This window comes from Dipteris shenzhenensis, chromosome 13, assembly GCF_047967505.1.
Source record: "Dipteris shenzhenensis isolate YYH24624 ecotype China chromosome 13, Dip_SZ_1.0, whole genome shotgun sequence".
Lineage (NCBI taxonomy): Eukaryota > Viridiplantae > Streptophyta > Polypodiopsida > Gleicheniales > Dipteridaceae > Dipteris > Dipteris shenzhenensis.
Genome location: NC_141608.1, coordinates 49815348 through 49959526, shown reverse-complemented (window position 1 = coordinate 49959526; position 144179 = coordinate 49815348). Strand labels below are relative to the sequence as shown.

At 42.8% G+C, this 144179-nt stretch overlaps 1 protein-coding gene across 5 annotated transcripts; it reads left to right on the top strand.

Moving 5' to 3' along the window:
* Positions 1–57347: 57347 nt before the first annotated feature.
* On the top strand, positions 57348–139585 carry LOC147895531 (uncharacterized). 5 transcript variants are annotated; one of them, XM_087384301.1, is made up of 16 exons: positions 57348–57662; positions 86390–86473; positions 86564–86620; positions 86946–87002; positions 87097–87301; positions 87412–87474; positions 117608–117668; positions 117790–117946; positions 118088–118143; positions 135956–136018; positions 136197–136312; positions 138375–138488; positions 138615–138661; positions 138743–138770; positions 138909–139012; positions 139138–139582. In XM_087384301.1, the coding sequence occupies exons 1-16, from the start codon at positions 57606–57608 to the stop codon at positions 139195–139197; spliced, it is 1329 nt and encodes a 442-aa protein (XP_087240427.1). In that variant the 5' UTR covers positions 57348–57605; the 3' UTR covers positions 139198–139582. The 5 variants fall into 5 exon arrangements, with proteins under 5 accessions (XP_087240427.1, XP_087240432.1, XP_087240429.1 ...); XM_087384306.1 differs by lacking the exon at positions 138375–138488 and having other exon boundaries at positions 136197–136264; positions 139138–139585; XM_087384303.1 differs by lacking the exon at positions 138375–138488 and having other exon boundaries at positions 139138–139585.
* The last annotated feature ends 4594 nt before the right edge of the window (positions 139586–144179 follow it).

Genomic DNA, 144179 nt, shown 5'->3' with positions numbered 1-144179 from the left:
TGATTGCCTTTGGCTTTGCAAGGTTCATGATTACATATGGCTGATAGCATGGGGTAGTTTTTCCACTTGGGAGCTCTCAGAGGTCTTAAAGAGCTTACATTCCTTAGTAGAAGTTGAGCCCAATCCTCTTGAGGATGGAGAATTGCTTTAATTATCCAAGTTGAGGATAACTTCAAAGAAGCCTATTCTATATCAACCACCCCTACACCTCCTTCCTGTTTGGGTTTGGTGCAAAAATCCCATCTGACCTTGGCTATCTTGCCCCCCCAAAGGAAGAACCTACAAATTTTAATGAACCTGTCAATTCATGTTCTAGAAGGGGACCATGAGGTAAGGTAGAAAATGACAATTGGGTATATGCAATGGTTGAGAACCATTCTCCTCCCAGCTAGACTGGCCCAAAAACCTCTCCATTTCTCAATCTTGTTTTGAAATTTGATAAAAAACTAGTCCCATCTTTGTTTGAGGGAGATGCCAAAGCCCATAGGGATACCCAATAATTTGAACACAATACCATGTTTGATTCTCTGGCATCTTATTTCCTCCAAGACAGCCTACTCATCACCTTTGAGAGTTGCATACCTAGTTTTGGAATGATTGATTTTGGATCCAGAAGCTTTACAAAAAATATTTAAGCATTCCATAGCTTTTTTTATATCTTGAGCCTTGTTTCTAAGGGTTAAATTCATGTCATCAGCAAATTGTTGGCATATAAGGTGTTTGCCAAAGGGTAACTCAATGCCTTTCAAATTTCCATCTTGACTTTGATGTTAAAGAAGCCAACCTAGAGAGTCTTCAGAAATTGCAAAGAGTAAGGGAGCAATAGGACAACCCTATCTTATAGATCTTTCAAGGAAAAAGGATTGACTCATTACACCATTAACACAGACCTTGGCTGAGGCATTGGTGAGAAGAAGTTTGATATATGAGATGCCAAGGCCCATATTAAAAAGAGTCTGAATGATGAGATTGAGGCTCATTCTATTGAAGAATAATAGAAGCAGTCGAGTCGTTGTCTATTGCTATATTGTGTGCCTTTCAATATCTCGTGTTATCATGTGTATCAACTCCTTCTATATTATACTTCAGAGATTGGTGGGTTGAGAGACCTACTAAGGAATACTTCTCTTGCCTCCTCTCTTGTTGATGTTGATGTTGATGTAAGTAATGCCAGGGAAATCTATAAGCTTGCTAGAAGGAACATTGTACTCAGCTTTGATAACAAGCCTCTTTCAGTTGATGAACTTTATGAGGTTGTAAAGGTAATGGCAGATGGCAAAACACCAGGAGAAGATGGGTTGCCTATTGAATTCTACAAAAGATTTTGGTCCACTGTTGGTCCTTATCTCCTTCTTCTATGGCAAGAGAGTCAAAAATAGAATGGCTAAGTGGATTGGCTAAGTGGATACTACTAGAATAGAAGGGATTCATAAAGGGTGGACATTTATTGGAAGCCATTATTAATAAGATGAATTTCATGTATTAGGCTTGCCCTAGGGAAGTTGTTGAGCACAATAGACTCCAAAACAGGGGCAAACTTGAGAGAAAAGAGAGAGATTGAGCAACTGTGAGTGAAAAATACTAGTCAAACAGTGCTAGAAAAGTGCACAAAAGTGCTCAAAAATGTCCAAAATTACTAAAAAGTGGTCAAGAAGATTTTAAAATACAAGAACTTTGGCATAGTGGTTTCATTAAAAATAATGAAAAATAAAACATCTACATCTCAGAAAGTGTTATCAAACCATCAGAATGGTCTACGAGCTTATGGGAAGAACCCTTCATCAATGGGCTTCTTCCTTCATAGGCTTCTTCTTCCTTTCATCAGGGTGGTATCTTCCCTTCAACAAATGAGAGCTTCTTCTTCACTGGTTCTTCCCTTCGACAAATAAGGGCTTCTTTTTCTTTTTATCATGAGGTTGTATCTTCACCTCATCAAAGGGAGCCTTTCTTTTTGTGGTGAATGCATGTGCCACCTCTGCTCTCTCTCTGGATAGATAATTCTAGTATAGGCAGGCACAGTTGCTCGAGCATTGGCATACAACAATCTCTACATATAGAGCTTGCATACACAAACTCCCCAAAGTAAAACACATGCATAGGGTGGCCACACTTGGGCCATCGAGTCTAGTACTCATCTATAATGTGCCCACGATAGATTGTGCATGTACGACCCTGCCACAACAAAAGAGGATATTCCTCTATAGTCTCACCTTGTACATTTGCACATTGTTTCTTGATTTTGTCCTACCTCATTCTGAGAGTATGGATGTTCTCCTTAACTCCTACACTTGGTTTCCACTAATGAAAATAGCTGTATCTGAATCTACCAGGTGTAGTCACACCTCTTGAAATTCTTTAGTAGCTTCAGCATAGGTCTCTCTCAAGATCGCCATAGTAGTTTGGGTATCATAAAAGATGGAGGACTGCCTCTTAAAATTGTCAAGACCCACGGCATGCTCCTCCAGAGTGGTATTGTAACTTACATGTAGGGCACCGTGCTTATTTTTGTAATATTGAGCCTTCTCTTTCCAATATTGCACATTCTCATTTTCATTCGTGAGCTCCACCTTGGCTACTCTCTACTTGATATTGATCCTTCTTGCTCTCTCCCCGAGTTGCATCCTTCTTGGCTTTTAAACCATCTTGCCCACTCTGCATCCTTCCTCCTCTCTTCCTAAGCTACATCCTTCTTTACTATTTAACTCTACTTTAGCCCTTGCATCACTGCCACATCATGTCCACTGTGCCTATAAGATCATCTTTCTGTTCAATGCATTTTACATGTTGTAGAGCCATTAGTAAAGAACTTCCTTTTTTGCTTTTTGGGCTTTCACTTGTTCTTTCATTTTTCCTAGATCAGCCTCTTCTTGGTTCTCATCCGTTCTAGTATCTTTAAGCTACTAATGCTTTACCTGCATCTATGCAAATTCTCTTCTCTCCCTTTCCTTCTCAACCATTTTTTTAAGCTTCTCTTGCTTGGTCCTTAGCGGCCTCTACTTTTGCTGCTGTTGTGCAGACATGGCCTTTGCTTATGCCTCCTCTAGTAGGTCTTATACCAACTATACCTTGGCCTCTACATCCTCCCTAAGGATCTTCTCCTATTGTGTTACTGCTATTGCATGGGTGTCTTCCATATGTAGCTTCCTCATCTCCTTCATGTATTGGTAAAAGACTATTTTAAGGTAAGTGCCCACCAGGTGCACTCCAATTGTGGCAGCCTCAGATGTCTATTTCAGGGATTTGCCATCCTTTATGTTCTTCAAGTCATTTAGCATGCTCATGAGATTGCCCTTGAGAAGCATACCAGATGTTTGTTCGATTGCTCTACTGCTGCTTGAACCGGCCAGAACTTCACGATTCCTCTCATGTCGAGAAAGAAATGCCTTGTCTCCTTCAAAACAACCTTAAAAATTGAAGACTTGACTCCACCATCCTACACCATCGCTATTAATTTGAGCTTCAGGGAATAAATCTAAAAGGTCATTTTTGTTCCCAAGTAACAAGCTTGCAAACTGCCTCCACGAATGCTGAGCACCTTTTTAATCAAGCTTGCATCAATAGGAACTTTCTAATTATGGTAGACAATTTCCTCCTTCATGTTAACTTCTTTTGACATCTTGGTGAAGTTGACAAGAAACCTAGATCAAGCATCCAAAGATGGATGGGACTATGTCTCATGATTGGAGGAAAGTTGGATGGGATCATGTGTTACACTTTCAAGATGGGAGGGGTTGGATGGTAAGCCAGAGGTATCCATCAAGGAGGAGGGCTTGAATTGCAAGCCAGAGGGATCCATTGGGGAGAAGTGGCTAGATGGTGAGTTTTGAAACTCATTGTGCCTAGAAGGATCCATTGTCAGAGGGGATAGAAGTTGGATGGAAGTCCTAAGATGGCTAGGTGTAAGGGAGTATAATTGGTGAGGGAGTGCTAGGGAGGAAAATGGCTGAGTGCAAGAGATTCTACAAGGGTGGTGTCAATTTAAGTAAAATGCATTACCGGGCTTACATATAGAGTAAGTAGTTGGCTGGCATGCATTGGATGCAAGGGGGAGTGTGCAAGGGCGATGTCAATTCAAGAATGTAACAAATCACAATTTTAGAATGTAATGATGATTCAAATTGAAATCACGATGACAACCACCATGCTTGCATGTAGAGTAAGTACAGTGAGCAGCTATGGGCTTGCATGCAAGCACCATTGGACTTGCATGCAGAGTAAGTAGAGCAAGCAGCAATGACAACTGCCAAACTTGCATGCTAAGTAAGTAGAGTGAGCCATTACCAGTCACGATAACAACCACCAAGCTTGCATGCAAAATAAGTAGAGAGCACCTATGACAACCAGCGAGCTTGCGTGCAAAGTAAGTAGCGTGAGCCATTACTAGTCATGATGAAAACCACTGGGCTTGCATGTAGAGTAAGTAGAGTGATCCATTACCAGTCATGATGACAACCACCCAGCTTGCATGCAGAGTAAGTAGAGTCAACGTTCATTCTAGCTTGCATGTGGAGTAAGTAGAGTGAGTAGCTAATTACCAGTCATTGAGGCTTAATTTAGTGGCCTAGCCATTGGGAATGAAGCCACTTGGCTGGCATGCATGAGATGCCAGTATACGGCTTGATTTGAGTTTGTGCAAGGGTTACGTCAATTGAAGAATGTAATGATTATACAAATTGTAGCCACGGTGACAACCACCAAGCTGGCATGTAGAGTAAGTAGAGTGAGCAGCTAAAATTACTATTACCAAGACTTAATTTGGCAATGTAAACTAATCCACCTGGCTAGCATTCATTGGGTTCATGATTGATTAAAGGCAACTCATGATTAATTGGACATCCCTCGAGCTAGCTAATTCAAAAGCTACTTTAATTATTTCAAGGGCATTGATGATTTTTTGGACATGCCATATTCTTAGATGTAGGCATAAAAGAGCACTCTTGTCTTCATGCATTTAAAGATAGCAATGTTATTTCTCCACTCCTCATTGTCTCTCCTATTTGCTCCACTCCTCATCGTCTCCCCTATTTGCTTCCCCATTAGCCATCCAGATCTCTATCTCTCCACTAATGCTATTTCTCCATCGCTATTTCCCACTTCTCATCGGCTCCCTGGTCACCATAAGGAATTCTATTTCTCCACTACTCCCCTATTTGCCATGCCTACACTTGCACCAACACATGCTGTTACCAATGTATACCAGCATCATCCTCTTCTATCTTCTTCTTCCATCAAGGTGGTCGCATTGCATTGCTCCAATATGATAATGCCAGGTATGGTCTTTAGGCTTTGTGTTCAACAATGGTTCTCAAGTGGTTTCAAGATCAAGGAGTTGACATAGGTGAATGCAAATGGCTTGCATTTAGTTATTTTCTATGGATCCCATTTAGACTTCGATGAAGGAGTTTGAATATTTTTGGAAGAGTTTGCTCGTTTTTTCCCTTACATCCGTTAGCATCGATGTTTTATTTATGTCTGACTTGCTTCAAAGGCTTGCATGGTAGGGCAATACTTATTCCCTTCAAAGTGGAGCTCCACTGGTAACCCTATTTATGTCTGACCTCCTTCAAAGGCTTGCAAGGTGGGGCAGTATTCCTTTCAAATTGGAGGTCTCTTGTTCTATGTGTGACCTCCTTCGGGATGCAAACCCAAACGGCCAAAATTTTATACATAGGGTTCACGGCTGCACCTCTAGATGCAAACAGCCAATTGTACATAGTGTAACACCTACCAAAATTTTATAATATTTACAAATTTTGTAATAATACAAACACATCTCTCTTCTCTCATATTCTCTCAACATGAGCCAAATGGTGAATCTGCTTAGCCTGTTATAATAAAAATTTATAGTAGGCTAGGCACAAGGCTGCCAAAATTTATAATCCATACAAATTTTGTAAGAATACAAAGATATTTCTCTTTTCTTGTATTCTCTCAACATGTGCCAAAAGGTGAATTTGCTTAGACTATTGTAATAAAAATTTTATAGTAGACTAGGCCCAAGGCTGTTAAAATTTTCTAATGTTTACAAATTTTGTAATAATACAAACATGTGTCTCTCTTCTCATATTCTCTCAACAAGTGCCAAATGGTGAATTTGCTTAGACTTTTGTAATGAAAGTTTTATAGTAGACTGTGATTTTGTAGTAAAGCATGCTAATGTTGGGCTGCTAAAGGATTTCTAATATACCCTTGAATGCACATGATAGCCTAGTTTTATATGTAGAATATGAGTGTGATTGTGGGATCACTTTTTGCTTTGTGTGATCATGAGCATGCTCTAAAAGAGCTGAAAAGTGCTCTAAAAAGTACCCAAAACTAATCAAAGAGTGCTAAAACTGCATTCTAGCCACCGCCATGGTTGGGGTGCTACTTGGGCTACTAGGTTGGCCAATTTTCCAACCCTCCCAGTAGTTAAAGAGATCTATTCCCATGATTATTTACTACACCAGTTTGTAGGTCGGGGGCCTCAAAGTAGCATTCAACTTTATAACTTTGTGTTTTAGGCCACACAAATTCTTGCTAGATAAAATGGTGTATTTACTTCTTTGCACCAAAATAGTAAGCTCCCAAGACCACCACGCTAGTTTTAAATAACCTTAATGCTAAATTATCTCTCTTTTTGAAGGTTATTGTAAGCCAACGTAGTGGTGGTGCACAAGAAACAGTGCAGCTGTCCCCCTATTTTGTGGACCATGTGTCATACACGGTTGTTAACATCCATGGAGTACAGTCGCCAAATGCAGTGATTAGAGGTGATTAGGCTTCATGATTTACTTCAACGGTTGCAACCATGGAAGGAGTATAGTACAAGCTTAGAGAGTTTGATCCCCAAATACCCCAAGGTCAAAGATTGCAAGCAACAGGCACAAGTTGCACATTCTAGCTCATAGATTGCAGGTTCTAGCTCAAAAGTTGTAGGTTCATGCTGCAAGATGTGGTTAAGCATCTCGTAGGAGTTAAGCCTCACCACTCTAGGTTTTGAGCCTCGTACAGGTTTGAGCCCGAAATAGCTTAGGGCTTTGAGGCATGAGGCTAACATAAGCGTGATTTGGGAGCTGCTAGTTAGGAATGCCTCCTAATTCTAGGCTTGTCCTAATTGCTCTTATATGGTTAACACAAGCGCTATTTCTACTAGTAGGGAGAGATGGAAAGAATAGCAATATGCCTTGGCACCCTACGGGCCCAAGAGCCTTTTAATGTAAAGAGAGGGAGAGTGTTAAAAGGAAAAGGGTTGGCCCTCCCTTCAAAAGGTGACATGTATAAAAGGCGAAATGGTTGACTTTGGTCTTCATTGTTGTTTGCACAAGTTGGAATACAAGCTCCCTCTTCTCTTCCAAGAGTGTTTTGGGTGTTCCCTTGTTTCTCTTGTAGTGCCCCTGTGTTTGCCACTCCATCCCCCTTCACTCTCCTCTTCCCTTCTTCTTCTCCCTCCCTTCTCCCCTCTCTTCGGGGACTCACACATGCTTTAGGGAAGTTATGTATAATAGCCATGCATTTGTGATGGATGCTTCCATGTCATCCCCCCTTTTCTTCTTGATCTATACTTCTTTTTATTTCAATGCTCTATTGAGCATTGAGTTCATTCCACCCCAAGTTGGTTTGGGGAGGGGCACCATTTGTGGGAGGGATAGCCCATTCTATAGGGGGTTGGAATATGCCCTCATTTTGCATGGGAAAGGTCATTTCAAGGCTGGTATCCTTGGTTTACTCAGCCAAAGCCCTCAAGAATGGGGCTACCATGTGGGTAGCGACATGGGGGAGGGAAGAAGCAATATTATAAAGTTAAAAACTTTCCCCCATTTTGTGGCTCCTTGTAAGAAAGTGTGCTATACCATTGGTTAGTGGAGCATTGGGAAGGTGGTGGATGAAGGGCTAGAATCTTGACATGGCCCATTGTAGCCACCAAAGGAGGATCTGGCACTCCTTTAGACACTCCCATAAAATTAATTAGTACCAAGGAGAGACTCAATGTTTGATTGATCGCACAATTTTGGACAATCCTTTGTATAATGATCCTTAGTATGGGCAATTTATGCAAGGTAGAGCTCCTTTATGCACACACACACAGTTGGCTATACAAAATGTACATTCTCACATAACCAAATAAATGAAGATAATACAATATATATGGAACCCTAGGTGACTTTTCTTGAGTCCACAAGGACTTAGGATCCCTATAGAGAACTCTATCCACGTGTCAATCTACCCATACACACAATATATGAACATATATACAATAATGTATACATGGGTGAGACCAGACCAATGACACATATACTTCAACGTAATGTTCACCCAACTTGATCTACATATGGTATGCCACCAAATATGTATTAGAGAAGAGGATGTTTCAAAAATGGGGTTTGTATATGGTACGGGCATCATGAGTTCTTGATTATTCCATTTGGACTCATGAATGCACCCACATGAATTAAATATTTTGTATGTATTGGGGAAAGTTTGTTATATCATGCTTTTTAGATGATGTTAATGTGTATAGCCAGAGTTTATTTGATAATTTAAATCATCTGATGGTAGTTTCAACTATATGACAAGATGTCTAAGTCTGAGTTCTTAAAGAGAGAAGTCCTATATTTTGGTTCTTGTGTTAAGATGTCTATACACAAAGATGTCTAAGTATAAATCCTTGAAGACCTTTGATGTATCCACACCAATTCTGAAAAGATAAAGGTAGTTAATGTATTGCTCGATATCACATAGGTGATTTTTAAAAGTCTTCATCTGATTTTTCTTAACATTCATATGTGAATATGAGCATGTTGGATTACCCCCTTTAATCTTTTAAAGGGGGGTGAGAAATGGATTCGTTATAAAAAGTTCAAGTATAGACATGTTACTTGGATGGATCCTTTGGAAGTGTGTTTTAGAGAGTTGAAGAGTTTGCACACCTATGTTGCACATTGTGGATCCAAGTAAATCGTTCATGGTTGCAATGGATGCCAATGATTATGTCATTGTTGTAGCCTTGTTTTAAGATATTTGTTATACTTCATTTATTAGTCAAATGGTTATACCCACATAGGTCAAATGTTCCTTGCCTGAAAATGAGTTTTTTATTCTAGTTCATACATTGAAGAAGTGGAGGCATTATTTATATGGTTATGAGTTTGTAGTCTATGTTTATAACATGTGCCTATGTCTGCACTCTTCTTGTCCTACTACAAGTTTAGCCCCTCTTATATGCCTTCTAGAAATGGGCCCATTATGTGCTTTAGATGTGGGAATTATGGGCATTTCTAGAGTAGATGTACCATCTAATCTCTCTATCGATTTTGTTGTGTGCTTAGACTGTGTGTCCATAGAGCTATGTGCACTTTCAACCCACATGTAGGTGTACGGTTCTTAACTCACATGCAGGAGGTCATGCATCTTCAGTATAAGAAAGAGGAAAAGTTTGGCCAATGGGTTTGACTTTGAACTCCAAGATAAAAGAGGCTTCAAAAGCTAAGAAGAGAGCTTTCACCTAGAGAGATCCATAAATTGTCTCAGCCAAAATTCAAAAATTCAACTCTTTGAAGTTCTAAAAACCTCATGTTGTCTCCAAATCAAATTTATTTGGGTACTCTAAGGCCTATTATTTGGCATTCAAAAGGCATCAATTTTTGGGGTAGTAGTTTTTTTTCACAGAACTTCAAATTTGGAGCTTTTTGAACTAGATCAAATATTGTATCTCCCTCTTTATCAAGATATCATCAATAAGAGAATTTTGTCTATAAAGAATCTATTGTCACTAGGAAGTTGTGGACATTTGTTGATGGTAAATGAACGCCTCTACCAGAGAATGCCACACAAGCACAAAAGGATTCCTATGATGATTTGAATGCCAAAGCAAGAAATATTTTCACAATATGCCTCAAGAACACATTATTTTCCCAAGCAATGCATTCGACAAAAGAATTTGAGATATGTACTACACTCACATCCATTTATTAGGGCAAAACACTGATTATGTGCTTTAATTTGAAGACACGGTTAGCAAAACTTTGTATGGAAAAAGGTGAAGCCTTGCTAGAACATTTGAACAAAATGAAAATCCTCAAAGGATAGAAAGATTGAGAATGGATTTGATATGGACGATGCATAGTTTGTGGAAAGAATACTCCAAAATTTACCCCCATCCTTCGAGACTCTCATGGTGATAATGATTGCCAGAGGCATGGCTATCAAGTTAGATGAACTAATAATACTTTTGATGTAAGATGAGGATCAAAGAAAAGGATTGCAAGATGCCCATGTTGAGGGCACACTAGTGGATAAGATGCACAATATGCAATTCAAAGGCAAGAAACCTCAGAGGAATGTACAGCATGGTGAAAGTTCAAAGTCCAAGCCTGGATAGCATAAGAACAATCAACCATTAAAAATGACTCTTGATGACTAAATATCCAAGCATAGTGGTTTTGGTAAGTATGATACTAGATAACATGTTTCCCCCATTGGATGCCACTCTCTTTGTGCTTGTATCTATGGGCCATATCTATCAAAACATGCTTCTAGTAGGGTCTCATAAATATGGCTCAAATTGATGCCCGATACCTATCATGGATTCATGTTTGAGTTGCAAGATACTATGCAACCATAAAAGATGACTCTTGATGAAGACTAAATATCCATGCATAGTGATTTGATAAGTATGATACTAGATAACATGTTTCCCTCATTGCATGCCACTCTCTTTGTGTTTGTATCTATGGGCCATATTAACCCCTACTACAAGCTCCTCCTTGAGATTTCTATTAACCCCTACTACAAGCTCCTCCTTATGCAATTAACGATCAAGCCATTTTATGGGAAAGAGGAAACCGATGCAAGTAAACATGGGATAGAGTCAAAGCATGCTATACTAAGTGATCAAAGGATAATTTGATAGAGTTTGAAAACTTTGCTTGAGATTTTGTAAATCTTTTGTTCTTATAGATGGGTGATTGATTGGAGTTGTTGGTCAGCATGGCTAATTTGAATACGCATGCATTGTTGAGCATTCACTTAGCTCAAGATTGAGTAGAGTTAAGGTGCTCTTGTGACATGTTGATTGCATGTAGCTGTAGATATTGATGGTGAACTGAGCTATTTGTTCACACCATACACCTTGTCCCTATCAATTACAAGGTATGAGGCCTAAAGCTAGGTCGACATCTTCTAGGGAGTGTTGTAGCGATATGGCATGCTAGGGCTTATTGATCAAGGCTGAGGCTTTAATGATATGGTCTTGACGTTAAGCTTATGGGTGGTCCAAGCTACTATGACTTATGGTTGGGATGTGAGACAATAGTGGTTTGGTAAAGATGTCTGCACCATTCTCTTTGCTATCACAATGCTGCAGTGTGATGTCACCAAGTAACACTCTTTCTCTGATGAAGTGCTCTCTGACATCAATGTGCTTTGTCATGGAGTGATATACTGGATTCTTGGTCAATGCTTGAGCTCATCAAAGTAATCTATTTCTAACAATAGTCTTCTGAGCCATATAGCCTCACATGCACCTGTAGTGAGTGCTCTATATTCTACTTTAGTCAAAGACAAAGAAACATTTGGTTGTTTGTTTGACAACAATGATATAGCACCTTGACCAAGGAAAAATGCATATCCCTGTGTCGATCTCCTAGTCTCATGATCTCCGGCATAGTCACTATCACAGTATCCATGCAACCATGGATGACTTCCTCTGTATTCTAAAACTATGCTAGTGAGCTTACTGCATAACAAATATTTAATCGTGTGATAGTAGTCAGATATATAAGAGATCTGATGAGCTGCTTATAGTACCTGTCATTGACTGTAGGCTTTTCTGAATCTTTAGTAAGTTTCAAACTCTGTTCCATGGGAGTGGCTGCAATCTTGTAATCTGCCATATGAAACTTCTTCAGGAGATTGTCAACATACATGAGCTGACTCATGAATGTGCTATCTGAATCTCTCCAGAATTCAATTCCAAGACAATAGTGCATAAGTCCAAGATCTTTCTTATCGAACTCTGCAGATAACTCTTGTTTAGTTTTTTTAATGAAGCTATCCTTGCTTCCTCTCACAATTAGATCATCTATGCACAAAAGTGCAATAGTAATGTCTTCCCGTTGGATGCTTGCTTTAAGCCATATATACTTTTCTTGAGATGGCAAACCTTATTCTCCTTTCTTGGTTCAACATAACCTGCTAGTTATTGCATGTAGACTTCCTCGTCTCGGTAACCATTGAGAAATGCATTCTTAACATTGAGATGATACACATTCCATCTGCTGAGTGTCGCTAGTGATATCAAGAACCGTATGGAATCCATCTTTGCTATTGGAGCATAAGTCTCATCATAATCCTGACCATATTGCTGTGCAAATCCTTTTGCAACTAGTCTGGCTTTGTATCTTTGAATACTGCCATCTACATTGTACTTCACTTTGTATACCCATTTGTTTGCTATGGCCTTCTTTCCTGGTGGAAGGTTGCATAATTCCCAAGTATTCACCTCCTCTATCTGATCTCATGACTTTGATCTTTATGCTTTTTGGTTTTCTACCATGGCTTTGAATTCTTGAAATTTGGAAAACACTTCAGATTTCTCTTTTAGAAAGTAGACCCAACAATATCTGCTATAGTCATCGATGAAAGTCAAGTAGTAAAGTGAACCATTGATGCTGTGGGTCTGGGCATAACCCCATACATCTGTATGAATCAAATCAAGAATACCTCATGCATGAGAGGTCCTTTTGACAAAGTTGGTTCGCTTTTGTTTGCCGAAGCAGCATGCTTCGCAAACTTTTCCAAGAAACTGTAGCTTCGAAATCCCAATTGCCATATTCTAATTCCTGAGATCTAACAAGTACTTGAAATTGACATGACCATTGACTTTCTAACGGTTTCATCTCTGTGAACCATTCCTGATGATTTGTCATGTGAGATGATGCATCACTATCGATATACCAAAGATCCTAGTCCGCTTGGTTGACTTGATAGTTGAAATCCTCTTTGGGATTGTAATCGGTTGTCTGGGTACACTGTATCAGTCTGTTGTATTTCCTTGCTTACAAGAAACATATTCCCTTGTTCATTTGCAAAATGACTATGATGAGAATTTCCACAATGATGATTTCCTCTGCCGCGGAGATTCCCTCGATGCTACTTGATTGATCGCCTTGGTCATACTGCTTCTTGCGGCAATCTCTTTCATAGTGTCCAAACTTGTGACAATAGTTGCACTGGATGTTTGATGGTGGATGCAGTCCCTTGTCCTTGGAATCTTTCTCGATTGGAATGATTTTCTCTTTGCTGATTTTGATGTTGCTGAGGCTATTGCTGATGCTGATGCTGATTCTGACTTTGCTGATGATGATGTTGCTGATGATTACCACTTCTCTGATATGATCTACCTCTGCCTCTATTTTTGCTTTTGTTTGAAGCTATGAATGCCTGATCATTAGAATGACCTTTTCGTGCTTGAATGGCTTGCGTCCTGAGTCCTTTACCAAATAGGACTGACTGAAGTTCTTCCAGTGTCGAAATTTACCATTGGATGGCAATACTCTGGACTAGATTCTTGTATCCCTCTCCTAGTCCATTCAAGATTACTTGAACCATTTCTGTGGGGTTCATAGTCTCTCCTACTGCTACAAGTTGATTGTTGTAGTTTTTTATCTAGAGTACATAAGCATGACCGGTTTCGCTGTTGTTTGTGAAAACTCTAGTTGATCTGGTTTCTCAATGTGAGAATCCTGGATGTGTTCTTGGACTTGTAAAGAGCTGCAAACATATCCCGTGCTTCTTTCGATGTCTTGACTATGTTGAGCTATCCTAGCATGACATCTTGCACATTTTGCTTGATCAAATGATAGGCATACTTGTCTTTCTTATCTCATTCTGCCTGAGCTTGGGCAATGGCAAGATCTGCTATAGGTGCAGAAACTGTTTGTGTAGCTGTAGATCCTGCTGCTAGCTATGATAGTAGGTGGAGTAGAGCTACCGCTGGCTGGATCATCCAATGGTCTAGGTGTAGACCCATCGACATACTCCCATTTGTCCTAAAGTACAAGAATGGTCTCCATTCGATATTTCCATGTACTGTAATTGGAGTTGTCTATAGCTTAGCAGATGCCTCGAGATTGAGGTTGCTAGTCATAGACATGGTGTAAGAAATGTACTCAAAGTGTCATAAAAATCTCTGTATAAATTAACTGCAAAAAGTTGACTTTGCCAAGCGAAATCTCTGAACTGTCGATGAAGATAGAACTGCAATATATAAAATCCAATCTGTGTTACAAGGCTTGTGGAAAATGATGCGAGGAATAGCCAAGAGGCTTTACAAGGATGCCGTGAGATAGTTGAATAGGCTTTACAATGGTGGCATGTGTGTGTCAAATCAAATCTGGTGCTGTCTGCCCACTAAAACAATCTGCAATGCCTCTGAACTCTTTGAAGTTTGCTCACTGAACTGATGAATGTAAGGTTTTAGGCAATGTAATGATGTGAAACTGTATGTGACTGTATGGACTGACTCCGAGTAGGTACTAGTTAAGAATTTCAGGCATGGCTTAGATTGGCAACTTGGGAAAATTCAAAGCGTCCCCTCTATGGCAATCTGGTCTACTCTGATCTAGATCTATACCAATGGTCAATCGATAAAAGAACAGCAAATAATTCATTTTCTTTTGTTCTTTTTAAGTGCTAGTCAGATGCATTGATGTAGAGGCAGATGTGTGTGTAAGAAGTGGATTTGTTAGTGAGGCTAAAATGTGAGTGATACTTGCACCGAAAGGTGTGCATGATGTGACGAGTGCGTAGAGCGCAAAAAAACGAGTGACTTTCCTTTTTAGAGTGCCCTCAAATTCTTCCTGGATCAAGATTTACGACTTGATCTAGGTGGAGGGGCAAAAAAAGTGCAAATCGTGCTCAATGATGATGTGTCACTATGGGTCACATGCAGTGATGATGTGGCACTGTGCCTAGCAAGAGGTGTTCCTATGGATCCCTATGCTGAGGTGGCAGGAGTGGTCACATGTAGTGACTATGAAGCACAGTGTGTGACTGTAGAGGGTCAGTGTGCCACGTGATAGTGATGATGTGGCAGCTGACTGGGATGCTGAGGTGGCAGTGTTGATTGGTCAACTATTGGCTGATGAGGTGCTAGTTGACTATTGATTGGTCAAAGTGATAATGTGGTAGTTGACATGGCAAATGACATGTCACTGATGACATGGCAGATGAGTTGGTAGGCTGACGTGGCCTACTGATGTGGACTACTGAATTGGCACGGGTGACGTGGTAGGTGACGTGTCTTGTTGACGTGGACTAACACCGTGGCAGACGACGTGGTAGTGTTGACTTTGATTGATGATGTGGCAGTCAGTGAGGGGACGAGCATTTTCTGAGCGAAATCTTCCGAGCGTCCGAGCGAAGGAAAAAAAAAGCTTCCAACTATGCATAAATATGGCAAAAATCGATCAGAAGAAAACATAGTTTCACTTAGAAATATGCAAAGTATTATAGCAATGCCTATTTTATACAAAAATCTTTAGGTGAATCTGTAGGAATGGTGAGAGCATAATGGGATGGCTTTTGAAGAAACCCACATGTAGAGTAGATTTCTCTATGAAAATTCCCTTATGATCCTTCTTACAACTGTGGTAGATAGATTGATGACATGGCAGTCTCACGAGGCTACTGATGTGGCAATGTAGATAGGGGTGCCAAATGATGTGGCACCTACAAAGAGTCTGCTGATATGGCAGATAATGTGCCACATGTCCAAAAAAGGACCAAGCACTTAACCTAGGGTAATCTTGACTTGACCCAGGTTAAGTTCTATCTGCCATGTGGTAGAGAGGGAGAAAGAGAGAAGCTTGTTGTGCATGGAGGGAGGACAAAAATCGATGGAGCGGTTGATGGCGGCGAGGCGGACGAAGGCCTATGGAGATTGTTGCGGGCGCCCGTAGATGGTTGTTAGCTATCGGCTATGGCAATTGACAGGGGATGTTGCCCATTTTGTTGGAGCGGATGGCAGAGAGATGGGCTAGTGAGGCTACACCTTGGAGATGTCGCTGTGACAGAGTGTGTTGGGAGGCATTGTTGAAGTGGTCGTTTGCTATAGCCGTGAGAGTTAGAGCTTTGTGGAGCCGTTTCGGACTCAGAACCTTGCCTAAAGATGTAGGTTGTAGCACAGCCAAAGTTGCTGGTAAGTTCTATCTGCCATGTGGTAGAGAGGGAGAAAGAGAGATGCTTGTTGTGCATGGAAGGAGGGCGGAAATCGATGGAGCGGTTGATGGCAGCGAGGCGGACGGAGGCCCATAGATGGTTGTTAGCTATCAGCTATGGCAATTCACAAGGGATGTTGCCCATTTTATTGGAGCAGATGGCAGAGAGATGGGCTAGTGAGGCTACACCTTGGAGATGTCGCTGTGACGGAGCATGTTGGGAGGCATTGTTGAAGTGGCCGTTTGCAATAGCTGTGAGAGTTGGAGCTTTGTGGAGCCGTTTTGGACTCAGAACCTTGCCTAAAGATGTAGGATATAGCACAGCCAAAGTTGCTAGTGCCTCGGAGTTGTTGGAAGAGCATCACACGTTAAGGCTTGGAGCTGAAGGCTTAGCTGGATTCAGCCATCGCTGGGCTAGTTAGATCATTGGAGGGCTTGGTTTCTACGAGTCGTTTGTACCTGGAGAGGCTACTGGCCGTAGTTTGGAGCCTCTTGCAAGGTCTAGAATGTTGAATCAATGCTCCTTTGTGGGACAACACTATTTGTGCATGTGTGCAGTTAGTCTGATGTCCATAGAGTCTCAACCCTCTACTTCCGTTGTTAAGTGTCGCCTCTGTTGTTGTTGAAGCTGGCTGGAGTCCGGAGGCGTTGGAGTCATTCTGATTAGCCTCATTGTAGAGGGAGCTTGATGTGCCTGTTGCGACTCGGGTCCCTGTTGTTAGCTAAGATTTGTAGGGCTTTTCTCGGCTTCTAGAATCAAGCACTATGTTTGCTGCTTGTTGTTGCAGCCTTGTAAGCGGTGTGCAGGTCGCATGAGTCCTTGAACTCCTCTATGCAACTAAGGTTGAGCTATAGGGATCTGTAACCTCTGAAAAACAAAACTTCTCACCTGAAAATTTTCTCAATGTGGCAATATCTCTCTCTCTCTCTCGTCTCTGATTACTCAAGCATTCTCAATGAGGATCTCTCTGTTTTCCTGTCCAATGTCTCCTACAAAGATCTCTTTCTCTCAACAACTAAAATCTCTCAATGGTCTCTACCTCTTTCCCTATCACTCAAATTACAAGGGAAGAAGAGCACTCTCTCTCACAATAGATCTCTCAAGAAACAATGAATTGAATAAAAGGAGATTAACGGAAATCTCTCAATCTCTCATGGATGGAAATTCCTCTCAAATGGATGGAAATTTCTCTATCACTCAATGAAAGTGAAAGAACACTCAATCTCTCGATCTCTCAATCAATCACACTCTCTCATACAGATCGCAATGCCTCAGCAGAAGGAAAGGGAGCTCTGATACCATGATAAAATATGAAGAGGGGAGAGGAGAAGAGTGGAGATGAGGAGAGAGGGCACAACTGCTTAAGGCTTTTGCCTCTTATTGGCATTAGGTTTGCCATTGTTTTATCATTATAGGTTGACATTTTCTTTTGGGCCAGATTTGCTCATATGGATGCATAGTATATGCACATGAGTCGGTTGCAATTCGATTCTTTGAGCTTTGAGTTTTGGTGATATTGCACTCTATGGTGGCATACACATTTGGGTGCACCGAGTAATTGGAGTGATTTTTCTTGCAACACTAGCATTTGGGATTTTGCTTTATTTGCATCATGGCATCCTCTTTCATGTTTGAAAAGGAGTTTTTCAGCATTAAAAGTTTGGTGGGACAAAATTTTCTCTGTGGAAAGAACAATTAAGGGATGTGCTTATTCAAAAGAAGTAGATTAAACACTTGGAAGGGATTGCAGCTAAGCCTACTTCTATTTCTAGGATGATTGGAATGAGTTGAATGCATTAGCAAAGTCTACTATTAGACTTTATCTTGTAGAGTCAGTTTATTTCATAGTAGTAAATGAGAAGACTGTAGAAGATTTGTGGAAGAAATTATGTGCCACTTATGGCAAGGAAACTATCTCTAATAAAGTTTACCTCATGAAGAGGTTGTTTGAGCTACATATGAAGGAAGGGGTCTCCATTGGTTCTCACTTGAATGAATTCAAAATTATTTTTAGCTAGCTTCATAATCTCAAAACTGAATTTTGATTCGGAGACTAAGGCAATATTCCTCTTGTGTTCATTGCCATCCTCATGGGATACCTTTCATACAGCTATTGTAACTTTGCACGTAGTAGAGTACTGAAGTTTGATGATGTTGTGGGTAGATTTTTGGCCGAGGAGATTAGACGGAAGTCTATGGATGGCAACAAGAAAAATGCACCCTTAAATGCAAAGAGGCAGATCAAAGTTCAGGGGGAAGTCCCAAGAAAGGGAACAGTCTTGTAGCAAATCTAGGGCACAAAACATTGAGTGTTACCATTATGGCAAGAAGGACCGCATGAAAAAGGATTGCTACAAGCTAAAAAGAGAGCAAAAGGGTAAGAAAAAGAATGCAAATTGGGGTGCAAATAAGAACGAAGAGAGTCCAAGGGAGGACAAAGGAAAAGTGAAGATCGAGGAGATCAATGCAGTCACTGATGATTTTGACAATGACATTCTCTTCATGTCTAGTCTACTTGCAGAGTTGCTTACCACTTCAAATGATGTATATTCCGAGGATTGGATTTTGGATTTTGATGCTTCATTCCATGTTACTCCCCATAGGGAATGGTTCTCCACTTACGACAATAGAAAGACGGGTTGTGTGCATCTTGGAAATAACTATGAATGTGACATAAAGTTTTGTTTTGCAAATGGGCTTGCATTTGTTTTGAAAAACATGAGACATGTCTCTAAGCTGGACCAAGAGTCTCATTTCAAGAGGTCACCTAGATGATGTTGGTTTTTAGACCATCTTTGGTTTTGGGAGTTGGAAAATTCAAAAGGTCTCTATGATTTTGGTCGAGGGTGCCAAGTGTGGGACTCTATATCCCTTACATGTATCAAGGGTGTTTGATCATGTTGTTGCAATAACCAAGCAGCCATGTTCTTCTTTGTGGCATTGCTGGTTGGCCCATATGAGCCAAAATGGAATGAAACTCTTATGCTATTTGGGTTATGTACCACATTTGATTTTTTTTTACTTTGAATTTTGTGAGCACTGTCTCTATGGGAAGCATACTAAATCAGCCCATAAAAGAACAAGAAAGAAAGAGCTTAAAAAGGTTGATTTGGTGCATTGAGATGTATGTGGTCCCATGCCTACATGGTCATTAGGTGGGGCTGAAAACTATGTGACATTCATCGATGATGCAACTAGGAAAGTGTGGGCTTATGCTATGGCTTGGAAGAGCGATGTGTTCCAGGTATTTCAAAAATGGATGGCTTTGGTTGAAAATCAATCAGGCATAATGCTTAAATGCTTATGGGCTGACAATGGTGGAGAGTATCTCTCTCATGACTTTCAGCATTTCTGCGATACACATGGATCAAGAGCGAGCTCATCTCCCCTCATACTCTAGAGCAAAATCCAATTGCAAAAAAGATGAACCACACCATTCAGGAAAGGTTGCAATGTATGCTTTCCAATGCAAGTCTTTTTTGTGGTTTTGGACTGAGCCAATGAAAACTATAGTGCATATGATCAATAGATCACCTAAGAAGAGTTTAGATGGTGGTATTATTCTTGAAGATGCATGGAGTGGCAAGAAGCCCTCTTACTCTCATTTTTGTATATTTGGGTGTGTCATATGCACATATGCCAAAAGAGCTTTGGAAGAAGCTAGATCCTAAGTCTAGGAAATGCATCCTTTTGGGTTGCGGTGAAAGTAGAAAGATGGGCTATCATCTCTGGGATCTTGAAGCAAAGCAGATCATATGAAGCCATGATGTGGTCTTGAATGAGAAGAATATCATAAGACACCCATGAGGGATGTGGAAATGAGGAGAATCACTTTCCAGGATGTGAATCCACCCCCATATGTTGATAGATAGCAAGTTGTCCATGCACTGAATGTGGTGCCACTAGGTACTCCCATAGGTACATAATCCAGAGTAGATGATGGATCATCTATTAGTGAATATGATGAGCCAAATGTGGTTGATATGCAAGTGGTATAGCAAGCTAAAATGCCCTTGAGAAGATCAGCTAGAGTGTCTAGACCGCTTGAGAGATTTGTTCAAGGGAAGACTATGTGATGCTTACTGATTTGTGAGGAGCCTTCTTGCTATAGGGAAGCTATGATGTGTGAGGATCGATGCAAGTGGAAGTATGTTATGAATTAGAGATGAATACACTCATGAAAAATAAGACTTGGGACTTGGTTTCTTTGCCACATGGAAAGAAAGCATTGCCATGTAAATGGATCTACAAGATGAAGGTCACATGTGATGATGTGCCTAAGTACAAGGCCTATTTGGTTGCTAAAAGTTTCAAGCAAAAGAAGGGTGTGGACTTTGATGAGATCTTATCTCCAATTGTGAAGATGACCACACTTAGATGTGTACTTGAACTTGTGGTAGTAGAGGATATGGAGCTTATGCAGATGGATGTCAAGACAGCTTTCTTGCATGGGGATCTACATGAGGAAATTTACATGCTATATATGGAAGGCTTTGAAGAAAAGGGCAAACAGTATTTGGTTTGCAAGCTAAAAAAGAGTCTCTATGGCCTTAAGCAAGCACCTAGAGAATGGTATGAGAAGTTTTTGCTTTCATTCGGCTCCAAGATTTTAGAAGTGAGATCGATCACTACCTCTATACTAAAAGGGATAAGGATAATAGCTTGATACTCCTACGACTTTATGTGGATGATATGTTATTGGATAGAAAGAACACTTATGAGCTAGATGCATTGAAGGCCAAGTTGCATGAGGCCTTTGACATGAAGGATTTGGAAACTCCAGGTCATATTCTTGGTATACGCATCATGCGTGACCAGAGTAGGAAACTTCTTTGGCTTTCACAAGAGTATATTACAAAAGTATTGCAACATTTCAATATGGAGGGGGGGAAGGATGTAAGTACTCCAATGCCTCCATATGTGAAACTGAGTCAAGAAGATAGTCCCGAATCAGATGAGGGGGTTAAAGGCCACTGTGCCATAACCCCATCTATGCACAATACTCAAATGCATATATATATATATATGGATGACATAGAAGATTAGGATGTTTTGCACCCACCAAAAACTTGTGTGGCTCTTTTCTCGCTCTCCTTCTCTCTCACTCTCTTCCATTTTGCTTCCGTCGTTTTGCTTCCGTTGAGAGCACTCTCATATGAATTAGAGCCTAAACATTTTGCCCCATTAAGTTCAACGTTTGAGCTTTGTGTCAGTGTATTATAGCTCCATCCAAGACTATAGACTTGGACATAAGCTATCTCCCAAATAATATTTTTTCTATTTTATCCTCCCTTCTAGTTTGTTGTGCTTTTTTAAATTTCCTTTTTGGTTGGGTGAGATCAATTGTGATGCTATCGTCTATAGTAAATAATGTTTGAAATTCAATCATTGATCAAACTTTAATTAGGGGTTGCATACATCAGGGACTAGAGGAACATGTATGTTACTTACAGATAAGAAACTCTACTTTGTAATAATGTGTAACAACCCCAAAAAGGAATCATAGTAGGATGATCTGGTAGATTCCATGGGGAAGGCCTAATAGCCTGGATGACCTAAATGCCCTATATGGTATAAATGACCCAAACATCTTGAATTACATTGGATACAAAATGGTGACTCTAATCCTTGGCATGCATTTCCTTCCAAAGTTCCTCTTTCCATATCTAGATTTCTTATAGTGATGATAGAAATGTCACACTATGATATGAATGTGCATGGCTCCATGCTTGAGACTATTTAGTATTATACTAAAGGCTTCTGTACCTACTATCAAGAGTGTCTACGCATGTGAACACTGATATACTTCATTGAGGAAAGCTACTAAAATGTGGGGGAAAAGTTGACCTATGCATTCATAAATCTAAGCACATGCTAAAAGGGTGAGCTACATCTATTAAGGCTTATGCTAGACTTGGTCAACATGTAATACTAAATCTGTAATACTACCTCAATTGGTATTATCCTTTGAGCTACCGCTAAGGGGCTTATTCTCAACTTGGTCAAGATGTAATACTCAGCCTGCAATACTCCCTTTCAAAACAACTTGTTCTATATCCATAATCCAATCTATATGGGTATGAGAGGAGTACTCAACAAATGTTTGATCCAAGTCATGATGGGACAACTAGATGTGAAAGTATCTTCAGGCCTTAGATTTTTCAATGCAAACTCGATGGACCGACTCACCTGGTGCCATCACAACCAAATGAAAGATAAAACAATTCATCTAAGTTGTGGAAGCTATGCCTCAATGCTAGCACACAGTTGTTATACATGTTACTCTATCTAGATTAGCATTAATCCAATCTTAGCATTCCAAAATTCCAAAAGTAATCAAATGTTGGCATTAATATTTTAAAGAAACCCATCTTAATCTTCCCAAATGTAGAGGGATCTCAAAAAAAAATCCAAAAGGAGATAACCATACTCCATTTTTCCTTCTCGAAAATACATTCTTCAAAAAAATTATGACCATGGTATGTCCCCCTAGAAAATGAGTATCATTCCTACATTATATGACCATTAGATGTGTATGTCCCTTAAATTACGAACCATCCATGGAGATTATTTTTCCATCAATGTTCTCAAAAAATGGATTGTTTGATCATGGGAGTTAAATATAAAAGAAAATAAACCCTATCCCTCTTGATGACTTGAACAAGGATAACCTTTGATAGTTATCCAACAAGGGTAGCCCAAGACCATGTAACTAAATCCAAGGGGCAAATAACCCCAGCTCTCCATTAATGTTATGTACTAACCTTCCAATGCCAATTCACTATGTTAAATTTAAAGTTTACAAAATGGTTATGTCATACCTCACCATACCACAACACCATATTAGCAAATAATAATTGTGACACATAGCATCGCCATAAAATTTCTTGCATGGGAATGTGTGTGTGTGTGTGTGTGTTACTAAGAAGCTTTATAGCTCCAAACTTCTTAGTAAAAGAAAGTGCCATAAATCTTTGTTTCAGAGTATAGCCACCAAAGGCTACTAGAGTCTTCATTGCTCCAAACTATCGGTCAAATTCAAAATAAACCTTGAATAAGAAAGCTAGTAGTGGGACATAATAGACACCTTGAGGTATCCGATTTTCCCATCCCTATCATTAGTTGGTCCTTAATCGGAGATAAAATGCGTTAACAATGTTAAGGTGAAGGACATATTTTAAGAGCAAAAAGAACATGCTTTGTCTTGATGGGTTAACTCCTTATTGCCAGCGACCCTCTTCTAATGGCTGATCCAAGATGGTAGCATTGCTGAGACACAAACTTAAGAAATTCTAGCATACCATTTCTAGTCAAAAAGCTACCCATAAGAATATCATTCGAACTAGGCTACATTTGTGGATAATATATGAGCATTGTGTAGTCACCACGATATGGCATAGTCATAATGAAGCAAGTTGGGTAGTTGCTATGTCATTGGCAACTGGGGGGGATTTCCCTTCAAGTAGCTATGCTCAAGTTCAAGAGGATTCATAGCCAGCACTGACGTCCCCATGCAGACCTATGTTGTCAATCCAGCCCTCATGAGTAGCACAAGGATTGAAGGCTTTTGTGTGAAAAAAGAGAGGACTCCAGTTCTACATAAAGTCTAGTGAATGTCACCACCAAACACACTTTGGGTAACATATATATATTTCTTTGTATCATCACACATGTTCTTACAACTAGGAAGTCCAACGTCACTAGCCTTTTGCAACCTCAGTTCCTATGTGATAGTTTGTGAAATAGAAATCATGCCTACTAGATCTCAAACATGGAAAAAGAAGGTGGGAACTATAGAGCTTCTTATCATGGTAAAAATGCTATGAACAAGAATTTCTCAACCATTTATAATCTAGGAAGTGTAATCAATCTCCTGAAGATTCAAAGCAGTTCCAAAATAATATTTCACCTAGCATCGTTGCACCAACTGGTAACTTTGATAAAGTAGCAAACTGCTAGTATCTCTATAAAATCCATCCTTCAGAGCCAAGAGACACTATACTCCTTATACTCTGGAAGTTTCTCTCATGCCAAGATAATCTCTGAAGAAAATGGCAAGCTTGACTGGGTAGCTAGCCTGCAACTCCAAATGGGCACTTGGTGAGAAGCGCAATGGGAAGGGTAACATTGGCATACATGTAGAGCTATAGGAAGGCATTTTAGTATTGAAGTTCCACATAGTCACCAAATCAAAAAGCATTATAGCAGAGTTGCTTGCGGATCTTAGGGAAGCTATCGTGTAGTCCTTAGAGGATCTCTCGAGCCAGAGCATCTCCAATGGGAACAAACAGATTAGTTAAGTAGCCTATGTCCTTCCCCTCCTTAATATGCACACAGGTGTTATGCCAAGTATTTGTACTTCCTAATTCATCAAATCCACTCCCTTCTTTTTCAGGCCAGTAAATCCCACTATAGTGCATGTATTTAGTCACAAAGGAGACCAAATTCATGATGAGTCATATGGTGTGGGGTTGGAGGTTTGTCAAAGTCAAACCTGCTCTAGTCATTCGCATGTCCATATGTGACATATACAAATCTATATATTTGTATATATATATATGTACATATACATATATACATATACATATATATATACATATACACACACACACACACACACACACACACACACTCACACACACATATATACAAATATGTACGTACGAATATAGATATATCCATAAATCCATGTATATTTAGAGTACAAGTCCCCTTCCTGGGGCTTGTATAGGGAAAAGGTATTACTAATCCTTTATATATTTATACATAGAGTGTCTATATTCCAATGGACTTTATGAGGCTTCTACTTTAGCATCAAGGTCTATGAAGGACTTGGATAAGCTCCATTTAATTTTGAACATGAGTGGATGACTAAGTGGATGGACCTAGGAGAGCTTTCAAAAATAATTCCCATTAGTTTCTTTAAGTAATCCAAGTGGTACAAGTACAAAATCTCCCAAGCTCCAAGTAGTATTCCAACCATTTCAAGGAATGTGAAAAAATATATATAAAGAGTCTATCACACTTCCAATCTCAAACCTTTCCTTTGTTGAGGCCAATAGCAAGGATGAGACTAGAGAACCCAGCATCTTTGCACCGTTTGCCACTTTTATAGGGCACCAAACTACTCCAAAGGTCAAAGTAGATGCTTTGGAATAGTTTCTTGGTAACATCTCTCCATTAGAGCCAAGAGATGCCATACTCCTTGCATTCAATAGGTCTCCTTTTGGGACCAAAGTAATATGGTTCAATGTGACCACCTATTTCCATGGGCCATCTATATGTTGACCAACCTATAGTACACAAGGATCCCAAAGGGGATAAAACCATGTGTGTGAGTGTTTTAAAACATAGAAACCTACTAACAACACGGCACACGATGCTTAGATAAAGGTGGATAAAAACTTTTTTATTATATGGATGCTCATAACGTATAACTACATTTGGTACAAAAAAATGTTAAATCCATTCAATAGCCTAGGCTCCGAGGTCAGGATCCACTTACCTGTCACCATTCACAGCCATATGACATAAGTACTATACCATTTCTTGCATTTAGCTTTTCAAGAGAAAAACGGTCTAGTTCTATTCTCTTGTCCATTTGTTTCCATTTCCCTTCGTGCATCTGCCATTTTTTTGGTGGGATCTGTGATTGTAGTCATCCTAGCAATCCTACGGAGCTTAAGTGAGTTTGGCAACGGAGTTTCTTGTCAAAATTAGTTATCAATAAAATCACCGGGGTGGTCCACCATCTATGTATAAAAGATTCTAAAAAGAGGGGTTAGTTTATAGCCAAGGGTGAGAAACAAGATGTGTGTGTGTATGTGTGTGGTGTGTGGGATGAGGGGTTTTAAATGAGTAAAGTTAAATTAATTCATAGAGGGGGGTAGTCCCTTGTGAAAGAAAATACAACCAAAATATTCCCCTTGAGTCTAATTGAAAGAGTCTATGTGAGGCCACCATCTTGGGGAATCCATGCCCTTGTATGAATAGTCAAAAAGGAAAAAAAACATTTGGGGGGTAGTGCGCACCCTTTGTTTGCAAAAATATTATTGGAAATGGAAGCCTTGAAGTTATCCATGGAATACAAGCAGCAATAGCTTCTTGTGTCACTACTTCATTTTTTAGAGCAAGTTCTTATGGTACTATCATGCTGCTTTGGGTGCAGAAGTAGAAGCAAAGGCTAAACTTAAGGTTTTATTTTTGGGAACCCATTGGGGCTCATTAGTTGGTCTACCTCTGACTTTCTTTCAAAGCAACATGTTCTTGTGTCTCTGCTCCTATTTTAGGAGCAAGTCCTTATGTGACTACCACAGTTGGTGACAATGTTTTCCCTTGTAACCTAAGCATACGAGGGTATAAGGGGGATGCCTATGACTTTACTGTAGTGATTTTTACCTTGGACAGGCAAGCAATAGGTTCTTGTGGGTCTACCTCTATTTAAGAGGTAGGTTCTTGTGAGACTATTTTTGCCTTACTACTCGATGAAGCCGATGCTTGCCTTATGCCCATGGGAGGGTCAAATGAAGGTGGAGTAGCCATGTGGTAGGTCTTGGGTATCCAAATTACTCATTGCCTTCATAATGCCCTAATCTTTGAGTTGTTACTTAGGGATCCACCCGACATGACTCCTTTGCTTTTTGTTTTTCATTGCATATCTCTTTCTTCAATATTTCACACCTGATTAGCGTAGGAAGTCACAATTGGAGTGAAGATGCATGCCAAAGTTCACCCACTGAAGGTTGGAGAGTATTGACTTGGAGCATACCTTTCGGAATCCAATGGTGTCATTTCTCTTGACTTTAGAGGTAGGGATTGAGATCATTGATATGGTGGGTACAAGTGTAGGTAGTATTATGGCCTTTCCTCTTAGGTGCCTTAGTGGTGACATGCTTGGAGGAAGGCATTGTCATGGTACTAGCTTTACCACCTGCAGTAAGAATTGTGGTAGGGGCAGATGATGGTCGAGTTGTGACCTGTATGTTCTTGCTAGTCAATTTGGCAATTGACGGCCCAACACTAGGTTTGTCGAGGATCATCTGTCCTTCCATGGCACCTGTAGGCATGACATAACATCTACTTGCCGCACTATGGTTATTTATTGATATTGGTATTTCCACATATCCTATAGCTGGCATGCTTTGATCATTTACTATATGTATAATGATAGGGGTGGGTTCAAGAGTTACCTTAGATTTTAAGAGTTTGTGGCACATCTCCTAAGACATCAGATTATGACTTGCCTCGAGGATCACAAAGGCTTTAGCAGAGTATATTGTTTTCCTGCATAATTGAAAATCTGCATGCACTACGGGTGTAATAGTTAGATCTTCCATAGGGTTTAGCTCTTCCACTATTGCTTTACAAATTGAAATGAGCCCTAATTGTTTCAATTTAGCTTGGTAGGCTCGAGCCTCTTCTATTGCCTACCTTTTCATCCAAGCAAATTCTAAGGTCCTTATTTCTAAGATTCTGCTCAAACCACCTTTTTCGATGAAGTTGTTCGACCTTCATGTCATACGCTGCTCTTAATCTCATCTCATCAAACTTTTCAGGCTCTATTAGCCTCTTGGGGATAACCTCTTTTGATATTCGATCTTGGACAACCACCCTTAGGCCTGGAACGATGAATTCCATGGGTATAACTGCCCCAACCCCAAGCACAAGGGTAAGGGGTGTGTAGTTGGTCGTGACTTTTTATGCCATGTGACATGGCCAAAGTGTAGCACTAAGTTTGTGCTCCTAGTCATTATGACAAATGGCTTCCACCGTGCATGTAATTTTTTGGCATAGAGTCTTATTGGAACTCTCGGCTTGGCCATTTGCTCTAAGGTAGTAGAAGGTGGATTTTCTATGAATGATCAGGAACTCACTCATTAATACAAATTGTGTCATTGATAAAGTGAGCTCCACAGTCATTCATGATTTCTAGTGGGAGGCCGAAGCATGATATAACATTCTCATATAGGAATTTGGTAGTTGCTCGCATGTCATCCTTCTTAGTTATCCTTGGCTTTTGCCCACTTTGTGAAATAAACGGTTGCCACATTAATATATTGGGCTTGTGTCCCTTTGCCACTAGACTAGTTGGTCCTATAAAATAAATGCCCCATTTCTCAAAGGGTTGATTAGTGAGAACTCCCATTAGAGGCATATAATCTCATTTATGAGGTATGGAAGTTTGTTGGTAGGGGTTGCAATGCTTAACAAATTCAGCTGCATCTGTGAAGAGAGTGGGCCACCATAAGCCTGCTTGTACCACCTTGCGAGCCATGAGCTCTCCTATGAAATGCCCTCTTGCAATGCCCAAATGGGCTTCTTCCAACACCTCCATGAACTCATATTCACGTGAACACAGCATTGTGTTATGCCATCCTTACCTATTTGATAGAGTTGGTCACCTATCAATTGGTATGGGGCTGCATCTTTGATGAGTTTTTGGGCCTTGTATTTGTTAAGGCCCTTATCCTGTGGGAACCCATTGACCAAGAAATATCCAATCTCTTGATCCCATTTTAGTATTAAATCTATAAGGAATAATAGGACATAAAGGAGATCATCATCCACCCAATTGCAGGTTCTCCACTTGGGATTCACAACATATGATCGATAAACCATGGTATGGATGCATCCCTTTTGTATGCTATGGTGAAATAAAACTCTAAAAGGATGAACATCCACTACGCGATGCTTCCCATCATGCAAGGTTTATTTACTAGGTAGAGGAGTGCCTAGTGGTCCACAAAGGACACAAACTTGTTTGCTAACAAGTAGTGATGAAACTTCTTCAAATCATAGAATATCAAAAGGCCTTGCCTCTCCATTTGTCGTGTAGTTCATCTCTACATCATTAAGGTAGTGACTTGCTATAGGATAGTAAAAAAATTATACTTGCTAGGCTGTGCCAACACACATCCTATTGTGAACATGGAGGCATCTATATGCACATGGAATATAAAATTCCAGTCTAGTTATTGCAAGATTAGGGCAAAATCCAGAATGAGTTTAAGGGTTTCATGTGAGAGTTGGCAAGCCTTTGTCCAATTGAATATGATCAACAACTTATATAGAGGGCGAGTGGTCTCGGCATAGATGTAGATAAATCTACGATAGTAGCCTATATGCCCATCTAAATCTCTGCACAACCTTTGCATTATTAGGGGGGGATAGCTCCAAGATGAGCTTGATTTTGTTGTAATCCATAGAAATTCCATTCTTAGATATAGCATGACCCAATTACCCCGTGTTCAACCCAAAATTGGCACTTGAGAGGGTTGAGAGAAATCTGATAGAGGCAAAACCTTTCAAAAACAAGTTTGAGATATTTAAGGTGATCGTTCCATGCAAAATATATGCACCTATAGTAAATCCCTCAAGTATTCTTTGAAAGATATGGTCATCAACAGTTGGAATGTAGTGGGATCATTAGTGAGCCTTGGAAGCATATACTCCCAATTTTGGTGGCAAACAATGTTTTATGTTGATCTGCCGATGCTATGGATACTTGATTGTACCAAGAGAATCCATCCAGGAAGCTATACACCTCCTTTCCTATGACTCTCTCTAGCACATGCTCTGTAAAGGGCAACAAATAATGATCTTTCTTTGTTGCAACATCTACCCTTTTTAGATCAACACATACTCAAATTCTACCATTATTTTTAAGAGTAATGACAATGGGGGACATAGTTTGTCTATTTGATCTCATAATTGAATCGCACATCAATGAGTTTTTGTATTATTTCCCTCATGATTGTTTCATATTTGGGATTCATGAGGTAGGGCCTTTGCCTCACTGGTCTGATGTCATCCATCATTGGGATGGTAGATTGCATGACCTCAAGGGGCACGCCCTTCAAGTTGGTATACTTCCAAATGAAGCAATCTTCATATTCATGTAGGAGGACAATTAAGGCCTCTTTGTGCACGATTATGATGTCACAACTATGTAGACTAGTTTAGATTCTTTGCCTTCTAAAGTGAGGTCTACTTCCGTGACCTTAGCCAAACCATCATAACCATGTTGGTAGTCCTTTTTGCTTGCTTGAAAAGTATTTTAAAGTCTTAGACGGTGTAGGCTTTGAAATGATTTAGGACTTAGAGTAGGTCAACCTCTTCCTCTTCCTCATCCTTTGAGACTTTTTGTTCAGGTTGCTTCTCCTTAGGAGAAGCCTACTTGTTTTTGGTCCTTGGGGCCTTGTCTTCTTGCAAGGCTTTAGCTTTGGTCCTTGGGGCCTTGTCTTCCTACAGAGCTTTAGCTTCTAATGGGGCTTTGGTTCCTGGTAGAAATGCTTCCTTTGCCCCTTTAGGGGTGCTAGGGGGGCATTAATTCTATCTAATTTGGCTCCCTAGTTGGAAGATAATTCATGGTACATCATCTGATAGCACCAATGTACCTCAACTATAGCCCCAGTCATTTAGTGGGACTATAGCCTTGGTCACCTTGGGATCGTATGCCGCCCTTTGTGTTTCTATCTTGTTTACCTCATCTATGGTCACGAGGACATGCATCCAAATCTACAAGAACTTGGGCTCTGGTAGCGGAGCATACCAATGTTCATATTGGCTTTGGTCACGAGGACATGCATCTAAATCTAGGAGAACTCGGGCTCTGGCAACGGAGCATACCAATGTTCATTCCTACCCTCTCTTATGTCCTTCTCGTTGTTGCAATATTGGAACACATTTATGGAGGCGGTTCATTGTGTTATATGAGACTCTGCCACCATAAATAGATTACCGATCATGGAGTGGGTCTTTTCGATCTAAAGGCTTACCCTCATAATTTGCTCATCTTTGTGCAAATAAATTTGATTAGAGGACCAGACCCATCCTATTGCACTACATAAAGAGCCTTCCTAGAATCATGTCATAACCATCTGGTTGGCCGTGGAAATCCATAACAATGAACTAGGTGGTAGGTGAGTCTAAGGGTTTTGATTCTGATGTCCCTCAGGACTCCCATCATTTGGGATATTGCTCCATCCACCAGTTTCACCACAGATTGATTCTTTCAATCTTGAGCTGCTCCCACTTGTTGATCCAACACTGCATGGTGACTATGCTCACACCTCCACCTGCATCTAATATTGCCGTGGCACTCTTGTATTGGTAGGTGATCGGAAGTACAATGTTAGTGTCATCCCTTTCAAAGCATTGGCCTAATACAGTGACTCATATTTTAAAAAGGTTTGGCTCTTCTACAAGGGCTTTCACTATGTCGATGGGCACCTCCTCATAGGTGACCATCTATCCTTTCGTTCAATTGAAGAGATCTCTCTAAAGGATGGAATTCCCTCTTAATAGGGATACAATAGGCATTTTGACTTCTGTTGATAAGAATGCAGCTAGCCCAACCACATCTTGAGGTTGGGTGATTTACTCTCTACCTTCCAATTGTGGCTATTCAAAGCCATATAGGGACATAGGGTCCTCCTCTATAGCATGATGCCACGTGGGGTCCTCTTTGAACATCTTGCGCCTTAAGAGAGAATGTCCCATAAATGTGCCACCTGATTCTTCCTCATCCACCTTTTCCAAGATGGGATAGGATTTAGGGGCTCTATTCTAGGGCCTAGTAGTTAGGATGTATCATGTCCGTGCCCTTGCTTGTCCTGAGCCATTACTCAAATTTCTCTTGAAAATATCAGACCAACTATTGTGCCTCAATGAGGTGTTGCTTTCTAATAGCAGGGTATATGTATTCATTATGACCCATACGTGTTGAGTTCTAGTTGTAAGACATTACCCCCCTTGCCTTATCCTTTCCCTTAGGCCAAGGGTTGGTGGAATTTAGAATAAACAGGTGTACCTTGAAGATAAGGAAGTGGATATAGTAGTTGTGTCCTCATTAGACCCGCTTTGAATAATATCCCTGTCCAAACCCTTCCCTACTTTATCAGCATCGGTGTGACTCTCATCCCTAGGTTGGGCTGTGGCCACTTTATCTCTCTTGTCTTGCTTATGGAGCTCCTTACTCATAGCTCTGGCATGGGCCCTAGTGATCACATTTAGAGACACCAAACAAACTTGGCCTCTCTCGATAAATGATGGTCTTGGGATCTGTGGTTCTTCTAAGGGTCCTTCTCATTGGGCAGTCCTTGTAACAATGGACCATTCATGTTATTGGCTAGTTTTTTTGGCAATTGTTACAAGTAGGGGCCTTGTAGGAGTAGTCCTTTGGGAAGTGAGGTCCTTGGCATTTATAGCAAGCCACCAGTTAGTTGGCTAGCACCTTGTAGGGACACCCATTGGCTTGGTGTGGTCCTTGACTAGTATAGCATTGCATATCTAGCGTATATGTCAAGGTATTTTATGTCCCCAGCTCATTGTGTAGCAGGAGCCATTTGGTAAACTGGGATGTATTGTTCGTCTTCCATGATATATTGGCTTATTTGGCTGGACTGGTATAGTGGACTCTCATAGTGTGAGGGGTCATTTACTAAAGGGACATAATATGGATCCTGCCACTCACTGGATGGCTCCTCATCAATGATCACCTAGTTCATGGGGTTCGCGGTTGAGGGCCTAGAACAAGTGGTGGTAATGGAAGGTTTTGAGCCTTGTATTGCCCTTGATTGGAAGAGGGATCTCCTTGAATGGCTAATTGTCCCTTATTGAACTGATTTGTGGTGTGGGCAATGTAAGGGGCTGGCTATATTGATACGTTGGTTGAGGCATAACCTTAGGATATCAACACTAAGATGTCTCATGATTTTCTCATCTAGCAGAATGAGCACAGTAGAGTGTCTGACTTAGCCCTAAGGCGGGGACACTCATTAGTGGGATGGTTGCCCTTGTGCCGCACCATACTTTATCTCCTCTAGGGAATAGGAGAGGATTGCTTGGGCCTTCCCTTGTCAATCCCCCCTTGAGTTGTTGGGCCACTTGATTCAAGAGATCAGTGGCCACCTCATCTATATTTGTGCCCTTGGCAACTGGAGTTGCCTCCTTGGCTTCACCCACACCAATGGTCTTATCTATGTGGGACACATCAGATAAACCCAATTGTGACTTTTCTACCTATTCCTTATCTTTCATATTGTCATCTAAGAGCACAGCAGTCTTGTTGCACAACTCGAATGACAAAGGGTTCAGGGTGAGGAGATAATCACGAAGCTTGGCATCTATTAGCCCAATGAGGAAGCATGGCAACAATCATTCATCACTCATCCTCTTGTGAGGCTCGGAGGTGAGAGTTCAAATGTTTGATCCTTGCAATATACTCCCACAAGGTCTAATTGTCCTTCTACTTTACCTCACACAGCTGGTTAATAGGGTTCGATTTGGGACCACTGGTGGGGGAAAATGCCACTATAAATGCTTTTCTAAGCATTTTCCAGTTGATTTTCTCTTCATCGCTTAGAGCCCTATATAATTGGACTTCCTTATCATCAAGGCTCAACCTAAATTTATTGACCTTATCCAAGTCATCTATGTTCCCGAAGGTCTCACAAATGGGACACTGGATCTCCCTCTCCTATAGATTTCATAATGAGCTTAGAGATAGTGATTGGTTTGCTCCTTGATGAGCTGGCATCCCTTTCAGCAATGATTGGTGGCATGGCCTCCCTTCAAATTGCTTGCACTAGGATCCTCATTGCCTCATTCGTGAGTATCTTTTGCAGTGCAAGAGGAGTTGCTAGTGGGCCAGTGCAGTGCCATAGTTAGGTGGCACTAAGAGTGGGTTATAAAAGTTCATGGGTCATGTAGGCATTATATTAGTGAGTCCTAGCCCAATAGGTCCTAGAACTTGCATTCATGGTGGGCTTGGTTGTACTAGCTGCACTAGTGAGGACCTAGACATAGGCACACTCACATTGGATACTAGTTAATTTCATGTAGCCATGGGGTAGGGAGTGCCTTCTAGGGCTCCCACCCATGCTAGGTATAGAGGGGGGTGAGAAGACATTGTTTGTGTAAGCATGTTTGCCCCAAATTCCATTTGTTCATATCCCTACATCTCAAGACTCAACAGCCAGACACTAAGTGCCTTGGGCTCAAAGGTTCCGATGAAGGATGGCTCTCCCTCATAGAACTGAACATAAGGCCCCATGGCATTCATCGTTGAGGTGGGCATTGGAGCACTCTATGCATTTCCTAATGTAGATGTTGTTGGAGGGCCCTGCATGATCCCCTAAGCTGTGAGGCTGTGGTTGATGGTGTGGGAGATTGGGGTCTAATTGAACTAGAGTTAGAGCCATGAAGGCCCTAGGATTTGGGTTTTCATGTCCACGTGTGTGGGACCATGCACTGAATATGAGCTTTAAGGTCAAGATCTCAGAAGGAACTCAAAGCAATGACCTCAATATAGCAACAACTCTTAAAGTGGTGGGAACATTAACATAGTGGGTCCTTAATGCAGTGGGTTGGATATGGCAGTGACTCAGTGGTCATTGTGTTAGCCCTAATGCAGTAAGTTGACCTTGGATCTCTGATAGTTAATGCCACATGTCAAGTAGGAGAGGTAGATGTTTGACAACAATTAAAACAGTGGCTCGATGCTTTATTAACATAACGACTCCATGTAGTCATTGCATTAAGCTTAATGCAACAACACATCATCCGGCTTTGTCACTGACTTTTGGTGATTCTTTTAAATTTTTGAGTTTCTATGCAAGGTTTGTAAGCTATGGGGGGTGCTACTCTACCTATTCTACCTGCTCAAAGAAAAAAAAAGAAAAAACAATTGGAAGTGTAAAATGATATTTTTAAAAGGGTGATTGTCAACACACTCAAACCACTTCCAAATCTATTTGTAACTTCATTTCTTAGTGTTTTCTATGTTGTTTGACTACAGATAACCCTTAACAATCACCTGTACTACATATTCCTATGAATCAACACGAAAAAACAACAAAAAACAAGCTCCAATCAATCAAAATGTTTGAGAAACAAAAAGGAACAGCTTCTTCTTTTCCATGCTCAACTTGTTAAGCTAGAAACAATGAGCAATGGGTGGATAATGGAAGAAGGCTTATGCATTGCAAAAGCATACCTTGAACTCCTCGGCAATGACACAAAAAATGTGTGGTCTCTAGTGGTGACTCATGTGTCATGGGGATCTTGAAGAAATGCTCCTCCTACTACTCCTTGGGGGAGCAATGCAAGCACAAACCATCCTCGATTATCACAGTTGAGACTTTTGAACTATTGCAATGTGTTTCCACAAGAGAGAAAAGGGGGAGGCAAGATGGGAGAAGAGATAGGGTGAGAGAAGAGAAGAGGGGAATGAAGAGGGATAGATTGGAAAACACAAGGGCACTGCAATGGAAACAAGAGAGAAGTCAAACACATGGAAGAGAAAGAGAGCTCTATTTCCAATCTTGTGCAAACAACAATGAAGACCAAAGTCAAACATTTGCCTTTTATACATTCCACCTTTTGAAGGGAGGGCTACCCTTATTCTCTCTCTCTCTCTCTCTCTCTCTCTCTCTCTCAGCCCTTGGACCCATATGGCTCCAATGCAGATCTTGTATTATCTACCTCTCATTCTTCTCTGCTTTGTCTTGCAAAACATCCGGCGCTTGCATGAATTGTTAATTATGTCGGTTGACACACTTTAAAAACCAAAGTCGATTGTGTAATGCATTCAAAAGAGTTTTTCCTTTTGAATTTCAAGCCTTCAAATGACAAGAGTTGTCTGTTCTTAAGTAAAGTAGAATAATTTTATTCAAAGAAATTGTGAATCATATGTCATGCTCAAATGAAATAACAAAGACAGAGCTATTTATGGTGAAGTTGCCTATGAGATTTGTGCATAAGAGTGTTGCGCGAGCAGAGAGAACATTCTTCTCATGTAGCTCGAGAAAAGATGTGTCTAGCCCAAGCACAGCATGAACATGTGGGCCCTTAATCTAGACTGACACCTCGGTTCCTTTGCGCAGTAAGATTTGTCCCCTCAAGCAAGGGACCAAGAAATAGTATGTAGTGCATTGATGAATGCATAGCAAAATGGATGTGATGGGTCACAGACTACACGAGAGCTCCTGCAAGACTCGCATACATTGAGATGTAGGAATCATCTTGCTTAGATTCGTGTTTCATCTCATCACCCATTATTCTTTTCAATTTCATGCTTACCTAGCAAAACAAAATATATCTTAGTAAATATAACACCCCTCTTGTTTTTTAAAAATCATTTCAAAAGTTGCTCATACTCGAGGACGTGTACTCTTCCTAATGACATCACTAGTAGCAATCTCGATAGGCTTTTCTTTTCCTGTATGATTTTGAGACAAAACATATCATATGTTAGAATCAAACTTTGATATTGAACATTACAACTTTTAAATAATTAGTAATATACAAAAAAATATTAGTCAAGGAAACAATACCTGGCAAGTTTGTTGGCTCTTATGACTCCTGTTAAAAGTCTCAAGCCCAATTACTTGTTGATTTGTTATTTGTTTCTAAAACAAATAACAACAAACAATACATTAAGAAATCATTATATCAATTACTAATATGATTGTGAGCACTTAATGTAGAAAGACTAAATCTTTACCAACATACGTGGCGCATCTCGTAAAGCTATCCCATCACTATGGACACCTTGCAGAAGTCGCAAAAAAGATCTGCAACTTGGAAATTGTGGCCCATTTTCCACGCTTAAGCAATAATCATCCTACAATTAGCAAGGTTGCAAATTTTTAAATATATTTATATTGTTTTACACAATTTAGAATTTAAAAAAACATGTTGCTCATTAAATGCATACTTATACCTAAAACTAAAACGAGCATTCCATTCTACTCATCTTTGATTCATACATCCTTGATTCTCTCTCCTACAGAATTCAAGTATTTAATCATACTTACAAAGATAGTCTAGTATTAATTATGAGATATTTACACAAAATATTTAGTTGTCATACCTTCCATCCACCTATATCCCCATCTTCCTCATCAGGGTCATCATCCCCATCAATACTCTCTTGATCTTACAAAATTTCATTCGAGAAAGTGAAATATATATCTCATGAGTACATTAAACTTTGAAACGTCAAGGATTTGACATGTCTAAAGTCACAAGGTACCTGATTTAGAAAGGAGCCCATAATAATACTCTCATGACCCATATGAATTTGTGTATCATTGTCCTACAATATTGTAAGCCCATCTAAATTAATGTAATTGAAGTTATTATAGAAATTAGGATGCAACTAATGTCAATTGGTATATCCCTATACCTCATCCAAAGGCAAATTACACGTCTTCTTTGCTTGAGTTGTGCAAGTTAGCAACTTGCTTTTCCTATAAATTTTCATTCGAGAAAGTTAAACATATAAGTCATGACTAAATTTAACTTTGAAAGGTCAAGGATTTGACATGTGTGACGTCACAAAGTACCTGAAGGAGAAAGGAGCCTGTTACAACACTCCCATGACTAGTATGAATTTGTGTATCATTGTCCTAAGATATTTTGATGCCATCATAGTTAATGTAAGCGAAGTTTCTAGAGAAATTGACTTGCACATATTTCTTAAAAAACTAATGTCAAATAAGTAAGAGCTTTAGTGAGAATATCAAAATAAAAAACAAAACTCAAATGCATGAAGTTTTTATAGAAAGTAAAATGCATGTATTTCTTGAGAAACCAATCTAAAATAAATATGAGCTCCAGTGAAATTTCCAAGTACTTGATTTGAGAAAGTACAATCCAAATTGCTATTGTGACTCGTATGTGTAGGTGTATCACTATATTGTAGATGTCCAAAGTGTAATTAAATCTAATAGATGCATGTTTAAGAGGACAAAATACTCTTCATATTTCAAGAAACTAATTTAAAATCAGCATGAAGATCTAAAAACTACTACGATTAATGTTATATTAATACATTGACCTCACCATTTCTTGTGGAGTTGAACTTGCATTTGGGAAAAAAGCCATCTCTTTTTTCCGTCTGTTTTCATATTCCTTTTCCCCTGCATCCACGCTAAGATCCATTCATATATGTCTTCATCCTTCCAAAAGTAGCTGGCTCCTGGAAAGTGCAAGGGCAATATCTCTTGGAGATTTCAAGAGATTATGTCTTTGATTTGCTCTTTCCCTTTTGGATTGTGATGCAAGTCTAGATTGGTGTTCTCAAACCAACTATGAACACAATGCCAGTTGACACATAAACAGAATGTTGCACTTTAAAGTGCTTCAAGAGAAGCTCTTTCCCATACAGCTTGCTAGCATCACGATCTTTTTTTTTTGGAACACGAAATATTTGCTCATATGTGGGTGTCTTTGCCAAAGGGTCAATGTTAGGTCTACATCTACCATTCATCTTCTCCTTGACCTCTGACATGTTAAAAGGAATATCATCCTATGTGGTTGGGGCTTTGACAGTAGCGAGCATGTCTTGTACCATAGGACTCAGCTCTTTTGACTTTAAAATATGCTCAAAAAAGCGAGCAACATCACCACGACTAAGTTGTGCACCCATGATGAAAGCAAGACAAAGAATCCTGTTGCAAATACAAAGGTTGTCAATTTCATCAAGAACAAATCTATATAAAAGAATTCAAGAATATCTCGTGAAAATAAAATCGAAAATCTTACGAATTTGACTTAACACATAAGCTTCTACATACTTATTTAAATAAAAGAAAGAATAAAGCAAAAGGAGAAGATGAATTTAAGTTTAGGATTACCTTTAAAGGATTCTCTTTAGCCCCCATGAAAGCTACCACTCTTGAATTACAAAGAATAAGTCAAAATGTACATATAATTTTTCAAAAGAGAAACATCAATGGCTGTTTATCTTTATGTATGTATAAATACCAAAAAAGTCCAATAAAAAAGATAGCTCATTCGAAATCAATAGTTACAGACTAGATTTCTAAGCCGTTGGAAGGCTTCTCACAAGTCCATCAACCTCCACTCTCTTCCTTGCAACAGTGATCCATTCACACAACATAATACAACAACTCCAACTCCCCCATTCTTCCTCTTCAATATCTACTTTGCACTTCTGTCCTATCCTTTGGTCTTCTTTTAACAATGCTAGTCATACTTGCTTATTTTGAATGTCCGTCTCCCAGATCACATCATATTGTGATCTTGAGAACCTAGCATATCCTCATTTACTTTTACTAGCATCACATCACTCTCCTCTGGCCATGGAGGTACAGAGCTAGGGAACCACGAACTCAATAATCTCTTATGAACTAGAGTATCCTTTCATTCATATGCAATCAGACTATTAGATCCCTTGGGTAAAGGTATGAATTTATGTAACAAAGAAGTTACAGGACGTATGCAAAATCAAGTAAAAGGAATGCGGCTTTTTTGTAAGAGACTCATTCCCGTGGCATCATGTATTTCCAAAGCCTCCACCCCATCCGCAATGTTGATACGTTGCCTATAATATTGTGCACCAAAGAAAAACATGAACTCTCGATCATGTTGGATGGCAGTTTTCCACACCTGAGGAGTCTTCAACATTATCATCTGATTTCACAACCACCTCATCTCCCACCTGGTAAAGCTCTCCCTTTAACAATAATTTCTTGTACTCAATGGCATTTCCAAATTTGCCATGACACCTTTCAAGAGCTCTGCATAGCGAACTTCTGCATCTTCTAGGTTGCGATATGTCTTTCTCTTTCTAGCAATTGCAATGCCTTTTTGTTGTAGAATCCCCTCACATGGATATCCTTGACCATATTGAATGTCAGCACTCCATATTTCTCTTTCTTTCTCAATAGAAGACACTTCAAGAATCCCACACTTATGCCAATCAGGGCAGCCATGATTTCTTAAATATACATTGGCATATCCATCAGGAAGAACAAGGCATCTATGTGTGTCTCTAAGAAATCTAGCAAAAGGTAGAAGACCATCTTTGCCTCTTTGTATATGACTAAAAGTCCAAGTGAATAACTTGCAAGTATGATATTGAACATAGGATATCTCATTCCTTTGGTTGTTTGTAGATATGTTCACATACGTGCACATGTTTCGCTCAAAACCAAAGCATCAATAAATAGCATGCATACTGTGCCTTATGATATGATCAAATATTTCTCCATTTCCTTTATAAACATGATTATAAATTAATAAGATGCTTTTTAAATTATATATGCAAGTTTTATAAAAAAAAGTTTCATGCAATGTATTCTCCATTTCCTATATAAACATGATTATAAATTAATAAGATGCTTTTTAAATTATATATGCAAGTTTTATTTAAAAAAAAGTTTCATGCAATGTAAGAGAAAGCACAAACCTGCCACATGTTCAAGAGGAAATGAATTTGGACCCATATATTCCTCTTTCATGACTCTCCAAGCTAGTAGTAAAGTTCTTACCACTTGCATATCTGACTCAGACCATCCTTTGTCATGAGTATGGTTGTAAAACAAGTGAGCGATATCAACTAAGAGGAGTCCCAAGTCATGTAAGCATGTGGGTATACCTTGTACTTCACTAAGGATATAGGGTAAGCACCACTGGATAAATTTTTTATTTTCCTCCGCCTTGAAGCTATCATGGTACTTGCTTGGATTTCGAGGTCATCGTCCAAAATGGATTGAGTTTGGAGAGACCTTGTAAACCTCTTCAGCAGCTCCATCGATTGCTTTTTTAAGATTATTTGATGATCCTTTAATTAGAAAGGAGATGAATTTTTTGAACAAGTTCAGTGAAAGTATATGCATGACATTGTAAACAACATCCAAGGAGATATCAAAGCCATACAAGTTATGTAACCTCCAAAGAATTGACTCTCGTGACAAGTCTGCATTTTGTAAAACAACCTCTTTCTATTGTTGTGTGTACACTCTCTTTGATAAGGACAATGCGTCTATCATTTCAATGATTGATCTTTTTTCAGGAGGGTATCGTGCTTGATACCTATTCCCATCATATATATATCGTGCTATGAACTTTGTGTTCAAAGTATCCAATGTAACTTATGCTTTGTCCCTATGACAGAAAGCTTGACCACCATCCTTGGCAAGCCCAACTTTGCATTGAGCAGGGTGATCCCAGTCACCATCATGAGCTTACACTTTGCTGACATGGCAAGTGCATGGTTTGAAATGGACTTGATAGTTGTAATAAAGCTCTATCCCTTCAGTGAATAGGATTTCCAGCTCAAAAATCAATGGGCTTAAAAATGCATCCAAAATATCATCGAAATGTCGCATTAGCTTTTTACTACTAATAGGTATAAAAATCACAGGTAGCGCCTCAATGATTGATCTCTTTCCAACATTCAAAGAACCTCTACCATACCGTAATCTTTTTTAATTGTACAAGAAGCTTGAAAACCATCAAAGTGGGCACACAAGGCAAAGTTACGAGGATCGCCCTACCATATTATGAAAAGAGAGGAGTTAGCATCCAATCAACATACTAAAAACAAAAATAATATCTAATATAGATACAAATAAATAGCTACTTACATATTGAATCTTCTTCTGACATCTAATATGAGAGCGACATCACTCACATGTGAAGTCATATACTTGTGCTTTTGCATTCCAACCATCTCATAGTACTTATGACCGGTTGGAGGGCGGGAAAGTCATATACGCCTTGCAATAAGATTTCTCACAAATAACTGACAACTCATACGTCAAGTTGGGATTCTAGAATTGTTGATTATCCCAGCATTTCATACCATCCCAAAACTCACAGATATGTTCTGGTTGATCATTCCGTGCTTTCCCTAGCCATTGCTCCCGATTGCACCACATTGTAAGAAGATCATGGCACAAGGACCGGCTCTTTGTTAGTAGAGTGATAGTTGTTGACACAAAGGGACATAATCAAACACAATCATGTCCTTACCCAAACCAGTGCACAAGTTATTTAGCTGATTCCAACAAGGTGGAACTCTAACTCCATCAAGATCACCATCCCATGTCGGCGGAAGTTGAACCAACAATGAGCTAAGACTTTGCTTCTTGTGGATAGAGTTTCTCTTTTCGACCCTCTTGTCTCCCATATCTCCAAATAATAGCTGAAGCATCTCATCTTGAAATCGATGCTTGATGCCTATCCCACAAACCTTGCATGTCAATGCATCTTTCTTGTAAGGTGAAGTGCATGTTTTCTTGTACGTCATCATCCTCATTCTTTTGTGGATCCTCTCCTCTTATGGATCCTCATCATCCTTAACCCCAGTGTCCTCAAAGAAACCATCCTCATTGTAGCTAAAATCATCCTCTCCTTCAGCATTAAACCCATGACATCCTTGAGGATCTCGTCACCCAATGTTGAAAACCCAAAATTTGAGAGTATCCTTGTATATCTTTCTTGAATTTGTTGGTGTTTGGTGAGAGTCAAAGGTGCTACCTCACGTCCTCCACGACAATAGATAGTGCAATTGCACCATACCCTTCTTGCTCATCTCCCAGAATTAGAAGTAGAACCAGACTCTCGCATATGTGTTCTTGCCTCTCTATCAAGGGTGGAAGTAGGACTTGGATCCTGCATTTGAGTGCATTCCTCTCTCTCTCTCTATCAAGAGTGTGAGGAGGTTGCGACCTTTGCATATGTATTGCTGGCATAGCTTATGGTGGTTTATTAGTCGCACGTAATTACATATGCAGAATAGACAGCCTGGAGATGAAAATAATGGATTCTATGCACATTCTTTTGACCCTTGTTCGTCATTTGAACTCTTGCTGCCATTGTTGCAAGCCAAGGCCTAATCTCTCACCCTGGGCACATGCAGCATGTGGTTCAGGCATGGTTCAGGCAGGGACTACCGAAAGGCAATCAAATGCTGGACTCATGCAATTGGACTACACAGGCAGGCAAGGTCCGGCAAGAGGGGGATATCCAATAGGAATACTTCTCTCACCTACCGGATTTCAATCCTAACATGTGCCCATAACTCCGATAGGGTCCAATGAGCTTCAGGCTGACATGTGCCCCTAAATCTGATTGCCTCCAGTAGGAATCTACTTGATGGAATGCTATCGGAAGAGACTTCATGTGCCCAACCTATCTGGCTATTTCTCATTGATTACGCAGTCGCTGCAGCTAGAGGTCTCCCCAAGAGTGCACGTAGAGTGAGGATTGAGATACTCCCTAGGTGAATTATTTCCTCAACTATGCACACACAGTGATGAAGCTTCCCTTGGCAATGCATTCCGAAGGAAATTAAAGTGAGCGCACGCTGTGAAGGTGCTAGCATTGGGTAGTCCAAGAAATCCTTAGCAGATCTGGCCACCATTGGCTGAACCATTCTGCACAACACTGGATGAACGGTAGTAGGTACTCAGGGGAGTTTCGAGCAGCATAAAATAAAGTCTCTGCTCAGGATGCAACCCTCGACAGAAGCAGAAGCAGTGAGACTGAGGTCGCCAAGAGCCGTATTATGGAGACAATTCAGTCACCAGTCACCAGTGTACTCACTAGAGTATGGCAGTATTATGGATAATGGAGCCAGACAACACTCACTGGCAGCAGAGCTAGCTGTCGAGTCTCAAGAGTCGAGACCCAAAATATAATTTCCACGATTCCACCAAAGCTGATCAACCTAAATAGTACAATGTCGAACATACGCAGGAACACAGTTCTAGACTTTAATCCCCAATCATTTGCAAGAAACGAGATCGACCCATAGGAAGGTTGTAAATACCTTGTGACGTCGTCAATCTTCAAGGGTACGACGGTAGGGCTAGGTCGACGCAGAGCGGCAAATCAGTAGCAGCAGCCCGGTTCAATTCCCAGGGGCTAGCTCTTTTTTTTTTTTTTAAATAAAAGAGGTCTACTACTCAAAAACCACCAAATGAAGTTTCATACAAAACGCTCTGCAAACGAGCTCTGGCAGCTTCATCCAACCACTTGGCCACTAGCCATCTAACCTGGATAGTAGCATCCATAACAGCGTGCTTACTGGACTGGGAAAAAACAACATTCCTACTAACCGAAGCCTCATATTTGGCTACCCAATATCGCGTATCTGATAATGTTACATAGTTCAATTCTATCTGCTGCTAGATCCATGCCAAACATAGTAGCTCCCTTGGATATGAACTCTAAACCCAGCGTCTTAGCACAGAGTGTTCGAACGGTGCTCCACACATTCCTCACCCACGAGGACCCCCAAAATAGGTGCATAATAGTTTTAGCGGAGGATCTATAGATCTTACATCTATCATCCACCTGTAGCCAAGGGACATGGCTACCAACCAGGAAGTGGCCACCCACTATTCTCCACATAAAAAAGTTCACCTTGCTAAAGGGGTAGCTTTCCAGGCCCGTTCTACTCTTCCTCCAAGTGTGCTCCAGATCACTTCTTAGCCATCTGTCATTGGCCTTCTGGAACCAGTCCTCATTATGCGCTAGGAGTCTATCCATCATCTTCACAGTTAGCTTATGAAGGGGTATTCCCAGCCCCCATTCCCACTCATCCGCTATGAAACCAATCAAAGGCCAAGGATTAGAGGGCCATTCACATGGGATCCTACTCAATATCTCACTCACCAGACACAATTCATCTTGGGACAGCATAAATTTAACCCCAACCTATAAGGGAGATAGCCAATCACCCATGAATGGGTCCCAGAGGTCCTCTCACACAAGAATCCCCTTTGCTACTATCCTCCCTACGAAAGCTTCCTTCCCCATCGCAAAGCACCCTCCACCTGACCACGTTGCTTGCCACCATGGTGACAATTTAAGGGAGAAGTCCAAGCCACCCACAGGTAGTCCTTTCCACCTGAGCAACATGATGCCCTCCTTCCATGCAACAACTAGCCTATTGTGAAAGCTAGACTTTAGACAGAGCAGGGCAATAGAAAAGACCTTAGTCCACATCTCCATATCCGGGAAGTATCTGATAGAGGCAGAGCGGATTGCCTCCTTTAGAAAACCTGTCCACGGCTCCTTAGAATCCAAGTACTGCACCCATAGTTTCATAAGGAAGGAGATTGACCTTCTCCTCAAGTTAGGGATACCAAAACCCCCCAACTTCTTAGGAGAGCAGAGTACGGCAGACCACGAGAGCCACTTCCACCTTGTCTTCTTCCAAATGAAGGATCTCAGTTCCTTTTCAATCTGCAGCAAATGAGTCTTATAGAAAGCAAATACTGACAGTATGTAGAAAGTAGATTGGGCTAGGATGTGTTTGACCACCGTTCATCTGCCCAGCAAGCTCAGAGGGACCTTAGACCAAACCTTGATCTTTGACTTAAACTTAGGCCACCACCACAAAAACCGTTGTCTTATGGAGATGCCTATCCCTATGGGGACCGCAAGGTCTCTAATCACCTGCCCTCTTGGAACCTGTTGGATACCTGTGGCTCTCATCCATTCCAGTGGCCCTTTCCTAGACACATACAGAGCCTTCAACTTCTCCCACTGTATCTTGGAGCCAAGGCTTCACAGTGCATCTCAAACAGCCCAAGCATGAGCTTCAACTATTTTGAGTCTGCCTTACAAATGTAATTTGAGTCATCTACAAACAGTTGTGTAAATAGTGGCTAGCTCTTTACTCTTTAGACTCTAAATTGTACACGTACATCCTCAGGCCTCGACAACAACGCCAGCAATTGCAAGTACTTTTACTTCGAAGTTTGCCTCCTCTTCTCTGCAATGAACATTGATTTTAGGCTCCAAAGGGCGGTGAGAGTTTACTTCAATGTCATTGATATTAGGTGGGAAAGAGGGCGGTAGAGTCTATTGCAATGACCAATGATCATGGGCAGTGAGAGAGTGGGCACAGTTGTGGCATGAAAGAGGGCGGTGATGAGGTGGCCCCCAAAACGTTTCCCAATCATAAATTCCCACAATATCACCACCACTACCCCCCTAATGAGTTTACATCTTAGTAGCTTTTTACTACATGGTTGTCGGCCGCGACTTGCTCAAATTCCGATGAAATCAAACAAGGAGGATGCAATTCACATGAAAGATTTCTATGGGTGCTTGATGAGGCAAATAGCCTCAAAGTAGATTAGACAATGTCGAGCATAGCGAGTGAATAATGCTACACTCTATATCCTTGGATGTCGAGCAACACATCAGAATGCATAATACCCCTTACAATTGGGTGCCTCTCAATGAGATAGTTGATGCACTCAGAGGCTCGCTCAATGTATTGCATCCTTTCTCTATCTCAAATCAGACCATGAACTTCATAGGAGCTAGTCATGACACTATCTCACCACAAGTACCATGTTTTCGCTCATTTTCCCCCATACTCTACAAAAAGTAAGTAGGTGGTAGTTTCCTACTTGAAAGAGTCCACGATTGTATCTTTCATTTTGTCTATACTCACTTGCAAAGTGTCCTTATAACTCTACTCTTGTACCTTTTGAAAGATTGTGCCATCTCTCCATGAAATTCTTTGGATGAGCTATGCAAAGGCATTCAAGCAACTGAGATATTTGAGTAGGAGCTTGCGGTAACTTATGGATGAGCTACACAGAGTCATCTAGGTGGAACTTAATTAGTTTGTATGTCCTTGCAAAGTCTCAAATGCATCGAATGCCGGATGTGTGATCGACAAACAAGAATGCCCATATTTGCAAACTTGTGGGGAAGATACCATGAGTGTTGAAGGTGATCATGCTGCACCTAGTCAAATCGACGAGGAGGAGGACTGATAGTAGGACCTCGACAATGACGAGTCGAGGTGTCCCCTCCTATGTGGAAGCCATGGCCCCAAAGAAGTAGAGTGGTTTCTCTCCAATGATTGATGAGGAGGTTTGGCTCACCTTGCATGCAGAGCTCTCAAGGAGAGCCAAGGAGGTGGCCAACAAGGAATGGTTTGAGTTAGGCAAGAAGCACGCGGTCCATTGTTATACTTACTTTTTTAAATATGTTCATATATATGGTCATGTATATTAGCATTTATATGTTTGCATATATGGTCATTATATGATGATATTTGTGTGGTTGTAGAAGTTATATGTATATATATTGTATAAATTGTTTAATATATGGTTATATAGATATTTTTTATGTCCTCAATTCTATCATGTAAAGGTTGTAATATAATGAAATGCACATGAACTTCATTAGAGAAATATTCAAGTTTTCTCTCTTAAAAGCGTGTGAGCATACAAGCATATGAGCATATGAGCATATGTGAAAAAGAACACATGAGCATACTAGCATATGACCATAAAAGCATATGAGCATTTGAGCATACGAGCATAACAACATGTGAGTATAAGAGCCTAAACAACATGTGAGTATAAGAGCATGTTTATATAGTTATATGCATATATATGCCTAGATGTATATACTTACATTCTCAACATGACATAAGTATGCTTATAAACTTATATACTTACATTGTCTTATGCCCACATGTTTAGGATCTTAAGCACATAAACATTTTAAGCCTTATGCATACAACCATTAGGACCACCCTGGGATGAACATGAGGAGACAAGCATATAAACATAAAGTATACATGTATATGTTAGAATAGTATCAGTCATGCATATAAGGTATCTAAAATCTATATGGATGATATTTCCCACCATCGCATCAACAGCAAAATTTGCACAAGTCTCAAAATAATTGATTTTGATGTCCTTGCAGAGTTCAAGTGGATCGGAGGCCAATGTGCCACCAAGAAACAAGAATTCCCATATTCAAATGTGGATGCTACGTATGTGAGAAAAAATGTGTAACGGACACTGACATCTATATATCCCACAATTAGATTGGCATCAAAATTTGCAGGGGTCTTAAAAAAAGTTTTTATAATGTCCTTGCAAAGGATCGGGTGCATCTGGTGCTGTATGTGCTATTGGGAAGGCAATTTTCTCCCATCCACATGTGGATCATATGTATGTCAAGGAAAACAACACATCGAACAAGGAGATCCATATTTCCCACCATTGGATCAGCACCAAAATTTCCACAAGTCTTGAAATAATTGGTTTTTATATCTTTGCAAAGTCTCAGGTACATTGGATGCCAAATGTGCGACCGGGAAGCAAGAATGCCCATAAAATGCAACAAAGACCGACATCCGTATATCCCACCATCGGATTAGAACCACACCTTGTAGTGGTCTTAAAGCAAGATTTTTTAATGTCCTTGCAAAGTATCGAGTGCATCTTGTGCTATATGTGCTACCAAGAAGGCAATTTGCCCCCATCCACATGTCAATCATATGTATATCAAGGAAAACTACACATCGAATAAGGACATCCATATTTCTCACCCTTGGATCTGCATCAAAATTTTCACAAGTCTTAAAATAGTTGGTTTTTATGTCCTTGCAAAGTCTTAGGTGCATCGGATGCTGGATGTACGACTAGGAAACAAGAATGCCCATATTTGCATGTAGATGCTACGTATGTGAAGGATAAATGTGCAATGGACATCGATACCCATATATCCTACCATCAGATCAGACACATCAGATCAGACACCAGACTTTGTGGGGGTCTTAAGACAAGTTTAACAATGTTCTTACAAAGGATCAGGTGCAGCTGGTGATGTTTGTGCTACCGAGAAGGCAATTCTCCCCCAGCGACATGTGGATCATATGTATGTCAACAAAAAATACACACGAGACAAGGACATCCATATGTAACACCATCGGATCGGCACCCAAATTTGCATGTCTTAAAATAATTTGTTTTGATGTCCTTGCAAAGTCTAGAGTGCATCAGATGCCAAATGTGCAATTGGGAAACAAGAATGCCCATATTCGGGTGGATCATACGTATGTTAAGGAAAAATACACACCGGATTGGGACATCCATATGTCCCACCATTGGATCGACACCAAAATTTGCAAGTCTTAAAATAATTAGTTTTGATGTCCTTGAAAAGTCTCACATGCATTGGATGTCAAATGTGCCATCGAGAGACAAGAATGCCCATATTATATGCATGTGGATGCTATGTATGTGAAGGAAAAACATGCAACGAATACTGACATCCGTATATCCCACTGTTGGATCGGCACCAAAATTTATAGGAATCTTAAAACAAGCACTTTAAACATTCTTGCAAAGGCTCAGGTGCATCAAGTGATGTATTTGCTATTGAGAAGGTAGAATGCCCCAAATCCACGTGGATGTGAAGGAAAAATATACATCAGAGGAGGACATCTGTATGTCCCACCATCGAATTGATACTAGAATTTGCAGAGGTCTTAAAATAATTATTTTTTATGTCCTCAAAAATTCTCAAGTGCATTGGATATCGTATGTGTCATCGGGGAGGCAGAATGTCCATATTCGCATTTGGATGCTACATATGTGAAGGAAAAATGTGCAACGAACACCGACTTCCATATGTTTACTGTCGTATTGGCACCAAAATTTACAAGGTTTGGAAAAAAGTGATTTAAATGTCATATTGGCACTAAAACTTTTTGTATGTGATGTGAAGTGGGAATGCCCCAATCCAAATGTGGCTCATACGTATGTCAAGGGAAATGACACATCAGACGAGGACATCTCTACGTCCCACCATCAGATTGGCACTAAAATTTTCACAAGTCTTAAAATAATTGGTTTTGATATCCTTGAAAAGTCTTAATTGCAATGACATTGACATCCTTATATCCCACATCAGATCAACACCAAACTTTGCACAAGCCTTAAAGCAAGTGGTTTGGATGTCCTTGCAAAGGCTCTTGAGTGCATCGGGTGCCATATGTGTTGCTAAGAAGGTAGAGTGCCCCAATCCACGTGTGGATCTTATGTATGAAAAATACACATTGGACAAGGACATGCATGTGTCCCACCATCGGATCGGCACTAAAATTTGTACTAGTCTTAAAATAATTTATTTGATGTTTGTGCAGAGTATCAGGTGCATTGGATCCAGAATGTGCCACTTGGAAGGTAGAATGTCCATATTTGCATGTGGATGCTATGTATGTGAAGGAAAAATGTGCAACAGACACTTACATCCATATGTCCCACCATTGGATTCACACCAAAGTTTTCAAGGCACTTAAGCTAGGTGTTTTTTATGTCCTTGCAAAGCTCGACATGCATTGGACACCAAATGTGCCACCAGGAAGGCAAAAGGCCCCAATTCGCATGTGCATCCATCCTACGTGTGTTAAGGAAATGTACGCATTGGACGACACATCCATATGTCCCACCGTTGGGTTGGTTCCAAACTTTACATGACTCTTAAGACAAGTTGTTTTAATGTCCATGCAAAGTCTCTAGTGTATCAGATGTCAATGACCAATGTGTTGTCGAGAAGGTGGAATGCCCCAATCTGCATGTGGATCATACATATCTCAAGGAAAAATATGTTTCAGACTGTGCCATCCAGATGTCCCACCTCAGATTGGCACCAAACTTAGGGGTTTTAAAATAACTTGTTTTGCTCAAGGAGGGCTCAAGTGCATGAGATGTCATATGTGCTTTCGGGAAGGCAAAATGCCCCAATATACATGTGGAGCATACGTACATCAAGGAAAAATACACATCAAAGAAGGACATTCATATGTCCCACCATATTCGGATTAGTACCAAAATTTGCATGAGTCTTAAAATAATTATCCTTGCAAAGTCTCAATTGAATCGGATGTCGAATGGGCCATCGAGAATGCAACATGTCCACATTCGAATGTGGATGCTACGTACATGAAGGAAAAATGCACAATAGACATCGACATCCGTATGTCCCACCATTGTATTGCCACCAAAGTTTGCAAGGCCCTAAAGTTAAGTTTTTTTAATATCCCTAGAAAGATCCACGTGCAGATGCTTGATGTTTTAGGCTTATGGATAGAATATCCCTAGTCAATTACTTATCTTAGATTACTCATTCATTATTAAATTATAAAATTTATTTATCTTATGTTTTTAAAATTTTATTTTGAGTTATATTTTTATCATAGAAAGTTTGAGATAGCTGAACCTTACATTTAAACAACCAAATTGCCAATGTGCATCATGCACTCATCATGCATTTTGTAGCTTATGAACTTATTCACCCTTTATTATTATTAATTTTTCTTCATTTATACTTTTATCTTAGAAAACATGATAATATAATTGAGAATTTTGATGAATATTAATTGCATTGTTATCTTCAATGACATTTTCATTTGAATATCAATTTGAAATTGCACAATGTATTTTAATCATTACACATTGTATGTTTATTAGTACGCATTTGGCAGTTTGAGTATTGTCCTTAGAAATAAATCATTTCATTTAAAATTCTTTTAATGTTTATTACATGTATATAATAAATAAAATAGCAATTTAAAGATAGAATCAAGATAATCATCCTATATAAGCTTCTTATGTATGTAAAATATATTGGTTCAAAAATTATAAATGATCATTTTTTAAAATTAAAAAAGCTTTTCAACATGAGAATACAAAATTCCTAGATAAACAACTCATTTCCTCAAGTAAACTACAACAATAATGACTTATTATACCATGCATAGCACAAGATACATTCTTGCGTTCTAATTTCCTAGATAAAGACTAATGTAGCATCCAATTGATCACATTTGCTTCGTTATCCAAGTGTATAGTCTAATCTCCTATGTGAATATTAAGGAACTTTTATATATATAGGAATAATGTAACACACTAGTCTTATAATTTCCTAGGTGACCACCTCTTTTCCTAGATAGAGGTCTATATGGTATATAGGGAATGAGATTTCCTATATAGGAATGTAACACACACTTCTTATTTCCCAGGTGAAAACCTCTTTTTCCTAGATAGAGGTATCTAGGCAATGAGTTTTCCTATCTGGAAATGTAACACACTCATCTAATTTCCTAGGTGACCACCTCTTTTCCATGATAGAGGTATGCATTTTATCTAGGAAATGAGCTTTCCTAGATATACATACCCAAATGCATCATTATGTCTAGGAAATTTACTCCTTTTTCCTAGTTTTTGAGGTTTTCCCTATATGGTGAATGGCTAGAAGATCCTTGTGTCATATCACGATAGGCTCAACACGATTACACATAACGTTGGCATAAGAAAGCTTTTCGTGAGCTGCTTTAATGAGGTTAAAATTATATTGTTTAGAGAGCTGCAATTTTTATTAAAATCTTCTCTAAATATTTCAATCTTTCAGATTGTGAAGGAAAGTTAGTATTCGTTATCAAATTGGATGAGTGTGAGGTTGTAAAAGGCCACAAGTTGGAGAGGGTTAGTATTACTTTGATGAATAAAGCCCTCGGACATGCCAAATATAAGGACATTAGGGAAGATTTTAGTGTGCAATCGGAAAAGCACATTTGGTGGCTTGCTGCATTTGAACTTCCTAAAGAGACACACTCATGTTCATATAGCCACCTTCGAGGTCAGCCATGTCAAGGAGAAAGTGGTCTTGTTATTGTAGGATTGGGCTTGGACAAGTGTGGGGGCACTGGCAAAGAGCTGCAAGCTTTGCCTCTAATGCCACAACATCAATGGTGTACTCCAAAACATTCACCTGAGCTGGTATTTTGTGCCCAGCATCAAAGAGGTGAAGTTGAAGGGATCCATGATGAATGAAAGCTAAGAGCAAGAAAGAATTGTTTAGCTGAAGGATTATGTAGCTAGGTTGATGGATGCTAAAGATGACGATTCACAAGCGAGTTGCATTTGCGTCACACTGGGAGCTGTTGCACTATCGAGCCCATAAGTTGGCTCATCCAACAGAAGCATAGCAGGATTGCGAACGTGAAACGACAATGTCACTTAGTTTTGATCTCCCTGTAGACCAATGTTCTCAATAACATTTAGAACAAGCACAACTATGGACTGGTCAAATGAGTATGTCACGTCACGTTTTATTTTTTGTACACTAACACTCTCAACAACGTTCAGAACAAGTTCAAGGTGAGAGCTTGTGAGTCACAATTGCACATGGAAGCAAAGAAACCACACTAAATAGCGAGAGACAAAGAATGGGGTGAAAGCAATGAAAGGACAAAGATAGAGAAGGGATCACAAGATAGAGAACAGCTCGAAACACAAAGCTCGGTTGTAATACACACTTTAAAAAGTTTTCTAAAAGATAGAGGAGGAGCCAAAAGCAACGAAGAAATACATAAAGCTCAGGTTCGAAAGCAACAAAATATTACCAACATGATGCATCTTAGAGATTGCTTCGTCGCTCTCTAATTTCTTTCCACCCTTTCTTCGATTTTCACAAAAACTGTCACGATTCAAGGGAAAAAAAATGGTAAACATGAATAAGAAGCTTGAATCAAACAATAAAGTGAAACGACATCTGCAAAGACTGAAGGACCTCTATGGAAATTGCAAGAGTCCATATCCATAGATTCATTTGAGAGTTGAACCTCTGCCTCTGCCATGACTCCAATAATGTGTTTGCAAATAGGTGCACAAATAGAATGCCAAACAATTTTGTGTGAAGGTCTAATTTATAAGCCTCAATGCGGTGCATATTACAATTGAGCTTCATGACTTTCTTTGAGATGACCTTACTCTTATCGCCGATTTCATGAACACTCGAAAAATGTAGTTGGCATTGCCTTTACTTAAAGCAAATCTATCCAAAACAACCCATGAACAGGGAATCCATTGCAGAGGAAATCATATAAATGCACGAGATCTTCGCTGAAAGTGAACAAAAGAAGGAACCTGTAAGTCTTGTGCACTCCTATCTTTTTCATAGTGGAAGGGGTTGCGCCTATAGTTTTTGGCATGCCCCCTCTAGGTAGCCTTAGCAACGATTCAATTTTGGGAAAGCGAAGTGCATTTTTCCTATTGGCTCTTCTTTATTGGACTTCAATGGAGACTTTAAAGTGGTTGACTTTCTCTCTCTCTCTCTCTCACCTCTCTCTCTCTCTCTTCCCTTCTTTATCTCCTCAAGTCTTCTTACACAGGATCTCCACTTTTTCTCCCACACCCTCCCTTCTCTCTCTCTCTCTCTCTCCCTCTCTCCCCTTTATCTCCTCTAGTCTTCCTCCACACCATTTTTAGTGGATTCTTTTTTGTTTACTTTTTTTGTCTACCCTCAGGGTAGCCTTAGCAACGATGAGATTTTGGCAAAGCAGAAATTAGGCATTTCTTGAATTTTTGGAAGTGCATTTTTCCTATTAGCTTTTCTTCATTGGACTTGAATGTAGACTTTAAAGTGGTTGACTTTCTCTCTCTCTCTCTCTCTCTCTCTCTCTCTCTCTCTCTTCCCTTCTTTGTCTCCTCAAGTCTTCTTCTTACACATGATCTCCACCTTTTCTCCCACCCCCCCCTTCTCTCTCTCTCTCTCTCTCTCTCTCTCTCCCCCCCTCACCTTTATCTCCTCTTCCTTCACACCATTTTCAGTGGATTCCTTTTTGTTTACTTTTTTGATCTTGGGCAAGCCTTACGAATGATTGAATATCATTCACCTTGTTTTTGTGTTTTTCAAAATGTAAGGGCATGCATATATGGAAATAGAGAAAGGATATAATTTTTCAAAAAAAAAAAAAGAGAAAAAAATATTAACTTGGTGGAAAACTTACACACCCAATACTAAAGGCATTGGTGAGCCAGTACTGTGCCACATTTAGACTATCTTAACTTTTCATAAGAGCTTGACACCTAAGAATATTTTGCCTTTCTCATGCTTCTTTATTGGGTCTTTTCATGGAGAAAATAGGGGAGGGTGCTGACATTTTAAAGGCACCGGCCTCTTTACTAGCCCCTTTACCCTAGGTGTGCCATTGACTGCCACATGCAAAGGTCTCAAGGTGCAACGCATGCAAGTTGTGCCTTTGCAAACTTCAAAGCACAAAAACATGCTTCTAGGTCAACTGCCAAACATGGCTACCTTTTTGCATGTCCACGACTGACAATAGCCTTCATACACCACTAAGATCCAAAACAAACACAGGCCCAAAAAATTAAAAAAAAGATGAATTTCATTCATGTGGCCTGCTCGAGATGGTGCATAGAAAAGGGGCGAATTGAAAGTTGAGAGGGAGAGAGAGAGAGAGAGAGAGAGACATTCAAGTCCATACTAGAGCTAATGAAGAGAAACCACCTATCAACATATTGTCCAATAAGAAAAATGCACTTCCAAAAATTCTAAAAATGCCTAATTTATGCTTTGCCCAGTTTTCCTCGCATAACTCTTCCTCCATCCCTGCCCAGCTCTACATCTTGGCTCCTCCCTAGATCCTCAATCAGTGTACCTCTCGCCTGAGGATCCGTCCTGTAGCCCACACACTCCGCTAGGCCTTTCTTCATCAGCAATTCATAGTTTGAGCAATGAGGGTCCACTGAGGGCAATGGGCAGAGCAATCCAATTAGGAGGAAATCCGAGAGTATCACGAAATTCTTCATCTGTGGGAAAACTGTTCGCTGATGGAAATAGCTACATCAATGGATAGTAAGGATAAAGACGAATGAGGGAGGCAAAGGATGCGGAGTAAGGAAGCATTTAGAGGAGGGCCAAAGCTGAGAAAGAGTATCATGAAATTCTTCATCTGTGAGAAAACTGTTTGCTAATGGAAATAGCTACATCAGTGGATAGTAAGGATAAAGACGAATGAGGGAGGCAAAGGATGCGGAGTAAGGAAGCATTTAGAGGAGGGCCAAAGCTGAGAAAGAAGACGAGTACATCGCCATGCTTATAGTCTTCCCAGGTGACAGTCTCTATATATATACATGCATGGTTGTAATGGGTCTCATAAGTAAAGTTGTCCATGGAGACCATTTTGGTGGAGAAAACAAGCAACCGAGGAGTAGTTGCTGTACAATTGAAGGTCAACCAAGAAGCAAGAGTCGACTGCTGCAGAAGGTTGGGATGTAGGACTAGCGATGGACACATGTATATGAGTCTTGTGCTTCAAAATCAATAATGAAATGTTTACAAACCTTAGGCCTGCATCGTAGCCTTTAAAACCTTTTACCCATGTTTCAAAACAGTTTAAATTTTTAATTGGACAATAGCATGCATGCAAACTCGGCTAAAGGATAAGGCCATTCATCATAACAATGTTCTGAATATGCAACCTCCTTTCACAAATAGTTGAAATCATTATTATAAGGACACCCATGCCCTTATTTCTCAGTTTGAATAAGTGGATTCATCCATTGCGCTGAGGATTGATCTATTGCAGTGAAGACCCATTTGAGATTTGCCTTGACATGCGTGCCTTGGATGATGATGTAGTTTCTGACAACTCTCTGGGCTTCTGGACCATTATTGGTGGAAGCGCTTTGAGGGGAACTGAATATTGTCTCCATTACAACTAATTTTTGGACTAGATGGTTGGATGAATTAAGCGTAGAGAAGCAAGTCATCAGAGTAATTGGAAACTGCCATGGTGTAGAAGCCTCCCAATTTGTAGAGAACATCGACTATCCGTCTCCTTGGTAACATTTGAGTTTCTATAGTTCACAAGCACTAGATTACCACCCTCAGCCAATAGTTGCATGGTTTTCACACTGCTTGCCTCTATGCCAGGGTTCCATGCCCAGCTACCATTCTCCCTAAGTTGCAAATCTCCATCCTTTTGGAGAGTGACTCGAAAATGGTACGCAAGAAGGGGAAAGTCATGGCCCTAGAGTCCAATCATGTGAAGGAAAATACACAACACATGGCTAATATGGAGAATTGAGAGCTACCAGTGCAACTATCACCTAAATGTCCACACATGACAGACTGGGAAACATTTGTTAGCTATTCTTTGTAATTATATAAATGTTTCTAATGCCTTGACCAAACTATAATCAATCCCCTTAACGTAAGGTTTTGATTAGTAAAATAAGGGTATGCTTGCAAAAAATATGAATGAAGGGGTGTGTATACTGTAAGGAAAGATATATATAAAAGAAGCTCTAGAAATGAACAAAATTTTTACCTTATCATCATAAAATATTCCAACTCTAAAGCTATGTGATATACAATAGATCTCCTTATATTTATAACTATCTCCATAGAAATATGCCGTAACAAAAGATTCCAAGTCTAAAGCTATGTGATATGCAATAGATCTCCCCATATTCCTAACTATCTCCATAGCAATATGGAAATTATGAGCGACCTTTGCTTTCGACAATTGGTTTCATGCAAAATAATCATGTTAGTTAGTAAGTTGCATTGTTTAAAATCAATGGTTGTTGATACACCAATGTCTTTTACATCCACAACAACCCATGTAGCGAATTCCCTTTTCTAGATTGAATATATTAATAAGCAAGTTGAAGTGTTTAGAATGAATGGTCAATGTCTTTTACATAGCAACAACACATGTATCATGTATCATGCTTTGTCCCCAGCAACGGGCGGGTTGCCTACTAGGCTTTCACTTTGGGGCTCGCCACCGTGAACGCCGCACGCTATTCGAGGGGGTTTTCACTGGGGGTACTACACCGTCAAAGTTCAGCTGACTGCCCCTGCACAGCTGCTACGCATCCTCGCGGAAGCTGATGTAGGGGCTATGCGGGGCGGCCTTTTGTCCCGAAAACCTTGCAAATGTATTGAAAGAAGATAGGCTATATTTTGACAACTACACAGCGTAGCATAATCATAGTTCCATGGCCAAGTACTGGGCGTCTTGCTCATCGGGCTTGCAATTTGCACTTATCACAGAGGTAACTTGGTAAATTCTTGCATTTTTAAAAGGTAAATAGTGGTTGCTAGATCAGTCAGGATTTATGGTGGGCGGGATAGACTCGCGGGCAGAGAGAGAGAGACTAGGTGGTAGTTGGGAGTTTCAGGGGGTGGAGGGGGGAGGGCGGCGTATATGGATCATTCAAGGAGTATGATGTTTGAGATGCTTAAACACGTGAGGCAAGGAGTATTCCATTGAACAACACGCAGACAGCAAAGTGGAAACTTTGGCAATTGGACGTCGTAACTAACGAAGGCAGCATCAAAGTAGTTGTCTTGGCGAGCAAGAAGAGTAGCCAATAGTAGGCAAATAGATTGAGCGCCACAAGCTGGGTGGACGAAGAGGTTTTGGAATTTGAGCTTTGAAGGTGTCGATTATTGAAATCAGTTCAACACAACAAGTTAACGATTTCATGAGTAATAATGGAAGGCAGCAGAGGATAGTTGCCACGTGCCTCAAGAATCTAAAGCCTCTGACAATCAAAGGATCTTGAAATCCGAGGATAACCATTTCAGATCTCATGATTGGTAACACACGTGTGGTGTTGTCAAATGAAATAAGTAGGGCCGCAATACGGCACTGGCAAGGCTACAAATTGACTTTTGAAGGTTCTATCTCATTTTCAGCTCCAGTCAACATATATCTTACAGCTGCTTAGAATGTAGTAACTCCACTAGAGACCTAATACACCTATAAAACCTTCAATGCGGCTCCGTAGGGCTGCTATGTTTCCCACACATGCCAAGCTAAATCACTACACAGTGGCCTTGCTGAATGGAAATGAAGGGAGAATGGAGGAAAGATGTAGAATAATCTATCAACCTGTACTGCGCTCAGCTGAAACCATCGCTCAAGAGAACCTGGCTGATACCCCACCTCAGAAGGTTTAGATCCTCTTCTTTGATGGGGCTGCTACACGTCCCCAACAGATTGCCCCAGGATTCCCGATCGAAGGGCTGAGTAGCGAAGCAGGACCACTGTTTTTGTCGGCCTTTTTGTAGATGGCTGCCTATCGGCAGCTAGAAGGCTGTTGTTTTCTTTTAGCCTGGTCCTCTCAGTGAAGGGCAGATTGCAGCGTTCCTGCTCTTGCTGGGCCCTATCATCTAGCAGCAACTTTTTGGAACCGTTTCACAACTGCTACAGGCCTCTGTCCTCCCTTCTATCATCACTAACAATGCTACCAGCAAAGCCGGCTCTCAAACTAAAGTAAAAATAGGTAGCTACCACATCTTGTGCAGCAATGACACGTGTGATATTCTCTTTTGCTTAAAGTTGAGCATAGATTAAAAAAATCGACTGTGATCTGAATTGTGCATCTTATTTATGCCAAACTGTGCTAGGTAATGGCACTGCCGACTGGCATATGCAAATTTTTGGACTGCAACCATGAAGCTAGGTGTGGAACAAGTCTAGGGGAAATGTTGCGTGTGTATCACTGTCTATCTGATGACCTTGAAGGTACATGCTGCAAACTGCACGTGAGCATTGAGACTGCCCCAATGTTTTGGACTTCTTAGAATCTTGTGGCGTGGATGACACTCTCACCTGCCAATCTGCATCGTTCTCCTCAGAGGCAATAGCAATCAGCCCTACGTCGGCAGAGCACTAGAGTGACTCATCCTGCTTAAGGGACAGGGTCTGAGAACTAGACTGATTGCTCAACTATTTCGTCCTCAGGGCTGCTAGGAGTGCAGACCCTGAAGACTTTGGACTCTGCTCTTAGTATCCAATGAGTAATGGTTTGACGCATTGTGATAATGGCGCTTTCAATATGACATCTGAGCTTTAGAATGGAGTGATATGAAAGCTAAAGGCAAGCCATAACATATACATCCTGACCCATGTGGTCTGCTTGGAGTGAGTGTCTGCTGAAGCCACCAAACAGACGGATTGTAGATTGAAGACTGCCAACTTTACCCTTGTGGGCTGCTGTCTATGGTGTCAAACCTTTTGTCCTTCACCATTTTCAGACAACGTGCGATTCTCTGTCCACCATTTTTTGGTTTTTACACCTAATTGGTGGGTCCTTCAGCCCCTTGGGTGCATGCTGGTGTTCAAATCTCAATGAGATGCTTCTATGCTAGAAAGCACAACTAAGTGCTTTTTTTGTTTGAAGATTTGTGTATTGCTTGGTCATGCGATCTCTAAAGAAGGCATCTGGACCAAGCTGAATAAGATCCAAGAAATTGAATAGATGCTGGAGTCTGAGAATCTGACATAGCTCATATCTTTTGTGGGATTCATCAGCTTTTACAGGAGGTTTGTGAAGGATTTTGCTAAAATTGCAGTACCTCTGTATGAGATGACTAAAAGGGATGTCCAATTCCAATGGACCAAGGAGTTACTTGTAGCATTTCATGAACTCAAGAAATGACCAATTGAGACCCATTTTGAGACAACCAGGTAGGATGTGATTTGCCATGTCCATGTGGATCTTCAAGTTATGCAATTGACATTATTTTGGCACAACCAGATGGCAGACTGGACTACTCGGTCTACTATGCTGGTCGGTTAATGACACCACCTAAGTGCAGCTACAACACTACTAAGCGAAGCCCTAGGGATGGTCTATGGTGTCAAAAAATTTAGGCACTATCTACTTGGTAACCCTTTTGTCTTCTATGTTGACCACCAAGCTCTACTATATTTGATCAACAAGATAGTCATTTAGGGATGACTGGTAAGATGCATGCTATTATTATAGGAGTTTAAACTCAAGATCATTCACAAGATAGGGACCTCCCATACAGGTGCAGACTGCTTGTCACGTTTCCTCGCCCCAAGTGAGAACCGAGCTCCTAGATGCACAATTGTTCGCTGTGTGTATTTCTTGAAAACCCAGTATGATGAAATGCTTCAGTACCTATCACGGGGGCGCGAAATTCTAGGTACTTTAATGTACTACAAGACCGTGACAACTTTGGTTTTAAAAGTCCAAGCGTGGGCTTAATAATGTGTAATTAAACGCGGCATGGTGCCTAGCACATAAGCGTAATTAATCCCTAGGCCCAAAGGCATTCCAAGGAATTAAAAGAGTGGTTGTTGGGAAATGATGACGTGGCATTTTTAATGGGCCCCCTAGAGGGCCATGTACCTTCAGTGGCCCCCCTAGAGTTCCGGGTGGCTCTAGTGCCTTCTACATGCTCCTTTGCCATTCCTGGACCTTCCTGGGTCTTCTAAACTTCACATGTGTGGTTTTCTCTCTCATCTTCTCCCTTTGTTGAGATTTTGGACTGGTTTTTCAGCCTCTTTCAGCTGAATTCCGTTTTTCTTCATAACTCCTCACCCGTTTGGATTCCTCGACTTCCGTTCCCCTCTGCCTCCCCTTCGTAGTGATATGCTTGTCCCTCCGTGCGTTTGGTAGAACGGGCAGAGCTGAGCACTTCTTTTGCTGGTCGAATTTGCAAAAGTGGCTTTTTCTGGACCTTTTTGCTTCTACCGCCTCCTGGGCCTCTCCTCTTGCAAAGCTACAGCTTTCTGTTGAATTTCGAGTGGTTCGACGCGCTGGTTGACTGGTTTTTCTCAGTTTCGGCGGACTTTCCGGCGATGAAACTTCTCCAAAACCTTCTCAATGCATTCCTCTCTGAAGCACGCTTCTTTTGAGCCCAAGAACTCCCACTTCTTCGCGACAGAAGTGCTTCTTTTGGCATTTTTCAGTGGAATTCTTGCTGGTCGGCTCTTGTAAATGCTCTTTCTTCATGCCTTTGCACTCCTCTTTGGCTGAGAATGCAATTGGGCATTGGCTACTATGTCCTCTTGGCGATTGAGGACTTGGTTCGAGTCTTCAGGGCTTGGTGAGTTGTGATTTTGCTACTGCAATTTCTTTTTGCCATAAGCTATTGGTTGGCCTCGTGTGCCGCCTCTTTCTTGGCTCACATGTGCCCAGGCAGTGCTATATGAGTCATTCTTTGGTTGGGTACTTTGCTGATTTTATTTTGGAGCTTTGAAAAGCTTTGTGAATGCCATCTGGAAACCACTCAAAGAGAGTGCAGCTGGGGTGCAGTGTGATTGCATCTGGACAGCCAATGGAATTGCACTCGGAAAAGAGAATGCCTTTGGGTTGAGCCTACGGGTTAAGTGCACTTATGTGATGGTGTTATATGCTTGAAAGCCTTGCGAAGGCTTAGTGAATTGGGGCTGCGTGCTCGATTGCAGGGAAGGTCTCCCAGATGCAACTTGTAATCATTTCACTGTGAAATATAAAGAAATACCGAAAGGGGCGCCACGGTGTTTGGGGCCAATCGGGTGCACTTGTCTATGTCTGTTAAGCAGGGGCATTCTAGCCTCCATCCCTTTTTCAGTGGTTTTGTTTGTGAACAAATGGGTAAATGCCAAATGGTGATCATGCAATGGTTAATGGTTGTGATATATGCTTTGTGAGCTGTAAATAAGTGCTGAAGTGATTAAAGGTTTAGTTCCACTGCCCTCTGAGTGATTAGAGGCCGGTTTCATTGGTTCCATTGCCAGGATACCACACACTCTTTCTCAAGAGGTGGGCCTCGGTAGTTTGGTGGAAGGATATCTTTGCTGCACTTTTTGACAGCTGAATATTACAACCATAAACATGGTGAGTACCCATGAGCAAGAGAGCTCCACAACTCCTCAAAGGAGAAGGCAGGAAAGCCTTAATGATCCAACTAGTGTACAGCTGCAGGAAGCACAACAAATGCCTTTTGAGCAGGCCACACATGAAGGTACAACTGAGCTCAACGGTGATACTAGTTCTAGCAGTGAGTCAGATGATGCTACTATGTTGAATGCACAGCTTGCAAGTGCAGTGACTTCTTTGACTCAGCTGGCTCAAAATTTGGCTCAGATTGTGCAAACAAATGCTAAGAAGAAGAAGAAATCAAGAAAGCACAAGCACGGAAAGAGTGAGTACACACATGCATCAGCTTCTCATGGCGGACCGCACACTCATGCATCAGTTTCCCATGAGGGACAGCCATCAAAAATGACTCAGAAAGTGACTTCCAAGAGAGAGGAATCGCCCAAAAGAGCACTTGAGAAAGAGGTACAAAAAGTACATCAAGTACAACAGTATGAGCACCCAGCACAAGGCCTTGGTTTGGGTATTTCTACTCCTCAAAATAATAATGTGCAGTCCATAAATGTGGCTCAACCACCTCAGCCATATTTGAGGCAGCAACCTGAATATTTTGGTACAGATTCTATCTTTGATGCTATGTTGATTTCACCGCCAATTGGGCATAGAAAGCAAGCCATGTATGACAATGTGGGAATGCAGCCAGGCATGCAAGCCACAGCATATGCTCCCATGCCTAATCTTCAGCCAAGTATGGCTCTCCCTAGTGAAGGGAATGCTGCAAATATACAGCCATCTTTGGGACAGCCAATATCAAATGTATATAAAGAATTTAAGGGCTGCTTTTATTTCAGATTTTCAGGATTGTTTCTCAGATGCACTTCCTCAAGAATTACCTCCCAAGAGGCCCGAGGATCATCAAATTGATATAATTCCAGGAAGCTCACCGCCTAATATACCTCCCTATCGTGTCAGTAAGGCACAACAGGAAGAGATAATGTCACAAGTGAAGGAACTCTTGGAAAAGGAATTAATACAGCCAAGTAATTCTCCTTACTGTTCCCCTGTGTTGCTTGTGCAAAAGAAGGATGGCAGTTGGAGAATGTGTATTGATTATAGGGCTTTGAATAAAGTCACAATTAAGAACCGTTTTCCAATTCCACGCATTGATGATATATTGGATCGGTTGGAAGGTTCCTCAATGTTAAGTCGTATTGACCTTAAAAGTGGATACCATCAGATAAGGATACGGCCTGAAGATGTCTACAAGACTGCCTTCCGCACTTCATTTGGCTTATATGAGTTCCTTGTGATGCCTTTTGGTTTGACTAATGCACCTGCCACTTTCAATAGAATGATGGACAGAATTTTTAGAGCACACAGGAAGTTTGTGGGCACTTTCTTCGATGACATCATTGTGTTCTCTAAAAATGAGCAGGAGCACAGGAAACACCTCACTATTGTGTTTCAAGAGTTGAAAAGACACAAGCTATTAATAAACACCAAGAAAAGTGAGTTCTTTATGCATGAGATTCATTTTCTCGGTCATATAGTGTCAAAGGATGGAGTCAAGATGGATCCTGCAAAAGTTGAGGCCATAAGGAGTTGGCCAATTTTGAAAAATCTGCATGAAGTCAGAAGCTTTCTTGGGTTGTGTTCATACTATCGGAGGTTTATAAAGTACTTTGCAGAAATTGCTTCTCCCTTGCATGCTTTACAAAAGAAAGCTGTACCGTTTCGGTGGGGACAAAAGGAAAATGCAGCTTTTGAAGAGCTGAAGCAAAAATTGTGTTCTGAACCCGTTATTATCTTGCCAGATCTTGCAAAACCCTTTGCTGTAACTTGTGATGCATGTGGGAACAGCATAGGAGGCACTTTGATGCAGGATGGCAGAGTGGTTGCATATGAGAGTAGAGTTCTCAAAGATGCTGAATTGTACTTGCAGATATACGAGAAGGAAATGTTAGCAGTGATACATGCTTTGACCACATGGAAACATTACCTTCTTGGAGCTGATTTTTATGTGCAGACAGATCATCAGTCACTTAGATATTTTCTCACGCAGAGAAAATTATCTGAAAAGCACATGAGATGGGCTAACTTCCTCTCAATGTTTCATTTTCAAATTGTACATGTGCCGGGTAACAAAAATGTCGTGGCTGATGCACTTTCCAGGAAACCACAGCCTGAAGCAGTCTCCAAGAAACCCAGTGTTTCAGCAGTGAGCATTGCTTACAACAATGTGTGAGATGTGATGAAAGATCAGTATGTTAATGATGCTGATTTTTCAACTATTTATGATCAGCTTTCTGATGGTCAAAGGCATGATCACTATATGTTGAAAGAGGGTTTCATTTTGATGCATGCACGACTCTGTGTCACTGATCAGATGCGACAGAAAGTCATAATGGAAAGTCATGCTCCTCCATATGCAGGACATAGGGGAATTACAGCAACAATTACAGCAGTGGAGCAATACTTTTATTGGCCATCTTTGAGGAAAGATGTGGAAGAATATGTGAGAACATGCATGGTTTGTCAGAAAGTAAAGTTTGACAGGCAGAAGGCACCTGGGTTGTTACACCCTTTGCCAATTCCCGATAGACCATGGCAAAGCATAGCTATGGATTTTGTGTTTGATCTTCCACGTACTCCTACTGGACATGATGGATTGTGGACAATAATTTGTAGGTTTAGCAAACAAGCCCACTTTGTGCCAGTAAGAAAGAAAATTACAGCAGATCAAATGGCCAAATTGTTTTTGCAGCATGTCTTCAAGTATCATGGGATGCCTGAATCCATAATCAGTGATAGAGATCCGAGGATGACCAGCCTCTTTTGGAGAGGACTGTTTGAAAATATGGGCACTACGCTGAATTTTTCGTCATCTTTTCACCCTCAGTCTGAGGGACAATCGGAGCAGGAAAACTCTACCATCTTGGATATGTTTAAATGCTATGTCTCAGACCACAAAAGCAAATGGGAGCATTATTTGCCTTTGCTGGAATATGCTTACAATAATACGGTGCACACATCCACAGGTAAAGCACCTTTTGAAATAGTGGAAGGCGCCAGGAAGATACCTCCCATTTTGCATACAAAAGAGAAAATCTTCGAAGCTGATCGTTTTGTGGAAAGCCTTGAAGAGGCTTACAAGAAGATCAAATATGCCTTGCAAAGAAGTCAAGACAAGCAGAAAAGAGCAGCAGATAAGCACCGCAGGGAATTGGTATTCACAGAAGGTGATTGGGTTTTGCTGCGTTTTCAGAAGGCAAGGCTGAAAAATAAGAAGGCAAGGAAAGGTTGTACACAAAGCTGAACATGCGTTACTATGGTCCTTTCGAGGTTTCTGAAAAGATAAACGAGGTAGCTTACAGGCTGAAGTTGCCTCCGCATTGGAAGATACATAATGCCTTTCATGTGAGTTTATTAAAGCAATATCATGGAGATATTCCCGAGGATGTACCTGATGAGGTGCAGCCTGAAGTGGAAGAACAGGATGAACTTCTGGTCCCAGAGCAGATTCTGGCACACAGAGATAGAAAGCTCAAGGGTAAAGTCATCCGTCGCTACTTGGTAAAATTTCAAAATTACCCATCACTTGATGCGAAATGGATGGAGGAAGGTGAACTGGCAGATTCACCTGGGATATTGCAGCTTTACCTTGATGCTTTCCAGTTAGAGCCGACTGCGGTCCGGGCTCCTATAGGTAGTTCAGCAGAGCGAGCGTCTGGAGCATTACCTGATGTTCGAGAGGGGGGTAGCACCTCCACTCCCTCAGTACAGACGGGCTCACTGTGATTTCATGAGGTCGCTTGATGACACTGTATGTTTCATCCGAGATACTGAGCTGACAGTATTTCTGCTGTGAGACTTCATGATATTGATGCATCTTGACTATTGATCGCCGAGGATCACATAGATTTTGAGCAGTATATATGGATGGATGCATGCCTCTCCTAGCCATATTTTCACCGTCTCTGTATACTATAGCTGCGGCTTTCTTGTATACTCTTTTATGCTATATTTCATGCTCGCTCCTGTGTTTTGGGGCAGCAAACTGTGGTTTGCTGTTTCAAGAGAGGGGTATGTCACGGGGGCGTGAAATTCTAGGTACTTTAATGTACTACAAGACCGTGACAACTTTGGTTTTAAAAGTCCAAGCGTGGGCTTAATAATGTGTAATTAAACGCGGCATGGTGCCTAGCACATAAGCGTAATTAATCCCTAGGCCCAAAGGCATTCCAAGGAATTAAAAGAGTGGTTGTTGGGAAATGATGACGTGGCATTTTTAATGGGCCCCCTAGAGGGCCATGTACCTTCAGTGGCCCCCCTAGAGTTCCGGGTGGCTCTAGTGCCTTCTACATGCTCCTTTGCCATTCCTGGACCTTCCTGGGCCTTCTAAACTTCACATGTGTGGTTTTCTCTCTCATCTTCTCCCTTTGTTGAGATTTTGGACTGGTTTTTCAGCCTCTTTCAGCTGAATTCCGTTTTTCTTCATAACTCCTCACCCGTTTGGATTCCTCGACTTCCGTTTGGCCTGATGGCTTCCCCTCTGCCTCCCCTTCGTAGTGATATGCTTTTCCCTCCGTGCGTTTGGTAGAACGGGCAGAGCTGAGCACTTCTTTTGCTGGTCGAATTTGCAAAAGTGGCTTTTTCTGGACCTTTTTGCTTCTACCGCCTCCTGGGCCTCTCCTCTTGTAAAGCTACAGCTTTCTGTTGAATTTCGAGTGGTTCGACGCGCTGGTTGACTGGTTTTTCTCAGTTTCGGCGGACTTTCCGGCGATGAAACTTCTCCAAAACCTTCTCAATGCATTCCTCTCTGAAGCACGCTTCTTTTGAGCCCAAGAACTCCCACTTCTTCGCGACAGAAGTGCTTCTTTTGGCATTTTTCAGTGGAATTCTTGCTGGTCGGCTCTTGTAAATGCTCTTTCTTCATGCCTTTGCACTCCTCTTTGGCTGAGAATGCAATTGGGCATTGGCTACTATGTCCTCTTGGCGATTGAGGACTTGGTTCGAGTCTTCAGGGCTTGGTGAGTTGTGATTTTGCTACTGCAATTTCTTTTTGCCATAAGCTATTGGTTGGCCTCGTGTGCCGCCTCTTTCTTGGCTCACATGTGCCCAGGCAGTGCTATATGAGTCATTCTTTGGTTGGGTACTTTGCTGATTTTATTTTGGAGCTTTGAAAAGCTTTGTGAATGCCATCTGGAAACCACTCAAAGAGAGTGCAGCTGGGGTGCAGTGTGATTGCATCTGGACAGCCAATGGAATTGCACTCGGAAAAGAGAATGCCTTTGGGTTGAGCCTACGGGTTAAGTGCACTTATGTGATGGTGTTATATGCTTGAAAGCCTTGCGAAGGCTTAGTGAATTGGGGCTGCGTGCTCGATTGCAGGGAAGGTCTCCCAGATGCAACTTGTAATCATTTCACTGTGAAATATAAAGAAATACCGAAAGGGGCGCCACGGTGTTTGGGGCCAATCGGGTGCACTTGTCTATGTCTGTTGAGCAGGGGCATTCTAGCCTCCATCCCTTTTTCAGTGGTTTTGTTTGTGAACAAATGGGTAAATGCCAAATGGTGATCATGCAATGGTTAATGGTTGTGATATATGCTTTGTGAGCTGTAAATAAGTGCTGAAGTGATTAAAGGTTTAGTTCCACTGCCCTCTGAGTGATTAGAGGCCGGTTTCATTTACCTGTCACAGAGCACACGTCCTGAGCACATGCCTTGAGGCAAGCGCAAGCAATCGACTTTGAAAGCTTGGAAATCTATTTTGATTAGAGGCTAGTTGTACCATTAGGAGTAGATGGATTTTTGCACCATTGGGTACGGCTCCATGAACAAGCAGCAATACTTACGGAGGCTCATATCGGGCCTGTTGGAGGTCACTTCAATGGCAAAATTGATATCTCAAAAACTCCTTTAAGTAAGCTTGTGGTGGAGCACTCTATTCTGAGATGCGCATGCTCTATGTGTTGAATGTGATGTTTGCCAAAGAACAGGATGCTGTCCATTAAAAAATGTGGCTCATCTCGCAAAAAATAAGTACATCACTATGGCCACGGACTATGCTACCAAGTGGGCAGAGGCTAAGGCATTATGAGACAACACGGCTCGTAGTACTGTCAAGTTCTCTTTTAGAACATTGTTTGTAGGTATGGCTATCCAATTGAGTTTGTCACAGTGAGCAAAGCACACATTTTATGAATGAATTATTTCAATCCCTGATGATCGAGTTCATAGTGATGCATTGAGTTGCCACGACTTACTATCCTCGGTGTAATGGACAAGTCAAGTCCACTAACAAAATATTCAAGTCTATCCTCACTTGGACAATAAGCATGCATCAAAGGGATCATTATGGGCATAATGTATTGCATAAGATGGTCACCACTAACAGAATATGACCTGAGGTCCCAAGCTACACATATACTACAATGATAGTGACACCAATGTACCCGTAGGTGACAAAAAGCCTCGTAACCTTGCACACCCTACCTATGACATAGAGAAGTGGCAACGCCACCAGAAGTGGCCCAACCACCAAGGTTATGGTGTGCAATTTGTATTGTTTTGGGCTATGATGTAAACACATGCCTCCACAATATGAGGGTGGAACAACTCTAAGCCCCAAGAATGCCAATAGGTCCCAATGCAATTGTGGTAGCCAGCCTTTCCACCCAATGTACAAATGCCAAGGCTCAACCCCATCCCTATGAGGATACAAGTGCCTCAACTCTCGAGAAATCCCAATCCTCCACAATACCCCCAAGCTTTCAATTTTTGGTGACACATACTAAACACTTGCATGAACATGTATGGCCATGAAAACCAAATTGTGGATGCCGCACATAGTCTCACTAAATAACCATCGAAGCATTCATCTAGACCAAGTTACTCTAGTGTATTTGGATACCCAAAACCCATCATCATCTCATAATCATCGTAATTGAGAAAACAAACTAGAAAAGCCCAAGAGGTATGTAGCACATTAAAGCATTAAATCCTCCCATAACAAAGATTACCATAAAGTCAAATGATCCAAAGGTGTTTGCTATAACCATAGATCACCCACGCCCACCAAGGCAAGGGAAAAATTTAAGGGTCATTTGGCAGAGCAAGAACATGATCAAGATATTAGTGGCAGAAGAATCTGCATATATGGCAGTTTCTATTGTCAGCATGTCTATCCTAACAAGTGTTCACAAAAATAATTTTGCTCTACAAATTAAAAAACTTGGGGTTTCAAATTTCTAAAGGTTTTTCTTAAGAATTTGTAGATAAAATATAACAAAATTGCCTAAAATTTTGTAGACTTAACAAAATCGAGAAAATATTTTTTACATGTGAAAATGAAAATGTTGAGGTTCATTGTATATAGTTTACAAGTTTTCTGTAAACATTTATTTTAGCTTTTAATTTCTCTATGAACACTGATATTAACTCCTAATAGCAACTATACATATCATAAGTCTGATTTTGATTTGTTTCATACTAGCAACTCTACAGACCACAAGTCTGAGAATAAGATTATTGCTTCATGAACCTGCTAGCTTTTGGCAAGTATCCTATCACAATGCCTTTTCCCTTGTTTTTCACCACGCATCATACCTGAGGGTCAAAAATAGGCATGGGGTTGGTACTTTGCAGAAGCCTCAGTATCACCTAGTTTAAGGCTTGCGCAAATTATCATGCCCATTGGATCTCATTTTCATGGTCACATATTTCTTTGTTTGTCACCACGTGTCATGCATGAGGGCCAAAAAACACGCATTGGGGTGCCTCATTTGAACGTGCGAGTCTTTGTTGGGGATGGTACTTTGCATGGATCTTAAACTCTTTCACTTTAAGGCTAGGTCAAAGTATAATACCCATTGGATCTCATTTGCATGATTGGGGACACATTTTTTCTTTTTTTTCACCCTGCATCATGCATGAGGGTAAAAAATCACGTCAAGATGCCTCATTCAAAGGTGCAAGTCTCCGATGGGAATGGTACTTTGCACGAGCCTTAATCTTGGATTTCCTTACAATTTATCAATCATCTTTATGGTCACCAGTTGATATTTTGCCTTATGGGAGGTCTTTGCTATCCACTTCAAAGTCATTTTATTGACCTAAGCCACTCTTTTAAGAGTTGGCATCATAGCTTTGGAATAAGTTCAATCCACGTCTATAGTGTTAATAGAATCGATACAACATATGTTTTGACAATGGACTGGATATTACACTTGTGCGTTATAAGGATGAATGAATCATACTACTTTAAGGCTTGTGTAAAAGGAGTGTTTAGGGTCCTAGTCTATATGTAGAGTTCAAATCTAGAATCTGACCCCAATTACCCTAAGGTATCCCTATGGGTTGGCACAATAATAAATTTTTTGCACCTTACATGTGACACTATGCCACCTGTCACTATGATTTAACCTTAGTCTAACCTACAAGATCGATTATTTTTTAAAATATTTCAGTGTATGCAATTCATAGCAGCTTTCTTCAGCTTTGTATTCTCTCTGCTGTCACAAACTTCACAAGAGGTATCTGAGCTTCCCTTCCAAGACAAGCACGGGCACTCGTGAACCCTTGGATGTGACGTGAAGGAGAGAAGAACGTGTTCGCAACGTTCCATCTCAATGTGCTCCAAACAATAGGCACATAGCTTCAAATAGCCCTCACAGGTCTCAGGGTACCTTGATAGCCTACATCAGCCCAAGCAGCCATACAGTTTCAAGCCCATGAGCTTTTGTACAATTGTACGGATCAGGCATGTCCAATCGTCCAGGCTGTACAGCTAAAAAGAAACACAATAAAGTTTACATGCTAGAACAACATGGACATCATGTTGGGGTAAAGGCACATTGCCACCCCTTTATTAAAGATATGACACCTATGACTGTCTTAAGACAGTCATAGGGTGAAAAACCTAATCCTAATAAAACTTAAGAGTTTGTGGTGTGGCTCATCACTTCACACCCGCATCTCTAGTGTCACTCCCCTCTCTCACTCTCTCTCGGTTGTACTTCTCCCTCTTTCCTTCCCTCTCAACTGGTATCAGAGCCAGCCTCACTTCCTCCCTACCCCTGCCTACCTCTCCCTCTACCCCCCTCGGGACTTGTGCCCTTGGCATTGCGCAAGCAGCTAGGGCTGCAGCGCGGGACAGCAACGCGGGGCGGCGAGGGCGTAGCGCGGACAGCGACAGCGGGGTAGCGCGGGCAGTAGCGCGGGCTGCAGCGGGTCTGCTAGCAGGGCAGGGCGGCGCAGAACAGCGCCAACAGCCTGCGTCAGGGCAGGGCGGCGCGGGACAGCTGCAGCGTCAGGGCAAGGCGCAGCGCGGGCTGCAGCAGGGCGGCGCCGAGCAGCGCCAGCAGCAGCTAGCTGCTACAGCCTCAGGATCGAACAGGGCGGCGCGTGTACGGACGTACGGCCGTCCGTACCGCCGTACGGACTCCGTACAGGCGTCTGTACTGTACGGACGCCGCCGTACGTACAGGAACCTGCGTCAGAGCTTTTCGTCAGGGAGCAGCATCAGAGAAGGGCATTTCGAAAAATTTTTTTCTCTCAGTTTTGGGATTCCGTACCCTGCACACGTACACAGGTACATCAGGTACAGTGCTGCCAGTACACAGGTACAGCAAGTACAACACTTTTTCTTTGAGGAAAGAAAGCAAAGAGAGAGCATTCCCGGCTGTTCAGTCCTTCAAACTGTGTTTTTTTTTTGAGGTACAGCAAGTACACTCTTGTCCCTCGTGCTTGAGGTGACTAGTACCACAGTGTGTGGTGGTTGCACAGTTATCTTGTTTCGGGAAGGTAATCCCTTGATTTTGCAGAGGATTTTGTATGCTTTTGCTGAGTGCAAATCTCAGCTTTTGGGTGACATTTTCAAAGGGCTTTTGCCTGGAAGCTTATGCAGTGTATGCCTTGAGGCAGTGTGGAGCCAGGGAGCCCACATTGGTCTTGTTTCTGCAGTGTATTCAGTGACATTTCAGCAGGTCACATTTTGTGTACGACACCTTGGAAAATCTCAGTTGAGCCACACTTGGCTAGGGCGCATCGAGTTTACTCGGTCCCTAACTGTCCATCGTTGACAGTGCTCAAAAGATTTTCTCTTCAGTGTTTGTACGTTGGGATCTGTGTTGTTATTGTGTACACAGGGCTGTTTATGCATTGCATTGTCAGGTGAAAGTGCCAGGAGAGCGCTGCATTTTGTATGCTACCTCAGTGTTGAGGTGTTTTTCACTTGGTACAGGTGTCAAATCAAGGGGCTTTTGCCCAGATTTTGCTTTAGAGCACTTGGGTTACTGTTTGAGACCTTCAGATGCCTTTTATCCCCTTGGCATAAGGGTGATTGCGTGGGGTTTAACCCATTTTCTGTTGCAGGTTTGTGACAGGCTGAAGTGTCTGGAGCTTCTTTTTCAGTGAACAAAACAGTGTATGACAAGTGGTTTATGCATATAAAATCAGTGCAATACCTCATCTGAGGTGGGAGAAGTGATCAGGACAGCAGTGTTTTGTGCTTCGTCAGCTGATGATGCACTGTTAAAGCACTTGTGGAACAGCTGCAGCATTCTGAAATTACTGTTTTATGCCTATTTGAGCACGGTACAGTGTGTCAGAAGGTACAGTAACTGGAGGGAAATTTTTTCTGTTTTGCTGCAGATTTCTTGACAGTAAAAACAGCACTATTGTGAGTGCTCCTGGCTCTTGATAGAGCAGGTTTTTTCTGAGAAATCAGAATTTTATTCAGTCTTTTTTGACTTACAGGGAGTCAGGTACTTTCCTTATTTGATATGGCATCAGGGGGAAGTGAATCATCAATTCTGAACATAAAGAAGTTGGAAGCGGCACTGGGAAGCAGTGAAAGGTGTCTTGAGGTATCTCAAGGGTACCAAAGACTTGTGCATATGCTATGGTAGGCAGGATGCATTGGTGCACGGTTTTACAGATTCAGACTATGCAGGGAATGCAGATAACCGGAAGTCTACTACCGGTTATATTTTCACATTTGCAGGAGGTGCTATATCATGGGTGTCTCGGTTGCAGAAATGTCTTGCACTGTCAACTACTGAAGCTGAATATGTTGCAGCCACTGAGGCTTGCAAGGAAGCAATATGGCTTACTCGGCTGGTGGGAGATTTGGGCATTACAGGAGATATGCCAGTTTTGCATTGTGATAGTCAGAGTGCTATCATGTTGGCAAAGAATCCGGTCTTTCATCAAAAGACCAAGCACATAGATGTGAAATATCATTTCATCAGGGAGGTACTGGAAGACAAGCGACTTGAGCTTGTGAAGGTGCATACTGATGATAATCCTGCAGATTTGCTCACTAAGAGCTTGCCTACAGAGCGGTTTGCACATTGCCGCCACATCATGGGATTAGGATGAGACCATTCTTATTTTATGGTCTTGTATACAGTAACTGTATATTGCTGTAATTTTTATTCTTTTCTCCCCTTCAGGCACATTGGCCTTTAGGTGGGAGGTTGTTGGGGTAAAGGCACATTGCCACCCCTTTATTAAAGATATGACACCTATGACTGTCTTAAGACAGTCATAGGGTGAAAAACCTAATCCTAATAAAACTTAAGAGTTTGTGGTGTGGCTCATCACTTCACACCCGCATCTCTAGTGTCACTCCCCTCTCTCACTCTCTCTCGGTTGTACTTCTCCCTCTTTCCTTCCCTCTCACATCACGCCATGTGGCAGCCTGTTTTTGCAGCCCTTTATGCATAAATTGCTCCAAAATCAAATCATTTTCACTTGACAGTCCTTGCAAGCACATTTTGAAGATTTTGCTGCATTTCACGTGTGCATCTTGGCGACAAGTGTTCAACAGCTATACAGCAAGCAATGCAACGTACACAGAGGGCATGCTTTAGTCTGCTCAGCCATGACCATCTAGCTCACGGGTTGTGAGCTTTTCTGCTCAGCGCGCACCCGGGATTCCCCTCTCAGCTGGTTCTTCCCCATCTGCACCGCCTCTGGCCTCCTGCCCGCTAGTGTTCCAGGTACCCCAGCCATTGACGGGTCCTGCGGAGCTGCCATTTGGGCTGCTTCTGCCCTCATGTCGCCAGGACCTTGTGTGCCTTGGTTTGGGAACCCATTAACCCCCTCAATGGGCTGCGTTGCTGCACCTATAGACAGCAAGGAGGTGAGAGCTGTTCACTCACTTCTGGTTTCGCATGCAGCCTCCACCAAGCCGCCAGGCCTTGGGCAGTGTGCTGGGTCAGAGGCCCCTCGACAGACTGTATGCCACCCGACGGTGGAAGAGCGGCAGAGAGGCCCTCTTTCCTCTTGTCCTCTCTCCTTTTGTCCCATCCTTTCCCTTCTTCCAGTCCTTCCTTTCTCATTTTCTATTCACTTCATTTGTTTCCTCTATTCCCTCCTTCCTTTTCCCTCGATTTCTTTGTCCAATTGCCTCTCTCGTTTCCTTCCTTTTCTCTTTCCTCTCCCCTCTCCCCTTCGTTTCATTCCTTCATTTCCCCTTTCCCTTTCCCTTTTTTTTCTCCGAGTCCCTTCTCTTTCCCCCCTTTCTTTTCTCCTCTTTTCCCTCACCTCCCCTCCTTTCCCTTGCTCTCCCCATATTTGTGGAGCAACTTGTCTCTCAATGCTACCATGGTAGTTAAGGTGACAAGTGGGTCTGGCCAGAGGTTGGCAGCTTCCTGAACTCCAACCTTATAGCTTCATACTTTCATCAGAAGACAAGAAGCAAGTTGAGAATGAGGTGCATGAGCTCCTTGATAGAGCAAGTATTGGGCATCTAGTAGGCCTTATGATAGTTCCAGGATTGGGACAACCTCCTTATTTCTGATGGATGATGGGATGCCCTGTTTTTTAGAGGGGTTTTACTCTAGTGGCTGGAGGTTGTGGGGCTCCCAAGACAGTGCCATCGTTGTAGGGAGTTTAGCCATCTACTAAGGCATGCCCAAGTTTTTGATGGATTGCATGGAAGCAATGGAGTAGAAAAATGAAGCAAGGGAGAGAATGAGATGTAGACTGTTATTGCAGCAGCGCACAAGTGCAAGAGAGTACAACTGAATTGATGGAACATCACTATGAAGGCTAGCCCTAAAACCCTAGCTTGGTCAAACCATGGGGCAAAATTAAGTTGTAAGAGCTGACTTCATCCAAATAAACTAATTGTGCTACCACACTAACTATCACTAGCCTACAAGGCCATACCAGGGGCTAACCTATCAAGGCCCAAAAAAGGAAAGCGGTTTTGATGTCAAGCTGATGCACCTGATGGTAATAATGCGTGACGTTGGTGCAAATGTTTGTTGATCATAGCCTTTTGCTGGGCTTTATAGTGGTCAAGACTACCGTCAGCCTTCCTGTTGAGTTTGTATACCTACTTAGTGCCTATAGCATGATTGCCTTTAGGCAGGTCACACAACTCCGTAGTGCCACATTCTGATGAATCGAATCTAACTCAGATGTCATAGCATCCATCCAATCTTTGCTCCCAAAAGCATCCTTGTGACATAGTGGCTCTTCAGTGCATGCAGTAGCAGTGAATGCAACCTTCACTAAGTGTCCCTGCATGTGATTAGACGCTGTCCCCGTGCGGCCAGACAAAGGCTCAGCTTGCTTGATGTCCTTTTGTATCTACCAGCACTAGGGGCTGTTTTCTGTTGTCTAATGACAGCCCTCTCTTCCGTCACTGTTTGATCCGTGGTAGTCTGATCAATGTGAGGCAATTCAGGCTAGACATCAAATCCTGTATGTGGCTGTAAAGCACCTGCTTGTGGCTGAGTTGGAGCCTCCACGGACTCATCAAAATTACTGCAAGATACATGTACTCACCAGCGGAGTGTGAGAAGCTTGTGTCTGCTCACATTCTCAAGCATGGCAACAAATTGTTTAAAGCAAGCAAAGGCATCTTACTTGAATTTCAATGGATAAACCCAAGTATGCCTGGTGTAATCATCCACTAAAATAACAAAGTGAATAATTACCAATAGATGTCCTCCTCATTGGACACACACATCACTGTGGACCAAATGCAACTTATTGGATGCACCACTACTCCCATCTTTAAGGAAAGAAAATCAATGCATTTTCCCAAGTTATGATTGCAGTTTGACCAGGCTGCCATGATTCAAATGCCCAAAGTGCTCACGCCACAAATGAGTATTTGCAACCTGTAACATGAAACAGTAATCTGATTGTGTTATTCACAGCAAGACCTTCTTTAAACCTTTAGCGAGGAATTAGTGTTGTACTCCATAGAGAGAGAAAGGAGATGAGGGTAGAGAGAGAGTGGAGTCGACAACCGATTGGGTCCCTGTACCCACTGAGGGCCCCCTCCCCCAATCAGGGGAGAATTTGCTCTATACTTGGACATTTGTGAAATACAAAGAACACTCTTTGGGAGAGCACGGAATGCGCTTGTGAAGAGCTCACTTTGCACACGTAGAGCAGACCCAAAGGCCCGAGAGGCAACGCCGACCAATACTGAGACCTTGATGCTGTCCACACTGACGATGTAGGACGCTTCTGCAAGGCAAGGGAGAGGCTTGTGCTGTCCAGCGGAATGCAGGGTTACTGCGTGAGTGAGAGAGTGAAAGCTAGGAGTGATAGAGCCTATAAGAGAGCTGAGAGATGACTGAAATAAAGAGCTGAGAATGAGCTGTGTAAAACTGTAAGAGATAACTGAAAAGAGCTGCTGAAACAGACCCCAAACCTTACTCCGTTTGCTGTCCTGACTCCCCGTCTGATGCGATGTGAGAACACCTTCCCAGAGGGTTGAATTGATGCCAAAGGCTGAGGCTGGTCAGATGGCCACTAGGGGTGAGTGTCAGGCTGTTCAGAGGGGCTGAGGAGGAGCTGTAGGAGGCTGAAGTGCTGGGAGAACTGAATGAGGAAAGAGGGCCTGGAGGCCCCCTATTTATAGGGCTTTTAGGGCTGGTTGGCTGGTCCCTTGGCCCCATAAACACAGCCCTAGGCCCCATAAATGGCAGCTTAGGGAGGGGTGCAGGGTAGTCTATAAAAGCAGCCCTTCCCCTGCCATTCTCTTCACTTGTTCCAGCCCTGTGGGGGGTATAGGGTAGTCTATAAAAGCAACTCTTCCCCTGCCATTCTCTTCACTTGTTCCAGCCCTGAGGGGGCCTAGAAGGGCTACTATCCTAGGCTGGACCTAAACCTATTCCTAAACTTAAGACGGAAACACTACCCTACGGTTTTCTAGTGGTTACTAGTGAACAAGGACTGATCTTCCGACTTGACCAAAGGATGAGAGACTGAGTTACGTAGCTTGTGCCTGACTGTCCCTGGACAAGGGCTCACAAAGGGGTCACAACATACGACAAAATCTCCTATTAGGGAGCTATTACACACTTGTCGATGTAGCCAGTGTGTCACTTTGCACCTAAGTGCAGGGGTGCATGTGACATTCCCTCCTTAACTTGGCGGTAGGTTCATTGCTTCCAAGTAGTCCGCCAATATTTGGGGAAACTCCTGGAAAAAATCTTCGTCCAACCACACTGCTTCATGGGTACCTCGATCACGGAACTTGGTGTAAAACTCCCGGATCCTGCGTCATGACCCATGCTTAATTTATGAAGAAGGATCTATTCTGGCCGCAAAACTTTGGCTTCATCAAGAACTTCAAGTTGTTGCTTGTTGGGAATCTTTGAAAGAGGAGGTCCAAAATATGGCTTCAACCAAGCTACATGAAACACATTGTGCATAGTTCAACTGTCTGGAAGGCGTAACTTCATTGAGACATCGTTGATCTTATAAATAATAGGGAATGGTCAGAAGCTCCTGAAAGATAGCTTAGGGCATCGCTTGCCCACCTGCTTCAATCTTTGCTTGATAATGCGTAAATACACCCATTGCCCCTTTTTATATTGGATATCTCGTCTGGATTTGTTAACCTTGCACGTATACGATGCTTGAGCTTTGGCGATGCGGCTTTTCACGGGCTCCATAATCTCTGCCATTGATTCGGTTGTTTTGTTGGCTTCAAGAGATGGAGACACCATCCGGGTGAGGAGTGATGTAAACCGCCGTCCAAACGCCGCTTCATAAGGTGTGCAACGAATACTCAAAGAATAGGTATCGTTCAGAATAGCATGCACAAGTGGAAGAAATTGCTCCCACTTTCCCTGAGTATCATGACAATATGCTTTCACAATATCAAACGCCATATCATTATACTTTTCCGTCTCGCCGTTCAATTGCGGATGGAAAGCGTTGGACATCTGCAGCTTAGTACCAAAATTATCAAACAAGGTTCGCCAAAAGTTAGACGTAAACTTGGAGTCCCTGTCGGATGTGATGGTCTTTGGCAACCCTCCAATGGGATACCGATACTTGATACTGAGCTACCACTTCAGCGCTGGCCGTTGGTTTGCAGGGAATAAGCATACAATATTTACTAAAGCGACAAACAATCGTAAGACATTGAGTATTACGCGTACTTGCGGATGTTGAAAGTAGCCCCATGAAATCCATACCTATGTCGTGAAAAGGACCGATGGGGATTGGCAATGGCATAAGTAAGCTTGCCACTTTCTTGTGGGAAGCCTTGACCTTTTGGCATATCTGACAATTCTGAACATAGCCGTATACATCCTTCCGTATCTTTGGCCAATAGAAATAGCGCTCTAACTTCTCCAAAGTCCCATTCATACCTCTATGACCACTAGTAAGGGCGTCATGGGCATCATGAAGAAGCAACTGCCGTTTGTCTTTGAGTACACATAATATTTTCTTATAGAAAAGCCAACCGTCCTCTGATGAGTAATGGCGTGGAGCAAGCGTCGTGGCTAACTGGAACTGCGTGCCAAACTCTGCTGACTCCGCGTATTGTGCCTTCATGCTATCAAGATCATTTCCTTTGATTTCGAGCATAGTGGCCTCCTCAATGGTCTGGATGGAACCTTTCCGACTCAGAGCGTCGGCAACGGGGTTGTTTTTGCCGGGAATGTACTCGATCATTCCCCCAAACTGTTGGAATATTTGGCTCCACTGTTGTTGCCGATCTCTCCATTGCGCACTAGGCATTGTTTGAAGCCACTTAAGGGCGTGGTAATCTATCTTAACTGTGAAAGTCCGTCCGTATAGGAAAGGCTTCCAATGTTTTAATGCCTAGATGACACCGAGGAGCTCTCTATCATAAACTGAATAGTTCTTTTCGGCATCGTTAAGCTTTCTGCTATAATATGCCATGAGCCTATCTTCTTGCTATAAAACTGCCCCGATGGCGACAGTGCGTCTGTGATTACCAGAAATGGATCATCCCAAGAGGCGATCTTCATAACTGGTGCTGTCGTGGCTAGCCGTTGTAAGTCATGGAAGGCTTGCAAAGCTTTGCCTACGACTTGAACTTTTTGTCTATGTGTCTTTACCCCCTTGAGTAAATCTGTAAGAGGGGCTGCGTGCGTCGAGAAACCATCCATGTATGAGCTGTATTCTTGACACAAACCCACAAAGGATCGAGTCTCCTGAGCCCTCGTGGGGATAGCCCAACTTGTGATAGCTTTCTTCTCTGGGTCTAATCGAATCCCTTGAGCACTACTGATGTAGCCCAAATACTGAATTTCCAGCAAGCCAAATTTACTTTTCTTTGCATTGAGGTATAGCTGGTTATCACGTAATAACTGTAGGGCACATCGCACATCCTTAATATGCTGCTCGGCTGTAGCGAAAAAGATAAGGATATCATCGAGAAAGATGAACAGGCATTTCCCAATATACTCTGCAAATACCCATGACATCATCTTGTTGAATGCTGGTGGTGCATTCTTCAGACCAAAGGGCATGACGACGAACTCGTTAAGGAGCTCACTCTGTTCGGAAAGCTGTCTTTGGGATGTCAGCTTCAAAAATCCGGACTTGATGGTAGCCACTCTTGAGGTCAATCTTTGAGAAAACTTTTGCACCATTGAGTCTTTCCAAGATGTCCTCGATGCAGGGCATAGTAAACTTGTTGCTTACTGTAAGCTTGTTGAGTGCTCTGTAGTCGACACATAGTAGTGCGGACTTATCCTTCTTTGCCACAAATAGAATGGGTGCAGCAAAAGGCGAAGGTCTAATAAAAGCTGCACGCAGTAATTGAGACAATTGGTGCTCTAACTCCCCCTCCATAGACTTGGAAAGTCGATATGGGAACTTACTTGGAGGTGTCGAGTTTGGGAGTAGATCAATGTGATGGTCTTCCGGTCGGTTGGGAGGAAGCCGGGGTGGCAGATCATCCCGGAGCATGATGTCTTGGAACTCTTGGAGTAGATCCACCATTGCTTGCGCCATCGGAGGAGCGGCTTGAACTGCAATGATTTGGCACTGGATAGAGACAAGTGTATACATGGCACCCTTGCGGGCGGCGCGACCTGCTTGAATATGCGAGATTAACGAAATCCTTGGTATGCTCCAATCGTCGCGTATCACCACGAGCTCAGGTAAACCTTCCACAATAGTGAAGGTGTCTTGCTGCCAATCAGGCGTCGATACATGCTCACGGAACCACTGAATCCCGAGGAAATAAAATCCCGCGTAAAGATGGCCTTCTCAAGTGAAAAAGTGAAATAGATGGCCTTATGCGTGATGTGTGTGCGCAAGCTAGGCGTGAACCCGTCCACTGCAAGCTCATGAGGCACCAAGGTGCACCCCACTGTCTTGGCAAGCTGAGGGGAGATGGCATCTTCTGAACCCCCCATATCAAACATGACAATAAACTGATGCCCGTTAGTTGTGCCGTGCGCTCAAATGAGCGCCTTCTTTTGATCTGAGAAATTGCCCTCCTTCTTACCTTGAAAGACCACGGTGGGAATGGCGTTCAAAGCAGGGAAGACGGCATTTGTAGTTAAGGATGGAGGCAGGGTTGGAAGCGCCAATATATTGGCAATGGATGAAGTAGGAGCTTTCGCAGCCTTCTCGACAAGCCACTTCGGACAATCCTTCTTGCCATGCCTAACGATGTGGTGGCAATGAAAGCAGCGATGTTCTTGGTGGTACTGCTTCTGCTCGTTGGGCTGTAGATAGCCTCCCGTAATGCCCGCTTTAGCCTTCTCATCCGGAGTCATCTTAGACTTGGACTTCTTCTTTTGACTAGAAGCTTGGCCGTCTTTCTTTTGGAACTGGTTGTCCTTCTTCTGATCCTTACTCGCTGTGTTGTTTGACTGCTGGGGGGCTTTGGAATCTTTCTGGAGCATCATCTTCTGATTCTGTGCGAGAGTCAGCGCTCGCTCGTAATCTGGCGGGTCGAAGTTCCGAATGGTATAACGGATGTTGGTGTCCAATCCTTGAATGAATTGCTTCATCTTGGTTGTAACCGGCCTTCAGTTTCCTAAAGGGCAGTAGACCATAACTTGCATTGCATATTCATTATTCATAGCCACATTGCATCATTTCCAACCACTTAACTTTAACAATACCACTTAAAAACAATTTGAGAAATAACTAGATGGAGGCTAGAGTGCCCCTGCTCAATGAAGCCAAGTACAAGACACCACACTAGCCCCAAACTCTTGGCGCCCTTCCGGTATTTATTTATTTCTTTAAGAATGAGATTTGTACATACAACAAGGGCTTACCCTTGTGCTCAGCCCCACGGGCAATTCCACTGTCCAAGCCAAACCTTGGCTATAACGTGCATTTCATCCTAGTGCACACACTAGTACCCAAGTGCCAAGGCAAAGCTAAGGCATTCACCATTTCTCCATGACCAACTGTAAAGGCGTCCAAGCATTCCACAAAGACTGTAACCAATTGTTAATGAGAAGGCATCCATACATTTCCCAAAATGCTCAAGCAACCTCAAGGCTTCCAAATGCAATACACTGCCCCTCTGGCACTCTCCCAGGCACACCCTCTGTAATTGAGTGTGTGCTTAAGACTGTAAGGTCTAGAGGAAGCTCCAAACAACAAACGGAGCAACAACAAGCTTCCAAAAATCACGAAATGCAATCACATGAAAGGGATAGTGACAAGAGAACTCAAACCAGCTTCCACAGACTTCAATCCATCTCTGAAACACCTCCAGAAGCAACACATCCAGTGTTGAGGCTAGCAAGAGGAACTAGCAACTAGGAGAGGAAGGAAGAGAGGGATAACGGGCTGGAATCAGAGATAGAAGAGAGCAAGAGGATCACGGGCAGGAGTGAGAAGGTGAACAGGCCGTACAGCAAGGAAAAAGGGCAGTACACCTGTGAATGGACGTCCGTGAAGCAACATTTGGTATCCGTACAGCAGCAGCATTAATGGCATCAGTACAGCCAGCAAATAAACGTCCATACAACGTGCATAGGAGTCCGTATAGCCAATGATCAAGGCACCTTGGGATGCGTGCTAACTGATCCATACAGCCAGTAGGATGTCATCCGTACAGCAGGGAATCATTCCCGTTCAGCAGCGTTGAAAGAGACCGTACAGCAGGTACGGACACCTTGAATGGAGTTCCTGCAGCCCGTATAGCCGTACGGACTACCTCGAGATGCATGCAGTCTCAAGAAATGCGTGGAGCGGGGAGCTTTGGAAAACGTGCCAAGCCTTTTGATATTCCAAAAGCGTAAGAGACCCTCCTGCAACGTTGAGGAGAGGAGAAAGGAAAGGAGAGGTGGTAGGTAGTGCATGAGGGAATGCCACGTGGCCCCCTCATTAAAGCTCTAACCCTTGCAAACCAATGGAACATTGGTTTGCCCCTCACATTAAAATCCTAACCCCTTCTAAGTCAATGAAACATCGGTTTCCTTGGGCCTAACTTTAAGACCCCTCTAAACCTTGCCTTGCTCCTAGCAAGTAGGCCTAGTGTGTGCACCTAGGGACTTCTGGGAAGTATCGCTTCCCCTGGGCTAGCCCCCTAAGCCAAAGTTAGTCGTGGTTAATAACTTCACGTCCCCGTGACATTGGTGCTCTCCGTCACCTAGTGCTAAACTCACCTGGATCTAGTCACACACCTAACTCCTTGTGGGGGTGAGTTCACGATCCCACCCATTGCTGCCCTGTCTTGGAGTGATTGAACTGCATTCTTAATCTGCTACTTGTCTACTAGAGAAAGAAGAAGCTTAACGGGTTGGGAGTTGAGGGTACTGGCATGGGAGCTCCTCTTGTGAGACCAAGGGCTGCCACCAAGATTCGATTCTTAGAAGGAACAAGCACAAACACTGCGCTGCCGGAAGAGGAAAGGGGGGCGAAAAGAGGGAAAAAGGAACTAGAGAGGACCAAAATCCTCACTAAAAGCTGGCTGGAAAAAGCCAGCAAAGCATGAAATACTCTCAGCAAAGGGAGAAGGCTTGGACCTTCAGAAACCTCTGCCAATGATCTAAAAAGAAAGCCCTCAGCCAGCAATGGTGGAGCACTAGCCACCGGGGCTGCTCCCAATAAAAGAATAGGACCCAGATTTCGTGAAGCACCTGCGAACTGAAGAACGGAGCTGAGGGCTGAAAGGAGCATGTGAAAGGCCACATTGAAAAAGGGATCCCTGGCAAAGATCCCTGGCAAAACTCCAAACCACCAGCTGACCAGCGGGGACTGCCCAAGGCCACAATGCGAACCACAAGGCCAGCACAGGACCAAGGGAAGGTTGCACCCAGCGGGATGTCTGCCATGTGGGCAGCGAAAAGGCTCACTGCGAGCTCCAAGCTGATAAAAAACAAGCAGGGGGTTGGTGCGATCTGCGAGCAGCTGTCCACGAACACACGTGACCTGGGGGCCAACAAGAAAGTCGCTCCAAAGCTCCCGAACAGCAGCAACTTGCACATGAACTGAGGGCGGATCTGAACGAACGCAATGACACGTGAAGGGAAAGGGGAAATGGCAAACAGGGGGGCAGGGAAGAACAGAGGTGAAGTCGGGTGGGGGAGAGGCGGCTGAAGCTGAGGCTATGGCGGGGGCAAAGCAAGGTAATTGTGTGGGTGTATAGGTAGTTCCACGTAGGTGCGTAGGAGTCGAGATGGAGGGGTCGGGGACACAGGGTGTCTGAGACTTCTACTGCTACCTAGAAGGGCATTGGGAACTATCTGCATGAGCCTCCCTCTGTTGCCCTTGATGAGCTTGAGAAGGGGGTGGGTCTAGGGGGGGGGGGGGGGGGGGGGGGGGGGCTCGGCCTTGACCTCCGGGACAAGCCCGCACCAAGTGGCCCATCTGCTTGCATCTGAGGCACTGACCTGGTAAGCCTAAAACCTCAACCTGCTGTTGGAGCTCTCCCTCTCAAGGAGGCTCTCCTCAAGCAATGCCTTTGGACTCTCAACAATCATCCTGAGATGGGGGACCCCATCATCTGCCACGATCGAGGCTGTTGTGCCTAGTGGAGACTCTAGCACTATGCCTCTGATGGAAGGGAGGATGGGCCGGTACTCTTTCGGAAGCCTTGGGAAGCAGAATGCCACCAGGGGAAACGAGACATGTGATGGGTTGTGGCCAGCTCAACAATTGTGAACCCATGGTACTTGGGAATGAGGTAAACAAGGTGTGGGCCAAGGAAGATGGGACTCTGCTCCACAAGGGCTAGGGTGGTGTTGGGGGAACTCAGTTGGAGAAGGAAGAATCCCCTCCAATAGGTGGTAATCTCGTGGATGTCGTCTTGGCCCCTTAATCTCGTGTCTATCTTTCTCGAGCAAAATTGCACATTTTAGTTTCTGTTCATATGAATATTTGAAGTAAAGCAATATTTTTGCATTTTCACGCAACTCAATCGTTCCTCTCTCCTTTTGAGAGAGTACGGAGATGTTTCACTTCTTGTGGCATCCATCATCATGTCCACTGGTTTCAGCTCCATTCTAATTGTCACCTCCTAGATTTTTCTAGCCACTAGATGGCTCCAAATGTTTACTTTCCAGGTCGGATAGTTGGATTTGTCCAACTTGCGAGCCTCACTAAAATATGGAATGAGCAAGTTGGACGCCTTGGCAGTGTGTAGATAACTGAAATTATTAACACCTTTTGTGCACTCACTACAAGTCAAACAAAACACACATAACTATTGAGGCTTCTCTCTCCTTGGCAGGCACACCACACTTTTCAGTTTGGAGGAGGTCTTGGTTTTAGATCTCTTGGGCTTGGACTCATGAGCTTGACTCGGAGACCACAGCTATCCATGATTTTGACAGTGGGCTGTGGTAGTATGCAAAGAAGAGAGTTGCTTACTGTAACCAACTCCCACACAATGGAAAAGATAGAGGAGCCACAAACGCAATCTAAGACTCTCTAGCTAATGAGAATCTTAACGATATTGAACTTGAACAAAAGAACCAACTTCTTTATTGACAAATAAACAGATAAGAAATTAAGCAAAGCTCTATCCAGCTAGCAAAAAATCTAGTATTTCATGCTTATACGGAACGCCTACAATTGTGAGATTACTTCGTACATGAGAAACTTCTAGGCAATAAAATTGAGGTACTTTACTGCCCAACAAAGGATCAGATGGCAAATGTCCTATTTAAACATCTTGCAAAGATTAAGCACATGACAATTTCCCAACATCTATATAAACATCTTGCAAAGATTAAGCAATTGAGATTTTCCAACATTATGGATGCTAAAATCCATGATCCATCACTACGGAGTTTTGGAAAAGTGAGTGATGAAGTTAGATCTAGTTCATGGGCTCAACTTGGGTGGTTAGATGGGTCATGATTGTTAAAAGGGTAATGGAGTAGGGTTTTAGCCTATAATGCCCCCAAGATCCTCAAAAATATCACGAGTCGTGTAGAGGAGGATGGTGGGTGAAAAGGGTGGGGCAATATATAGGGTGGGATAATTCCCTTTGAACATTGGAAAATGTCAACTTGCTTCTTAGCATATCTTGTTTTAATCGCCTTGAAAGAAAACCAGGAGGGACCACCACCTAGGCCCAACCACCTCTGCATGCTATAAAGTTTGTCCTTCTCTATGTTCTCAGTTTCCAAGAGTCTCAACTCTTGTTGCCTCCTTAGACATTCCACTAAAAGAGTACAAAGGTGGTGCATTTTGACTGTGTACACTCTGTCTATGCCCAATAGGAGGGTGCTGAAAGCCCTTCTTCATGAAGCCTTAGGTGGCTTCAAAGAGCTCTTCTTCTTGGCACTAACGTCTTGATGACTTGAAAATTTGATTGCCAGAAGAAAATAGAACTTATACTAATCTCATGCATCAATTCACGTGGTTTTCAACATTACTAGTGGGTTTTCTTTATATTCTTTTGGCCTTATAATTCATTTGTTTTTGTTGACCAGTTGCAAAAGTTGAACTCTACTTGTATTTTATGGGATTCTTCAATTCTTGGGGGAGTACTTTTCTCAACAATGTCATCACCATCTGTAAGCCCTGTTTTTAAAATTGCTTTCGATAGGAAATATCTACTGGTGGCTTAAGCACATGGTATTCACCTCTCATGCTTTGTGTCTCAGGAAATCATCAAGCTGCGTTCTGCTGACAATATATATGCCTTTGTTGGGAAGTTTCAGGTCTTCCTTGTGTAACTCCAAAATGCATACATGTACCCTTTGAAAAACCTGGAATGAGCATGATGCTAGAAAAATGAGTTAGCTATGAAAGATTTGAATTATTTATATGAAAGCCAGCTGACCTACTTAAATTTTGATAGAATGGATTCAAAATGGACATTCACTGAATTGTCCTGTTGTATAAATGTGGTTCTTTTAGTGTGTGAAAATCTTACTGACTTTCACGGCTCTAAGCCTGACCTTTATGAAAAGGTTGCCTGCTGTCTCGTAAATGCCAAATTTGCTATGCACATGAAAATCTGACTGATTTGCACTACTTTTGTAGGGCATTCCTTCTGAACATGATGCTGCTGTCTCATACCTTAAAGACATGCCAAATTTGGTATGCGCAAGAGAAAGAGTTCAACTTTTCATTTTGCAATGCAAGAGATTTTTTACATCATCTTACCAAACTTAGGTTTTGTCTATATTTGCAGGTAGATTGGGAACTTTCCTTGGATATATTTTGGCTGTGGAAAGGCTTTGGTTTCAAAAATCTACTAAAAAATCAGGTAGCCTTGGAAAGGATCGAAAATTCAGAGGGCAACGAGTTAGATCATCCTTCACTTTCATTCCGTGTAAGCTGTGACAGAGCATGTGTGCGGATGAAAAAACATGGATTTACATCTATGGAAGCAGCAGGTTTTCACAATCTTAGATATACTTTTTCTAGGTTGCTCAATAGTTGTATTGCATACAGAAGGGAATACCAATTCTCATGTTTATATTATTTTTGTATTCGTCCTTTACAGCTGCCTTAGGGGAAGGGATTCAAAAACGTTTTGGATGGCCTGCAGACATGTGCTGTTATGATTGTAAGTTTCACTTATGATTGTTCAAGTTAGCCATGAAGAACCAGAAAAAGTTTACCATGATTCCAGCTGTAGGGTGATCCTTAGAGAAATTATCAGTTTGAAAGTGCACACAAAAACAGAGGGGGTACGGGCAGTTCTTCAGAGAAAAAAGGAAAGAAATGGGAAAAAAGAATAAAATTCCCAAAAAAACAGAATTTAGTTTCCCCAAAATAGTCCTCTCTTCATCTTACATATGCTCCTCCTGTTATGCTCAAGTTGAGGTAACATGACCTCGGAAGGGTCAGTAGACATTTTCTTTTAGAGGACTGACTTTTATATTGTATTTTGTTGTGTTTCAAGTAAACGGTTAAAGGAATCAATGTCAAGGTCCTTGGTGAGGGCGACATGGCACAGACTAGATGAATCTAAGGTCGAAGACCTAGGTGCACCTAAATGTGTAAATTGCCAAGGGGCAAATGGAATTAATGTTATCCAAAGAGAGGGGTAAAAAAAGGGTACATGGTTGGGGGCTTCCAATTAGGACATGTGGCATATAGATTCGTCTAGGGAGATGAGGGCTTTGGAAAAGCTAAGCTGGTGCGAATTTATATGTAATGATTTGAGCAGGCTTTCCCAGAGGTTGGCTGGGTGGAAAGATAGTGTGCCTATGCCCGTGATGTTGACAGGAAGTTTTGGTGTTACCAGTTGAGTCGTATCATTTGGTATCAGAAAGAAAGAAAGAAATAAAGTCTATTAACGTCCACTTGAGACCAAAAGGTCTATGGGACAGCAAGAAATCCTCTAGTACATCTTCTTTAGGGAGGGCACATGGCAACTTCCAAGGAGTGCAAAAAGCAACCCTCATTATTTTAGAGTGCCTACATAATAGTATGAAAGAGTAAACAGCCATACATCAGTTTAAGACTGAGAGTCTTTTGGTTTTGATTTAAACTCTCGGATTAGGGCTACGCCTTCACGGTAAACTGCCCATTTTCTATCCTTTCTGGCAGCCTTGACTTCAGTTCCCTTATTCTTGAGTTGAGCCTATGTAAGCTCCTCTGCTATCCATACTTTGGTACCCTTCAGCTTGTAATCTTTTGACTTCAGTGTAAGGATTGTGTTACCTTTATAGTGCATAATAGAAGTTGGCCTGGAGTCGTCATCATCCTGCTCATCATCATCCTCCCATTCAATGTTGGGCAAGCTTGCTTTGATCTTTGTCAATATTTCACTATATGTGTCCTCCTCTTTGTACCAATCTTCTGGGAGTCCCCCTATTCTAATCTTCAGCGCTTTATCACTTCTAGCTTCGTGTTCTTTGATCTCTGCTTGAATATCAGACTTACTTGCTTTGGTGTCCACTTCCACAATCACTTCCTTCTTAGCAGTTTGTACTTCAATGTGAACAAGATCTTTGACTGTAGAGACTAGCTGCGGGGTAGGGGGGAATCCTTACAAGATTTTATCGTCTCATCAATTACTGCCTGCTTACCATGCCCTTCCAGAATGTGAAGTCAAGCCTTTACTTCTGCCAGTTCCAAACGTAGCTCTCTCACTGCCTGCTGCAGATAAAAAATCTGATCTTGTTGCCCAAGCATGGGTCGTTTTGAGCCTTCTTGTTGGTAATTCTGTGCATAAGGAGAGGGTGTCATGGCTGTAACTGTAGAGTACCGAGTCCTGATGGAGGTTGCAGGTTTGGACATTATGAGTTTTTGGTACTGCCATTTGGACTTACTAATGCTCTAGCTACATTCGTCATGCTTATGAACAATTTACTACGCTTGTATATCGAGACGTTTGTAGTATATTTTATTGACGACATTCTAGTTTTCAGTAAAAGTATTGCTGAGCATCACGAACACTTGAGAATAGTGTTCAGTACTTTGAGGAAAGCCAGTCTCTATGTAAATAAAAAGAAAACTGTACTGTGTATGGTTAGACTTCAATATTTAGGATTCATTATTGCACCTGAGGGGGTGGAAATGGATCCAAAGAAAGTGGCTGTGATACTGACTTGGCCTATCCCTTAGAGTTTGACCACTTTGCGATCATTCTTGGGATTTGTCGAATTTTATCGAAGACATATCAAAGGGTATTCCGAAATAGTATCGCCATTGACTGATGTGACCTCAAATAAAGTACCTTTTATATGGGGACAAAATCAACAAGAAAGTTCTAACACCATAAAACAAGCTGTGGTCTCTGGACTGGTGTTAAAAATAGTTGATCCCTAGAAACCGTTTTTCATTGAAACCGATGCAAGTGGCATTGTGGTCGGAGTTGTTCTCGTCCAAGAGGAAAGGCCAATAGCCTTTAAAAGCAAGAAGCTTTCTCCTTCCCAACGAAATTGGCCAACTCATGAATTGGAGTTTTATGCTGTTGTCCATGCTTTGAAAACATGGAGACATTATTTATATCGATCAGAGTTTTATGTTGATGTTGATCATGATACTCTGAGACATTTTTGTAAACAACCTGACTTGAGAGGCCGCTAAGCTAGGTCGGCATAACTCATGCAGGAGTTTAACTTAACGTTTCGGTACCGAAGAGGGTATCTTGATTAAGATTCTATTTTATTGTGACCCCGATAACAAGGAAGGAGGGTTTATGACACCTGTCTTCCCAACTAATGTTAAATTGGTTGTTATCACGTTTTCTTGTTGGGTGGTGGCAGGTATGCAGACTCTCCTCTTCAACAAAAGAGATGCTTGTTAGGACTCACCAAGCTCTAATTCTTTTGCAAAAATGTTTTTTTTGCAAAAACATTATTTACACTTCTTATCAAAACTCTTACATAATGTTTTTGCAATTTTGTAGGTAAATCACCGAGATTAGAGAAACTCAAAAGGTGAACGAGTTTGTCAGGAAGCTATGGCCTAAGGCTCATGTACTTAAACCTAGGGAAAAGGGTGACCTGGCATCCAAAAAAAGTCAACTTATGCAAGATATACCATAAGAGATGGTATGCTAAAAGGAAATGGCAAGGTAGTAGTACCTAACAAGAATGATCTCAGGCAGAGAGTCATTCAACAGTGCCATGATAGCCCATGTGCGGGACATCCAAGAGCCGAGAAGACGTATGATCTCGTGAAACGAGATTTCTTTTGGCAAAAAATGAGAAAACATATTCATGAATATGTGACACGTTGTTTTTCGTGTCAAGTGAGTAAGGCAAAGCGGGTGAAGCCACCCGGACTTTTATAGGCCTTGGAAATGCCACTAGGTAGGTAGGAGAGCATTTCCATGGACTTTATAGTAGGTTTACCTATGACACAAGGTGGATATGTTTCTATCCTTGTGGTGGTTGATCGTCTTACCAAAATGGCTCACTTTATTTTAACTAGAGAGTCGGTTAGTGCCCCACAAGTGGCGGATTTGTTTATTGTCACATGCACCCCTGCACTTGGGTATAAAGTGACACACTGACTACATCGATAAGTGCGTAATAGTTCCCTAATAGGAAATTTTGTCTTATGCTTTGACCCCTTGTCCAGGGACAGTTAGGCACAAGCTACGTAAGTCAGTCTCTCAGCCTTAGGTCAAGTTGGAAGATGAATCCTTGTTCAGGAGTACCCATTGGAGAACCGTAGGGTAGTGTTTTCATCTTAGGTTTAGGGATAGGTTTAGGTCCAGTCTAGGATAGGAGCCCTTTTGGGCCCCCTTAGGGCTGGAACAAGTGAAGAGAATGGCAGGGGATGGGCTGGCTTTATAGGCTACCTTGCACCTCTCCCTCCCCCCTAGGGCTGCCTTTATGGGGCCAAGGGACAAGCCAACCAGCCCCAAAATCCCTAAAAATAAGGGACCTCCATGCCCTCTTTCCTCATTCAGCTCTTTTCAGTTATCTTTTACAGTTTTACACAGCTCATTCTCAGCTCTTTATTTCAGTCATCTCTCAGCTCTCTTATAGGATCTATCACTCCTAGCTTTCACTCTCTCACTCACGCAATAACCTTGCATTCCGGTGGATAGCACAAGCCTCTCCCTTGCCTTGCAGAAGTGTCCTACATCGTCAGTGTGGACAGCATCAAGGTCTTGGTATTGGTTGGCGTTGCCTTTCAGGTCTTTGCGTCTGCTCTATGTGTGCACAGTGAGCTCTTCAGAAGTGCGTTCCTTGCTCTTGCGAAGAGTGTTCTTTGTATTTCTCAGTTCTCCAAGTATAAAGCAAATTCTCCCCTGATTGGGGGAGGGGGCCCTCAGTGGGTATAGGGACCCAATTGGTTGTCGACTCTACTCTCTCTCTACCCTCATCTCCTTTCTCTCTCTATGGTGTACAACGCTAATTCCTTGCTAAAGGTTTAAAGAAGGTCTTGTTGTGAATTACACGATCAGATTACCATTGCATACATTTATTAAACATATATTTCGTCTGCATGGATTACCCAGATTTATCGTGTCAGACAAGGATGTTAAATTTACCAGTCATTTTTGGACTGCAGTGTTTGAGACACTAAGGACTGAGTTGGGAATGAGTAGTGGGGATCATCCAAAAACGGATGGTCAGATAGAAATTGTTGACCAAACTTTAGAGGATATACTTAGAGCATAAGGCAACATACATGGGACAAGTGGTTGCCACTGTTAGAATTTGCCTACAATGATAGAAAACATTACTCTACAGGGTTCAGTCCGTTTGAGCTGAACTATGGTTATAGACTAGCAAAACCAACTACAGTTGGAATGCCTCAGAAAGTGCCTAGTGTTGCGAACTTTGTGGTTCAGATGTGGGAGATGCTAGCACTTGTGAGAGCTAACATCCGCTGGGTCATGGATAGAGCTAAGGCATATGCGGATGAAAACAGATTCGTTAGGAAATTTAAAGAAGGAGAAAAGCTTTTCTCAAAGTTCCTTCTCACTCCAAGTCGTTGACTGCAAGAGAGTGTGCTAAGTAATCACCCCGATATTGTGGGCCGTGGTTAATTCTAAAAAGAATAGGCAAGGTGGCCTATAAATTAGAATTACCATAGGGTTGTAAGGTGCACCTAGTGTTTCATGTTTCTCGTTTTAAGAAAGTTTTGCACGCAGGTGACTCACTAATCGAGGGTCTTGTTTTGTTTCAGGAGATATAGGATAATGCAAGGCGTAAACCAACAAGAATCGTGGACCGAGGAACAATGCAAGTACACAATCGGAAGATACCCATGGTGTTGGTTGCATGGCATGGTCTACCTCTATTTGAGGTTACTTTCTGCTAGGGAACCTACCAGCCACTGAAATGGGCCGATCCCACAGCTCTCTAGGGGCCAACTAGGCTAGGTGGGCCGACCCACCTCTAGGGCTGCCCAGAGCCCTATAAAAGGGGCCGGTACCAGCCCTACTGCTCCTCCAAAAGGCTGACTGCAGGGCGCCCCAAGGACCAATTGGCCTGCTTTCCACATAGAACTATAAAGGCCTCAAAGACAGCCCAAGGAGGCCCTCTACTCCTGCCCAACCACCCCGACCAGGCTGCCACAGCCTGCAGCCCTATAGGAGGCTGCCACACTGTCTGCCCTCTACCCTACTCTGTCCTCACAGGGGGCAGGCACACCCACAACGAAGCCCTTTCTCATCCATCCTAGCCTCACACTCGGCGGGCGCAAGCACAAGCAAGGCCCTCTCTCTCGGTGACATCAGGAGATATTGACCTCCAACAGCAAGATGTAGACGTTTGAGGTCTGTGCTATGAGTGTCCCCCTTGTCAATAATTAGGGTGATAGGTGGGAACCTTAATTATTAACAAGGGGGACGGTTCACACAGGGACCTCAAAATCCCATTTTGCATGATTATAAGCCTTCATAGTGGCCATGTCCTGGTTGGTTTCTTTTCCCAAATTAATCCCATCCCACATGTTTTCAAGTGCATGTATTAACCTTTTATGGAGAAAAGAATTTATATTGACTTAGGAATCATATGGTGGAGGGGAGCATCCTTGTTGACCTCCCCATCTGTGAGCCCCCAAATGAGGAGTGCATGGGGGAGGTGGACCAGCAAGTGTTAGATGCCATGTGGGCAGTGTTTGAGCCTACCACATGGGCTGATCTGAAAGGGAAAGCAAGGCTGCCACATGGACAGCACATTGGCTGCCATGTGGGCAGCAAGCACACAAAACATAAGCAGAAATTATGGCAGCCACATGGGCAGCACATGGGCTGCCATGTGGGCAGCATAATAGAAAGTACCTGGTTGTCATCACAAGCTGTGACAAGCAGAGAAAGGTTGTGCAGTAGTGCAAAGATGATTGGAATAAATTTGCTGGGCAGAAGCTGTATGGAACTAAGGCATGACCAGCAGGAGCTGTATTGATCCTTCTCCTGGTGGAAGGGGAACAGAAAGTTGGGAATATTAGGTGATTTACAGAATAACCTCCACTCTTTGTTGTCAACCCACTCAGTGTCCAGCAACAAAGTCTCACCTTGATCCAATGGAAGTCTGATTCAGGAATATTTTAGGGACTCTGCAGGGCAACTGCGAAATACCTTCTCATTTTCAGCCTAGGAGCATCTTGAAGAGTCCGGGGTACATTGGATCAGTCTCTGACAGATGTGCCCCCAGCAAATATTATCGGAATATCCACTCTGGGTTTTCATAATCAACATGATTGTTGTGAATCGAGACGTGTACTACAAGATTTGGGAATCTTACTCAACCAAGTGGAACAGTCTAATACAGGTGCACAGGTTTGGAAAGGTCTGGTGTGGAGGCGACTAGTGCAGGAACATTGGTGCAGTGACTACTCCAACTACACTTGGGTTTATGGGCTGAAACGCAAATCAGAAGTGTTTATGGTTTTCAAACACTTTGCAGCCATGGTTGAGAATGAATCCGGACTCAAGATACAGACATTACGCACAGATAGAGGAGGGGAGTACTTGTCTGCAGATTTTGATGCTTTTTTGAAAGACAAGGGCATAGTACATCAGCTTACAGTGAGGCTAACTCCTCAGCAAAATGGCAAAGCTGAAAGAAAAAATCGTACTCTTATGGAGATGGATAGATGCATGCTAAAAAGCAAAAAACTGCCTCACAAATTTTGGCTTGAAGGTCTCATGTGTGCCAATTATGTTTTGAATCGGGGACCCACAAAAGCTTTGAAGACCAAGACTCCCTATGAAGTTTGGCAAGGGAGAAGGCCTTCTGTGGATCATTTCCGTGTCTTTGGATGCCTTGCATATGCTCATGTGCCCGTTGAGTTTCGGCATAAGTTGTCTGATAAGGCAATCAAATGCATTTTTGTTGGGTACAGTGCAGAGAGCAAGGGCTACCGTCTCTACAATCCTGTCACACGCAAGATTATTGTCAGTAGAGATGTTATATTTTCAGAAAATTCAGCTCACACTTAAGCTGAATTTGATTTGCCTTCTTCTTCCGATGATGTCTTTGAGGGGTTACTACCCATTGCCTTGGGTTCCCCTGCTGATATATCTGATGCAAATTAGAATTTTCAGATACCTCCACATGCTCCGATTCAGCCACAGGATATCTTACCACCTCCACAAGCAGTGGAAGAGGTTGTTCAGTAAGAAATTGCAGATATACATGCAGCAAAAACAGTCCCAAATTGGCTGTTACAAACTCTCAGGGAGAGTAAAATTGATGCTCCATTACCTGGCAGAACTCGGAGTGCAGTAAGGCAGGGGGGAGGTGCTCTTTCAGTTGAATCAGCTTATGTAGGTACTCTTCTTGATGAGGAGGAACCTGAGACATTTGAAAAGGTACAGGATAATGTGCATTGGATGAATGCCATGCACGATGAGTTGGAGTCCATTCAGAAAAATCAGACATGGGAAGTTGTCGATTTGCCACTAGGTAAACATGCCATAGGTACACGGTGGGTTTTCAAAGTTAAAAGAAAGCTAGATGGCACCATTGACAGGTACAAGGCAAGGCTGGTCGCAAAAGGATATGCTCAGAAAAAGGGCATAGGCTATGAGGAGACTTTTGCTCCTACATCCAGAATGACAACCATCCGGTCAGTTATCGCCATGGCTGCAAATTTTCAATGGCATGTTCATCAGTTGGACATAAAAACAGCCTTCCTTAATGGAGACTTGTTGGAAGAGGTTTATGTCAAACAACCTCTAGGCTTTGAAATTTCAGGAAATGCACTTCAAGTATGCAAGCTGAATAAAGCTTTGTATGGGCTGAAACAGGCCCCACGTGCATGGTATGCAAAAATTCATGCCTTTCTGACCAGCAAGGGGCTGCACAATAGTCCAACTGAGAGCACCCTCTACATCAAGAAGGATGGGGGGGATATTTTAGTCATCATTCTTTATGTAGATGACTTACTGCTCACAGGGTCAAATGAAGATAATATTGCAGATTTTAAAGCTGAATTGCAGACCACTTTTGACATGTCAGATTTGGGACTGCTACACTGTTATTTGGGAATCCAGTTCACTCAAGAGAAAAGTGGCATCGGTATGTCTCAATCCAAGTATGTGCAGAAACTCTTGGATAGATTCAACATGCAGGATTGTAAGCCAATAGCTACTCCCATGGAGCCGGGGCTGAAGCTTACAATGCATGATGCAGGTGAATCAATTGATGTCACACTCTACAGTCAGGCTGTTGGATGCCTCATTTATCTCTGCAATACACGTCTTGATATTCAGTTTGCAGATTCTCATGTGAGCAGATATATGCATAGCCCAAAGACTATGCATTGGCAGGCTGTAAAACGCATCTTCCGTTATTTGCAAGGTACCAAGTCTTTTGGCTTGATGTTTCCCAGGGGGGTTGACTTGCAGATGCATGCCTACAGTGACTCAGATTGGGCTGGAGACTATGACACTAGGCAGTCCATAAGTGGCAATTGTTTCTTTTTGGGAAAAGCTTGTATTTCTTGGTTGAGCAAAAAACAATCTACAGTGGCTACCTCTTCATGTGAAGCTGAGTACAGGGCAGCTTTCACAGCGACAGTTGAATGTGTTTGGCTGTGTCGTTTATTTGCTGATCTTCATCTTTCATTGGAGGGTCCTTCTCCAATTCTCACTGATAGTCAGAGTGCTATTGCAGTGGCAAAGAATCCAATGTTTCATGATCGCACGAAGCACATTGAGGTTCACTATCACTACCTTAGAGAGAAGTTGCATGCAGGAGAGATCAGTATGATCTATGTGTCAACACATGACAATGTTGCAAACATTTTCACCAAAGCACTTCCACGTGAAAAGTTTGAGGCATTTCGCAGTGCCCTGAACTTATCTCCATTTGGTGATTGATCATTTCCTTGTACATGACATTGGCACTGCAGGGGGGTGTTAGAATTATTGTTATAATTTAGCAGTGACCAATGTAATGTAATAAGTAGGTTAGGGGCACTTTTCCCTCACTTAGAGGTTTTCCCCCCTAACCACAGTTAGTTCACTAACTACGGTTAGTGAAGGATAAGGTTTTGTCACTTAGAGAAAACCTATCACTCTATTCAGTTGTAACACTCATCTAATTGCGTTTTCAGCTCTCTCTCTCTCCTGCTCCTGCTCTCACACTTTGCTCTCTCCCTATTCTCACAGAGAGAGAGAATAGGGGGACTCCCCGAAGGATGGTGCAAAGAGGAGGACTCTTTCAGCAACACATTAGCACATATCAAAGCAACCATGCCTAATATTGATTGGACAGTTGATAAGGATGATGCTCTTGATGATGACGATGAACCCAGATCAACTCGTATCTTACAGTCTAAAGGTCATGCTATCATTACGCTTAACTCACGGGATCTACGAGTGCTAAGGTCAAGGCTGCAAGGAATGATGGAAAATTGGCAGTGTACCATGAGGGCGTAGCACTCATTAAAGAGTTTAAATTCAAGCCAAAAGACTCTTAGTCTTAAATTGATGTATGGCCAATTATGTTCCAAGTCATAATGTAGGTACTCTAAATAAATGGAGCTGCTTTATGCACTCCTTGGGAGCTACCCTCCCTAAGCTGATGTACTAATGGTTTTCATGTTGTCCCATAGACTTCTTGGTCTTCCGTGGATGTTAATAGACTTTCTTTCTTTCTTTCTTTCTAGTCAGAGCGCAAAGAAGGAAGTGATTGTGGAGTTCGATGCAAAGGTTAAGAAGGCTGACATTCAGGAAGAGATTAAAGAACATACAGCTAGGCGTGATAACGCTTTGAAGATTAAGAGCTCAAGGGTCTTCACCATTGGCTGCTCTCACAACAGCAAGGAAGGCAGGATCACGGAGGAGACTTGTGCCTCAGTTTGGGCTGCATTTAGAGCAGGAGGGAGGTCAAGGAACCACAACAAGCACTGCCTCACCATTGGCTGTCCAGAGGAACAGCAAAAAGGTGTGATTGCAGGGCACACATACGAGGCTGACACAAGCTCTAGGTGAGCAGTGCAGGCCAAGTGTTTATGGTGGTGCCACGGAGTAGGAGAACAGCCTTTTGTATTACAAGGGTCCACATCTAATCAGCACTCCGTTGATAGAGGGTGGTGCGCTAGACATAGCTTTTGTATTGTGTCCACATTGGACACGACATATATTTTGATGGTTCTACATCACTCTCTTGGGCATTGTTTATTTAGTTACCGCACATCTATTGAAGTGCACATTTATGATAAGAAGCTTTGGATCTGAATATACCACTGTGTGATTCTTGGGTCTATAAAACTCTCTTTGGGTTGGGAAATGGAAAATGTATTTGAGACTGCGCTTCTTTAAGTAAATCCCAAACAACCACCGTGCTTGTTTTAGTAATTGTTTTTGTAAATCCCAAACGACAAATCCCACGCTTGTTATTAGTATATACCAAACAACCACCGCACTTATTTTAGTCAATCCCATAACTAATCCACAAATCCTAAACAAATGAATTGTATGCCATTCATCTTGCAATACCATCTCGTTGGTGGAAGTTAATATCCTAGTGTGCAACCAACCACTGTGCTGGCAACCACTTATCATGAACTACCTTTCCATGCTAAAATTAGGGTCACGTATGATTCAGCCCAGGGGCTGATCCATACTCCAATCATACTTCCGTACCCATATGCGGTATGTGTATGGTAATGTATGGAAAAAACTATGCAAGAGATTCCTTATGCAATGAGCTGAGTCTCTGGTAATAGGTTAGCCTTCTTTCAGCCAGTTTTTCTGATTTTGTTTCCCATGCTCAGCACCTCAGGGATAGCTGACTTGTATGGTTGATTTTTCCAAACATTAATAGAAGGTTCCTTTTTCTTTTTAAAAAAAACAAGTGGTGGGAGTTTTGGAGTACACACTAAGTGTACCCTCTGTAACATGGTATCAAAGCTTTGATGTGGTTCACAAATGGTGGGAGCTCGAAGGCAAGGACTGTCACGGGGACGTGAATTTAGTAACCATGACTACCTTTGGCTTGGGGGACTAGCCCAGGGGAAGTGATACTTCCCAGAAGTCCCTAGGAATGCATCCAATGCCTAGATGCAACCACTAGGCCCAAGTGTTAGGCTAATGTTAGAGAAGAGGGGTCTAAAAGTTGGGCCCAAGGGGAGACCAATGTGTCATTGGTAAAGAGGGTTAAAGCTTTTAAGTGTGTTTGTAGGGGTTTGGACTTTAATGAAGGGGGGCAAATGTGCCACGTGGCAATTGCTCATGCATCCTTCTCTCCAAAGCCTCCTTCTCCAGTCAGCACGCACCCCAAGGTTGCTTCCGAAAGATGTACAGGCTGTTGGTGCACCTCTGAAGGCCCTGTTGCTGATGTTCTAGCCTTTTTCTCCAGTTTTTGGCCACTGCACCCGTGAGTCTTGCTCTCCTTTCTGTTCTCAGCTCCCAGAATCTATATTTCTCATTTTCTCTGTCTTTTCCGTTGGCTGGGAGTTATTTCTGACCCTCGGGGGCCTGGACAGAGGATAGATGCTGGAAAGAGCTTGCCCGTCTTCCATGGACAGTGGGTATGGATATTCTGACTTCCTTTTGGATTGCATTTGTCATTTTTGAAGTTGTTATTGCTTCTGTTTTGCTTCAGGGTTCTCTCTAGGCCATACAGGTTGTAAATAGACACCCAGCCACAGAGGGTGTACCTGGAAAAGTGCTAGAGGGATAGTGTATTGCAGTTCTTATGCCTTGAGGCTATTTGAACACTTTCTGGGACATGAGGAATGCATTGCCACTTTTAATGGGGGCCACGGTCAGTGTGGAATGCCTTAGCTATGCCTTGATAGTTGGGTTCCAGTGACACCTGGGAGTTGGATGCATTTTGATGCCAAGTATTGGCTTAGGATGTAACCGGCCTTCAGTTTCCTAAAGGGCAGTAGACCATAACTTGCATTGCATTTTCATTATTCACAACCACGTTGCATCATTTCCAACCACTTAACTTTAAACAATACCAATTAGAAACAAGTGGAGAAATAAATGGATGGAGGCTAGAGTGCCCCTACTCAATGAAACCAAGTACAAGACACCACACTGGCCCCAAACACTTGGCGCCCCTTTCGGTATTTATTTATTTCTTTAGGAATGAAATTGATACATACGACAAGGGCTCACCCTTGTGCTCTGCCCCACAGGCTATTTCCACTGTCCAAGCCAAACTTTGGCTACAACCTGCATTGCATCCCAGTGCACACACTAGTACCCCAGTGCCAAGGCAATGCTAAGGCATTCACCATTGTCCATGACCAATTGTAAAGGTGTCCAAGCATTCCACAAAGCATCCAACTTACTCAACCAAGACTAGCAATCCCACAACCCACTGACCTGCCTCTCAGGGTGATCAAGCTTCAACATAGATCTCAGACTGAACAAGTGACCACAATACAGGAAGAAAATCCCCACACTGCCCCTTTGATTACACCCCCTATGATTGGTGCCCAATCACTGCCTAAATGCCCAAGAGGGGCTTCCAACAACAAATGGAGCAATAACGAGCTTCCAAAATCACCAAATGCAATCAACATGAAAGGGATAGCGACAAGAGAACTCAAACCAGCTTCAACTGACTTCAATCCAGCTCCGAAGCACCTCTAGAAGAAATAGATCCAGTGTGGAGACTAGCAGGAGGAACTTGCAGCTAGGAGAGGGGAAGGAAGAGAGAGATAACGGGCTGGAATCAGAGAGAAAGAGAAAGAGCAGGAGGATCACGGGCAGGAGGAGGAGAAAGGGATCAACGCAGCATGCAAGATCCGCCTAGGGAAGCGTGCACCTTGAACAATATGCAAAAAACAGCCGTACAATAGTCTCGAAATCAGCGCCAAACTACCACGGGAAGCGTGCAATCAACCGTACAAACAGCCTAGGGATGCGTGCATCTTCCGTACAACCAGGGAAAGGGATGTTGGCCTTGGATTCCGTGCAACAGCCCGTACAATCAATAATTAATGCTTCCGTATAGCCGTACGGAAGCCTTGGAGAAAGAGCCTTAGAGAGAGAGAGAGAGAGAGAGAGAGAGAGAGAGAGAGGACCTCGGGATGCGTAGGGAAAGAGAGAGGAGCCAGCAACGTTCAAGAAAACCTGTACCTTCATCAAAACCAAGGTGGAAGGGGAGCAAGAGGCTAGGTGTGCATGAGGGGCTGCCACGTGGCCCCCTCATTAATGCTCTAACCCACACAAACTAATGAAACATTGGTTTACCCCTCACACTTAAATCCTAACCCTTCTAACCAATGAAACATTGGTTTCCTTGGGCCTAACTTTAAGACCCCTCTAAACCTTGCCTTGCCTCTAGCATGTAGGCCTAGTGTGTGCACTTAGGGACTTTTGGGAAGTGTTGCTTTCCCTGGGCTAGTCCCCTAATAAGCCAAAGTTAGTCACAGTTCATTACATTCATGTCCCCGTGACATACCCTCCTCTTGAAACAGCAAGCTATGTAGTTTGCTGCTATAAACATAAACAACGAGCAATTTTAAGACCCCTCTAAACCTTGCCTTGCATCTAGCATGTAGGCCTAGTGTGTGCACCTAGGGACTTCTGGGAAGTGTCGCTTCCCTTGGGCTAGTCCCCTAAGCCAAAGTTAGTCACAGTTCATACATTCACGTCCCCGTGACAATTTTGATGCTAAGTATGTATTGGCTTAGGAAGTGGACTGCTAGTGTAGTAGAGTGCAAGGGTGAGCCCTTGATGTAATTGCACAATTGCCATTGCCTGAAGAATTAAATAAATATTGGAAGGAGTGCCAAAGTGTTTGTGGCCAATCGGTGTCCTTGGTGTTTGGTTTTTGAGCAGGGGCACTTTAGCCTCACCACAAGTGTATTTAAAGTTGTTTCTAAGTGGAACTAACTAATGGAAGTGGCTGGAAATGTTGCAATGTGGCTGTGAATGAAGTGTATGCTAAGTTAGTTACAGTTTACTGTCCTTTAGTTAACTGAAGGCCGGTTTTAGTGGTTCCATTGCCGGGATTGTCACCATCTTCCTACGAAGGTGAGCCCTTGTAGTGTTGGGTGAAGAAAGCCTCCATTGCATTCTTGTTACAGCCATAAAAACAACAAGCATGTCACATCGTGAGAGGTCCCTGACTATCTCAGAGCAAGAGGTTGGACAGCTTTGAGGAGGAGTAAAACACTAGTGAGGGTGAAGAAGGGCAGGATGGTGAGGGGCAACATGTTCTTTCGGGGCATGCCACTGAGGTATTTCAAGATGAAGCTGAAGAACTAGATGCAGAAGCGCTCTTCAAGAATCTAGCTAAAATTTTGAATGCCCCTCCCAAGAATAAAAAGACATCCAAGAAGAAGCAGAGGAAGCAAAGGCTTACACATAATGATGCACCTTCAAGTGGACAGCCACCCGTGACTCCACATGTAATGCCCTTAGATGCTCCTGGCATGGGGAATGCCCCACAGGGCAACAATTTTTAGTCTAAGAATTATGGACAATAACCCTTTTCTCCTTTAGTGATGGACCCAGGATACTTCGGAGGAGGGTCGGTCTTCCAAGCAATAGTGGGACAGCCCCAGAAGGGCTAGGAATGCTTGGCACATACTTGGGAAGTCTTCAGCCAGGAATGCAAAATTATCAGCAACAAATGATGGGGGGTATGACGACTGCAAATGCCAACACGATATGCAAACATAGGGATGTAGCCTGGATTGCTGATGGGGATGCCAGGGATGATGGGTGGTTCCATGAACATGTCACCGATGCATGGAATGGGACCTGGAAAATGGGAGTTGGCAATAATGCACAAAGTATAGGCCATATGATGCCACCTCCCTATTTGCAGCCACCTGTGTATGACAATATTGCACCTAAGGGCAAATTGAAACACTACAGGGAGGGTGGTGCTGTTGTTAAGTTTGAGACCTTCAATGGGACACAGGACATGTTGAAAGCATTGAATTTTGTGCAACAATTTGATGCTGCCTAGGCTATTGGGAACTTCACGGAGTCATCAAAGGTCAGGAAGCCAGCCACATTTCTCAAGGACAATGCACTACAATGGTGGACTAATTTGCTCTTGCAAGGTAGAGCCCCTACCACTTGGGTTGAGTTCAAGCAAGTCTTTTCATTTGCTTGGCTCACCATGTAAACTACTCGGTGCTTTCTATCAATCCAGACAACGGATTTTGCAGAGGCGTTTGAATGAAATGATTGCGAGTTGCCAAACACATATACTTGAACTTAAGAGATTTCAATTAAGCTGGAATTAAGACTTATACAGCTTAAACACAAAGTGACATCATTGGAAATTGCAATATGATTGAGGGGCCAAGACGCCCCCCCCCCCCCTTATCCAGGCTCACTTTATTCTTAAAAATGGAGATACAAGACCAAGGTGCAATGCACCTTCCAAACTGATGAACTCAGCGAAAGCCTAGGACCTAGATACAAGACTCAAGAGCATATGTACAAGGTAGACAACAAAAAGGAGGACTCCAAGCTCAGGTTTCAACTCTTGGCTTGCCCAATCCACAAGGAAGAAGCGTGCAACAATCACCACTTACATCCAACATTAGAGGCAAGCACTAGTTTCTAGAAAGATAGTAGAAACAACATGAAGTAGTGCTGTAAATGAGATAAAATTGACAATACAGGCTCCCTTCGTGACTTGACCCTTTTGTAGAGGAAGTCCTTTTCCTGTAGGCTAGAGAGAGAAAGCCTTTATGGAGTGATAGCTGTAGAGAGAGAGTGCCAATGCTGATCCCAAGGGAGGGGATGTAAGAGAGGAGCTGCTGCTGTTCCAGAGGTGCACGGAAAGGCAGATTTCTACAAGGGGAATGGGTTGGAACAGTAGAGAGAGAAATTTTGCAGTAGAGAGAGAAAGACTGCAGCAGGAGAGAGAAAGGGGCTGTGACTGCTCCAGGCTAGGAGAAGGAGAGAGGATGTGCTGCTGTTCCAGAAGAGGTGAGGGGGCAGATTTTTGGAGAGGAGGGGCTGGAACTGTAGAGAGAGAATGTGCTATTGTAGAGAGAGAAAGTGCTGCTGAGGTGAGAGAATGGCCTGGGGAGAAGCTGGCTGCACCCAAGGAGCTGGAGAGGTTCTGCTGCATCAACCAAAAGGAGGGAGAAGAAAAGTGACGAATTTTTCATGTAGGGAATGAAGGGGAGAGGCCTTCTTTTATAGGCTCAGCCCCCCCCCCCCCCGCGGCTTAGAGTGGAAGGTGGACACTTGTCCCAGATTTTTGGTGGGCTGCAGTCCCAAAGAGGACAGCCCACAACCACTACCCCAAATCTACCAGATTGGGGGCCAGACACTTGGCCTACATGCCCTGCCATGCATGCTGCCACATGTGTGGGACAAGTGGACTGACCTGCCAGCTCAGATTCCATGTGGTAGTCTGCCATGTGGAAGCTGCCACATGTCACTCCCAAAAACCCTAAAATATCAAAGTTGTCAGAATTCAATTCTGATCGCACCCACGGGTTCCTAACAGCTCGGACTATCTATTGACGTACTCTAAGGTCATAATTGAGCCATACTGAGCTCATTTGTTTGTCGTCTTATCTTGTATCTCCATTACTCTTGGCATGTTGCCAAGCCCACACCCAAAGCTCAGGGAACATTCTCTTGAATGGTTCCTAGGTGAGTATGCAATCTGTGCATTTGATTGGTTCCATGTTTGAGTACTCTGGTGGGGTGTGGTTTCCAGATGTCCCTCTCAAAGAGAGGCCATCACTCTTGTGGGTCACTAATGCCCATAACCCCAAGCAAGGGGGTCCACCCTCAAATGCTAGACCTGGTCCCCATTGTCCGTAACTGAACAGTAAGAAAACATTTCATTTCTTAATAAGCATACTATTGAAAAACAGAAAGAAATAGTACCAAGCAACAAAAGTGGTGGACATAATGACAGCTTGGCACAAGCTAGATGCCGCAAAATGTAAGAACTTGGAGGAGTACAACAAAAAGTTTTGGAAAGCCTTGCTGCCCATGAGTTCTTATAGGCGTGTGGAACTGTCCGAACAGAGTGAGAAGTATTGTTGTGGGCTGCCAAAGGAAATCCGGGGTTACTGTACCAAAACCAAAGTCTCCAATATGTCTCAGCTATAGAAAATGCCACTACAGCTTATGCCCTCTTGCGGAGGAAGACTTCGGGCTTCAAGGGTAGCAACCGAGCACATGGATGCCCAAATAGAAACAGGAAGTTTTCCTCATCGGATCGGAGTGAGAAAAAGGGAGAAAAGAAGGATGACCAGAGGGGTAAGAAGCCCAAACCCACCTTGGTCTTATGCCAGATGTCACTGGAGCCATATATGTTATAGATGCCACGGAGCTATGCAGAGCATGGGGCAATATCCGTGACTAGACAGCTTTGTTCTTCTTTGATCCAGGGGCATGAGCCAATTTCATTTCTCTAGAGTTGGCTGAAAATTTGGGCTAAAGGCAGAAGAGATGGGCCACTATGTGATGCAGATATGGCTAGCCCAGGGCGCATGGGGCAATATCCGTGACTAGACAGCTTTGTTCTTCTTTGATCCAGGGGCATGAGCCAATTTCATTTCTCTAGAGTTGGCTGAAAATTTGGGCTAAAGGCAGAAGAGATGGGCCACTATGTGATGCAGATATGGCTAGCCCAGGGCACAATGAGTCAGTTATCCCGATAATTGGGAAGCTCCGCATGCACATTCAGAGTTACGTGGACATTGTTGTCACATGCACCCCTGCACTTGGGTGCAATGTGACACACTGGCTACATCGACAAGTGTGTAATAGTTCCCTAATATGAGATTTTGTCGTATGCTGTGACCCCTTTGTGAGCCCTTGTCCAGGGAGGCACAAACTATGTAAGTCAGTCTCTCAGCTTTAGGTCAAGTTAGACAGATCAATCCTTGTTCACTGGTACCCACTAGAGAACAGCAGGGTGGTGTTTTTGTCTTAGGATTAGAGATAGGTATACGTCCAGCCTAGGAAAGGAGCCCTTTTGGGCCCCCTCAGGGCTGGAACAAGTGAAGGGGAATGGCAGGGGAAGGGCTGCCTTATAGGGTACCCTGCACCCCTCCCTAGGCCACCTTTTATGGGGCCTAGGGCTGCATTTTATGGGGCCAAGGGACCAGCCAACCAGCCCCAAAATAACCGACTAGAAAGTCGGCCATTTTCCAGCCCTATATAAAGGGGGCCTCCATGCCCTCATTTCCCATCCAGCTCCCCAGCCTTCAGCACTGCAAAACAGCTCCCCTCCAGCCTCTTGTGTGCAGCCCTGAAACCTCTGGAGTTGGCCCTGATCAGCCTGAGCCTTTGGCTTTCAGTTCAGCCTGTTCGGGAGGTGTACACGCAGCACCAGAGTTGAGGATTTGGACCAGCAAACAGAGTAAGGTTAAAGTACTGTTTCAGCAGCTCTTTACATCTTTCTTTACGGTTTTGCACAGCTCACTTCTCAGCTCTATATTTCAGTCATCTCTCATCTCTCTTTAGAATCTATTACTCCTAGCTTTCACTCTCTCACTCAAGCAGTAACCCTGCATCCCGGTGGACAGCACAAGCCTCTTGCTTGCCTTGCAGAAGTGCCCTACATTGTCAATGTGGACAGCATCAAGGTCTCGGTATTGGTCGGTGCTGCCTCTCAGGTCTTTGGGTAGTCTTTAGAAGCGTGTTTCCGTGCTCTCTCGAAGATTGTTATTTGTATCTCTCAGCTCTTCAAGTATATATGTTTAACCTGGAGGATGAGTGTTCTCGTCTCTCCCAAAATGTTTGCCTGTGTTGACATTCTGGATGAGAGTCAGCGCCCGCTCGTAATCGGACGGGTCGAAGTTTCGGATGGTAAAACGGATGTTAGTATCCAATGTTCGAATGAATTGCTTCATCTTATCGCTCTCAGACACGCCCAACTATTGCGCCAGAGTGATGACCTTGTCCTCTTTTCATTGTGACCTTGTTACATTGGACGTGGTATTCTTGTATTGGGAAATATTTATAATTTCATTAAAGGCCAATGTGCACCGCAAGAAAATGCCTTATATATGATAGTGGTACTTAGCGCCTGACGAAGTATGGCAGTAGCACCTAGATTGTACTAAAAGTTAGTGTGACAGTAGTACCTAAATAGTACTATAGCATATGATAGTAGTACTAAGAGTACCTAAATAGTACTAAATATTACTAAGAGTGTGACAGTAGTACCTAAATAGTTCTAAATATGATAGTGGTACCTAAATAGTACTAAAAATGATGCTAAACGGGGGAAAGCCCAAGCAGGTTCAGAAGGATTCCAAAGCCCCGCAGCAGACAAACAACATAGCGAGTAAGGATCATCAGAATGACAACCAATTTAAAAGGAGGAGTCCAAGCCAAAGATGACTCCAGATGAGAAGGCTAAAGCAGACATTACGTGAAGCTATATGCAGCCCGACGAATAGAAGCGGTACCACCAAGAACGTCGTTGCTTTCATTGCCACCACATCGCTAGGCACGGCAAGAAGGATTGTCCTAAGTGGCTTGTCGAAAAGGCTGCGAAAGTGCCTACTTCTTCCTTCGCCAGCCCCGCCACCAGCCTCAGCTACAAATGCCGTCTTCCCTGCTTTGAATGCCATCCCCACGGTGGTCTTTCAAGGTAAGAAGGAGGGCGACCTCTCAGACCAAAAGAAGGTGCTCATTCGAGCATATGGCACAGCTAATGAGCATCAACTCATTGTCCTATTTGATATGGGAAGTTCAGCGGATGCCATCTCTCCTCAGCTTGCCAAGACAGTGGGGTGCACTTTGGTGCCTCACGAGCTTGGAATGGACGGGTTCACATCCGGCTTGCGCACACACATCATGCATAAGGCCGTCCATTTTACTTTTTTAGTTCAGAAGGTCATTTTTACGCGGGATTCATTCTGACGCCTTTGATGGGGTGCGACATATGCTTGGGATTGAGTGGTTTCGTGAGCATGTACCGACGCCTAATTGATGGCATGACACCTTCACTATTATGGAAGGTTTACCTGAGCTCGCCGTTATACGCGGTGATCGGAGCATACCAAGGATTCCGTTAATATCTCATATCCAAGCAAGGCTTTAGGACATATTGTATACTTATTTCTTGCAAACAGATGGCCAGTGCTAAAGATGTAGCTCGTTTGTTCATAAGGCATTGGTATCCCATTGGAGGGTTGCCAAGGACCATCATGTCCCGACAAGGACTCCAAATTCACGTCTAATTTTTGGCGAGCCTTGTGTGGTAGTTTTGGTACTAAACTACAGATGTCTAGCGCTTTCCATCCACAATTGAATGGAGAGACGGAAAAGTACAATGTTATGGCATTTGATATTTAAAAATCATATTGTCATGATGCTCAAGGAAAGTGGGAGTAGTTTCTTCCACTTGTGCATGCCATTTGAACGATACCTATTCTTCAAGCATTAGTCGCACACCTTATGAAGCGGCATTTGGACAGCATTTTACATCACTCCTCACCCGGATGGTGTCTCTATCTCTTGAAGCCAACAAAACCACCAAATCAATGGAAGAGATTGCGGAGTCTGTGATAACCCACATTGCCAAAGCTTAAAGCATTGTACATGCGCTAGGCTAACAAATCCAGACGAGATATAAAGAGGGTCAATGGGTGTATTTATGAATTATCAAGCAAAGATTGAAGCAGGTGGGCAAGTGATGCCCTAAGGTGTCTTTCAAGAGCTTCGGAGCATTCCCTATTATTCAAAAGATCAATGATCTTTCAATGAAGTTACGCCTTCCGGTTAGTTGGACTATGCACAATGTGTTCCATGTAGCTTTGTTGAAGCCATATTTTGGACCTCCTCTTACCGAGATTTCCGACGAGCAGAAACCTGAAGTTCTTGATGAAGCCAAAGTTTTGCAGCCAGAGCAGATCCTTCTTCATAAATTCAAGCATGGGTTAGGACGTAGGATCCGAGAGTTTTACACCAAGTTCCGTGATCGAGGTACCCATTAAGCAGTGTGGTTGGATGAAGACTTTTTCCAGGAGTTCCCACAAATTTTGGTGGACTACTTAGAAGCAATGAACATACCGCCAAGTGAAGGAGGGAATGTCACATGAACCCCTGCACTTCGGTGCAATGTGACACATTGGCTACATCGACGAGTGCGTAATAGTTCCCTAATAGGAGATTTTGTCGTATGCTGTGACCTCTTCGTGAGCCCTTGTCCAGGGAGGCACAAGCTATGCAAGTGAGTCTCTCAGTCTTAGGTCAAGTTAGACAGATCAATCCTTGTTCACTGGTACCCATTGGAGAATAGTAGGGTAGTGTTTCCGTCTTAGGATTAGAGATAGGTTTAGGTCCAGCCGAGGATAGGACCCTTTTGGGCTCCCTCAGGGCTGGAACAAGTGAAGGGGAAGGGCTGCCTTTATAGGCTACCCTGCACCCTCAACTCTAATTTTTCTAAGCTGGATAAGGAGAGGACATATTTCCTTTTTTCAGTTTCACGTATGTTTTTCTGACTCTCTACCATTACCTCTAGAACGCTTTGAGGACCATGCCATAGATGTAATTCTAGGTAGCAACCCGCCAAATAAGCCTCCTCACAAGGTTAGTGCAGCCCAGCAGGAGGAGATTATGAACGAGGTAAATGACCTCCTGGGTAAGGGGCTGATTCAGCCCAGCTCTTCTTCCTATTGTTCCCTCGTGTGCTTGTGCAAAAGAAGGAAGGATCATGGAGGATGTGCATAGATTATAGGACTCTGAATAAGATAACCATCAACAACAAATTTTCGATACCCAGGATTGATGATATCTTGGATAGGTTAGAGGGGTCTGCAATGTTCTGCCGGATAGATTTGAAGAGTGGCCACGATAAAGATCAAGATACCGCGTGAGGATGTGCATAAGATATCAGGACCACATTTGGCTTGTATAATTTCTTGTGATGCATTTGGGTTGACAAATGCACTTGCCACCTTCAATCGGATGATGGCCAGAATCTTGAGAGAGCACAGAGCATTTGTCGGTACATTCTTTGATGACATCATAGTGTTATCTAAGAATGAGGTTGAGCATAAAGAGCACTTGGCAATTGTTTTTGCAGACCTCAGGAAGCATAAGTTGTTGGTTAATGCCAAGAAGAGTGAATTTTTCATGCATGAGATCCACTTTTGGGAGCACATAATCTCCAAATATGGAGCCAAGATGGATCTTGCCAAAGTGGAGGCCATAAGAAATTGGCCACCGTTAAAAAATATCCATGAAGTACGGAGCTTTCTTGGCTAATGCTCATACTACAGGCGGTTCATCTGCTATTTTGCTGAAATAGCATCACCCCTTTATGTGGGGTACTAAGGAAATTGCAGCTTCGAAGAGCTTAAGGAGAAGCTATGCTCTGATCGTGTCATTATCTTGCCAGACCTACTCAAGCCCTTTGCTGTCCAGTGTGATGCCTGTGGGAACAACATAGGAGGAGTGCTTATGTAGGACGGGAGAGTAGTTGCGTACGAGAGCAAGGTGCTCACTCATGCTGAAATGAATTTCGGGATATATGAGAAAGATATGGCAGCTGTCATACATGCTCTTTCTACCTGGAAACATTACCTCTTAGGTGCTGATTTTTAGGTCTAGACAGATCACCAATTCTTGAGGTACTTCTCACTTAGAGAAAGTGATCAGAAAGACACATGCGGTTGGAAAATTTCCTTTCAATGTTTCATTTTAAGATTTTGCATGTGCCTGACAAGAAGAATGCTGTTGCAGATGCACTTTCCAGGAAGTCAAGTCTCGATGTAGTATCAAAGAAACCGCAAGTTTCAGCTGTCACCATTGTATACCATAGTGAACTTGGTGCCATGAAGGATCAGTATGCCAATGATGATGATTTTACAAGGATATATGATCAGCTGGTTGAGGGCCATAGGCATGAGCACTATATGCTGAAGGATGGATTCCTGATGATGCATGGTAGACTTTGTGTCACAAAGCAGTTGAGGCTAAAGGTTTTGATTGAGAGTAATGCCCCACCATATGTAGGACAACGAGGCATTGAAGCCACAGTCAAAGGTGTGGAGCTCTTCTTCTACTGGCCAACTTTGATGAAAGATGTTGAGGCACATGTGAAGATATGCATCACTGGTCAAAAGGTAAAGTATGACAGGCAGAAGCCAGCTGGATTGCGACAGCCATTGCTTATTCCGGATAGACCCTGGCAAAGCATTGCTATGGACTTCATTTTCGATCTGGCTTGTACACCATCAGGACATGATGGAATTTGCACCATAATTTGCAGATTCTGCAAACAGGCCCCCACTTTATTCCAGTGCGGAAGAAAATTACAGCAGATCAGTTGGCGAGATTATTCATGTCTCATATTTTCAAACACCATGGGATGCCTCAATCCATTGTCAGTGATTGAGACCCCCGTATGACGAGCCTTTTTTGGAGAGGTCTCTTTGAGAACATGGGCACCATGCTGAAATTTTCATCCTCTTTCCACCCACAGTTAGATGGACAGTCAGAAGAGGCAAATTCTACTGCCGTGGATCTTCTAAAATGCAATGTTTCAGACCTGCAAACAAAATGGGAGCAATTTTTGCCACTGGTTGAGTTTGCCTATAATAGTACAGTGCATTCTTCCATAGGGAAAGTACCCTTTGAAATTGTGGAAGGCGGAAGAAAGGTACCTCCCATCTTGCACGCCAAAGAGAAGATCTTTGAAGTGGACAGATTTGTGAAAAGCTTAGATGCAGCCTATCAGAAGGTAAAAACAGCCCTCTAGAAAAGCCAAGAGAAGCATAAAAGAGCAGCAGACAAACACCGACGTGAATTGGTCTTGAAAGAAGATGATTGGGTGTTGCTGTGTTTTCAAAAAGCAAGACTTAAGTGGATAAAAGGCAAGGATAAGGTGTACACCAAACTGAAAATGCGGTACTATGGACCCTTCCAAGTCTTGCAGACGATAAATGATGTGGCTTACAAGCTGAAGCTACCACAACATTGGGCAATTCTCAACGCCTTTCATGTGAGTTTGTTGAAACCTTTCCAAGGAGATGTGCCAGAAGAGATGCTTGATGAGAAACAGCCTAAAGTGAAGGAAGTGGATGAGATCTTGGTTCCAGAACAGATCTTGGCACACTGTGAAAGGAAAGTCAGAGGTAGAGTTTCCAAAAGGTATCTAGTTAAGTTTCAGAACTATTCAGCACTGGATGCCAAGTGGATGGAGGAAGGTGAACCGGCAGATTCACCTAACTACGGTGCAGGTTCATTCAAGCTAAGCTGAGCAGAGGTCTGGAGTGATGCTCGAGAACGGGGTAGCACCTCCACCCCTTTAGGACAGAGAGGCTCACATGTCTAGAGGTCGCTTGGTGACACTGCAGGTCTCACCCGAGGTATTGATTGCTGACAGTATTTCTGCCACGGAACCTCTACGATGAGTGTAGTACTCACTCCACAGAGGTGATGCATGGATGTATGGATGGAATCGCGCGTTCTCCTAGATCATATCGTCATTGCTGGTTGTATCTTACAGATAATGTATTATCTGGTATGGGCTATTCATGCCTCTTTCATTGTTATTTATTTGTTGTATATGTTAGCAACAAACTGGGTAGTTTGTTGTTTCAAGAGGAGGGTATGTCACAAGGACGTGAATTTGATAACCTTGACTACCTTTGGCTTGGGGTACCGGCCTAGGGGAAGTGATACTTCCCAGAAGTCCCTAGGAATGCATCCAATGCCTAGGTGCAACCACTAGGCCCAAGTGTTGGGCTAATGCTAGAAAAGAGGGGTCTAACGTTGGGCCCAAGAGGAGACCGATGTGTCATTGTGGTAAAGAGGGTTAGAGCTTTTAGGCGTGTTATTGGTAAAGAGGGTTAGAGCTTTTAGGTGTGTCATTCGTTGAAGGGGTTAGGACTTTAATGAAGGGGGGCAAACATGCCACGTGGCAATTGCCCTTGCACCCTTTTCTCCAAAGCCTCCTCCATTGCCCATTGCCATCCACAGCAACGAGTACTTGGATTCTTGGTTGGCATCACTAACTTGAGGGAGGACTCTTTAGAAGGACCTATGGGTGCATGGTCAAATGGGAGCTGTGATATTGAAGGGGGCATTTCAGGATTACAGAGGGAAGCTGAGTGTGACTCCATGAGGTGCATGGTTTGATTTTAGAGCAAGCAAACAAGCAGGTGGATCATCTGGTATGTGCATTCATTGCTTATTCATTCGACTTTGATAGAATGCTTTGGGCAGATTCTATGGTTATGTGGCCTTGGCGGTTATATATGATCCTACTAGGATTGGAGCATCCTACTTTATTTTGGAGAATAGAGTGGCCAAACGGTTCCATACCCTTAAGCCAAAGGGCAAGCCCATTTTGACGACCCAAAAGATTCTTCTTTATGAAATAGCTCCTTGAAAAGGCATGAAATCAATGAGGAAGTACGTTGATAGGGCAAATATATTTATATATGACTGCTCATCCGCTATGAAGTCAAGTCAAGTGATGCATTTCACTCTTCCTGAATTGCATTTTTTAGGTGTCGAGATTGGAAGGTGTATGCCTTCCTGGAATACTTGGTGCAGCTCGGATGCAAGGTGTTGGAAGGTGAACACGGTGAACTTCTTGGAGCCTCAATGGTGAAGACAAGGACACCTACAAGAGGAGAGAGTGTGCTGAAGCCAGAAGTGTACCTCTTGAGAGCTCATTGGGAGCTCATGGTCTTGGTATTCTGGAGTTATTCTTGGGTTGGGAGATTTACGTGGTCAGCAACAAGGATTTCTGTGCTCAAGTTGCTTATATGGATGTGGATCGTGCCAAAGGAAAGCACGTTGAAAGAGACCTTGAGAGCTTGGTGCTTGGAAGACTCCAGGCTGTTCACTTATTGTGACGGGGACAGCTGGATGATGTTTGCATCTAGATTGCTTAGGATCATTGGCGGGATCGTGATTAAAAGTGATGGTGCCATCGACCCGTGGTGCTACCAAAATTGGACCTGTGTACCGGGATGGTTATCTTATGCAAGATTTGACCGGGAGGAGCAGGAATCACCGGTTGAAAGACCAAAGGATGACGGCCATCACAACCACTTCGAGTTCTTCCAGTGGACTTCTTCATGGGAGCTGATCGAGTATTTGCATCAACGTGTTGGGATTGGCCTACAATGTGTCGTGGTGAAAGGGGGTCTTGGAATGGTCAACTCTCTATGTGTGCACCCCATGTGGTGAAAGGGGGTCTTGGAATGGTCAACTTCCCATGTGTTAACCCCAAAATGAGGAGCGCATGGGGGAGGTGGACCAGCAAGTGTTAGATGCCATGTGGGCGGTGTTTGAGCTGGCCACATGGGCTGATCTGACGGGAAACCAAGGCTTCCGCATGGAAAGCACGTGGGCTGCCATGTGGCCAGCAAGCACACAAAGCATAAGCAGAAATCAGGACTGCCATGTGGGCAGCATAATAGAAAGTACCTAGATGTCATCAGGAGCTGCAACAAGCAGAGGAAGGTCCCACAGTAGCCCAGGCTGATTGGACCAGATCTGTTGGGCAGAAGCTGTACGAAACTAAGGTGCTACCAGCAGGAGCTGTACAGAGCATTCCGGTACAGATGTATGGGTCTGGAAAGGTCTGGTACAGAGGTGACTAGTGTAGGAACATTGGCGCAGCAGTCTGGGACAGTCTGGGTGCTGCGGGACCTTGAGAGGATGACCAATCAGGCCAGAAATGTTCAGAACAGAGGCGGAGGGAACAGATCTGCCATGCGGCAGAAAATTGCCTGCAACAGACTGATTTGTGGGTCTGGATCTGGTTGGCCAGTCCAGGATCTGGTCGGGATTGAAAGCAGCTCCATCCGGCTGGTTGGCTGGCTGCTCCAGTCGGCTATTTGGTTTGCTGGGTGGCAGCCTATAAAAGGGCCCATTCACTTGGGCAAACCATCCATTGTGTGAGCAATTTCAGAGAGCATTTCAACCTGCTTCAAGCTACCATCTAGGAGGACATTGGTGCATCAAGGGAAGTGGTTGATTGCAGGAAACAAAGAGCTCAAGGGTCTTCACCATTGGCAACCCTCACAGCAGGAAGGAAGAGGGGATCACGGAGGAGACTTGTGCCGCAGTTTGGGCTGCATTCAGAGCAGTAGGGAAGTCAAGAGACCACAGCAAGCACTGCCTCTTCATTGGCTGTCCAGAGAAGCAGCAGGTAGGTGTGATTGTGGGGCACACATTTGAGGACCACACAAGCTCTAGGTGAGCAACGCAGGTCAAGTGTTCTGGAGGTGCCAGGGAGGTGGGAGAATAGTCTCTTTTGTATATACAGGGGTCCACATCTAGTCAGCATGCCGCTGGTAGAGGGTGGTACAGTGGACATAGCTTTTGTATTGTGTCCACATGGCACGGAAATATCTTTTGCTGGTTCTACATCTCTTTCTTGGGCGTTGTCTATTTACTTAATGCACATATTTACTTACTGCACATCTATTGAAGTACACATTAAGGATATTTGGATTTGAATATACCAATGTGTGATTCCTGGGCTCAATAGCTCTCACTCTCAGTTAGCTTCCGCTATGTGTACCCTCTATTTCTCTAGCCTTATTTTGAGAAAAGTTGAGTTAGCTCTTCGAGCCATCGCCTCCTATAGGAGGGCGTCCAAGGGGAGGTGGCTAGCCAGGCGTTCATATATAGATGGTGTATGAGAACAAGTACATAGTCGTCATAGATTATCCTGCTTGGGTAGGTCAAAATCACTCCCTTGGATCCCATTGAATCTCTCTACGAGCAGCCTTTCCACAGCCAAAACCTCCGCTACGCATACTCCTATTTAGAGGGGGGGGATCAATGGACCAACGCTTGCCTAACCTCCCTCTTCCCTACCACTTTAGTCCATTGGCACACATTCATTAGAAGGGTCCTTGAGAGAAAAATGAGTCTCTAAATGGAGGGCCTTGCCGTTTCCTACATTGTAGTAGACTGGTGAGGTCTCATAGCAAAGTGTACCATCCTCTTTCCATCTGTAGGTAGCAGATACAAAGAGAAACTCTAGTCTTAGACAATTGGTCCATGTAAGTGCCTTTGGGGTGTCCCTATGCAAACACGTTTCAATCCCTCTCTCCAAGCCGCCTCAGAATGACTATCCTCCAGCCCTCTTAGATGTCTAGAAGAACTGAGGCACTCCTTGGGCCACTAAGGAAGACAGTCCAAGCCCCTGTGGATTGATGGTTGGGCAGAATTCGAGCAGGGATTCGGCAGAATCAATGGTGTGTTAAGGGAGTTGATACTATCCCCCTATGCCCAACCAATGTGCTTTTTGGGCCCTAGCATGAGTCCCTTGGAATTCCAAATCCCAAGGTTCCAAATAAATGCGTGTTGTTTGATCCCTTCCAAACATGTGAGCATAGTCACAAGAAACGTTTTGTCTATTTCGTTGTTTCGTCGTTTCAATAAGTTTTGTTTCGTTTCGTTTCGGCTTTTCGTACGAAATGGATAGGTTTCAAATTGATACTTAATATAAACCCTTATAGGGACAAAAAGATATGTTATATTTAAGTTAGAGTGAACAAAGAGAAATATAAGTCAAGATAATAAAAGGAAATTTAAAACATAAACACCTTGGATTCTATAAAAAACGGGGCAAAAACGCTTATTTTGATTTGGGCGAAACAAAGGTTTCGTTGAGAGCGTTTTGTCCTATTTCGAAACGTTTTGTCTGTTTCGCGTTTCGAGGTTTCATATAGGACGAAACGGGTTTTCATGTGACTATGCATGTGGGCTGGCATCATAAGACATTCAAAATGGTGCCTCCACACCCTCAACAAGCTCTACATCATCGGGGAGCCTTTTTTGATGAGGGTGGTTTTTGTAAACATACCCTTGTGAAAGGGCTGTCATTGCTCTCCTATCTTTGGGTGTTTTGGAGTGCTGTAGAAGGAGCTTCCATGGCTCCAAACCTGGGGTGAGGGCTCCCATAATGAGCTTGCCCAAGAGGGCTCGGCTCTACATATTTGGGTCAATGATTGCTAATCCCTCCTTGTTTAGAGTGGGAGCGCAACCTACGGGGGTCAGACGTAGAGCTATGACCACCAGGAGACAGCATAGGACCACGCCCATTGGAAGCCGGCAACATTCTATCTCTGGTTTTATGATCTCATTTCCCCATCCTTGATGAGGGGGCGTAGAGTGGATCACAATTGTGACGCTGTAGCATATTTCATTTTGTATTCATGTGACGGACTATCTCATGATGATCATGATGATAGTGATGATGGAGATGATATGACTATGTAGCATGTATCTTTTGTTTTTCTGCATGATGTTGATGCTCGATAGTAGCTCCACACTTTCAGCTTGCTTGTATCAAGTTTTCTCATAGTCTCATAGACCCATCGGTCTTATGAAGACTACAATAAACTTTATTTCTTTCTTTCTTTCTTAGTGCCCTTTCAGCCCCCTTTATAAGATTCTTTCATGGTTCCTCTGCTCTGGATGACCATTTCTGCATGTGGATGTTATAGGTTGTATGTCCTATGCTTCTTAGTGCCCTTTCAGCCCCCTTCATAAGATTCTTTCATGGTTCCTCTGCTGTGGATGACCATTTCTGCATGTGGATGTTATAGGTTGTATGTCCTATGCTTCTTAACATGCCATGTGAATATTTTCCCCCGTCTTCTCCCTTTTTTTCAAATTTCAAAAATAATTTTTTTGTGAAGCTCGTACATCCTCTCTTGGGTATTTTTGCACCCAACGGGCCTTCAAGGCCTCTGGGTTTGCCATATTTATGAGTGGAGTCTCCAAACAACAAAGTTTTCTTTTAATGATGAGGTTATAGGACATGCTTGGCAAAATCGTTTGTGAAATTATATCGTAGGCATTTCATCAAGGTTTGATCAATCATGAGCTAAAATGCCCCTCACAAAATGAATGACTTTACACTATCCTGCAGTGGAGATCATGGCTTGGATTAGAGATGCTGAAGTTGTTGTGGCCCTAGCTCTCCTCTACAGGTGAGGTTTTACTTCTTGAAAATTCACAATGCTTTGCTGTAAATGACTATGGTTTCAAATATCAGGAAATCCAGATTGCAATGTAAGCTCACGGTCTTATGGATTTGTATTGTCTGGACAGTGGCAAGAAAGAAATAGACAGGACATCTTTACAGGTCGTAAACTTACAAGCATCTGTACATTTACGAGAGTCCCACGAAAAAGAGTCATCTTCATGGAAAGATGAGCCTTTAGGAAAAATGAAGAAGCCATCAAGACCTAGTCGTGCGGACTCTCAAGTGAAGTTTGCCTCCTTGAAGGATCATTGCTCAATTTGGTGTTGATTGAAAAACTTGTTAAAATGATTGAGATAAAATCCTTTGATGTGAAGTCTTGGATTAGTTTTCCAGCCTATGACGTACTTCAGAACTTGTGATCAGCTCTATTCCCGGAGGCGTTATCGGAAGGCACTTGTAGGCACATCACTAAAGCCCAGGTGAATTGTCTTTCTTTTTATCTGGTTGCATGACCATTTTTTAAGCATTCTGTGTACTCAATCTGTTTTTCTTTGAATGGGCCAACAGCATACACAAAAATCCTACTCAGAGTCCCGTCACATGCAGCCCTGGAATGACTGCTTTTGAATTATAAAGTTTATGGAGTAGACTTTTGCATGCTTCAAGTTTCTGTTTGGGTGCAACCGAACTGTCAGATGCTTGGTCCAGAGACAAATTATAGCAGGAAGCAGCAATGCTTCATAATTGTGAAAGGTTGCAAACACGAAAAGTTGCAAGATCAAAGGCATGCCTATTATTTTGGGAAGCCTCCAGGATGGCAGTAGCTTGGACATTGAGGGGAAACCCTAAAATTTTGAGAATTCTGTGCCACATAGTTTTACAAATGGAATCTTTGAATCTATCACTAGTGGCAGTGAATCATGAGAGGAATTTGAAAGATTCAAAGACTCAAGGTTAGTCTTCAAATTTCAGTCACCAAGGTTTCGGAGTTCAGTGTCCTCAGCATTGACTGACGAGTCAAACTTACAGCAGGTAAGAAAAGTACAATCAAGGTTGATATTCAATCACCAAGATATCTGAGTTCAGAGTCTTCAGCATCCCAACTAATGAGTTGCAACTTACAGAAGTGCTATTCAAAGCTAAGTTCTAATTCACTGTAAGCTCAACAGATACAAAAGTTCATGAATAGAGTTTAAAGGTTTAAGTACACGATAATAGCTGAGGATGGCACTCATCAAGATCCTCCTGGGTATCCAACCCCCCCATGAAGCTAGAGGAAGAAATTTTGAAATATAATAAGATTTTTAAAGGGGAAAACTAGGAGTGTAACTGAGATCTTTTGCCAGCATGTCTTCACCCCCTTAAGTAAATCGGTGAGAGGTGCTAACAATTTGGAAATACGTCCATATGTGCACTGTAGGCCTAGCAGAGGCCAACAAAGAATCTAACCTCTTGTGCAGTTGTGGGAACGGCCCAGTCTAAAATGGCTTGAATCTTTTTAGAATCCAAGCGAATCCCTTCTGCACTCGTGGTGTATCCCAAATATTGTAATTCTAACAGCCCAAATTCACTTGATGTAGAGCTGATTATCGCACAAAACTTGAAGAGCTCGCTTCACTTTTGCACATGTTGTTTTGCAATTGCTGAAGGGATTAATATATAATCCAAGAAGATAAAGAGGCATACACCTATATACTTCTTGAAGATCCTCGACACCATCTTATTAAAGGTGGGTGGTGCATTTTTTAGGCCGAAAGGCATCATTACGAACTCATAGTGACCACATTTTGTCTGAGAAGTCGTATTTGGAATGCCAGCGTCAAAGATGCGGACCTAGTGGTAGCTACGCTTCAGATCAATCTTAGAAAAATAATTTGTACCATTAAGTCGTTTTAAGATGTATTTGATGTGAGGCATGGGAAACTTTTTGCTCCGGGTCAACTTGTTCCGATAGTCAACACAAATACATGCTAACTTATTCTTCTTGGACGAAAAGGGTAGCAGCTGCAAATGAGGAGGATGAAGGGCGGATAGAACGTGCGCGTAGTAATTGAGATAATCGGTGCTCCAATTCACTCTCCATGGATTTTGAGAGCTTGTAGGAAAATTTACTGGGTAGAGTTGAGCCTGGAACTAATCCAATGCGGTGATCCTCAGGCCTATTGGGAAGGAGATGGGGTCGGAGGTCATCTTGCAACATGATATCTTAGAATTTTTGGAGAACATCAACCATACTCCGTCCCTATCACGGGCATCCATAGCCCGTGGCCATGTTGGACTGCCATGCAGTCAGCCAGCAGGTGCAGGCCACACAGACAGCACAGGAGTACACTTAGGCAGCGTAGGAGCTGCCATGTGGCAGCGCTGACGTATGTGCATGCCATGTGGCCAGTCGGCTGTCATGCCAGCAGGTGGCTCAACAACATCAAGCAGGTCAGGATAGGATGAGGCTGGTTGGTCAGCATCTGGCAGCCTGGACGGTATTTTAGGGCCCAAGGGGGCCCTATAAAAGCAGCCCCCTTGGCCCTCATTCTTCATCCACTCCTCAGGCCCTCAATCCTTCAGAGCAACAGTAGCTAGGCTTCCTCACAGTAGACCAGCAGGGTGCCTCAGCCTCTCTGGGGATCTAGTGAGGATTCACCTCCTCTAGCTAGCTTAGTCTTTTCCAGTTTTGGAGTTGAGGGTTTCAGCCCCTCCATACAGTTGTATTCAGCCCTTTGGGCATTCATACCTTTCAATTATATTTCCTCTTCGGAGGCCCACTATATTCTCTCGCTCGCATCCACAGCATCACTTTGTGTATTGAGTGCATGATCTTGCAGTTTGCAGTTAGTGAGCAGGAGAGAGAGTGAGGATAGTCTATCTCCCGCTGCATTGGTATCAGAGCTTCAGATTTTTTCTTGAGACAGAGGGGTTTCTAGGTGTATTTATTTTTATATTTTGCCCCTACCCCGGACTAGTGGTAGTACTGTACTCCATTAGCCGCTCCATCACGCCTCGGGCCGGTTCCCGTCTTCACCCGTAGGTCTTTACACCTTGCGGCGTGCAGTAAAGAGGGAAACTTTTTTTTCCCAGGAATCAAGAGGTTCACGTCAGTCAGGGACAGCCCCCATCGTTTATGGTCCAGACAAGATCCGGTAAGGACACCATGAGCAACTGTGAGCAGTCCAACACAAGGGGGGAGGGTTGAGTGCCTCAACCACCACTGCCACCCTCACCACAGAATCCTGTAGGCACTTCCATGTCTCCCATGACAGCTTTACAGGCATTTGCTAGGCCTATCGGGAATCTTATCAAGGATTTGGCAAAAATTGCAGTTCCCATCACCGATCTTTTACGGGGAGTAAAAGCCAAGAAACAGCCTATCAGCTATACTCCAGAAGCTCTTTCGACCTTCGCCCAATTGAAGGAGGCAGTCACCACAGCTCCGTGCCTAGCTTTGGCACAATGGGATCAACCCTTCGATGTACAGACCGATGCTAGCGACGGCTATGCCATTGGAGCAGTTCTGGAGTTAGAAAGGTCACCCCGTCGCATTCGAGGGACGAAAGTTGCTTCTAGCAGAGACCAGATACTTAGTCTATGACAAGGAGTAATGTGCAGTCATCCATGTCCCCAAGTCATGGAAATATTTTCTCTATGGTCAGAATTTCATAGTTCGCACAAATCATCAGGCCTTGCGGTGGCTTCAGACCATGCCCACCGCTTAGTGGTTTGATCAATAGACCAGATGGAGCCAGACTTTTCAGCAGTTTGGCGGCATGATCGAGTATCAGCCCGGATTAGAGAAGCTGGTGGCAGATTCTCTTAGCAGAAGAGGAGGCATGGTCACCTCTATTTCCATAGTCCAGGAGTCTTCTATCGAGGAGATGCGCAACCAGTACCATATGGATCCAGATTTCCAGACACCATGGTACAAAGTCATGCTCGACGAATGCCCAGGCGACTATGCTCTACTTGACAGGTGGTTATCCTTCAAAGGACAACTTTGTGTGTCGCCGTCATACCACGCTACCATACTCCATGATGTGCATGATTCTCCACCAGGCAGAAACAGAGGAGTTGCAGGCACACTCCAAAAGATAGAGCGCAAGTTTTTTTGGCCTCATTTACGCAGTGATGTTCATCATTATGTGTCTCATTGCCAGGTGTGCTAGCAAGTGAAGGTATCTCACGAGAAGCTATCAGGGTTACTCCAACCTCTTGAGATTCCAAACCAATCCTTTGAGCAGATTAGCATGGATTTTGTTAGACCTTCCACCAGCGATTGGGACCAGGAACACCATGTGCGTGACCATTGTGGATAGGTTTAGCAAGTTTGTCATGCTAATTCCATGCAAAGGTACCGTCGACGCACATGACACAGCTTGTCTATTTCTCAAATGGTGGGTATCCGATGTGTGGCGTGCCCCGTATCATTGTGTCCGACAGGAATTCCAAGTTTACCAGTCATTTTTGGAGAGCCTTGTTCGACAACTTTGGTATCAAGCTCAATTTCTTCAGCACTTTTCATATGCAATCAGATGGCGAGAGAGAAGTCTACAACCAGTTATCATTTGACATTCTGAAATGCTATGTTGCGGATGCTCAGTCCTGCTAGGAATAGTACCTACCCCTAGTTCAAGGGATCTTGAACGACACCCATTCTTCTAGCATGGGTCGGACTCCCTATGAAGCATCTTTTGGCAAATAGTTCAAGTCCCTTCTCACCAGGACATCCAAGAAGGTATACAAAGCCAACTGTATCACAGATACCTATGAGCAGATCAAGGAATCAGTAAGGACCACATTGCCAAAGCCCAAGAGACCTACTGACGAACACAAGCCAACAAGCACAAGTGTGACGTGAGTTATAAGGAAGGGCAAAGGGTCTGTCCTTGGATTATGAAGAAACGTCTCAAGCAGATTGAAAGGAAGTGCCTGAAGTTTCTCATCAGAGTTTTGGACCCTTTCCAATCATCAAGGTGGTGAATGACGTGGTCATGAAGTTGCAGTTACGATTGACATGGACCATGCACCCAGTATTTCATGTGTCATGGCTCAAACCATATATGGGTCCGGCACTAACCACAATACCCGATGTCAAGCAGTTTGAAGTTGTTGATGAGTTTCAAGCATTAATAGAAGGTTCCTTTCTTTGCCCAAAAAAAAAAAAAAAGTTTATGATGAGACCGAGATCGTGGAACCGGAGCAGATTTTACTTCATTGCTTTAGAAGAGGATATGCAATCGACAACGCTTGTACGCAGTCAATTTCAAACGGACTCCCATGAAGCACCATGGGTGGAGGAAGATTTCTTTGCAGACTATCCAGACCTCCTTGTAGCATACAAGGTGGCTTCATCTCTACCCTAGTTTGAGTTTCAGCAGAAGGGGATGTCACGGGCATCCACAGCCCATGGCCATGCTAGACTGGCACGCAGCCTACCAACAGGTGCAGGCCATGCAGACAGCGCAGGAGTACATACAGGCAACGCAGGAGCTGCCATGCAACATCAGCACCTGCCACGTGGCCAAATCAGCTGTCACATCAGCAGGTGTTTCAACAGCAGCAAACAAGTTGGGACAGGATGAGGCTGGTTGGTCAGCATCTGGCAGCCTGGTCGGTACTTTAGGGCCCAAGGAGGGCCTATAAAAGCAGCCCTCTTGGCCCTCATTCTTTTGTAGTAGTAGCCAGGCCTCCCTGTAGCAGACCAACAGGATGCCTCAGCCTCTCGAGGGATCTAGTGAGGATTCACCTCCTCTAGTTAGCTTAGTCCTTTCCAGTTTTGCAGTTAAGGGTTTCAGCCCCTCCATAGAGTTGTATTCAGCCCTTTGGGCATTCATACCTTTCAATTATATTTCTCTTCGGAAGCCCACTATATTCTCTCACTTACGTCCACAACATCACTTGTGTATTGAGTGCATCATCTTGCAGTTTGCAGTTAGTGAGCAGGAGAGAGTGTGTGGATAGTCTATCTCTCACTACAGTCCCAGAGGTAGAATCTCTGGTCTACTTGCAGACAGACATAAATGAGTGCGCACACTGCACCTTTGCGAATGGCACGATGAGTCTGTATATGCAAGATCAGTGGGATGTCATGAATGCTCCTATCTCCACGAATTGAAGTGCCTCCTTGTGCTTGCGTCCTCTCGCATCAACAAGAGAAGTTTTCAAAATCCAAGCCCCCTTTAGATTCTTGAGGCTTTTCTGCCTCCTCTTTTTCTTCCAAGAGTTTCTTACTCTCCTCCAGCTGCCATAAATTGTCTTCTAGCTTGGACTTGAGATGCCGGTTCTACTCCATAATCATTTCTTGAGTGCTCCGTGGAAGCGTATCTTTTTTACTGTGTCTTCAGTGAAGTCGCTTTCTTGGGGGAACTCTTGTGTCCTTTTCTCTTCCGTGTTTATTCGCTATGTGTTTTTTCCTGACCTTAACACAACCATGCATTCGCGGGATCACACCCCAAAGTTCTGATTCCAATGTAACATGCAACGGTTAATGATCGTGTTGATCGCAGCAAGGCCTTCTTTAAACCTTTAGCGAGTCACCACAAGGTGGTGAGTAGAGGAAGAGAGAAAGTAGAACGATGAAGGAGCTGACAACCAATTGGGTCTGTGTACGCACTGATGTTATTGTCTAATGGTTCAAATTGTTGTGATTCCTAGTAGTTAAATTATTTGAATTTAATTTTCTGTTCGTTTGGGTTATACTAGTTAATTTCTAAACTTGATTGTCCTAAACTAGCCCAATGGTTGGAACATCACCGAGATGATTCAAGTCAAACAACGATTATGTGATTGAAAATTTTGGTGAGACAGAAATACAAAATTGGCTTTGCATGAGAGCGGCCATGACCATCTAAATTCTCTGCGTCACATTAGCTTGCATCCGACTGTTATAACAATGTCAAGATCGTAGGCTTGGATTAGCATTAAATCAGATTGTAAGAGTAATAGGAAATCAAACTATTAGAATTTTAGAATTTCTAGCTATAATGCCGTTCAAAATTTTAGTTTGCTTGCCATTGAATTATCATGATCTTGGCTCTAATGACCTAGAAATTCTCCCATGACAGTCATCTAATTGCATGGCATGGGTGATCAAACGATGATGTATATGACCACCTATGCTAGGCTAGGCTACCAGTAACGTGGGTGCTAGCTAGAATATTTGATTGGGCCTCTACAAGTGCCACTGCTCCTCCCACCTTATCCCCACAAGGTGTCTTTTAAGAGGGTGCTAGTATCGCAATTGTCTGGTCATAGCAAAATCCAGTGGTGGATTGTGTGATCATAGCAGCTATAGATACCCAGAGTTGCACAAACTGATGTAAGAAACGAAGGGGAAAAGACTGGGAGGGTGGCAAGTCCTCCAACCTAGTTATATAAAGTCCTAGAAACAACTCGTTGCACCTAGGAAAAGCCCTCTCCTAACCCCTTACATGCTCTCAAATGCCCCTTCCACCCCTATGATGAATCTTTTATTGCAATCCTAATGCCCCTTGTGTTTGATGCTACGCAAGTCATGGGATCCATTGTTTGCCTTGGTTGCCCATTCTGTAACACTCCACCAGGGCCATAGCCATTACCAAGGAGTTGCAAGATGGGCAGCCAAGGGAAACGATCTTTACGGGGGGCTTCTAGAAAGAGTTGGACATAATTGGTGCCATAAACAAGTGAAGGACCAACTCCTAATAGGCAGAGTACTTGGAGTCTTTGTTCTGCCAATATTTCGAGATAATAAAGTGTGAATTTAATATCATGCCTCTGCCAGGAGCACACCTCGTTCTCACTTTGAAAGGTTTTGCCGACATCGCTTCTGAATACATGGGGATGCTTGAGGAAGAGGTGGTGGAGATGGCAATTAAAGATTTACAGGATATGATTAAAAGGATGGAAACATGCCCTTTGCCAAGGATGTCGTGAAGTATATGGCCATGTTAGTTGTGTAGTTGAACATGTGATTAGTGTGCTTAAGTATAGGGCTAATCATGTTCTTAATAGTCTTTGGTCTTTTGTTTTGAATTTTAGCTACCTCTGTTTTGAATTGTACTTTGATTTGAGAAGTACTTCTGTGATAGGCAACAAAATCAGTAGGGATGAGCCTTTGATAATGAAAGTAATCCCTCCATTTGTTCCTTTATCATAGACTTTCTTTCAGGGAAAAAAAAAAATCTCTTTTTTTTCTCCCTGCTAAGGGTCTATGCAGGGTTGGGATGTTTTTTTGCTAATGAGGGCGGATGTCGTGAAGTATATGGCCATGTTAGTTGTGTAGTTGAACATGTGGTTAGTGTGCTTAAGTATAGGGCTAATCATGTTCTTAATAGTCTTTTGTCTTCAATTGCTTCATTTTTTATCTTTATCTGTTCTTACATTGAGAAAGAGTACGTCATATTATAGATAAAGAGAAATGAGATACCGATCCCTGGGATCAAATTTGTATGTAATTCCAATTCCGGGGATAAAGAGAGGAATGGAATTAGAAAATCTATTCTAGCTATCATTGAATATGTCCAAAACAAGCCTTGCACCATCGGACTTGCATTCAAGTTAATGCAGTAGCATAGATCTTTCAAGATCTATGTGAGGAGACTGTGTATGTCATGAAGACTGTGAGGAGCTCTCATATGTCATGATTTCAAGATTAGGGGAGAAACAATTATGTGAAGAGCTCTCTTCAAGACTGGGGGAGGAAAGATTGTGTGAGACCCTCTCGGACTGTGCAGAGGTGGAGGAGTAGGGTGACACGTTTGAGAGGGGATGTTCATTGTGATATCTGTTTAACTGCTTGTTGGGAGGTCCGAGGTAGAGGTTTAATGGGGTAAGCTAGGCCCCTTCAATAAGCATTTGTGTTGGATCATATCTTAGTACTTCTAATTTAGATGTGATGATATGGAGAATCATATTGTATAATTTGAAAATATCCATCAAATTATAAAGTCGAACTAAGTGAAATAGTAAAAGAGAGAACCATCGTATCCAAGGATGGATAAATGCAAAGACAATTTATTATTTTAAAATTGAAGTTATATAGAAAATCCAAATGTATTAGAGGGGTAGTCAGCCCCTAAAGAAGACTCGGGTAATATACATCCAAGTTTTTCTCTTCTACGTTTCAAAAAGAGGCAACCATCATACCCAAGGATGGACAAATGCAAAGACAACTTATTACTAAAAACTCAAGTTATATAGAAAAGCCGAATGTATTAGAGAAGTGGTTATTCAAGTTTTACTCTTAAACATTTTGAATTGGTTCTACTCACAATTGAAAAGTGATTCTAAGGTTGAGTCGAAGCCAAATAAAAAAATGGGTGAATACCCCAAACAGAGTAACCAAGATTTCAAGAGATCAAGTCCAAGATCTCTTATATTTAGTAAGAATTTTTTATGTACGCAAGGCTTCTAGGATATAGGCTTAACACAAAGCACAGTGGGAGCCTTTAGCAACATACTTTGCAAACTTTGGGTTCTTATAATATTGGAGGCCTTCCCAAAGTTCCTCCTGCAAGCAATCCATCTTGTGAATGACAATCTCGGGTCGACGTTGTGAAACATAAAGTTCCTCCTCCAAGTGATCCATCTTGTGAATGACAATCTTAGGTCACCGAGGAACCCATTTTGAAAGGGCTTCATCTTCCACAAGATAATAGTCAGAAGAAATCTTGTTGCTATCGTGGCTTCCATCACCAAACCTAGTGAACTAAAGAGAGTCCGCAAGGGATGGCTGTGAGTAGTAGTGAAGAAAGACGAAAGAGGTGGCTAAAAAGAAGCACGAAGGGAGAGAACTAAGAGCCAAGGGAGAGTGCACTCCGCGGCGGCTTGAATGCAATTCAATTACCACTTAATTACTAGTCATCGGCATGGTGGCTCCTGCATGATTATTTGGATGACACCACTGGGCTTCCCATGCAATCTAAGGGTGCATTGGATGGATCTGTGACATGGGCAATCTTGCCCAAGATTACCCATATCGCGGGCAATCTTGCCTGTCCAAAAGGTCCTACATGATTATTTGCACATCCCAGCATGGTGGCTCCTTCATGATTATTTTGACATCCTACTGCAGTTAATCGCCAGTCCTACTGCCCCCCCAACCATGTCTCTCCCTCCCTCAGATAGATGCAAAGTAGAGAAGAATACAGCTGGCTATCTTTAAGAAACCTACACACAAAAGGAGAGGACAGCTTATACAGACTGAGAAGATTACACAAATACAACATGCGTCTAGCTCTATTCTAGACCTAAATTGGGGTTTCTAAACCCTGGCTGATGTGGTAATCCCATGCACTAGCTAAGTTTTTTTTTATTGGCCCATTGGTAAGTCATCCTACTGTAGCTTACCCATACCATTTCTAAAAGAGAACAATTCTGAAATCCCATGAATTTATCGCAATCTACTGATGGGTAGTGAAAGTCCTTTTCCTTGATGAAATGATATTGTATAGCTATTGCTTTGCCTTAGCACAAAAAACTGTTTTTTTGTCAAGCATACACAGCTTCTATTCTCAGCCCTTAAGCTGCATCAAGAGAAAGTGACCCGTCATAAGCTGTCATCTACTTACTGGCCTCATGGAGTCTTTAACATCCTCGCGTATTAGAACTTCTCAAATAACATCATATAGATTTTATCCAGGGAATCAGCTTTTTTCAATTTTCAAGCAATAATGTGTCAAAACCAAATCTGTTTTGATGTCTGCTACTAATGCAACGTTGGTACTTGTGATGAGTGTATCATCCATAGAAAAGTTACAAGAAAAGCACTATATTGACATTTTTATGCATAAAACAGATTTGGATCAGCAAGTTTTTTCCTCAGACCCTCTTTAGCACTATCTATCCTGGCATACCATGCCTTGGGTGCTTGCTTTCAGCCTCTGCATACAAGAGTACTTGTTCTTTCAAGAAAAGCCCTCTGGCTGTTGCATATGTTCATTTCTCCATTAAAGAAAGCGGATTTCATATCCATCTAGAAGTAGGCCAACTAAGATGCGCAATACCAGAACTTAAATTCAGATTTAGGAGCAAATGAATTTACTTAATCAATTTCTTAACTTGGCTCTAATTGGGTTTTCTGAATTACCATCAGCATCATACTTGATCTTATGAACTTATTTGATGCAATGATATTCTTCCCCCTTCGTAACTCACATAATTTCTACTTGTGAATTTTTAATAATGTCATAGTACTCAATTTCCTGGGCCTTCTACGATTTCTTATTGCTGGAGTGTCACTTACCTACCTGTGAGGCCCCAAATGAGGACAATGGGCCAGGGCACTGTAGTAGGTAGAAGTACCTAGATAGAACAGGTTTGCATTGTGTGGATAAGAATTGAGGATCTCGTTGTACCTGTCAGGGTACTGCTGTAAGTCTTCATCAGATTGCCAAGTAGCGTCGGAGTCGTCCAGATCTCGAGCGTTCATGACTGGCTGAGTAAAGATATACTTTAGAGAGGTACATGGACCCAATCTAGTGTCATCTACATTCTCTCTCGAAACCCTACTCTCTCTCTCTCTCTCAGCTCCATTATCTCATCTTCCGCCCATAGCTACTTTGTACCCGCAGTTTTTTTCACCCCTCCCCTCTCAGGTTCCTTCTTCTCCTACCCCTTCTCCACCCTTTTTGCTCCCCCTCTCACAGCCCTCTGTCACCTCTTCCCCCTTTGTTGCCTATTCTACCTACTTTGCCAGAGGCTCCCTCCTCCTCATCCTCTCTACAGACTTTACCCATCCCCTCCTCTCCATCCCCGGTACCCGCTTTCTCTCCCCCTTTCCAGCCTTCTCCTTCATCCCCGCTACCCACCTTACCGGTTTCCCCCCTTTCTCCCTTTCTTTCTCCTTCCATGCCTTGTGCTGTTTGTCCTTGCCGCCACATCCTACCAGAGCTTCAGCACTTTGAGACCCACCTCCGAGCTGCCCTTCAGATGCTTCACAGGAAGGACGAGACCATTGCTCTACTTACAGCTCAGGTTGCATCTCTTGCTGATCGAGTGACACAGCAGGATCGGGAGATCTTGTCTATTAGGACAGATCTTCAGGTCTTACAGGCGACTCATAGGACTCTTGCTGGAGAGATTCATGGACACACAGAGCGAGTGCAGCAGATCGAGACTCGCGTTCAGCACATAGACACATCTCCCACTACAGCAGTAGCAGCGGCGGTTGAGGAGCGTTTGACCTCCCTTCAGACAGAGGTCCAGAGAGCCACAGAGTGGGTGGATGTCGTCCGCCGTCAGCCATCACAGCCTCAGAGATCGACTGTATCAGCTACATTGGCCGAGTCACTGCAGAGGGCCACAAAGGCCCTCAACATTCGCATTCGTGGTATCTTGCCCTTGGCGACAGAGTCCACGATGACACAGGCTGTGACCTTTGTCTCTCAGACACTGGGAGTACAGGATCATGGCATAGTAGGATCATATAGAGTCGGGAGGGATCGAACTAGAGAGCAGCCCCTCATTATCAGATTCAGAGATGCCGAGGCACGTCTAGCTGCCCTCAGGAGGAGAGGGATACTCAGAGACCACCCACAGATTTCCATGGACGAGGATCTGACTCAGATACAGGTTGAGGAGCGCAAGGCGCTCATGCCTCAGAGAGATGCAGCCCGAGCTCAGGGCAAGTGGGCAGTGATCAGGGATGGCAGACTCATCACAGGCACTTTGAGGCGTGCTCCCACAGTGCTTAGAGATGACAGACCAGCAGATATAGCCCCATCTCCACCTCTTGCTACGACCGCTTGATGGGATAGGGCCCATGGGACACACCACCCGTCAGATAGTCTACGCATCGCTGTATGGAACTGCAATGGTTCTTTTACAGCACAGCCAGGCAATCTACGGGGGCCATTCTTTGGGAGAGATATCATCTTTTTCACGGAGACACACGAGAGTCCAGAGAGACCTTTGCCATGAGTGACAGGGTATACATGGAGATCTGCCTTCAGGCAGCACACTCGAACATTTGGAGTGAGAGGATCTGGAGGAGTGGCCATTTTGTACAGAGAGCATCTCGATCGGATCATCACAGTGGAGAGAGCGGATTCACATGCCCGATTCTTGTGGGTACGCATCTGCCGCAGAGCCCCTCAGCGAGATCTTTTTATTACAGTTTGCTACTTCCCCCCGGTGCAGTCGATCTATTCTTCCACTGGACCAGGCCAGTCCATATTTGAGGATCTCTCAGCGGACATTGCAGATTTTTCACATCGCGGAGAAGTCATCCTTTTAGGAGACTTCAACGCGAGGACCTCAGACAGACAGGCCCTTACTTATGACTTCATGGAGGATCCGGTCATACTCCCAGCATTTCACGATGATAGCCTCTGTCGGACTTCATCAGACTGCACAGTACAGCCCACAGATCAGGGACGTCAGTTACTGGAGCTCCTCACCTCGCACAGTATGGTCATTTATAACGGCTTGTCCAGGTGGCCACAGTCTTTCATGCCTACATTCTCTTCTGCTTCTGGGCGTGGTACTAGCGTGATCGACTACATCATAGGTCCCCCGACTCTAGTCCCTTCCATCCATAGCCTTACTGTTAGCCCCTTCATGCCCTTTGCCGACCATGCACTCATCCACTTTACTTTGACTAATGTCTCCCATGACCCACCCCCCCCTCGTTATCATGACCGCCAACCCTATTACGAGGTTCATTTCGACCACCAGTTCGATGATGTATATAGCCAGAACCTCAGCCGCCTACTCCGTCCTCATCTATTAGATGCTCTACCATCCACGCAGGACCGGTGGGAACTTGTACATACTTCACTCGTTTCTGCCGCTCACATGTCGTTCCCTGCCACATGTCATTCGTCTAGTCCCCCACCGGTTGGTCTTGTTCCTTGCAACGGTTGGTATGACGAGGAGTGTAAGGAACTCCGCAGGAAACTTCACCTTGAGACCAAGGAGAAGTCTCCCCTCCTTGCCGAAACCAAGAGAGACTACAAGTGGTTGGTTAGGCGCAAGAAACGCCAATTTCTAGCCCGGAATGAGGAAGAGCTGAGAAGCTTGCTTTTCAGCTGTGACTCTAAGGAATTCCGGAGAAAATTCCTCCGCTCGAAGTCTCAGAGCCCCCTCACAGATCCACGTGTCTGGTCTGCATACACTTCAGCTCTATACAATGTTCCAGATCAGCCAGCCATCGATTTATCCCATTCCCCTAGGCCAGCTTCATCTAGTCTCTTCACACCAGAGAGTGTCCGTGCAGCAGTCCACCGATTGAAGAATGGGAGAGCTAAGGATCATGATGGATTGCAAGCGGAGTATGTAATCCATGGGATTGATGCCTTAGATTTTGTTCTTTCCCGTCTCTTCAATGAGTCTGTTTGTACAGGCCTACCACAGTCCTGGTTAGGCAATACCATAGTACCTATCCACAAGTCGGGGGACCCTATGGAGCCGTCGAATCACAAGACCATCATGATTGGTCACGTTATGGCCAAGATTTATGCATCAGTTTTGGAAAGCTGTATAAATGACCATGCCGAGATGACATGACTCAGAGCCAGAGGGCAGGCTGGATTTCGCAAGGATCATTCGACACTTGACCACATCCTCACACTCAGGGCACTGGTAGAGGAGGCGAAGTCACGAAGGCAACGGCTTTATTGTTGCTTCGTGGACTTCAGGAAGGCATTTGACACAGTTCCGCGATTCAGATTGTTTCAGAGGATTCGCCAGATGGGCTTCAGTGGAGAGATACAGTGGGCTATCATGGCTTTGTATGAGAGGGTCACTGGTCGGGTTCGGACACGTGAGGGGCTCTCAGAGGAGGTATGCAGCACGATTGGGGTGAAGCAGGGTTGCCCGCTCTCTCCTACTCTCTTTGGATTATATATTGATGAGCTAGAGATGTTTATACAGATGACAGGCGGTGTGGGCTCTACTCTCTCAGGATCCTCCATTCCTATCCTCCTGTATGCGGACGATGTGGTTCTCATTTCCTCTACTGCTCAGGGCCTCCAGGCACATATTGAGGCACTCCACAGGTTTTGCCAGGACAGGGGGTTGACCGTAAACCTTGGCAAGACCAAGGTTATGGTTTTCAACACCTCTGATCGTATTTACAGCACGGATGAGTTTTGCTTCACATATGACGGACAGGCCATTGAGCTTGTTAGAGAGTACACTTATTTAGGGGCAGTTTTCAGGGGACCGGTTTTCACCATGACATATGCAGCACGAGATAGGATTAGTAAAGGGTATGCTTCGTTGGCTCATCTTGAGCGTCAGTGTTTTCAATCCCACTTTCAGCATCCCGATACGAAATCCTTGCTTTTTGATACATTGGTGAGACCAGCTGCGATGTATGCAGCTCCTTTCTGGGCTTCTGGGCAGGAGACCTCGGCGCTGCAGATTGGAGACGAGTAGAGAGGTTACAGATCATCATGTTCTCTCGGCTCATTAGGGCCAAGGCTACAGTTCCGCACGAGATCATGCTAGCAGAGTTTGGAGCTACTCCCCTTGCATTGGATGCAGCGTTTCAGTCGGTCATGTATTTGCATAGGGTTAGGGAGTTTGGAGACTCAGCAGCAGGCAGAGCTCGGTTGCCATGGTTAGCACTTGCATCTTCTATGGAGTTGGCACGATCTGGGGCCCGATACTGCTGGTACTTCAGACTCACTAGGTGGCTCACATCTCTTGGACTAGACATGGATAGACTGCCTCCATTCCGATACAGCATAGATGCCCCTCATCTCGAGTTGACTCGCCACGAGCTTAGCCAGGTCACGAGAGCAGACTTGCTGCAGCTTCATACGTATCGCACTTGGATTTATCCCACGCAGCTTCCGACGAAGATGGCCACATATCGTGACTACTTCCTTCGGATCTCAGAGGATGGATTTGTCATTCCACCAGGCTATACAGGTATCCACATGTCCCACTCACTGAGGATTGCCCTTGGCCAGCTTAGAGTCTCTTCGCATCAGCTCGAGATAGAGGCTGGTAGGATGCGATGCATGGAGGATGGACGGCGACCAGGCCGAGAGACCAGGATCTGCCCTTGTTGCACCATGGGAGAGGTGGAGTCAGAGGAGCACTTCATTTGCAGATGCCCGTTATATTATGAGCTCAGAGGTAGATTCCACTGTCTCTTCACGGATGGCTTTGGACCTCTCTCACGAGTGATGGACTACGAGGATCAGCATTGCCTAGCTCTTTATGTCAGGGAGGCCACTATGCTTCGACGAGACTACCTCAGAGACCATCAGCACAGACCGGAGCGTGATAGAGCCCAGCCTGATAGAGCTCAGGCACACGCTATACCAGAGGATAGAGACCAGGAGGAGCACGAGGAGGTCAGAGCTCACACAGGACACATGCCTCCACCCTGTGGATGTACATATGAGATGGTTTGTAGACGCCGCAGGATCTTGTTACATAGGGGACGTACTCGTCGCTTCATCTCCAGACGATCCAGGATGATGGCAGCTTTTCGGAGGAGACTTACTCATGGAGATCTCGCCCCACCAGCCGCTCACCTCACCTTTGCTCAAATTTGTACTCTCATAGCAGGAGGCAGAGTCGATGGACAGGATTTCCAGTATTATTTTGGTTCTCAGACTCCGTGACACCTGGACTTGTATCTTTGCATTGGCATATTGTACTCATCCCCCCATTTTGCACCTAGGGGCGGTTTCCTTGCATCTAGTTTACTTTGTATTTAGGCTCAGATTTGACATTATGTACTTTCACTTGCATTGTATTGCGTAGCACTTAGATGATATTCGACGATGCCTCTTCTTTGTGGCACGTTGATTTTGTGCTATCTTGTATGCAGAGTTCTTGATGTCCCATGGGCCCATTTTGGCCTTTAGTGGACAATAATACACTTTCTTTCTTTCTTTCTTTCTCTCTCTCTCTTTTATGGTGCATATGCATACGTCTCGCACAAAGGTTTAAAGGTCTTGCCTCGCATTACACAATCATTCACTGTTGCATGTTACACCTTGTGCCAAGCCACCCTCACCAAGGACCTTGACATTGACTCCTTTGACCATATAAATAAAGCACAATATATTATATTACTACCGTCAGTCCTTTAAAGGAAAATGTCCACCACCCCTTCCGAGGTCATGTTACCTCAACTTGAGCATAACATCACCAATGTTCATTACGCTCCAAAGAGTCTTGTGCCTGCCAACCATCTAGATAACCAAGAACAACACGAAGGCTGAGTTCAACAACGGGGATTATTGCATTACCTTGAAAAAGGGAACTTTCACGAGTCATGATCACTTTTTCAGTGAGATTGAAACTGCACTATGTTGTGTTTTTACAAGATGAGTTTGGGAATGTTCCTGGATTCATCTAGGTATATAGTCATGAATCCATTCGGTCTTTCAGTGATTTGGACAGGTTCTCCCCTAAGGGATTGATCCATCAAGGTTGACCTTAGACTTAGAAGCTTGTAATTTCTCATCTCAGAATTCTCAGTTCTGATGCATATGTGCATGTAAATAAAGCGGACAGGATTAAGTTAAATCCCAAGAGCAAAAGGTGCATCTTCATTGGGTATAGTGAAGAGTCTCAATTGTATGACCCAAAAATGAAGAAGCTGGTGGTAAGCAGGATGTAATCATTAATGTTCCAGACACCGCTAACTCTAGTTGCTCTCTAGAGACCAAAACTTGCTATCACGGAAGAAAAAGAGACAAAGGATCTAGAAGCTGAAGAGTCAGAGTCAGAAACGGAGGCACCCTACACCAACCCTGACAAGGAACGAAAGTTACCAAAGTGTTACCTAATGACCTTGGAGGATTCAGGAGTAACAGAAGTTCTGGAGGGTAGTTCAGAATTCTCAAAGAAAAGTCCCTATCATGAACTATGCACATCCAGGAGATGGGAAGGTGTGCAGACTTCGCAGGGCATTGTATGGGCTGAAACAGGCCCCAAGGGTGTGGTACCAAAGGATTGATGACTACTTCCATGTGGTTGGTTTCTCTCCTAGCCTATCGGATCCTAATGTGTTCTGTGCATCCTTTCAGCCTTGTACTAACCAAAAAGGCCTGTGCCTCGATGTAATAAAATTCCCTGTGTCTCTACAGACTTTGCAAATGTCTGTAGAGACATTGATTTACATTGGATAGGATTTAATATCTGACTTGCATAATATACATGTGTTTTTTGGATCTGGTGCACTGGTATGCCTTGATGTCTTATTGTCTTTGTTTAGGCATAAGGCTACTCTAAGAAATCTTATAAGAATCTCGTTTATGATAGCGTTCTTGTTTTCTATATGTGTTCTTATGCTATAACAAAAGCATTTAAAAATTCATGTTTTCTGACCGGACCCTGGTTGTTCTGCAGCATAGCTTTTTCTCTGTTACAGCTTGGATGCATCCTTCCAGGCAATATAGTGTTAGATCCAATGTATGTGCTGCTATGGGCTGTAAGTCTTTACCATTTATGCATACGTTATGATATTACTAGGCCTAATGACTATGCTTAGATGTCTGCCAAAGACGAGGCACAGAAGTTTAGTGTTTAATCTAGTTCTTTTATCACTGACCAGCAAGGCTTTGTTTATGCATTACGTTTGGATCTGCAGGTGTGGGTGTGGTACAATACCATTGGAGGCAGCGGATTGGCTTGGCAATGAGGTTTTATGTGTGGCAGGTGACATTGCTCTTCAGGCTGTTAATGCTACCAGTGAAAATTTAAACGGTATGTGAAATTTTGGCCTGCTTATCAAAAAAATGAAGCTCGGGTTCCATGCGGCAGAGAACATCAAACCCACTTATGTACTGCAGTAAATTCAACAGACCATTTGCTACAAATGCTAAAATTGCATTTTATCATAATCTGAAGCTGCAAAATTCTATTTTACATCTTATGTATTTCCATAACTGCTCTTGTCTCTGCTGATATCTGTCTATATTGCACTATATGTAGTGCATTGGCATGAAACTGCAGCTTCTGAAGATGCCAACTACACGGCTTGCAATCGACTCATAAATATTAATGCCCATTTTTTTGGCATTCTAGCTGTAGAGACGCACAAACAAACCTGACATTCTTTAAAAAGGACCTGATTGGGAGCTTATGTGCTTCAAGAATTGTACATATACCATTTTTTCTGGCCTTGTGAAGAGTATGTTCATGACTGAATCCAACCCACTGAGCTAAATAATGTTTACATCCCATCAGTAAGCCAGCCCATATGGTGGCCATTCTGTTCATTGTTTGCTACTACTAGCATGCTTTTGTGAAGTCAAGGGCCGTATGTTTTATGTACTCCATGCAAGTGCATTTGTAGTAAAATCTTCTGGAATGTTGGTTACAATGAATGAGTTAATCCACGCTGGATCACTTTTTGGTGGAGTTTTTGGTGGCAAAAATCTTTTGTGGGTCCTCATTGCTTGAGGAAATGTTGCTGAGCTATCATTGATCAATTCTCGATTTGATAGAGGATGTAGTGTATTACACATTGTAATGCCTTACTTCTTAGTAACATCTGTATTCTTCCCATCTTTGACTCCCCAACTCAAAAGCTCCATGATTCACGTTTATCTGTTTGGGATTGATGTTTGCGGCTAATTTTCTGGCCTTCAGCTTTCAGTTGAGTCTATACTGACAATGCCTGTGTGATGCACATGATCCATCATGTAAGATCTTTGACAGGGAGGTGAACCTGAGGGGTCGAAGAGTGAGATAAGAGATTTTGAAGCAGGGGTGGACAAATAGCTTGGCTAGCTAGGTGTGAACTTTATTCAATTGTGGACCTTGTGCCTTGGGATCATCCTCCATGTTTAAACCTTTCCAACTATAGTGAGGCGGAAATACACACATTAAGGTGTCTTGAACATGTGTGATCCACGATCATAAAATCACACATGAGCAAAGATAACTTGCCAGAAAATTAACATCATGGGTCTATGGGCCCGGTCAGTCTAGAAGCCTTTGGATTTTCTAATGTCAAGCCCTTTGTGCCTGCTTGAAACCATAGGGAACCTTCTTGAGTTTAAACCTCAAAAGCTTGGGCCGTTGCATATAAATCCCTTCCTTATACATCATTTAGGAAGGCTGTCTTAACATCCACTGGTGGTGGTCATTTGCATGATACCTAGTCTTTTTGTTTATCCAATTGGTGCCCACCATTTACGTGTGTAAGATCAACTGAAATTCATGTATCTTCTTGCATAATTGAGCTGTAGGTTCCATTCAGCCTTGCCTTTGGCATCCTCAAATGTGCGAGGGTCTGTGTTTCTCTTGCTATACCTGAAGGAAAATGTTTCCATTTTATGGTATTCCCATACCACGAAATCTTTCATGGATTTAGACATACGACTCCTTGTGAAACATTCTCTTTTGTGGGACCTATTATTCAGACGAACCATACTTGAGGTTCGTAGATACCCTTTTTAAAAAATAATCAAAGTAGTAATGATGATTATGTTCTCATGGTCATCATTGAGTCCTGTGTCTTCTCTGGTACATTTCATGTTGTTTTTTAATTTAAAAAAAACTGTGCTTTGATAATACAAAGCCCACATTACCGACAACCATAGTGAGCACTGAGCATACTTAAACATGTGGATTTATTGGCCTTAATCCTCACTACCCTCATGATGCTATGGAGTAAGCTGCTATTCCTTAAACTTTGCTGTGGCCAAGAGTGCCTGTGGGATTACAACATACATTGTGAGCCATCTAAGGAAACTTACTAGCAAAACATCACAGATGAACCCTGCTGTGGAAGCATAGTTGATGTTCTGCTTTGATGCAGAGACGGGAGCTTCCGGGCAGAGTGAGCTACTAAGATGGGATGCAACTAACTTGCCATTGCGTAATGGTATTGTGGATCGGATTGTTTGTGATATGCCATTTGGTGTTCGATGTGGTATGCCAAAACTAAGACCTTATCTGTTGAGGTCGATGAAATTACTTTCTATTGCACATTTATTTTCCAGCAGGTGTCTTGGGACATAGGTAACTTTTTAACTTGGCTCTCTGTGCGTTTGGGCAGGTACCTATAGATTTCGGGAGTGGCTTTGCCCCAAAGTAGTGAAAGAGGTGAGGATCTGTTCTCTGTATTTAATTGCACAGTCCATTTGCATGAAATCTACTGAAAAACGTATTTGGACCATTGTGTAGGTTGTCCGGGTGCTGCAACTTGGAACAGGTAATGAATTACTTTGAAATATGCTATTTGCCTCACAATATTCAGACAAAGCCAAGGAAGAGCCTCTCCTCCCTTAGTTTGACAAGGTGAAGATTGTCACCATCATGAATTATGTGTGCATTCACCTAAACTTTACAGGAGTTGCTGTTCTTTTGGGCCAAAGCAAAGCTGTGAGACATGAGATTGAGATGAAGCAGAAATTATTCCTGGAGGTTATACAGCATCTTCCTATAGAGATGCAAGTAAGACTCAAAATTACCTTGTTATACAGTATTGCTGATGTTGTTTTTCTCCAGTTTCAATATGCTTCACAGGGGTGGTTGTGGCCATGTCACAAAGAGTCCTTTCTTGAATTTTCCTGCTGCAGGGATTGCGGATTGAGATCATTGTTGTTCGACGCACCACAAAGCCTTATACACTGCAGTAAGGAAGGTCAACTGAAAGGCTCTGGCACGGTCCTTGTTTGCAATGCTTTTTTTAACACTGGCAATCATGCAGGAAAGTTTTAAAATGCATACCTCATTATTGATGAAAATCTTATTTTGAGCCTCTCACCCTCTTTTTGTCTCTCTTCCAAGTGCTGTATACTCACTGAATTTTGCAACCATCGTAGGAACAATCCCTCCCCTCTTGCAGTAGCAATCTTCCACAACTACGTTTAGACTTGCCCAAGGTCTCTCTCTCTCTCTCTCTCTCTCTCTCTGCTCAAGAGCTATGTGACTTATTGAATCCAAAACTGCTTAAAACTTCTGGCTTTCTTTCCCTGGGATAAATATGCAATCATTTTCTCTATGATTGTATCAAGTTCATAAATGAAGAATTGGGCATGCAAACTGCAGTCTTAAAATATCCATAGGCATTTTCAAAAAAAGCCACCATTTCACTATTATCCAACCAAGCACAAACATGTCAGATTGCAGGTTGTATGTGCCTTGTATTGCAAACCTTGCAACTTAGGTGCAAGCCAGTATTTCCTAACATGCTCTCTTGCTCCGCTTGTGGATACACTTTCTCCATTCCTACTTGGTCTCTCGCTTCAATGTTCTGAAGGCTTTCTTGCAACCCTCCAAAATACCTTCTACCATACCCCAATCAATGATATGCATTACTCGCCATTAAATTTAGCGAAACATTACTGGAACCAAAATTGGTATGGGACCCCATTAAGCCTTGTGAAGTTATGCCCAACCTTGTAAGGAGAGCATGAATGGCATGGTGCGTGTTAGAGCAAAAGTAGTTAATGCGCTCGACTCTCTCTCCTACAACCTTCTATAGTGTCCTCATTGTGCCACCTCCCTTTAATTAAGTGTATATAGAACACTTGAAGGAGCCTTCAATGAATGTTAACACTTGAAAATTTTATAGGAAGCTTGATATGTACATTTGCATATCTTTGTGCTTACTATGTGAGGACCCTAATACCGCCCTTGTACCATTTTCTAGTATACCATTTGTGCTACAATTAACCCAAGGTATTCAACAAGCCTCACTTGCTATGGGGCGTCTTGGACATTCTATATCATATCTTTGCATGATGTGGATATCTTTCTCTATGATGAAGATGAAAATAACATTTTGTACACAACTGGCCCTCTTATCGCTACCTTTCAGGATATGGACCCAAGCAAGAGTGTACTACCTTGTCTACTTACGTTGTTAGGTCCTTCGCCATTCCAAAAGCCAATGTGGACGACTTTCAACTTTCAGCCTTACGGACTTTCATATCAAATCATGAGATCTTACTCTTATGAGTTGCCTAGTGTGAATCCTAGGTTTACATCTTGGATGCTCTAACATCAATTGCAAAATGATGGTCTTCCAGTGCATGCCTCTTTAAAGTAGATCATGACATCACTCGCCAACATGTGATTCTAGCCAAAGCAACACACAATATTATAGGGATCTCTCTCTAAAGGATTATGTATTATACTAGATTGTCCCGAAGAAGTTGGTTGACCTTCTTGCATTGTTCCCTTGACAACTCAGATCCAACTTGTATTTAGATACAACCAACCCTTGACTTGATGCCATCTTGACTTGTGCATGGAAAAGTTTTTAGATTAAATGCAATGCTTGCATATGACAAGCCACAAGATCCACATGTTAGTGTACCTTGTGGTGTATGCATAGCAGCTGAGTGGAGGTTGTGCTCATGAAGTTGGACTACTATACCCTAAAGGCTATACTCTACCATGTGCATGTGCATGACTTTATTTGCTCTTGTATTTCATAATGTGCATCTGTGTAAGTGAGCATGTATACACATGTCTGATCATTACAAATTCACATTTACATTTTTTTAAACTTGTTATGCATGCAATACATGCACAAATCATGACACGTACATTTGGTTCAATGCATGCATGGCACACACATGATGCAAAATGTTAGATTATGTTTCATACATGCATGAAACATACAAAGAGTCATTTTATGTGTGCATGCATGGCATATTTTATATATTTGTGTTGAAAAAGCATATATAAATGTGCATGTGAATTATAACTTTACAAAACTTCCTCTTTAATGGGAAGATCCCATGCACTTGCACCTCAAATTCCCTAGGGGATACGAAACCCGTCCAAAGGGGCACCAAGCAAGTTGAACACCACAAGAGAAGGAAGATTATGAATCGTTGCACACAAAGATTCAAGCATGAGTATGCAAAGTCTACCTCAATATATACGGCAAAGAGCCTCACTATAGGGATGTACCATTATACTTTGCAAAGATAGTTTTTATGTGTTTTGTGAAGGGGTTGCGGGTAGACTTTCCATTGTAAAGGGACAAGCACACCAAGCCTTGTTAGACAACTATGTGATGCAGGAGATGCTATTAGATGTGTTAGAGGATGCATGCAATTCTTCTTCGAAGTAGTCCAAGACGCGTCACAAGGATAACGTAGTTGATTTCAACTCCCAAAGCATGATGACAAGGCACGAAATGCCATCTCTACTTTGTAAGTTGAGAACCCTAATCGACAAGGCATGGACTTCCATCTTTGTTGTACAAGCATGATGACAAGGCACGAAATGCCATCTCTACTCTGTAAACATAGTTGAGAACCCTAATCGACAAGGCATGGACTTCCATCTTTGTACATCAACTCACGGTTGTGCTAAACTTGTGTCGATTGGAGGGTGAGATAAATCCAAGAAAAATGGAATGATGTGGCCATGGTGATGTGTCACCACCCATCATCTTATCTTGTAGTCATACATTCCATCTTGTTTGCTTGGTGTGGTGCTTGCAATAGAGTATTATGTGCTCCCTTTGTAATTTTGAGTTTTTCCCAATTGTTGAATATGATTTTGGGACTTCGAGATTGGTATTTAGGATCATTGAAATGTATTCATGTAATGTGAACATATTTTAAGGATTGCTATATTGAGAATTGTGTATATACACTTTTTTAAGGCAATACAAGTCTAAATTGTTTATGTAATAGGTTTCAATGTTTATGTAAAGTAATCATGTTCCTTAAAAAGTAGTTTGTTTGTCTATATGATGTAATTTTGCAAGTTCATTTGAAACACAATTTCATTGACAAGCAATGAGCAATCCTAAACCCAAAAACACATAATGTGCAACTAGGATGCAATCCTAAACCATTCTATGGACAAAATATAAACACAATGCAACAAACATTAAAATAGTGGGAGTTTAACTATTAAACCTTTCAACTCGTTGTGCTACCCTTTGACTAACCGATTGAGTATATTTTGACGAGAAAACAATTAAGTTATCAAATGAGAAACCATTAAAACCATTTTAAGTTTTAATCATTGTTATAACATCTTAACCAACCTTCAATGTGAAAACATAAACACAATGAAACTTAAACATCCACGCTTGGCACAAACATTCAAATTATAAAAGAAAGAGCCCATGGCAAGAAAATATAATAGATGCTAAACTTTCACAGGTCATCAACATTGATCTTCAAATTCAGCATCACAACACCTCTCATAAATGTGGGTTGGAAGGTGAATAAGGTCATCCTTTGATTCCTCATCCTTCTCCTTGGAGTTGTCACCTTCTAGCTCTTCCTCATCCTCCTGTGTTTGGATTCTTTAAATAGTTTGTCTATTGGAAGAACCTCTTCACATGGGGTCAAATCAAGAATGACATCATAGGTCCATTATAGGGCACGCTCCTCATATTAGGACCGTTAATATTTTATGGTGGTTATAAATAAAATGTACACGAGCTTCTCAATTAGATCTTCCAGGAGTTGTACTTGTAGTGGCTCCATTTCTTTTCAGTCCTTGAGTTGAAGCATGGTTATGTTAAAAATCTCATGACAAGGGACACAAGCCTTCACACGTAGCAATTCATAATCCACCATTTTCATGTATGTGTAGTTTCAACCATTACTTACACATTGATAGGTGCAAATAAACCCTCCTTGCATCGGTGGACACCTTATGGAAGTGATTCATAACTGAAGAAACATCTTTTGGGCTTCATGATCCATCACTCAAGGCACCTAATGCTATGAATTCTCATCCTTTCTTAAGAAGGTCCACAACTCCACACATTTGTTCTCACATTTTGCTCCTCTGGTCGCATCGGTGGCTTTCTGATAATGAGAGCTTGACGTATGCTCCAATGTTTCCACTCGAAGTATGGGAGCAAAGAGAAATAGCACTTGAAGCACCACTATGAGTGCTAAATAGCACGTGAAACTCTGTTGTGAGTGCTAACTAGCAATTTCATTTCTATTATGAAGAATAAGTAGCACTAGAAGCTCCATTGTAAGTGATAATCTACACTAGAAGCTTGAGTGAGAGTGCTTACAACTAGTTACAAGTCTATTTTTACTGCCAAATAGCGCTATCAGTACCACTGGGTGCTAAATAGCACTTGAAGCTCTAACTTGAGTGCCAAAATCCAATATGAGTGTCAACTGGCATTTATCGTTATATTGCTAGTATCAACTAAATCTCAAATCCATTCAAAGTGCCAAATAGTGATTACATTCTACTAAATAGTACTTACCACTTTATTCTAAGTGCTTACGTGCACTTGAGACTTTAAAATAGATGATAATTAGCAATAGCAATACTACTATTATTGTTGACTTCCAGTTCTACTGGTAGCAATGTTAAGTTTCAGTGTTTGGAGCATTAAGTTCCATTGTTATTAGCAGCACTTGCAATTAAGTTCCAATGTCAATAGCAGAGTTGTTACGAAAAACATCTAAGCAACAACACTCTTCACATGAGCACTAGTAACAAGTGCACTTAATTCAATTGTGTAGTGAGTAGTTATAATTGTACTATGACTACCAATTAGCACTTACACCTCTGTATAGTATCACTTAAAGCCATCACTTATAAATCCTTTACTATGACTACTAATTAGCACTTACACCTCTATATAGTTGTCAATGGAAATAGTATTAAC

Bases quoted from the DNA above. Each gene is read 5' to 3' on its own strand.
- LOC147895531 (XM_087384301.1), top strand. From the start codon at position 57,606: ATGGCCAAGTACTGGGCGTCTTGCTCATCGGGCTTGCAATTTGCACTT. The intron at 87,475-117,607 runs GTAAGTTTCACT...ACTATCCTGCAG, and splicing joins AGACATGTGCTGTTATGATT to TGGAGATCATGGCTTGGATT. The intron at 117,947-118,087 runs GTGAAGTTTGCC...ACTTGTGATCAG, and splicing joins CTAGTCGTGCGGACTCTCAA to CTCTATTCCCGGAGGCGTTA.